The sequence below is a fragment of the Loxodonta africana genome, chromosome 24, assembly GCF_030014295.1.
Source record: "Loxodonta africana isolate mLoxAfr1 chromosome 24, mLoxAfr1.hap2, whole genome shotgun sequence".
Lineage (NCBI taxonomy): Eukaryota > Metazoa > Chordata > Mammalia > Proboscidea > Elephantidae > Loxodonta > Loxodonta africana.
Window position 1 is genome coordinate 31409073 of NC_087365.1, and position 138208 is coordinate 31547280.

General features: G+C 46.1%; 4 protein-coding genes across 11 annotated transcripts; 2 read left to right on the forward strand and 2 right to left on the reverse strand.

The window, feature by feature from the left end:
* Nucleotides 1-11526: 11526 nt before the first annotated feature.
* On the forward strand, nucleotides 11527-62096 carry TM9SF4 (transmembrane 9 superfamily member 4). Of its 5 annotated transcripts, none has more exons than XM_023550126.2 (19): nucleotides 11528-11696; nucleotides 30010-30126; nucleotides 34906-35005; nucleotides 39731-39899; nucleotides 40001-40130; nucleotides 41489-41612; nucleotides 42864-42982; nucleotides 43087-43198; nucleotides 44713-44783; nucleotides 46740-46872; nucleotides 47340-47486; nucleotides 47766-47847; nucleotides 47944-48019; nucleotides 51626-51709; nucleotides 53832-54007; nucleotides 54529-54592; nucleotides 55727-55846; nucleotides 56677-56766; nucleotides 59900-62096. In XM_023550126.2, the coding sequence occupies exons 1-19, from the start codon at nucleotides 11682-11684 to the stop codon at nucleotides 60047-60049; spliced, it is 2079 nt and encodes a 692-aa protein (XP_023405894.1). In that variant the 5' UTR covers nucleotides 11528-11681; the 3' UTR covers nucleotides 60050-62096. The 5 variants fall into 5 exon arrangements, with proteins under 5 accessions (XP_064132011.1, XP_023405894.1, XP_023405895.1 ...); XM_023550127.2 differs by having other exon boundaries at nucleotides 11530-11696; nucleotides 30013-30126; XM_064275941.1 differs by lacking the exon at nucleotides 30010-30126 and having other exon boundaries at nucleotides 11527-11696.
* Nucleotides 62097-71026: 8930 nt separating this feature from the next.
* On the reverse strand, nucleotides 71027-77684 carry LOC100660574 (putative testis-specific Y-encoded-like protein 3). The gene has a single exon (XM_064275948.1). The coding sequence runs from the start codon at nucleotides 72555-72557 to the stop codon at nucleotides 71484-71486; it is 1074 nt and encodes a 357-aa protein (XP_064132018.1). The 5' UTR covers nucleotides 72558-77684; the 3' UTR covers nucleotides 71027-71483.
* Nucleotides 77685-77797: 113 nt separating this feature from the next.
* On the reverse strand, nucleotides 77798-89027 carry PLAGL2 (PLAG1 like zinc finger 2). Of its 4 annotated transcripts, none has more exons than XM_023550134.2 (3): nucleotides 88778-89027; nucleotides 82599-82970; nucleotides 77798-79861 (listed from the first exon to the last, which is right to left on the reverse strand). In XM_023550134.2, the coding sequence occupies exons 2-3, from the start codon at nucleotides 82856-82858 to the stop codon at nucleotides 78631-78633; spliced, it is 1491 nt and encodes a 496-aa protein (XP_023405902.1). In that variant the 5' UTR covers nucleotides 82859-82970; nucleotides 88778-89027; the 3' UTR covers nucleotides 77798-78630. The 4 variants fall into 4 exon arrangements, with proteins under 4 accessions (XP_023405902.1, XP_003411693.1, XP_023405901.1 ...); XM_003411645.4 differs by lacking the exon at nucleotides 88778-89027 and adding an exon at nucleotides 88366-88457; XM_023550133.2 differs by lacking the exon at nucleotides 88778-89027 and adding an exon at nucleotides 84437-86134.
* Nucleotides 88619-110488, forward strand: POFUT1 (protein O-fucosyltransferase 1). The gene is made up of 7 exons (XM_064275947.1): nucleotides 88619-88799; nucleotides 90768-90889; nucleotides 95870-96052; nucleotides 97224-97336; nucleotides 102366-102558; nucleotides 104119-104361; nucleotides 106491-110488. Exons 1-7 carry the CDS (start codon nucleotides 88667-88669, stop codon nucleotides 106677-106679), a joined length of 1176 nt encoding a protein of 391 aa, XP_064132017.1. The 5' UTR covers nucleotides 88619-88666; the 3' UTR covers nucleotides 106680-110488.
* The last annotated feature ends 27720 nt before the right edge of the window (nucleotides 110489-138208 follow it).

Sequence of the window (138208 nt, forward strand, 5' to 3'; positions counted from 1 at the left end):
GACAACAGAGAGATTTACCTCAAGGAAATGGCTCACACAGTTGAGGAGGCAGGCGAGTCCCAAATCCATGGGTCGGGTAGCCAGCTGAAGACTTCTGCTGGCTCATGTGTTTGCAGGGGCTGACAAAACCAAAAAATCTGCAGGCCAGGTGGCAGGCTAGAGGCCTCTGCTGGCTCACAGGGTTTCTGGGACTGGCAAATCCAAAATCTGCAGGTCAGGCAGCAGACCAAAGATTTCTGCAGGCTTACACCCCAAGAACTGGAGGCCAGGCAGTGAGAAGAGTACAGGGTCCAGAGAGAAAGAGAGTTTTGCCAGAACATCCATTTATATACTGTAGGCAGGCCATACCCCAAGGAAACATCCCTTTCACCTGATTGGCTGATTGCAGCAGATCACATCATGAACGTGATTACATTATATTACATTATAGAAGAGTAATCAGTCCAATGTCTGCGAAACCACTGAGAATCATAGCCTAGCTGTCATGGGTTGAATTATGTCCCCCCAAAAATAAGTGTATCAATTTGGCTGGGCCATGATTTCCAGTATTGTGTGGTTGTCCTCCATTTTGTGATTGTAATTTTATGTTAAAGAGGATTAGAGTGGGATTGTAACACCCTCACCCAGGTGACATTCCTGATCCAACCTAAAGGAGTTTCCCTGGGGTGTGGCCTGCACCACCTTTTATCTCTCAAGAGATAAAAGAGAAAGGGAAGCAAGCAGAGAGTTGGGGACCTCACACCACCAAGAAAGTGCCAGGAGCAGAGTGCGTCCTTTGGACCCCAGGGTTCCTGCACAGTGAAGCTCCTAGTCCTGGAGGAAGATTGACGAGAAGGCCGACAGAGAGAGAAAGCCTTCCCCTGGAGCTGACAGCTTGGATTTAGACTTTTAGCCTGCTTTACTGTGAAGAAATAAATTTCTCTTTGTTAAAGCCATCCGCTTGTGGTATTTCTGTTATAGTAGTGCTAAATGACTGAGACAGAATTTGGTACCGACAGAGTAGGGTGCTGTTCTAACAGATACCTAAAATGTGGAAGCGGTTTTGAAACTGAATGGATAGAGGAGCAACAGTGACAGAGGGCCAGCAGCAGCAGAGAACTTGCAGCGGTAGAGAAGCAGCAGCAGCAGTCCTGCTACTGCAGCGTGAGATGGCACTGGAGCTGACCCATGGAGCGAGAGAGCCGACTGCCCGGGAGCAGGAGGCTACATGGCTGAGTAGGGTGCCTCCAGGCACTTTTTGGTAGCACTAGGTTTCTTGACCCACAGAGAAAGAGAGCGGCGTGCCGGTGAGCAAGACGCCTCGCCTCCTGGCAGAGTGGGGTGCCTCCAGGCACTTATCTGTGGAGCTACAGAGCTTTGGAACACTTGCTGCAGCAGGGCAGATGTGGGCGTGAGGCCCGAAGAGCTGAGAGGCCAAGAAACTAGGAAACAGAAGCTGAAGAGACTACACAAGAAGGCCAGCTGCCTGAGTCTCTAAAGGTGTGGCCACAACCTCTGGGGTTTCAAAGGGTGAAATCACCACTCAGATAGACTAGGAGAATGGTGCGCCTAAAGCCGAGGGAGCACCTAAAGCTGAGGGAGCGGAGTTGCCATCCCAGGGGGCCTGGAAGGTGGAGTTGAAGCCCTGGGCCGAGGGGCCTCCACTCAGAATCCAGAGAGTGTGGCCAATACCTAGAGTCTGGAGGGCAGGGCCATTGTGTAAATTGTCTCAGAGAACAAAGGATTATTTTCAGAGGTTTGAGGGCTAATGTAATGTGTTCTGCTGACTTGCTTGGTGCCTGTTATCCCTTCTTTTCTACCACTTTCTCCCATTTGCAATGGAAATACCTAGCTTGTGTCTGTTCTGCCGTTGTACCCTTGGAAGCAGATAACTTGTATTCTAGAGTTCACGGATGAAGAGGAATTTTTGAATTTTGGACTTGGAGTTAAGACTTTTGCTATGCTATGATGGGGTGAATTATGTTTTGCATGTTGCAAGGATGTAATTTTTGGGGGGACAAAGGGTAGAATGTCATGGATTGAATTATGTCCCCCCAAAAATATGTGTTTCAGTTTGGCTGGGCCATGATTCTCCGTATTGAGTGACTTTCCTACATGTTGTAAATCCTGCCTCTATGATGTCAGTGAGGGAGGATGGGTGGCAGTTATTTCAGTGACTCCAAGACTGGATTGTATCTTGAGGCAATCTCTTGAGATACAAAAGAAAGAAGTGAGCAGAGAGACGGGAACCTCATACCACCAAGAAAGCAGCATCAGGAGCAGAACGCATCCCTTGGACCTGGGGTCCCTGCGCCTGAGAAGCTCCTCAACCAGGGGAAGATTGATGAGAAGGCTGACGGAGAGAGAAAGCCTTCCTCTGGAGCAGACATCCTGAATTTGGACTTTTTAGCCTACTTTACTGTGAATAAATAAATTTCTCTTTGTCAAAGCCACCCACTTGTGGTATTTCTGTTTTAGCAGCACTGGATAACTAAAACTCTAACCAAGGTGACACATAGTATTAACCATTGCAGCATCTGTTACTGTTGAAATCCTGGGGTCTGGAGATGTGGCTGCTGAAAGCTACTTGGTACCCTGCATGGGAGGCTCTCATATGGGAGGGGAAGGAGACCTGGAAGAAAACACAGGGGACAAGGAGGTGGTGGGCACTTCCTGCTTGTTGCCTCAGCTGAAGATCCCTGGAAGTTAGCTTATGTCACAGAGGGTGTTACTAATTGCCAGTCTGACACAAAGGGTCCTTGTCTTTTCCCGAGTAAGAATACACGCAAAAGACAAACTTTATTTTCAGCAAGCTTTATCTTGCTTGAGTCAAGCAAAAGGAGTCAGCAGGGATCTAAGCCTCTCCAAAAGACTGACTTGAAAAGGGAAGCAAGGCTAGGGCTTACATGGGTCGGTGGAGACAATAGAGTAATGAATATTTAGTGGACTTCTTTCAAGGGGCGGGTACTTCTCAGAATGGCGGCGCATGTTAATTAGGTTGCATGTGTATCTGGTATCCAAGATGGGACCCGCTGATATTCAAGATGGAGTCCTCTAGGCAGCCCTTGGCATCACTTATTATGGGATATAGTGCAAGCACACTTGATCTTCGGCACTACATCGCCATCTTTGGAGGGCTAAGGAGGGTCATACAGCAGTCACACTCTGCTCCTCTGTGCGTATGGAACCTGCAAAGGAGGAGGGGACTAGAAAGACACTAAGAAGGAGATAGTAATTCACAGGCTGCCCCAATCATATCTCCTGTTGATGGAGTGGGTTCCTGTTTACCCAATTTCTAGATAGTAATCTTTTAAAAGCTCTTTTGTTCAGCCACAGTTAACCCTATTTGTTTCAAGGGAAAGAGGGAGAGGTGGTCTGTGGGGTAAGAAGCAAATGGCACTTTTCTGTATTATTGCATTCCCTAAAGGATCTACATTACAGTACCCTCTAGGGTCCCATGGAAATCCTATGCTGAATTGATTCTGTACCTGCAAGTAGGACAGGGATCTAACCTTAGACACTGGGTATAAGAGCCGTGGAAAACAAAAGTAACAATGTTTCAATTTACCTAGCTAATGATTGAATTTCTCTCTTGCTCCCTGGCTTGGGATGTGTCCTTTCTTTATCTGAAGGCAGAGTCCAGGGTCGCATGATGGGAATCTGCAGTTGTGACTTGTATATTGGATTACTGTTCAGCAAATATTTACTCCCTCCCCCTGGGAGGGGTACACTTCCCTGCCTTGTTGATGTTGTGCTTGGCCATGAGACTGTTTTAGCCAATGGGATATTAGGAGATACATGCAAGCAAAGGCTTAGAATGTGCTTGTGGTGTTGGCCTCGTCCTCTTGTACTCCAGCCTTTTGCCTTGGAGAAAACACGCTTCAGGTAGCTGCTGGTCCAAGGAAGATTAGTGACATATGGAGCCGACCTTGTCCCAAACTGCAACTTGGAGTTAAGAGCCCAGCCTGGATCAACTGAACCTTAGCTGCCCTGCAGATGTGTGCAAGAGAAGTAGATGCTTATTATTATAAATCTTTGAATTCTGAAGTTTTTTGTTTGTTTTCTGTTTCATAGCAATAACTGACAAACATGACCTCAGGGATTAGAGCCTATCATGGGGTCAATTCCTTCTTCCCTTCCAGTTCATATTGTTCTGTAAACCCTACCAGCACTCTGATTCATTCTTCTGATGACAAGAAAGATGGATGAAAACATGGGGATAGATTTTGTGTCACCAATTCTATGGGAAAACTGTAATAATGCCTCCCCTAGAAGGTGACAATGGAAGAGATGGGTATGATGCCTCTTCTAATGTGTCAGTGACCTACCTCAATCTAGCCTCTAGCTGTGGCTTTGGGTTTAAACACAAGGAAAGTATTTGTATCATCTTTCCCCTGAGATTTGAAATAAAATTCCCACCTAGGCCTTCAATTTTGTCCTGTGTCCACCGCCATCACAGTATGTTCTTGCTTAAGGCTATATTGATTTGCATTCTATTTCTATCCTTTTCGTTTTGGGAAGTTGGTGATGACTGCTAGTTGTCCCATATCCACACTCTCCCTTCTTTCAGAGAAAAAAAAAATTATTAGAATCACATGACCACCCTGAATGAAGGCTACACTGACCACCCCCTTTTGCAGCCAAGGATGGCCATGTGATTAAGCTCTGGCCAATGGATTGTAAGTGGAAGTGAGACAGATATGGTTAACTGCTGGTGGAACAAAAGAGCTGTTAAAAGATTACCATCTAGAAGTTGGGTAAATAAGAACCACACCCTGTCAACATGAGATAAGGCTGAAACAATTATATGTGACTGCTGTTTAACCTTCCTTAGCCCTCTGAAGAGAAGATGGTGATGTAGTGCCAAAGATCAGTGCGCTTGTGCTATATCCCATAATAAGTGACGCCAAGGGCTGCCAAGAGGAGACAGTCTTGAATATCAGCGGGTCCCATCTTGGACACCAGATACACGTGCAACCTAATTAACACGTGCCGCCATTCTGAGAAGTACCCGCCCCTTGAAAGAAGCCCACTAAATATTCATTACTCTCCTGTCTCCACCGAACCCATATAAGCCCTAGCCTTGCTTCCCTTTTCAAGTCAGTCTTTTGGAGAGGCTTAGATCCCTGCCGACTCCTTTTGCTTGACTCAAGCAAAATAAAGCTTGCTGAAGATAAAGTTTGTCTTTTGTGTGTATTCTTACTCAGGAAAAGACAAGGACCCTTTGTGTCAGATTGGCAATTGGTATCAGAAGTATAGTATAACAGCTTCCAGGAACCTTGCTTAAATGACAGCTGATGTAGGTTCTTTGCCCCTTGTTTTTCATTTCTTCCTCAATTTTACCACCTGGACTGTGATATGAATGCTGTAGCTCTAGCTGCCATCTTGGACCCGGAGAACCAAGGATGAACTCTAGGAATAATGTCATGGATTGAATTGTGTCCCCCAAAAATAAGTATATCAATTTGGCTAGGCCATGAGTCCCGGTATGATGTGATTGTCCACCATTTTATCATCTGATGAGATTTTCCTATGTCTTGTAAATCCTACCTCTGTGATGTTAATGAGGTGGGATAGGCGGCAGTTATGTTAATGAAGCAGAACTCAATCTACAAGACTGGATTGTGTCTTCAGCCAATCTATTTTGAGATATAAAAGACAGAAGCAAGCAGAGAGAGAGGGGGACCTCAAAACATTAAGAAAGCAGTACCAGGAGCAGAGTGTGTCTTTTGGACCTCGGGTTCCTGCATGGCGAAACTCCTGGTCCAGGGGATGATTGATGACAAGGATCTTCCTCCAGAGCCTACAAAGCCTCCCCCTGGAGCTGACGCTCTGTATTTGGACTTCTAGCCTACTAGACTGTGAGGAAATAAATTTCTCTTTATTAAAGCCATCTTGTGGTATTTCTGTTATAGCAGCACTAGATAATTAAGACAAAGCTGAATGGAGCCTGGGTCCCTGAGGATGTTTTGGGGCAGAGCCACCATACCAGGCTGGATTGTTCTCCTCCAGACTTTTGCCCCGGAGGCTATGGCAAACACTGTTAGCGCCCTGACCATATCCCTTAATGTCCCCTGGACTTTCAGCTGTTGTTATCTGCATGGCTGTGCCTGAGGGCTCTTCTTCTAGAACTGCAGAAAGCCTCGGTTGCCAGTGTTCTCAGAAGGCTGGACTTGCCAAGGAATTACCACCCCATAGAAAGGCCTGCTGATCGGCTTCCAAAAGGTCACACTTTGAAAACGCTGTGTAGTGCACAGGTTGCCATGGGTTGGAATCAACTTATGGCAACTGGTTTGGGGGTAGTTCTCAACTAATGACTCTGGGGAGTCGGTGTATGCCTACCCCAGCTCCCTTGCGCCTTGGATGGGACAACTCTGCAGTGCATGTTTTGCACCATTTCCCAGAATTTCCCTGTGGGATTAAGCTCTAGTTACCCACAGTGGTAACTTGCTTAACAACATACTTTTATTGGTTACCTTTCCTTCCCTATATCACTTCCCCGTTACACCAATGGTAGTGGTGTGCTGGTAAAGTTTAACAACAGGTTCTCCACGTATAGTTCCAACATGAATGTGGCTTGACATTTTTGTTTCTACTAATGAATAAGATGAAAGTGAAACGATGAAGACATATATCAGAACTTTACTTGTTAGTCAGGGATGTGAACAACTTCCTGACTGAATGTAATGAGTTGTGAATACTGTCAAATTTTTTTGCTATTCACAGTGTAACAGCTACAGACAACACACTTTTAAGTTTAACCTACATTATTAATATTTTGTCCATCGCTTTAAGTCAAGACCAGGGTTTAGCAAACTATGGCAAAGCATGTTTTATTGGAACATGCCCATTATTTACCTACAGTCTTTAACTGCTTTTACCCTATAATGGCAGAGTGAAGTATCTGTGACACAACCTTATGGTATGTGAAGCCTGAAATATTTACTATCTGGCCATTTACAGAAAAATTTTGCTGATCCCTTGTCTTAGTTATCTAGTGCTGCTATAACAGAAATACCACAAGTAGATGGTTTTAACGAAGAGAAATTTATTTTCTCACAGTCTAGTAGGCTACAAGTTCAAACTCAGGGCATCAGCTCCAGGGGCAGGCTTTCTCTCTGTCAGTTCTGGAGGAAGGTCCTTGCCATCAAACTTCCCCCGGGCTAGGAGCTTCTCTGCGCAGGAGCCCTGGGTCTAAAGGACATACTCTGCTCCTGGCACTGCTTTCATAGTGGTGTGAGGTCCCCCTGTCTCTCTGCTCACTTCTGTCTTTTATATCTCAAAAGAGATTGGCTTAAGACACTATCTAATCTTGTAGATCTCATCAATATAACTGCTGATAATCCATCTCATTAACATTGTAGTGACAGGATTTACAACGCATAGGGAAATCACATCGATGACAAAATGGTAGAAAAATCATACAATACTGGGAATTATGGCCTAGCCAAGTTGACAGATAGTTTTGGGGAACACAATTCAATCTACGACACCCTGGTCTAGACCATCAACAAAACAATAAATCAAGCCCTAATTTGTAGCATTCGCTGATTTCCTTGATGTAATTATTCCCACCGTGACCAATTCCAAGCTACCAACCAGACCTCCATGAATTTCATGGGCCTTAAGCACTTTTGCCTTTTTGGAACACTTCCTTCATAAAATTATATTTTACAACTGTATTTTTATAAAGAAAAATAATATTATATATTAAAATGTTTTCTTCAACCTAAAATGTCATTTTTTCCTTCTGATTTTAAAAGAAATCAATTTCTTTTAAACATTTCCATGGCCTCTAAAAGTATCATGGGCCTTGGGTACTGTGCTTACCGTGTTAATTGATAAGTTGGCCCTGCTACTAATCAGATGTCACTGAACACAGAGTTGGGAAGAGATGCGCAGTAGCATACCATTTAACAGTGTTTCCACCATACAGATACAATAGACATAACCTCAAGAGCACAAATAATAGTAAAATGTAGTAAAATAATCATGAAGTAATGAGTTTTAGAGTATTTATTACCTTCGTTTTTAATATAATTTGTTTAATGTTAGTTTAATTTTCAATAATGCCTGTGGTTCACAACCAGTTCACGAAATTCCTAGAAATTTACCAATTAGCTCTCGTAAGCCAGTATAAAACGGCTCCAACATACCGCCTTCTATTAATGTCCCATCACCTTCCAAATAAATACTTTTATTTGAATCCTTCTCTCAGAGTCTGCTTCTGGGGAACCCAAACTAAGACAAAGGAAATTAAGCTTCTATCTTGTTAAGCCATTGTTATTTAGGGGGATCATTCTCAACTGACAGAGTAAGGTTTGAGGTTAATATACAATGCAAGTGTTCAACAAATACTTTTTTATGACGTACATAATAGAGATACAGATGTGTTACAGAAAGGTCTGTGCCTGGAACATGGTAAGTAAGGAAAAATGGTAGGAGACAAGGCCACACCATGCACAGCATTGCAGGCCAGGGTGAGGACTCTGGATTTTATGTTAATCACAATGGGAAGTACTAGAGGGCTGTAAATAAGGGAGAAACATGGTCCAATTCTTGTTTTTAAAAGACTGTTTTGATTGCCAAAAAGAGAATAGAGATTAGCGGTAATAGAGTGGGAGTAGGAAAACCAGGTAGAAGACCTGAGTGAGAGAGAGGAGAGTGGCCTAGATAAGGATGGTGCAATGAATTAATGAATTGTTACAAAATGGCTCCCAACCAATCATGCTTCCTTTGTGTGGTCCTCTCCCACTTTGACTCCAGACTGACTTTGTGACTTCCATTGACCAATAGAATGTGGTGGAACTGATGTTACTTAGGAAACCTTGCAGCTTCCAATCTTACCCTCATGGATCCCTGAGACCATGTGAAGAAGACCCTCCTTGAGGATGAGAGAACATGTGGAGAGCCAGCACCAACCACCCAGACATATGAAGCCAACTTGGACCCTCCAGCCTTCGTTGAGCTGTCAGATTCATTCTTGTTTTGAGTCACTGGGTTTTGAGGTGGTGTGTTATGTAGCAATAGATAACTGAAATCCATGTGAGAAGGGCAGATTTAGTACATTCTACCCTTCTCCTCGAAGACAATTTAGGAGCAGATTTGTTTCCTGAAAGCCCATCCCCACCCTCCCATTCTCCTTGGAAAAGCACTTTCACAGGTGTCTGGGACTGTATGCCCTGATGTTAACCATGATAGCCTTTTTGGTTTGGATTTGGTTTTCTATGTCTGTTTAGTTGTACAGCAGAGGTTTGGACATGATTTAGTGGATTTGATTTGAGCCTTAGCCTCCTTCTGATTCATTGGGTTATCTTATCTAAGCCCCTTAACCTCTCTGCCTCTCACTTCTATATCATCCCAAGGATAAGAAGGCCTGCTGTACTGACCTCAAAATAATAATAGCGAACATGAATATGGCACTTACCATTTAACAGCACTATTCTAAGCCATCTACATATATTAAGTTCTTCAGTCCACATGACCATCTTATGAGGTAGGATCTTTTATGATCCCTGCTCTACAGAGGAGGAAGTTGAGGTTTAGAGAGGCTAAGAAACTTGCCAAAGTCATGGAGGTAATAAGTGGTAGAAATAGGATCTCAACCCAGGCAGCCTAGCCCCAGAATTTTGGCTTATGCTGTCAAAGGAGATTGGGATATGAAAGCCCTTTGGTAAAAATACAAAGCATGAGGAGAATGGAAATACCAAGGAATAATATGCCATTCATGAAGCTTTGTTCCTCATCAGTCATCCCTCTTCAGGTAGCCTGAAATGGTGGGAAGTATCCAGAATTCAAGGAGCAGGAGAACTGGTTGCCAGTCTGGAATCTATGACTCAACTATGAGACCCCGGGAAAATCCCTTCCAGTCTCTTATCCTCCACCATGGGGATAATGTCTGTTCTGCTACACCTCATGATGGTTGTGCAGGTCATAAGTGTTCATGAGTGTGTGTTTCAGTTATCCACTGCTGTATAACAAACCACCACAAAACTTAAAACAACTGGGCTCAGCTGGGCAGTTGTTCTGTTCCACACGGTATTGGATGAGCCATTTTCTATGACATTGTTTAGGTCGGTTGAGTAACTTGCTTCAGTCATACACTTGGCTAGATAGCACATGATGAAGTCCATGAAGATGTCTCACTCCAACACAACAGAGACTCCCTGATGGACCAGGAGAGCAGTGGGATGCAGGCCTCAAATTCTCATAAAAAGACCAGACTTAATGGTCTGACTGAGACTAGAAGGACCCCAGGGGTCATGGTCCCCAGACTCTTAATTAGCCCAAGACTGGAACCATTCCCAAAGCCAACTCTTCAGACAGAGATTGGACTGGACTATAAGATAGAAAATGATGCTGGTGAGAAGTAAGCTTCTTGGCTCAGGTGGACACATGAGACTATGTGAGCAGCTCCTGTCTGGAAGCGAGATGAGAAGGCAGAGGGAGACAGACACTGGCTGAATGGACACAGGGAATACAGGGTGGAGAGAAGGTGTGCTGTTTCATTAGGGGGAAGAGCAACTAGGAGTACATAGCAAGGTGTATATAAATTTTTGTATCAGAGAGTGACTTGATTTGTAAACTTTCACTTAAAGCACAACAAAAATTAAAAAAAAAATTACAGCCAAGGGGAAAAAAAAAAGAGATGTCTCCCTCCACTAAATATGCTGCTTTTCATTTAATAAATATTGCATTGGGCACCTACCATATACCAGAAGAGATACTGTTGTTTGCTGCTGTCATGTTGTCGGGTCTCCCGGACTCACAGTGACCCCATACCCAACCAAGTTAAAGACTGACCATTCCTGTGCCATCCCCATGATCAGTTGAGGTTTGGGCCATTGTGATCCATGGGGTTTAACTGGCTAATTTTCAGAAATAGCTTGCCAAGTCTTTCTTCCTAGTCTGGAAGCTCTGCTGAAACCTGTTCAGCATCACAGCAACATGCAAGCCTGCAGACGTTGGTAGTGGCTGCGCATGAGTTGCATTGGCTGGGAATCAAACTGGGTCTCTCTCAGGGAAGACAAGAATTCTACCACTGAACCACCATTACAAATTAGCATATAAGGACAATTACTTATTGAATACATACTATGTACATTATGTCATCGATTCCTCATTGTAAATCTACTATGAAAATGTTATCTTAAGTATCTCCCCATTTTATAGATGAGAAGACAGAAGCAGAGGGACGTTAAAAAACTGATAGGATCCTACCCTCACAGGCATTACAATCTATTGCAGAAAATATATGACAATCAAGTAAATAATTAAATATACAATTTCAAATTATTCTCCGAATCGGACTGCTATTGGAGCCCAAGTGCCAATCCTTCTTCCCGACATCAAAGCTCCAGGTAACCCTGGCAACGGGTTGTACTGCCAACAGTAAAGATGGCGCCCAGAAAGCGAGCGCGTTTCCACATACCCCCACTACCCACAATGCAGTTGAGAGAGGAGGCAACGTCTCTGCCAGGAGCTAATATGGCGGCCATAGTTACACCACTCTTTTTCTTCACCTAATCGGCGACCTAACGACCCACAACAGCGTTCCGAGCAGGAGCTAAGTCTCCTTTACTCCTCCGGTGGGCACAACTCCAGTAGCAACTTAAGTCTGTGGGACACCTCGCTGAGTTAAAATCTGTAACCAGGGAAGCGCCATTTCCGCTGACATCATTACGGCGACACGTGGATCCAAGATGGCGACGGCGATGGTGAGTGAAGGAGACTCCGGGAGCCGGAGCTGGAGCTGGGCTCTCCGGGGGATCCGAGGACCTTCCGGCTCCCCATGCCTGGTTCCGAGCCGCCTCTGGGACCCCTATATCAGGCCTGAGAACCGCCCCTGACTGGGCTCGCTTCCCTCCAAATCCCCCACCCCAGCCTTGGTCCCGCTCCCCGCACTCAGGCTTGTCAAGGCCCTGAGTTTTGGGGGAGGCGCTGGGTCGGAGGGAAGGCCTTGGCCACTGTCTTAGCCGGGTGCCGTTCCTGTTTTCGTTCCCGCCCCCGTCACCCCCATTTTCTAGTCCTCACCTCCAGGCCCTGACCCGTTCGAGAGTCCCCCATTATCGTCACTTTCGCTCCTCCCCCTCACGTCCGGATCTTGCTCACCCCGCATCCCCGCCTTCCCACCATCCTGAGCGATCTACGAATGCGACCTCACTTCTGACCGGCCTCACAGTCCAGGTCCTGTCTCAGACCCTTTCCAGAGCCCTGTCCTCCCAACCTCATGCACACCTCTTGACTTCCCGCTGCCCCAGAGTATGCCCTCATCCCCCGCCCCCCAGCTTCCATCCCCAGACCCCTGCCCTTGTATTCTCTCAATCAACTCCCTGGCCTTTTGGGGGGACCCGTTGATCCCATTGGTTCTCAAACTTTACAGTGCATAAGTATCTCGGGTGTGTTGGGGGAGAAACGTGTTAAAATTGCAGCTTCCTGATCCTGGCTCTCAAAAGATTCTAATTCAGCAGGGTTAGGTGATGCCCAGAAATTCCATTTGCACTTTATAAGCATGCCAGTGATTTTGATGGAAGTGGCCTGTGAACTATGTTTTAAAAAGCACTATACTAGCCCCACCTGGCTGCCCCACACCCCCCCACACCCCAGCAGGGCCACACAGCTCTTCAGGAGTGCAGGTTCGTTCCCAGGGTGTGTGCATCAGGGTGAAGGTAAGAGAATTGTGCTTGGACGGTGGATAAGAACTTGCTGCTCCCAGGACAGAACCCTGGAAATAGCTCTTCGAAGGACTGGCCTTGCTTGCAGAAGCTCAGCTGGAGACACCAAAACCAAAATTGAAGTCACTTAGTCCAGAGTGATTTTCAGGGTCTTCTTGTATGTTGCTTCCTCAGCAGATACTTTTATCCAGGGAGTGAATGCAAAGGAAGACTGAGAGAAAAGGACGTGACATTTGACTTTAGCAAAGGAAGATTCTTGCTTACACTCTTTGGTGTTGGTTTTCTTGAGCCAGGGTTAGCTTATTGACTGATAAAGGGTCTCCCTGCCTCTGTTAATGAAGTATTCCTTATTTAGCACCTCAGAGGTAGGGTAAAAGGTTTCACAGCCTTAATGGTTTCTGTGGTCTCAGACTTTAGTCTAAACCACAAGTGGGGCAAATCCCAAAAGTGGTATGTTGAAAGCTCCCCCCTCCCCGTTTTTTTTTCACCAGACCACATTCAGAATAAGGATGATGTAAGAACTTAACAGGAAGTCACACCCTCTCTTGGCTATAGACGGGAAAAGTTCAATAAAGTAGCATTTATGGTATTTTACTGGAAAATTCCTGCCTGGTTCAGAGACTTTTAAGAGGTGATAAGTTGGCAGTACATATTTCTAGTACACATTTATTTAATCAACAAATATTTGAGTGTTTCTTCTGTATCAGAAACTAGCACAGAATTAGAGGGTCAAGGTCCCTACCCTTGTTGAGGTTTTCTAGTCTGAGGAGACAGGCTAAGAACAAGATAATGTCAGAGTGGTAAGTGCTGTGAAGATAGCAATATGAAGCCATAGTGACTGGGGGGATGGAGTGACACAACTACTTTGGATTGGGTGGTCAGAGACATCTTCTCAGAAAATGTGATACAAGTTGAGACCTGATTGATAAGAAAGAATCAGCATCCAAAGTTCCAGGGCAGAGTGTTTCAGGCAAAGGAAATGGCAAGTGTAAAGGTCCAAGGGTGGAAAGAGCTTGGTATTGAGCTTGGTTTGAGAAACATACAGAAGGCTATAGGGGGCTGAATCGAGGTGAGGGGTGGGGGGTGGGGGTAGGAGAGAATTATACAAGACGAAATTGAAAAGAAGCAGGAGCAGCTTAGTTTCTAGAAGCATGCCTGTGATTGCTTTGAATTGAGTCTACAGTTTACAGTCTGTGGACTAGATCTTGAAATAGCCTTTTCTATTAGTGTGCTTTCACTTTCAGGACTATATATTAAGGGTGTCATCTTGTTCTCAAACTGGAGAGTTTAGATTTTATTCTAAGCACAGTGGAAAGTGATGTTTGTTGTGTCACCTGGGAGTATTGTGTTTTCATTAATGAAAAGAGTAGCTTATTTCAAGGAAGTATATATGTATACCGTGATCCACAGAGGCCAATTTAAAGGGTGCACTTGGGAAATTTCATGTTTGGTGCAATCGTGAAAAGGTGTACAAGCAGGTTTATTACCAGGATATGTGTGTAACGGGCAAAGTGGAGCCACAGATAGACGGTTTGGTCTGTGTCGAGCACTTTTCTTACACGGAAGTCAGAACAGTCCTTACACCCTCATAAACACAAATATTTCGCATTTCACAACCATTGGGGGTGGGGGTGTGTCTGCTTTGGGGTACAACCAAGGAGGTCATACAACCAGAGAGGAACTGAGTGGCCATGGGAACAGGCTGTTTTTTTGGTTTTGTTGCATTGAAGACAGGGGTTGTGGGTGCAAGTTTCTGACCACCCAAGTGTTATTTATGGGCTTTTCCCTGCTCCTTGTCCTTGGTAAATGACTCTTCCTCCCTGAGGGTTGGGCTGCCACCACCCAGGACTGTGTTAGCCTGGTGGGTGTTTCCTGAACGTTCAGGGCAAGACTTCTCCCACCGTAGGAGCAGATAGCTGGTATAAGCTGGAATTTTCTTTGGTTTTCCTGCCTTTCTCCTGCACTGGATTTAAACTATTGCTATAAAGCTTCAGAATCCAGAGTTGATCTAACTGGGTCTGAGGTAAGAGGCAGGCTCATATATCTCACTTTTTATGGAAAACTTCTCTTGGTAATATTATTTTGGTAGAACTTGGGAGATGCCCACTGGGTATATTTTTAGGCATCTTAGGAGTCTAAAAGTTTTAATTCGGAGAATAAAACCCTGACTTCTCTCACATATATCATTATTCACACTTTTTAAAATACTTTTTTTAACCTGGGATATAGTTTACATAACATAAAATTAACTCTATTAAAGTGTGCAGTACAGTGGTTTTTAGTACAGTCATAAGGTTGTACAACCAGCATCACTATAATTCCAGAACATTTTTATCACCCCCAAAAGAAAACCCATACCCATCAGCAGTCACTCCTTCAAGCCCCTGACAACCACTAATCTACTTTCTGTCTATGGCCTTGTCTGTTCTAGACATTCCATATAGATGAAATTATACAATATGTAGCCTTTTGTGTCTGACTTCTTTCATATAGCATAATGTTTTCAAGGTCCATCTTTGTGGTAATGTGTCAGTACTTCATTCCTTTTTATTGCCAAATAATATATTGTATGATTATGCCACGTTTTCTTTTTCCATTCACTAATGGACATCTAGGTTATTTCCACTTTTGACTGTTATGAGTAACGCTGCTATGTACATTCATATTCAGTTCTCTTGAGTGTATACCTAGGAGTGGAATTGCTAGGTCCGTTCGTACTGTTTTGAGGTTACTTTGGTTTGATCCAGTCCAGAGCGGGGGAATGGACCGAATGACCTCAAGGTTCTTTTGAACAGATGGAGGCAATGCTAGCCAGTCTCCCACCTTCAGTCAAAAGCAGAAGAACTGTTTTTAGTGACAGAATCTGGTGCTAACCTTTGAGCAGCTGAATGGGTAGAGTCCTGGAACGGAAGGTCTGAGCTGTGCCCCCAGTCTCGTGTGTGGGGTTGTGGGAAGTTGCTGTCTCCTTTGGGCCTCACGTGTGGGTGGGAGAGTCAGGAGCCTGGGTTTAGTCCCAACATTGTGCGTGATTCACTGTTTGGCCTGGGGCAAATTACTTTGGCTCTCTTAGTTTCCACATATGGACTTGATTTCTAAATTCCGGGTTGAAAATTCTGTGGTTTAGAGTGTTCGCGTTTAAGGTAACTTAGGCAAATATGCCTACAAAATCAGATTCGTTTTGCTGGGGTCTTTGTTTTTTTTTTTTTCATAGTCATTTACCCTGAGGTCTTTCCAAGCTGTTGCTGGTTGTGTTATCTGTCTGAGCTCTTGAGTTGGCCCATCTGGCATGTGTTCAGCAGGAGCTGCTATGTTCTTGGAGCTGGGGTGCTGACACCCTTCAAACCCGTTGCCGTCAAGTTGATTCCGATTCATGGCGACCCTACAGGACAGAGTAGAACTGCCCCATAGGGTTTCCAAGGAGCACTTGGTGGAGTCAAACTGCTGACCTTTTGGTTGGCAGCTGAGCTCTTAATCACTGCACCACCAGGGCTCCCTATGCTGACACCACATCTTGGTTAAAATGTGTTTCTCCAAGGAGTTCTTTTCGAAGGATGCTCTCAATCCCCCCCGGAAGTACAGAGGAGGCAGAGATAGCATTAAGTTGCTTCTTGGTTTCTCTTTTACAACCTGGACAAAAGTTTGCCTTTGATCTCAGCATTAAAGAAGCAGGTTGCAGAATGTTGGAAAAGGTTGAGTTTTGATCTCTTGGCACTGTCAGGAAGGTGGGAAGGACCATGGATGAACAGGGCCATCTGGTCAGAGTTGAATGATAGGAGTCACTTAAACGTGCATCCCCAAACCTGCTTTGATCCCTGAACCATTTGCTGATGCCAGCATTTCCCAAATGGGGGCATAGATGGATGGGAACACCCAGGACTGCTCAGTTCCGTCTCATTCCTCTTCATTGCTTCCGTCTCTGACTTCCTAACATGATTTCTCACCTATGCCTGATGCATTAAACTGACAGACCTCCCAGGTTTTATGTTTAGAGGGTACACTAAATGCTACTTGCATTTCTTAGGAAACCAAATTGAATCACAAGCTGGAACTGAATTCTTAAGCCACTTTAGAAGGGAATCTGGGTGCTTTGGCAAGTCCCTTAACCTCTCTGGGCCTCAAGTTCTACTTGAAGTAGATCAGATGCTCTAAATTGGCAGTCCATGGACCACATCTTGATGTAGACTTGGGTTTGTTTGTCTGTTTGTCTTTTAGCTGGCACAGGACTTTAAAATGTTTTTAGTTGACAACATTTAATAATTGGGAGATTTCATGTTAAAAAGTCTAGATTTCCATTTTCTCTTAAAATTTGGGCCCGAATTCCCCAATAGGAGAATAGGCATACAGGAGCCAGTTCTCCACTTGGCCTTCAACTCCCTATTGTCTCATTCCCATGGTTTAGGTCACTTACATGGCCCCTGAGTGGTTGAATTTGTAACCTCCGAATGAAATGGTTTCTATGTGATGTTCTGATTCTGATTTTCTGATTCAAAAGCTATTAAAGGCTTGTGGTAATTCCCTATGTTACCTGACGCCCGGGGGAAAGAATTCTATTTGCATGGTACATTTATTTGATAAACTATACGCTCACTTAATAGTCCATGTAATCCTTACGAAAGTCCATTTTGCAGATGAAGAAACTACAGCTTGGCTCAAGAACCTGGGCTAACTAAACTGATGGGTTTTGTGACTTTGGCCAAACTGTCTGCCTCTTTAAGTCTCAATTTCCTTATTTCTTAAACAGAGATGATATCTTCCTCAAAGGATTATTGCCAGGATTAAATGAAATGTGAGATCAAAGTTCCAAGCACAAAACAGGCTCTCTGTAACTCTGAGTACTCTTTTCTACTCCAGGTATTGAAGTCTGCCAGTAGAGCTGCTTGGACCAGCTGGAAGGTCTTTTATAAATACCCAAAAGGAAGAGGGAAGTTCATTGCATTCCTTATTTCTGTACTTGTGTGGCCTCAAGGTTTAAGTCTGGTTGCCTGTTGCTTTGTGAGGGTGCTTATTAGTTTCACCTGGATTTGCACAGCCTGTTAAGGTGTTTCCCTACCCCAATAGCAGTTTTTTGGGTCTAGTTTATGTGTCTCTGCTCAACAGCTACTCAGTATCTGTGGTCTCTGACATAAAGGCTACATTTTCAGATCTCCTGTGGCTAATTTGGTTCTGTTTTTCTTGCTCTGTGAGTTCTTCAGCTCCATGGGGCTGCTTGGTAAGTAGTCTTTAGTTGTCATTCATGTGTGGTTGAATTCTTAGGGAGCTTTAACTGGTTGGTTAATTATTTCTGTTAACTGTTGGCAAACTGTGCCCCAGAGCCTTTTTGCTGTTGTTAATCTGGGGAACAGTTATTAATGTGGCCTTACAATGGTGACTTTGAGATAGAAAGAGAAGAATTTAGCTTATTTTTAAAGAAAGGTATGGAACAGTGGCCAAAAAAGACTGTTCAGACTAGTCAGACTGGGTGATGCTATTTATGGGAAAGGAAATTGCAAAGCAGAGGAGCTCCGGAAAAGAAAAGGTTAACTTCTGGTCACAGAAAAATGTGAGTGAATGAAATATTTTGAGTTCTCAGAGGAAACTTCCCTATTTTCCTTGGTAGAGGTTAATTGTTCATACCTTTCAAACTGGGTGGGGCAAGTTTTTGTGGGGCTGGGAGTACTTTCTAGCCCTAGCAGCCATTCTTTTGGCTGTTGTTTAGGAGAGATTTTTCTGCATGCCTACCCCCCAAGAATAAAACAGATAGGGAGAGAAAGACCTTGATTCTTGGGTCTCTTCAGTTTTACAGCTTTCCTGGTTGCCATGTCTTTGCCAGTGGTGGGGTATTAGATTATAACCTGAAGGGCTTCTAGATTGCCATCGCCTTGTTCCTTGACTTGCTGCCTGTCCTTGCAGTCTCGTGACCAAACCCACTGCCGTCGAGTTGATTCCGACTCATAGCGACCCTACAAGACAGAGTAGAACTGCCCCATAGAGTTTCCAAGGAACGCCTGGTGGATTTGAACTGACGAACTCTTGGTTCGCAGCTGTAGCTCTTAACCACTACGCCACCAGGGTTTCCAAGTCCCATGACAAGTAGAACAAATTAACTGTGAATGGGCTGCATCACATCTCTTGGGACTCCTACTCCTTTCAGGGCTCTGAACATTGCAAAAAATGTTTGCTAAATACTTGATTGACTTCTCAGACTGAACCTCATATGGGAGTTACTGTGGCGATCAATTAAAAATTATAGGAAGATACAAAGGAGCTTCCCAAGAACCAGGTTATTTGCTGCACCTTGACTTCCTCGCAGAAATGCAGTGTTCCTCTATCAGGCCGTCAGGCCTTCAGAGTTAGAGCAGCAGCATCCAGGCCAAGGGCCTTATCAGGAGCTTGTGAATTTCTAGGTCCCTGACCTCTCTGGAATCATACACCAGATTCTGTGTATTGGAACTTTTTTTTTTTCCCTGGGAGGAGGGTCTCTAGCTTTTATAAGAGTCTATGAGGAGTTTGGGACACCTTCCCCAAGGTTAAGAATTGCTGATCTTGATTCACTTACCCATATACAGGATGCCAGAATCCCCTCTGCGTTGTTCTTGCCTTGTTATGCCCACTTCCTGTACATCTTCAGGGGAACTCACCCAAGATTTTCAGAGGCAGTCCATTTCCTCCCCCTTTTTAAAGTCTAAATATATTTATTTTGAATAAAAGTGATCTACATACATGGGAAAAAAGTTAGTATAAAAAAGCTACAAAAATTTTTAAAAGGTCACTGCTACTCCCAATCCATTCATGAAAGGTAAATACTCTTTTTTCCTCCAGAACATTTTTATGTATATATTTATGTGTATAAATGTACATGTATGGACATAGATTTGTGTATATAAAAACATCTCTATGTTTTTAAACTGTTCTAAAAATTTCCAGTGTATACAAAAATAGAAGAAATAGTATAATAAACCCCCATTATCCATCACCCAGTTTCAACAAGGATCAATATATTGCCAAACTTGTTTTATTCCTCCCCATACCCTACCCCTAGCTGGGTATTCTCCCCCCTCCCCGGGTTTATTGAGGTATAATTTAATATCCTAAAATCACCCATTGTGAGTGTACAGGTCAGTGATTTTCAGTGAATGTATAGACTTGTACAACCATCACCACAATGACACAGTATTTTAGAACATTTCCGCCACCCCAACAAGTTCTCTTATGCCCACTTGCAATCAGTCTCTGCTCCCACCCAGCCAACCACTAATCTGCTTTCTGTCTCTATAGATTTGCCTTTCTGGGCATTTCATATAAATGGAACCATACAGTGTATAAACTTTTGTATCTGGCATCTTTTATTTAGCATAATGTTTTTGAGGTTTTTGGGGTGGTAATATATATTGGTAGTTCATTCCTTTTTACTGCTGTATTGCATCGTATGGATACATTTTGTTTATCCATTCACTAATCCACCTTTGGATTGTTTCCAGTTTTGGACTATTGTGAATAAAGTGGCTATGAACATTCATTACAAGTCTTGTACAGACAAATATTTCTTTTTCTCCTAGACAAATACCTAGGATTTTTTTTTTTTTTTGGTAAGTTTAACTTTTTAAGAAATTGCCAGACGGTTTTCCAAAGTGGCTCTACCGTTGACATTCCCACCAACAGTCTATGAGTGTTGTAGTTTTCTCCACATCCTCAACAACACCTGTTATTGCCTTGTCTTTTTGAGTTTAGCCTTTCTAGTGAGTGTGGTTTTGATTTGCATTTTCTAATGACAAATTATATTGAGCATCTTTTCATGTGATTATTAGCCATTGGTATGTCTTTGGAGCCCTGGTAGCAGAGTGGTTAAGAACTCAGCTGCTAATCAAAAGGTTGGCAGTTGAAATGCACCAGCTGCTCCTTGGAAACCCTATGGAGCAGTTCTGCCCTGTCCTGTAAGGTCGCTATGAGTCAGAGTCAACTCGGCGGCAACAGGTTTGATTTTTTTTGGTTTGGTATATGTTTGGTGAAATGTCTATACATACCTTTTGCCCATTTTCAAATTGGGTTTGTCTTCTTACTAAGTTGTAGGATTTCTTTCTATATTCTGGATACAAGTCCCTTATCAGATACATGATTTGCAAAGTCTTTTCTGCCAATCTGTGGCTTGTCTGGAAACCCTGGTGGCGTAGTGGTTAAGTGCTGTGGCTACTAACCAAAAGGTCGGCAGTTCAGATTCACCAGGTGCTCCTTGGAAACCCTGTGGAGCAGTTCTCTGTCTTACAGGGTCACTATGAGTCGGAATCGACTTGACGGCAGTGGGTTTTTTGGTTTTGGTGGCTTGTCTTTTTATTTTCTTAATAGTATCGTTTGAAGTGTAAAAGTTTTTAATTTTGACGAAATAACAATTTATCAACTTTTTTATTTTATGGATTATGCTTTTGGTTTTGTATCTAAGACATCTTTGCCTAACCCAAGATCATGAAAATTTTCTCCTGTCTTTTCTTCTAGAAGATTTATAGTTTTAGGTTTTATATTTAGGCCTGTGATCCATTTTGAGTTAATTTTTGTGTATGGTTTGAGGTTCCTTTTGCATATGGATATCCAATTGCCTGAGCACCAGTTTGTTGAAAAGACTGTCCTTTCCATGTTGAATTGCCTTGATACCTTTGTTAAAAATCCTTTCACTGTAAATGTAGGCATTTATTCTTAGACCTTAAAATTCTGTTCCATTGATCTATATGCCTACTATTACCATAATGTCTTGATTGCTTTAACTTTTTAATAAGTTTAGAAATTGGGTAGTATAAATCCTCCATTTTTTAAAAGTCATTTTGGATATTCTGGGTTTTTGTATTTCCATATAAAATTAGGATCAAGTTGCCAGTTTCTACAAAAAAAAAAAAAAAAAAGGTTGTTGGGATTTTGATAGGGATAGCATTGAATCTATAGATCAATTTGGGGAAAATTGCTATCTTAATAATATTGAGTCTTATAATTCATGATCGTGGAATGTCTCTCGAATCTTCAACATTTTATTTCTAAATATTTCATCTTTGTTGGCGCTATTATAAATGGAACTGTTTTCTTAATTATGTTTGCATCGTTTGTTGCTAGTTTGTGGAAATACAGTTGACTTTTATATATTGATCTTGTGTTCCGTGACCTTGCTCACCTTATTAGTTCTAGTAGTTGTTTTGTGGATTCCTTAGCGTTTTCTATATGTAGGATCATGTGATCTGCAAATAAAGGCACTTTTACTTCTTTCGAAACTGGATGCCTTTAACATGCTATTTCTTTCTTTCTTCTTTATTGCACAGCTAGGAGGTGATGGGTCAAGGATTTGAATTCATGTCTGTATGGCCCGCAAAGCCTGTGCTTTTTCCACTATACCAGTGGCTCTCAAAGTATGATCCCAAGACCAGCAATATCAGCATCTCCTGGGAACTTGTTAGAAATGCAGAGTTTGAGGCCTTACCCCAGACCTGCTGAATCATAATCTGCATTTTAACAAGGTCTCTAGGTAATTTGTATACACCCATTAAAGTTTGAAAAGCACCAGCCTCCAACCAAAAACTCCTTATAGTTGCCACCAGGCCTTTGTGTATGTTCCTTGACTTTCCTGGAATACCACTTCCCTTCCTTCTCCTCTCCCTTCAGGCCTTAGATTTGAGTTTTTAGACCTACACCCCTCCCTTCAAGACTTGGTATGTTTCTGGTCCTGTGTATTCCCCAACCTGCTGTCCTCAGGCCACTGATAACATCAGGGACCTAGTGTTGTGCTTGGTCAATGACTTGTTGCCATCGGCCAACTGACTGAAAGCTCCTTGTGAGGGTGCATTCTATAAGGCTTACGCGATGCCGTACACATAGTAGGTGTTCAATAAATAGATGGTGAATTGACTTCTGTACTGGTAAAAGCATAGATCTTGGGGTCAAACTGTTGTTGTTAGGTGCTGGTAATTTTCAACTCATAGCAACCCCATGTAACAGAGTAGAACTGCCCCATAGGGTTTTCTAGCCTGTAATCTTTATGGGAGGAGTCCTAGTGGCACAAAGGTTAAGCACGCAACTGCTCACTGGAAGGTCAACAGTTCGAACCCACCAGCCAGTCTGTGGGAGAAAAGACCTGGCGATCTGCTCCTGTAAAGATTACAGTCTAGGAAACCCTATGGGCAGTTCAGTTCTGTCCTATAGGATCACTATGACTCAGTGGCACAGGACAGCAATGGTGGGTTAGCAGCTGAGTACTTAAACATTGTGCCAACAGGGCTCCTTGGGGGCAGATTGCCTGGGCACAAATTATGTTGTTGTTAGGTGCCATCGAGTTGGTTCCCACTCATGGCGACCCCATGTACATCAGAACGAAACACTGCCCAGTCCTGTGCCATCCTCACAATCCTTGCTACACTTGAGCCCATTATTACGGCCACTGTGTCAGTCCATCTCATTGAGGGCTTTCCTCTTTTTTGCTAACCTTCTACTCTACCAAGCACGATGCCCTTCTCAGGGATTGGTCCTTCCTGATAACATGTCTAAAGTAAGTGAGACAAAATATCGCCATCCTTGAGTCCAAGGAACATTCTGACCGTACTTCTTCCAAGACAGGTTTGTTTGTTCTTCTGGCAGTACATGGTATATTCAGTATTCTTTGCCAACACCATAATTCAAAGGCTTCAGTTCTTCTTTGGTCTTCCTTATTTATTGTCCAGTTTTCACATGCATATAAAAAACCCAAAAACCTGTTGCCGTCGAGTCGATTCTGGCTCATAGAGACCCTACAGGACAGAGTAGAACTGCCCCATAGGGTTCTGAGGAGCAACTGGTGGATTTGAACAGCTGACCTTTTGGTTAGCAGCCTTAGCTCTTAACCACTGCACCACCAGGGCTAGGCAATTGAAAATACCATGGCTTGGGTCAGGTACACCCTAGTCCTCAAAGTGTTATCCATAATTTGTTATGATCCACATAGTCAAATGCCTTTGCACAGTCAGTAAAACACAGGTAAACATCTTTCACGTGAGAGCAACAATAGGTTAGCAGCTAATGCTTAACCATTGTACCAGCAAGGCTCCTTGGGGGTCAGACTGCCTTGGGCACAAATTATGGCTCAGCCAATTGCTAGCTTTAACCTTGAGCAAGTTATGTCACCTCTGTGGGCCTGAGCTTCTTCTCTATGAAATAGGATGATAAAAGAGTCCCTACCTCAGGATTGTTGTGAAGATTTGCTAAGTTAGTGGATGAAGAGAACCTAGAACTGTGCCTGGCTATGTACATAATTCCGTGTTTGGTAAGTGTTAACTGCCGTCGTTAGCAGCTTCATCATTACATGCTCATCACCTTGTACCACAACTCACCTGCCCCTACATTTGGGCTGGGTGAACTTGGACAAGCTGTTGGGTTAAATGGACATCACCTGTGAAATGATGGTCAAACTCCCCATCTCCCAGGTGGTTGTGAGGATGGCACAAATCAGTGTTTGTAAAATGCTTAGCACAAAGTAGGGACTCAGTTCATGGGTGGGAGGGCCCATGTCTGCCGTAGAGCCTTGCCATGGTACTTAGGGACTTTGTGGCTTCTTGTTGCTTTTTGGCATATTTTCCTGCCAAGGTGAGTATTATCTTTGTTGCTGTGTCTGTCTTTGTTTTGTGTGTGTGTGCTTGCTCCAGGGGTTTGAGACTTTGGAACAAAAGTGTATTGAAGTCTTTCAGGATTTGCTTTTTATTCCTCACAGCCTGAGCTCTCAGGGAGCCCTTGAGTACCCTCAGGGTGGTGTATATCAGCTGGGATTGGAGGATTCTGTATCAGAAGAAGGCAGAACTGGAGTAACTTCTTAGAGTTAATTGGCTTGATAACCAGAGGAGATCGTAATCCTCTGCCCTGGCTTCGAATCACATATCGGATAAGGTAGAGAGGTCAGATGTCCGGGTTCTTCAGAGGGGGAATTCAGAACACATGTGTTTTTGATTAGCAAGAAATAATGACAATACCCTATATAAGAGTGGTGGTTTACGGCATATTCATGTTTTCAAATCCATGTCTTTGGATCCCCACTTCTACCATATGAATCCAGCCTAATAAGTGAGGCCGTGGAGCCCGGCAAAGTGGACCGGCTAAGGATGCACAGCTGAGGGTGCACGCTCTGCCCTTATTTTAGGGCCCCAAGCTTATGCTGTCCTGGTATGTGAAAGCTGCCTGCCTATTGATTATCAGGGTGTAATTTTAGACCTGCTCAAAGAGAAATATAGATGCAGCGCCTTTGTTGTAAGGGATTTGTATCACCTAGGATAGACACTTGTACAGAGCAGAACAGTGGTTCTTAAACTTTAATTTGGGGAGCTTGCTTAAAAGTAGATTCTGATTTACTAGTTCTAGTGTAGAGCCTGAGATTCTGCATTTCTAAAGAGCTTCCAGATAACACTGATGGTGCTTTCCACAGATGCCACTTTGAGTAGTAAGGATCTAGAGACCTTTTAAAAACGCTGATGGCAGGCCCGCATCTCTCAGAGACTCTGGCTTTTAATTGGTGTGGGATGAGATCAGTATTTTAAAAAAATTCTTCAAGTTATTCTAATATGCATTGAAGTTGAGAACTGCTGTTCTGGACATGCAGATAGGTTGTGGGCATGGTAGGCGTTCTCAGCCTAGGTCCGTGGACAGGAGAGAAGGTGAGGGAGAATGTCAAGAACTGCTGAAATGTGAGGGGTTTTTTTTTTTTCTTTTTTAAACCAGATTCTCAAGGGGATACAGTGAAGATTAAGAACCATAGTATTAAACCTGTATGTGAATGAATGCTTTCATATTTGTATAGATCAAAGGTTGGTTGGTGCTTATTATTAATTTGTTTGATAAGAATTTATTAAATACCCCATCAGCAAAGCTAGACAAGTGATTCGTGCAGGTAGAGGAGTTGGCAGATACTCAATGACCATAACATAACACAAAAAATGCTGTAGTAGGGCTTTAAACAAGTGCAAATTTATATATGTGTCAAGTGAACTAATAAGCAACAGTCTTTGAATATGTATAAGTGAGAAAGTCCTTTTGAGTATTGGGTAATGTTTCCATTCTCTTGCCTCTAGTGCCATCATAAAGATATTTACAAAGTGCCTTGGAAAGTAAGGGAGAAAGAGAATAATTCACCCCACGGGGTCTGAGAGGTCCTTGAAGGAAGAAATATTTCACCTGGACCTTGAAGGGTAGGTAGTACTTGAATAAGGCTAGTCCGAGTGTCATACGGCCTGAGTAAAGGCTCAGCGGTAGCCTCACCTGAGTTGCACTGTGTCTCCCTGAAGGCTTAGAAAGGAAAGACGGGAGGTTCTCCTGGAAAGTCGTAGGATTACTCTGACCTAGGTGTTCACAACCGTGATGTTTTCTCTTGCGTGTTTTATTTCATAAGTGGTATAAATACTATATAATCCTCACAAAAAGAAAATATAGATACACAAAAAAGCCCACCAATTAGATAATCCATTTTGTCTCTTAAATCTTTCCAAAGATAACTTAAAAAAAGGAATCCTGGTGTACAGTGCTTTATACCTTACCTTTTCTACTTAAAACTTGGACATACCAACTAAAGAAGTAATTAATACATTATCACTTTTTGACTACATAAATGGACATACTATAATTTAATCCATTCTCCTAATATTGGATATTTTACTATTATAAGTAGTGAATGAACTACTTCACTATTTTAAATAATGCTATAGTAAACATTTTCTTTTGTGCATTTTTGGCATACTTGTTACATTTTTCTTAACATGTCTAGAAGTACAATTGCAGAGTCAAAGAGAATGTACATTTAGGGGGCTTTTGATATAGAGTGCCAAATCCCCTCCCCCCACCCCAAAGTGTTGTTCCAGCCTAGTCTCTCCAGCCACATGAGAACAGTGACATTTTAGCATCCAAAACTGAGAGTGTCGTCTTGGTGTGGTCATTAGTTCTCAGCTAAACTTCTCAATTGCTTTTGGTTGCCAACTTCAGTATTATCAGTTATGTTCAAAGATTCTAGCTTATTACCAGAATATTGTTTGCCATTTTTCATCTCTTCATCCTTCTAGGATAAATTGATTTATGCTTTGTCAATAGTACCTTTGGTTGAGGATGTCAGTTTTCTGCCTAGTTTTTCAAAAATTCAAAACTTTTTTTAATTGTGCTTTAAGTGAAAGTGTACAAATCCAGTCAGCCTCTCACACAAAAATTTATGTACACCTTGCTGTATATTCCTAGTTGCTCTCCCCCTAGTGAGACAGCACACTCTTTCTCTCCACCTTCTATTTTTGTGTCCATTCAGCCTGCTTCTGTCCCCCTCTGCCTTCTTATCTCCCCTCCAAACAGGAGCTGCCCACGTAGTCTCATGTGCCTACTTGACCCAAGATGCTCACTCACCAATATCATTTTCTATCCTATAGTTCAGTCCCTGTCTGAAGAGTTGACTTTGGGAATGGTTCCTGTCTTGGGCTAACAGAAGTTCTGGGGACCATGACCTCCGGGGTCCTTCTAGTCTCAGTCAGACCATTAAGTCTGGTCTTTTTATGAGAATTTGAGGCCTGGATCCCACTGCTCTCCTGCTCCCTCAGGGCTTCTCTGTTGTGATCCTTGTCAGGGCAGCCATTGGTGGTAGCCTGGCACCATCTAGTTCTTGTGGTCTCAGGCTGATACAGTCTCTGGTTTATGTGGCCGTTTCTGTCTCTTGGGCTTATAATTACCTTGTGTCTTTGGTGTTCTTCATTATCCTTTGCTCCATGTGGGTTGAGACCAATTGATGCATCTTAGATGGCCACTTGCTAGTGTCAAAACAACTTTTGAATGTCAGTTTACGCTATTTAATACAGAATTTGTCTTATGTTTTGGCTAGTTGGAATTCAGGTACAAAGAGGAAAAAGAGGGCAGGATTTATTTCTCTCACATGAAGCAATCACATTCTAAGGACTGACAAATGAGGGCTAGCAAAGGGCTCCAAAGAGGGAGGGTCAGAATCTCCAGGTGACTGATCAAGTGGGAGAAGTCCTCTGATGGAGAGGAAATCAGATGCTGTAACTAGGCCACAATCAGTAGGCCTTCTATCGCTACTCAGAAAGAATAAAAATCTGTTTGATGTTGTATTCAAGGCAGACCCACGATAGTAACCCCTTCCCTTTGTACACGCGTAGACTGTCTCTAGCAGAATTTCCTAGGAACTGGTGATAGCGATTGTCTATGGGGAACTAGAGTGCAAGGAAGATTTATTCAGGGTATACCCATTTGTACAGTTTGAATTACTTATTGTATATATTGTACTTTTTCAAATTTTTTTTTAAAGCTGGTTATTTTTAAAAAGCCTTACCCATCTGTGGTTGTGTAAGACGTTAACATAAGCTAGGTGAAGGGTATATAGAGACTATAGTATCTTTGCAGCTCTTCTGTAAATCTAAATTTATTTCAAAATAAAAAGGCTTTTTCAAAGAAGACAAAATACTATATTCTCTTCCTATACCAAAACCTGCCCCATGAGGCAATTTTGTACCTTCTAGCCTTATTTCTTTGAAGAATCACCCTGTTCTACCCCTAAATCTGCTGAGCTCCTGATTACCAAAATGATACAGTGGTCTTAGCCTCTGTTTTTATTGGGGCCAAACTATTATTTCATATTTTATAATGAACATCATAACTGAGTTCACATCAACTGGTAGATGTTTATAAAAGTTTACAACGAATTGGCGGGGGGAGGGGGCGGGGAGGAAACACTGTGAGCATATTGCTTTTAAGACTTTGACCAAGCTGTCTATCTACAAAAAGTGCACCGGGCTCAGAACTTGAAACTGTTAAAGCCATTTTTCTCAACTTATGGTCCATGTAAAAATGCAGATGTCTGTTTTTGGCAAGCCCCCTTGATGATTTTGATGCCCTATAAAACTGAATTTCAGAAAGAATCATCAGAGAGAGTGTGTGTATGTATTAGCTCTGTGGGTAGAGGGGCTGCAGCAGCAAGATGATCAGCTTGGAGGCTGTGGCCTTCGTCCGGGAGGGAGGAAATAAAGGACTGAAACATAGCAGCAGTAACGGGGGTGGACTGAGGAGGCAGGTGCAGAAACACAGTTGAGTTGGTGATTCAGGTGTATGGACGACGAAAGTCTTTGGGGAGACCAGGAGGAGGGAGAGTAATCAGGCAGGCAGGTCTTCTCATTCCTTAAGGAGGTGAAGAGCTGCTATTGCCGAAGAGAAAGGGATGTTTTGGCCAGCATTGATCGGGTGAATTTCTTGAGGCCAGAAATTGATCTTTCTTGCCTTTGATTCCCAAGTGACTATCCTGCATGCAAATATTTACTGAGTACCTATTCTGTGCCAGGCACTGTTCATGGCGCTGTGGATACAGTCCATGCATCCACAGTTTACACTCAAGTGGACAGAGCAGATAATACTCCAATAAATAAATATGTATTGTACATGTCAAGTAGATAAGTTCACAAAGAGAAATAAAACAGAGTAAGGGGTTGGAGAAATGGGTCATGGGAGCCCTGAGAATGTTATTTTAATAACATGGTCCACAAAGGCTTCTCTGAGGAGACATTTGAGAGAGACCTGAGTGAAATAAGAGAGGAGATGAGCCATGCTATTATCTGTGGGAAAGGCATTCTGGCAGAGGGAACAGTGAAGGCAAAGGCCCTGAGGGGTGGGAAACAGCTTGCCGTGATCAAGTGACATCAAGGTGGCCAGTGTGGCTGGAGCAAGTGAGCAGGGAGGCGGAGAATAGGAGGTGATGAGATCAGTACAGTTTTGGAGAAGGTTTCCAGGAAAATCAGGAGCTTCCTGACAAAGCAAACCTATGCTATAAGAAGAAACAAGAATTAATGGAACATTGTAGAGCTTTATTTCCTTCTAGCTATATTAGAGAGGGAGCCCCTGGGTGGTGCAAGTGCTGTTAACCGAAAGGTTGGAGGTTTGAGTCCACCCAGAGGCACCTTGAAATAAAGTCCTGATGATATACTTCCAAAAAATCAGCCATTGAAAATCCTATGAAATGCAGCTCTACTCTTACACACAACACACACGAGATCGACATGAATTGGAGTCAACCCGACAACTGGTGGTGGTGGATAATGGAGAGAAGTACAACATGAAATGGTTAAAAGAACACTGATCTGGAAGCAGGGAGATGTGGGTCCTGTATTACAGTCTTTGCTTTGCCCTGGTGTTAATTACTTGACTCATGGTATGGCTCTTTTCTGAAATGCAACATCAGTACCTTGTTGCCCTCTTGGTGGCATATGTGTGGCAGCACTTACAAGTGTCCCAGGCTTCTCAGAGAGAGGACAATTCTGGGTCAGGTAAAGCAGACATGAAGGTGGAATGACTTTGTCTGCCCCAGGGTGATGGTCATCACTTTCCCCCATTACAACTGGGCCTCTCTTCTTCCAAGCAGGATTGGTTGTCATGGTCCCTGCTGCTTCTTTCTCTCATATGCGAAACAAGAGCGTTCTATGTCCCTGGGGTTGCACCAATCAACTTCCACCAGAACGACCCTGTAGAAATCAAGGTAAGTGAATTCCTGGACTCTTGGAGCCCCTGTACCAGCCATTCCAGCTGGAGGACCATGGGAACTGTTCGTGTACATCCTGTGATGCTGTAGTTGAAGAGAACAAAGACCAGTGACAGTGTCCTGTGAAAAAAAGGGTTCACTGCACTGGCAGGAAGGAGAGTGTCCTCAGGAACCCAGCAGGTCCAGGAACTCTGCCTCTGACCCTCCATCTCTCTCTATGCCTGTGGCTCTCTGGCTCTGCCTGTGAGTGTATCCGCCCCTTTTTCTTTTTGTCTCTACTCTCTCCGTTTCTGGCTTTTTCTGTGTCACCATCTCTGTGTGCGCATGTGTCTCTGTCTCTCTCAGCCTGCCTCCTCCTCTATGGTATCCCTGCTTCCCTTTTTCATCCGCTCCATTCTCCTCTCTGTTACCACTTTCTCTGCATAACTTACACACAGCATATAATGGCCTCTCTGGTTTTTCAGTTTTAGCTTCCACCACCAGCTGAGTTTTCCAGTTCGTTATTTCCAAATTGTGTACTGCATACCAGAGTGGTGGTATATGAAATGATTTTAAGTGGCTCATAAATATTTTAATAATTATTTTCTTTTAATATGTATTAAGAAATATAGCTAGTACATCAATTCATGATTTTATGGCTGTCATTGTTTTCCATTTTTAATAGAGATATAATGTTTGCTTATTAAATAAATGCGCTTAAGTAAAAATGAGCCAGATACAAGTAAATAGTAGAATAAGTGGAAAGTAGATAGGGTAGGTTGGTGCGTGAACAATTAGGGTTTGGGAAACATTGCGCTAATTCAGAGTCCGAAGGAAAGCCACCCAGCGGGGGCAACCTCAGCTTTTCAAGCTGGATGCTTACCTTTGGGCCATCAGCTATGGCAAGGGTGGAGAGTAGGGAATGGAGTCTCCTGGTTGAGCAGGGCCATTGGGCAGGCTGGCACCTTGATTAATGTCTCTACAACAATGGATTCTTGGTGGCATTTCCAGAGCCCCAGTGGGGGAGTGCCATCCTGAGTCAGGTTACCAGGAAGCAGACTCTGAGGTGGTGATTTTTGTGCAGGAGATTTATGGGGGAGTCTCTGGGGTCACCACTGTGAGGGAGTGAGGGAAGTGAGATTGGGCGGAGGGAAAAGTTGAGCAGCCGTGGTGCAGCAAAGGCCATGGGAGGCCCTGGAGCTGGAATGGCCTTTAGAGTTGTTCACACTAGGGCAAGGGAACCAGGTCTTTACTCCCCTGCATGGACCAGTCCTTGGATACAGACTGCCCCCAGGGAGGGGACTCTCCTCTACCATCACCTGAATATCACTACAGTTAACACTTAAGTGAATGTTTCCAAATCTTGATGTCTGTACAGTGTTTATACTGTAGGATACTTGGCAATCTCATGCCTCCATAAATCTCCAACTTCTTGACTACCACGCTGGTCGCCTGTAGGCAGAATAACGTGGTTGAAATTTTTAAGGTGCCCTTCAGATGTTTAATGATTCTATCAACGTGTAAAGTTATGGAAATAAATTCTCCTAAAACAAACATACATTTCTTGCTTCATTACCATGATAGTGTTAGCCACATCTTCATTGGTATGTGCTAAAGCAAAGTAGTGAGGATGCGTGAAAATAAAGCTTTTATTCTGTCCTGAATCGCAGTGTTCCAAAGGAGAAGCAGAAAGCAAGAAAGTCATGAAGGGCCATCCTCATGACTTGCCCTCGTGTGCACGCTCCTTTGTTTGTCACCATTTTTGGGGTATTAACAAAATTACAAATTACTACATGCCATGCTCATTTGGGGCATCAGATATGCTGATAACTTCTGATTATCCAGGGGAAGGTTAACTAGTTTATAGGTTAGAAATATAAAAAATATGTCTTAATTATCTAGTGGAGCCCTGGTGGCGAAGTGGTTAAGAGCTCAGGCTGCAAACATTAAGCAATTCAAATCTACCAGCCACTCCTTGATCACTATGAGTCAGAATCAACTCAACGGCACACAACAACAACAACAGTTATCTAGTGCTGCTATAACAGAAATACCACAAGTGGGTGACTTTAACAAACAGAAATTTGTCTTCTCACAGTTTAGGAGGCTAGAAGTCCGAGTTCAGAGTGCTGGCTGTAGGGGAAGTCTTTCTATCTCTGTCAGCCCTGAAGGAAGGTCCTTGCCTCTTTGGAGCTTCTCCTCCTGGGAGATCTTCATGTGGCTTGGCATCTCTCTTCCCCCATCTCTGCTTCTCAGTTTGCTTGTTTAATCTCTTTTATATCTTAATAGAGACTGACTCAAGACACACCTACACTAATCCTGTCCCATGAATATAACAGAGACAGCCCATTCCCAAATGGGATTATAACCACAGGCATAGAGGTTAGGATTTACAACACACATTTTGGGGGGACACAATTCAACCCATAACATAATACATTTGTAGAAAAATTAAAACTGCCATAAATCAAGTTAAAAAAGGACAGAGATCTTATCAGTCTTGTTGTCTGCTGTATCACCAGCTCCGAGGTACTGCTCCAGACCCAGCTGGAAGGTGTTACAAAACCTGTGATACATACACATTGCCCTTCTAAAATCTGGAAAGTTCTTAATTCCAAAGCAAGAACTTCAGATAAGGGTTGTTGTAGATCTGGACTCTAAGAATTATGTATACTTTTGCATGGTACATGAGGAATGGTCCTCATAGTCCTTAAATAATAAAGATAATTTTATGGGTATCAGTGGTGGTTCAGTGATAGAATTCTCCGCCTTCCGTGTAGAAGACCCAGGTTTGATTCCTGGCCAGTGCACCTCATGTGCAGCCACCATCCCTCAGTGGAGGTTTGCATGTTGCCATGATGCTGAACAGATTTCAGCAGAGCTTCCAGACTAAGACTAGGAAGAAAGGCCTGGCAATCTGCTTCCAGAAACAGCTGATGAAAACCCTGTGGATCACAGAGGTCTGATCTGGAACTGATCGTAGGAATGGTACCGGACCAGGCAGCCTTTTGTTCCATTGGGCATGAGGTTACCGTGAGTCAGGGCCAACTCGATGTCAGCTAACAACAACAACAAAGATAATTTTAATTACTTTTAGATTTAAAAAATTCACGTTTTGCAACATTTTGATTGGTTCTGTTTTATCTGTGGTTTGAGGTTGTCTGTGACTTTCACCTGTTCCTTTTTCAGCTTTAACCCAGATACTTGAGTTGACTGTAGTCAAAATCATGCATATTAAATCTGTAAGATTTTATTGTGTATGTGCAATATGTCTGTATTTCTCCTACACATGCATCTCTTAGCCTGCGGCTTTCATATGACCTTAGGTCAGTATTTCCCAAACTGCAGTATATTCACAGTAGCACTGGAGTAACAAAGTCAACCAGGCTTCTTTGCTATAGACCTTCTCAGAGCCCCTTAGTATGCTTAGTCATGTCGGGGAGTGGGGGGGGGTGGTGCTGGTTAAGTGTAGCATTTGCTCAGGAAAGCATCTGTCACCATTTCCAGAGCCGTATTCTCTGTGCTTGCATCATTTCCTAAACATTCTCCTTCGTGGTCTTCCTAAGCCTCAGTTTTAATGGCTGCGTAATATTTCATTGATGACTATATCATGGTTTATTGACTGATTTCCCGTTGTAGGGGCTTTTGATTGTTTTCCATTTTTCCTCTCTTCTCTCATTCAGCAAACATTTAATGAGTACCTACTCCTCTGTGCCCCGGTGGCGCAGTGGTTAAGAGCTCAAAACCAAAAACCAAACCCACTGCCGTCGAATCGATTCCGACTCATAGCGACCCCATAGGACAGAGTAGAACTGCCCAATAGAATTTCCAAGGAGCGCCTGGCGGATTCAAACTGTCGACCTCATGGTTAGCAGCCGTAGCACTTAACCACTACACCACCAGGGTGTCCGGTTAAGAGCTCAGCTGCTAACAAAAAGGTCAGCAATTTGAATCTGCCAGCCATTCCTTGGAAACCCTATGGGGCAGTTCTACTCTGTCCTTTAGGGTTGCAATGAGTCGAAATTGACTCGCGGGCTATGGGTTTGGCTTTTCTTTTAACTCTGTGCCTAGCTCTGTAGGCACTGGGGTTACAGAAGTGACGAAGATCCCCATGGCCCTTGCCCGTATACAGCTTAGATCTTAAATTCAAGTGGGAGTGACTGAAAAAAAACAATGGGTAAACAAAACAATTGCACCTTACCAGACATGCTGTGAAGGAAACTTCATGGTGCTGAAGTAGAGAATAGTGGGGCGTTCCTTTAGATAAGATGGACAGGGAAGGCCTCCCAGGTAAGGGGCTTCAAGCTGAGTCCCGAATATGACAAGGAGCCAAATACGCACAGAGTAGGGCAGAAAGGAGCAGCAGGTACAAAGCCCGAGGCAGGAGAGAGCTTGATGTGTTAAAGGAGCTGAAGGGAGACCACTATGGTTATGAACAAGGAGCGGACCTCTTTGTGCCTCAAGTTTTTTCCTCATTTGTAGTTATTTCCTTAGGAAAGATTCCCGGAAGTGAAATTATTGGATCAAAGGATATCAACATGTTCATGACTCAGTGTATATTGAATTTGGTTGTTTTTAAACCTATCATGTAGTCTAAAATTAATGAAATGTGAAGTAATTCAGAGTTGTGCTCAGTATGCTGTAGTCTGTGTCTGCTGCACTTAGTTTGCTTATTAGGTAATATTGTCAGCTGTACTAAAGATGTGTGGGCGCCAGGGAGGGCTTACTGAAACAGTCATCTTGATCTGGGAAATTTCTGCTAGACTCAGGACTTAATGGCCTCTTTTCTCCCACCAGGCTGTGAAGCTCACCAGCTCTCGAACGCAGCTACCTTACGAATACTACTCACTGCCCTTCTGCCAGCCCAGGAAAATAACCTACAAGGCAGAGAATCTGGGTAAGTTCTTCTCTGCTGTCAGCCTGTCCCGAAGGGGAACCCAGATCTTTTCATAATAATAAAGGCAGTTAACCTTCTACAGCACTTACTGTGTGCCGGGCACTGTTCTGCTTAGTGTACACATACATTTGCTCTTTTAATCCTGTCCCAGCAGCCCGGGGGAGGTGCTTAATGGCTAAACTGGGCTTTGAATCCACTAAGCCTGGCTTCAGAGTCAGAGCCCTAGGCTACTAATCAGCACTGGCTCTCCCTTAATTTCTAGTTAACTCCTCCTCTTTTGTGACTTTTGTCACCTAATCTCCTTTTAAGGAGCCCTGGTGGTGCAATAGTTAAGTGCTTGGCTGCTAACAGAAAGGTCAGAGGTTGGAACCTACCAGCATCTCTATGGGAAAAAAGACCTGACAATCTGCTTCAAAAAGATTACAGCCTAGAAAACCCTATGGGGCCGTTCTGCTCTGTCATACAGGGTCGCTTTGAGTTGAAATTGACTTAGTGACAATAGATTATGATTATGAGTCGGAATTGACTTGACAGCACACAACGACCATCTGCTTTTAATTGAAAGAGTGATTACATTTGGCCCTACAGCAAGCAGCGACATCACCGTAGTTGTGAAGCTGTATGGACTCTGCTCAAATAACGTGTGACACCCCCAGCACGGTCCTGACACAGGTCTTTCATAAAAGTAGCCATTCGATTCTAATTTAAATAATTCTCCAGTTGGTGAAATTTCAGGCTTAAAGGAAAAAACACTTGGTGGCATCTAATCAGGGTATAATTATTGGTGCTTATTCTATGCCTGTCTCTGTGTTAAGTCCTGCAGATAAAAACGTGGAACAATGCTCTCCTCGACCTTAAGGAACTTAAGAGACTTTCCTCTTCTCTTATACCTTAGAAGGAGAAAGTAGAGAACTGGCTCTCGAGCAGGCCCCTGAAAGGGCTGTCTTCTCTGTCAGGGCTACGCATGGCTCAGATAGCTCTGCAACCTCTAGCTGACAAGTATATGTACTGCCAAGTATTAGGGTCCTGGAACAGCTGGAAGTAGGTCTTGGAGCTACTTTAACCAAAAGCAGATAGCACCACCTACCCCAAATGCCACCTGTGCCTAAGTCTTGCCTCGTGGTAAAGAACAGAGATTGGCCTCAGGGCCCAGGCTGGCTCCCATGGACTGCCTGGGTTCTTCCTCCTGCCCACCACCTGCCTTTCTTCTCTCCACACCGTGCTGTGCTCCAGCCATTTTGCCTCTGCCTGGGAAGCCTGACCTGCTTGGTCCTCCAGGCCTCTTTACAGCAGCTCCTTCCTTCCCCTTGGAGCCGGTGTGGATTAGTTGGCAGCCCAAGGCTCTGCAATGGGCAGACCTCAGTGTGACCCTAACTTCTCTGAGCCTCTGCTGAATCTTTCATGAACCTGGGGGCAACATTTCTGCCTGATTGAAGTGGAGGCCTCGGTGGAATCTGTGTAAAAAAGTTATAGCTCATTCTGCCTACTTGTGGTGCCTCCTTCATGGTCTAGGGGCTCCTTAGGAGGGGAGATTCTGTCTTCCAGCCTCCTCTCTCTCTCTCCTGGGCTTCTAGCCCAGTCTCTAACACACAGTAGGCACTCAGTACATGGTGGCGTCCTACCTGAGTGAAGCAAAAACATCCTTCGTTGACTGCCTGTTGGGTTGCAGGCCTTGTGCTCTGCTGTTTCCTGATCATCATCACATCAACGCTTGCGGTGCTCTTCCTGTGAGCCGGGCCTGTTCCAAGCACTTCTGTGCTTCAGCTTACTTAGTTCTCACAACAACCCTATGAGGTAGGTGCTTTTGCTGTCTCAGATTATAGATGAGGAAAGTGGGGCACAGGGACGTGAAGTGACTTAGTCCAGGTCACTCCAGTAAGTGGCGGAGCCTCAGAAACCCTGTTTCAGAGTCTGTGCCCTTAAGCACCACACTCTGTACGCTGTCTTCTTTGATTCTTGTAGTAACTCTCAAGCCCAATATGATTGCCCCCATTTCATAGTAGAGGGAACAGTGGCTTCATGGGTTTGAAACACTGGCTAAGGGTCATGTGGCACATAGGTGGAGAAATTGAGATTTTAACCCAGGTTTCTTTTTACTTGAAAGCCGGAATTCTTTCCGTTATCTTAGGTTGCCCAGAGGCTCATTTGGACTCTGTGAGGGCTGTGCTCATGATGACCACATTTATGAGGATTCCTATTGTGGTGTGTGTGTTGGAGCAACCATGGAGATGTGCTGGAATACAGCATCAGACTCTTTTAGGGGTCCCCATTCATAGTTTGCAGTTAATGTAGCGTGGTGACTATCTGCTCCCAGCTTGACAAAGTTCAAAGGAATACTTCTCTATTAGAAATGAGCCATTCCAGACCAATATGTCCTCTTTCTTGGTTTAAATTTAATTTCCAAATATCAGGAAGTGATACCTGCCTACCTTTGTCTGCAGCTGTGTTCTGCAGTCTGTGTGTTCTTTCTCTCCCAGGCAAGCTGCTTGCTGACCTGAGCAGAGGTGGGCAGCCCGGCCTGGTTTAAAGAGCCCAGGTGTTTAGCACACTCACACCCATTTTTATGATCACGGGCAAGTCGCTGTCCTTTTTTGATTCTCCACTTTGTCATCTGTAAAATGACAGAGGATGACCCGAATCATTGCAGCAGTGGGCCATAGAGATGTTTTATTGGTGCCCTTGCTGTCCTCTGGCCAGGCAATCCCTGGGCTTTGCAGGCTCACCTGCATTATAAGGCCTCCAGCCAGTTCTTTGCATCCTCCATGTTTTCTTCACAAAACTGCCTCAGTGATCTTTCTGTAGCCAGATCAGGTAACATCTTCCCCTGGCCTTGTTGGAAACTCTTCATTAACTTTTGTTGCTCTCTGGATAAAGATCAAAACTCCAGTGTGGCCCAGGCCCCATGAGGTCTAGTTCTAGCCTGTCTCACCTGCTCCCCTTGAGTCACTCTCCCCCTTGCTGTCTGCATTGTAACCACACGGACATAATGGTCCTTCTTTCTAGAATATTCTTCCCTTATCTCTTTACCTAGCTAACACCTCTCTTCCTTTAAAGCTCACTTCAAGCCCTACTTTCTCAGGGAAGCTTTCCGAAACCTGTTTCCCCATGTCTAAAGCACGTTCCTCTTGTTATGAGATATATTTTCATTATTGTGTTTAATCAGAATCTGTCTTTCCACTAGATAAGCTCCATGAGTGTGCCTGTTCACCATGATATCTTCAGGACCTGGTACATAGCTAGTACATGGTCCATGTCTGTGTGTCAGTGAATGACTAGGCAGAGAGTGCCACATCAAGTGTCTACACTTGGTAGGCAGGTGTTAAACCAAGTGTATGTGAAGGTGTTAGTCTCCTTCGGCTTGCCCGGGTTTCACATCATCATAGAGGGATTGCTAGAATGGCTCAGAAAGAAAGTGCCGTTTGACTTAGTTGGCAGTCCCTCACTGCTTAGTGTCTGCTAGCACACCATCTGGCACCAGGTTATTCTGAGGCAGCAGCCATGCAAGGGGCCTGCCAGTTCATTAAGTAAAAAGATGTTTTGGCCAAAAATCTCAGGTGTTAGATTTCATCCTCCTCCCCTCCCTGCCTGAACCAGGGTCTGAAGACAGAAAAATAGGGAACAATCTCTGCCCTTAAAGAGCTCAGCATTGGGTAGGGGAGCCAGGAGCATAAATATAGCAGTACATTGTACAAAGTACTGTCACTGGTGTATGAAAAGGTGCAGAGGTGATGCTGATGACAGTAATAGTATTTGTTGCCTGTCTATTCTGTACCTGGCACTTTATTTGTACCGATGCCTTTATTTCTCAGGAGGTGGGTATTCTATCCCCATTTTACAGTTGGGAGAATTGAGGCTCAGCGAGGTTAAGTGACTTATCCAGGATTGTTCAACTAGTCAGTGGCAAAGCCAGGTTTGAACACAGATGACCTGGAGTTAGAGCCCACTGTCTTCACTGCTTGGAAACCCTGGTGGTATAGTGGTTAAGTGCTACGGCTGTTAACCAAGAGGTTGGCAGTTCAAATCCGCCAGGTGCTCCTTGGAAACTCTATGGGGCAGTTCTGCTCTGTCCCATAGGGTTGCTATGAGTCGGAATTGACTCGAAGGCAGTGGGTTTGGTTTTTGGTTTGTCTTCACTGCTACGTGACGCTGCCTCCGCCTGGAGGGAATTCAGAGGAGGGCTTGACAAGCTCTATCCTGAAGAGGTCAGGCAGGGCTTCCCAGAGAGAGTGAAATAGAAAGTGAGCCTGAAAGGTGAGGAGAAGTTTTCCAGGAGCATAGGGCAGGGAAGGGTATTCCAGGCATGAGAGGGTGAGGTCCAGAGGCATGAAGCAATGTGGCATGTTTGATGAGCTCTGAGAGGTTGGTGGTGCTAGAGCCTAAAGGAGGAGAGGAGAGTGATAGGTGGAAGGTTAGACAGGCATGGACCAGGTGGGGAAGGGCATTGAATGCCAAGCTAAGGAACTGCCGAAGGCCCTGGAAGTCTTTTTTTTAATATAATTTTATTGTGCTTTAGGTGAAAGTTTACAGTACAAGTTAGTTTCTCATTCAAAAATTTATATACAAACTATTTTGTGACAGTGATTGCAGTCCCTGCAACGTGTCAGCACTCTCCCCATTTCCACCCCGTGGAAGTCTGTTCCTGCCCTGTGCTTCTGTTTGTGTGACTACTGACCTCAGCAACCTCAGAGCTGAAGCTCTGAGCTCAATCTGTCTCTCTTATGGCAGGAGAGGTGCTGAGAGGGGACCGGATTGTCAACACCCCTTTCCAGGTTCTCATGAATAGCGAGAAGAAGTGTGAAGTTCTATGCGGCCAGTCCAATAAGCCCATGACCCTGACGGTGGAACAGAGTCGGCTCGTGGCCGAGCGGATCACGGAGGACTACTATGTCCACCTGTAAGTTGGCCTCTGCTGCCTGCTGGCACTGAATTCATGTAGGGGAGGGCAGTGCTGAGAGAGGCAGTCCAAGGGCACTGAGCAGGGCCTTGGGTTTTCAGCATTGCCGACAACCTGCCTGTGGCCACCCGGCTGGAGCTCTATGCCAACCGAGACAGCGACGACAAGAAGAAGGAAAAAGATGTGCAGTTTGAACATGGCTACCGGCTTGGCTTCACAGATGTCAACAAGGTAGAGTATCTCTTATCTACTTAGTCGGAGAGCTGGAGAGCCACACTGCACAGGTCACAAGCACTCAGGGCCATGGAGAAGGGAGAACATTTAGCTCTGAGCTCATGATACAGAAAAGGTGGGACTCAGCCAAGGGGAGCTTCTTCTGGTACCCCGGGCATGGTCTGAGTGCTTTGGGCCAGGCTGTGATAAATGCTGCAAGGAGGTGAAAGGCAGTGTCCCTACAAGGTCAGATTCCATTTGTATAAGATTAAAAGTAACAGCAACAACAACAAAAATCATCATGTACAGGAGAGAGGGCTAAGTAGCAGTCATGACCTGATTTTGATCCTGCCTACACTGGTTACTAGTTGCATGGGTGACGTCAAGCCTGAGGCTTCACCTTTCTGAGCCTCCCTTTCCTTATCTTTAAAATGTACTAATAACCATATCTGCCCCAATGGATTGTTTTGCAGAGAAAATCAGATAATCCATGTCAGCACTTTGTAACACAAAACTGAAACCCATTGCCATAGAGTCCATTCTGACTCAGAATAAAACTGCCCTATAGGGTTTCCAGCGCTGTAAATCTTTACAGAAGCCAACTGCTGCACCTTTCTCCCACGGAGCAGCTGGTAGGTTCAAACTGCCAGCCTTTGGGTTAGCAGCCGAGTGCTTAACCACTGCACCACCAGGATTCCTTCCTTGTAGCACAGCCCCTGAGAAATATGCTAGTAGCGGCAATGACTGTAACAGTGATTCTCTTTGCTTATCTTTCTAGTTTTCTAAACTGGTAGATATCACTTAAGGAGTAAAGGACAGAAGCGTTTCTTCTGAAGCACAGCCCCGTCCTTAAAGGGCTTCTATCCTAGTTGGGAGGAGAGCTGACAGTGTAAGGCCTGGATCTTAAGTCCCACCGGCCTTTGCCGATTGTCAATCCCAGAGGAGTTCAGAGGGAACTCACTGTGCGTTCAGGCCACCACAGAGGAGGTGGGCCTTGAAAATAGGTGGACTTGAACTGAGTGAAGTCAGGGTGGCATTCCAGTTGGGGTGAGTGCTGTGAACAAGAAGCAGAGTCAGGACTGTTTGTGGGGGAGGCAAGGGCTGGGGATACCAGGTGGATTCGTGTGGCTTAGAAAATGATGACAGCAGATATACTCAGGTCAGATGATAGATAGAAGGCCCTGAAGCCAGGCTGAGGGATTTGGCTTTTATCTGGTAAGCGCAGGGAGCAAGATGATGGGAGCAGTGTTTTGGGAAGGTTGGCGCAGCTGAGCGTGCTGGGGAGGGGAGGCCCGTGCCTGGAGCAGTCCCCTGGATGATTTCCTGGTTGTTCCTTGGCTGCTAGCTCTTCTACTGTCTGTGTTGCCCCGTTCTAGATCTACTTGCACAATCACCTCTCGTTCATCCTTTACTACCACCGGGAGGATGTGGAAGAGGACCAAGAGCACACATACCGTGTCGTCCGCTTCGAGGTGATTCCCCAGAGCATCAGGCTGGAGGGTGAGTGGGGAGGTATGGCCAAAGGGGCAGGGCTGGATGGGGCTGGGCTTCCACACCGAGGGCCTTCTCGCTCTTGGCCCCTGAAATGCTCTCCAGGCTGATGGGGCCCAGTTAATGGCATGTGGGCCCAGCCAAGCTAGGGCCACTGCATTCCCATTCAAGAAGGGGATGGGGCGCTGACATCTTTTGTGTCCTGGGCACCTTACCTTTCTTACCTCTTCCTGGCAACCCCTGGAGGTATGTGGGTGTTAGAGATGAGGAACCGGAGGCTCAGAGAGGTTAGTGACGTGGCCGAGATCAAGCTGCAATTTAGGCTGGACTGAGCCTCTTCATAAGAACCAGCCAGCTCACCCTGGGCTGAAGAACAAGGGGCAGGGATACAAAGAGACTGGGCGGCAAGTTTTTTCTGTTTTGCTCCCTCTGTGTGAATGGTTGGCATAAACTAAAATTTGCCCAGAGTCTGCAGCTGTGAGGGAATTTGACAGCCTGGCCTCATAGGACCTGGTCCTGCATCACCTCACCTGTCAGCCCTCCCTCACCCCAGGGTGCTCTGCTGTCAAGCAGGCCTGGCCTTTTTGTCCATGGTGCCGGTTTTCTAGCTTTTTTCTTTTTTAAATCTGTAGAACTATTTTTCAAATAAAATCTCACACAGAAGTCTTCTGTAAAACAGATTCTGCACTTTCAGAACACCATAGTTTCTCTTCTTCAGTGAGTTTCATACACAGTTTACGGTTATGTACGTGATGATTTGAAAGTGTCTGCTCCCCCCAGCTCTTTGAGGTTAGAGACTGTGGCCAGCACCCAGCACAGTACCTGGCGCATAGTCGGTGCTTATTATGTTTGATGGTTGAATGAACAGATGGATAATGGGATGAACAGATGAGTAAATGAATTAATGCCTGAAAGAAGCATCCCAGTAGCTGTAGTACTAAAGTGCTTGAAGGAGTGATTGAATGATGAATGTATGATAGAATAAGTCAGTGTCGTTTTGTGTGTTGAACAGGATTGACTAAGTGGACGTGTGAACTGAGTAAGGGAAGATCAATTGATTAAACGAGTGACTCAGATCCCCTCTTGCCCATGAACACACCTGTTTGCAGCCCCTAAGGCCCTTTGGGAGGTCAGGGCTCTGGGGAGGTCAATTTAAAAGCCATTGTTGCCAGCCATAGCAACCTCCACTTGGGTGCTGAGCGCCAGGATTACAGCAGCGTGCAAGCCCTCGGGAATAGACCGAGTCTTTGTCTCTCACAGACCTCAAAACAGATGAGAAGAGTTCATGCACCCTGCCCGAGGGAACCAACTCCTCACCCCAAGAAATTGACCCCACCAAAGAGAATCAGCTCTTCTTTACCTACTCTGTACACTGGGAGGTAAGAAACGTCCGGAGTCCAAGGGCAGGGGAGGAGGGCTCTGGTCTGGCCCAGGAGTCCTCTAGCAGGACCCCTGACTCTCAGTGCTTCTTCCCACCCACCAGGAAAGTGACATCAAATGGGCCTCCCGGTGGGATACTTACCTGACCATGAGTGACGTGCAGATCCACTGGTTTTCCATCATTAACTCCGTTGTGGTGGTCTTCTTCCTGTCGGGTGAGAGGTCTCATGAGTCAACAGGTGGGGAGAGCCAGGGGATGAGGGACTGAGGTAATCTGTCACTTATGGGGGACTGCTAAGGTGTTCTCAGGGCCAGGTGTGGGTCAAAAACAGACATCGGGTGTACACAGATGAGCAAGAGTCAGGCTACTCTGGAGAGCTCACTAGAGGAAGACAAATACATCTCTTTATGTGTTCCTTCATAAGGTTCATTCAGCAGAGATTTTGTCGTTGAGCGTTCTGTGCCAGATGCTAGGGTATGGTGTTCAGCAAGCCCAACCCAGGTCCTGTCGCCAAGGAGTCCATGTCTTAGTAGTGGGAGGGAGGCAAAAAGGCACATGCGGAGTGGAGTTCCAGTTAGCGATAAGTGCTATGAAGCAGATAAATGAGGCAGCCAAATGCGCATCAGTTAAGGGAAGGATGAAGTCTACTTTAGAGAAGGCCTCTCTGATAGGAGGAGCGTCCAATCAGAGACCCAGAGAAAGACTGTTCCAGCAAGGACCACAGCCCTGCCGTGGGACAAGCTTGACCAGAAGCCAGTTTGCGAGAGGGTGGTGAGCAAGGGGAAGGCTGGTGGACAGAGGTGGAATGAAACTAATCCCTTCACTCTCAGTTGGGAAGTAAAGACGGTGTTGTTGTTAGCTGCCGTCAGGTTGGCCCCCGGCTCACACCAGCCCCAACACAGTGGGGTCAGACCTCCGTGATCTACCTGGTTTTCGTTGGCGGATTTTTCGGAAGTAGATCGCCAGGACTGTCTACCAGAGATAATGTTAGCTGCTGTTTATTAAGCATTTACTGCAGGGCCAACTGCTAAGCTTAAGCACTTTACGAACCTCTTAATCCTTGAAGACCCATGAGCTAAGCCTGAAAGCATTAAGTATCTTAGCTCAAGGCCCTACAGCCCATTCTCTTACCCGCCACACTCTGCCTGACCGCGGGGTGCTATGGAAGCACAAATGGGGCCTCAGAACCGCTTAGGCGTGTAGAGAGGTGAAGATGCCCAGTTTGAGTCTTGGAGCATGAGAAGGAGTTAGGGTAGGGAGGGTTGTTATGGACAAAGGTAAGAGCAAGGGTAAAGAGGAGGGGAGAAAGGAAGGGAGAGAGAGATGATGCTCTGAACTGTAACTAAAAGCAAGAAATATTAGAAACGAGTGGGAGGTGAGCCTGGGAGAAGATGAGGCTGGAGAAGTTAGCAGGACCAACCCATGGAGGAGGTGGGACAATGCTCTGCCTGGGATACGATCAGTGTCCTTTGGCTTCTCCCACCCATCCCAGCAGTCCTTGTATTCCCCTGCCTGGTTGCGCCCTCCGTGCACCCCTCCCCTGGCAGCTGTGGTGGAGCTGTGCTCAGTAGAGGACCTGAGACGGCTGCACCGCCAGTTTCCGCTGGAGGAAGGAAGCCATGCCATGCTGGCTGTCACACACTAGATCGCCAAACCACAGGAGGGCGTGGAGCACAGTAGACAGAGCTGGCGGTGCTGACGACTCCTCCCCGCCCCTGTCTGTCTCAGGCATCCTGAGCATGATCATCATCCGGACCCTCCGGAAGGACATCGCCAACTACAACAAGGAGGATGACATTGTACGAGGTCTTGGCGGGGGAGGGAGGGGCTGGGAGGCCAAGGGCAGGCCCAGTGAGGAGGGACTCCCAAATGAGCACAGTCGTCTTTTTAATACTGATTGTTGACAAGGTTAACATGAGACAAGTCCCTTCATGTACCACCCAAACCACAAAAAACCCACTGCCATCGAGTCGATTCCAACTCATAGCGACCCTATAGTGTAGAGTAGAACTAGTCCACAGGGTTTCCAAGGAACAGCTGGTGGATTCGAACTGTTGACCTTTTGGTTAGCAGCCATAGCTTTTAACCACTAAGCCACCAGGGTTTCCATGTACCACCCATGGCAGTGTAATTTATTTTCCGAAAAGCGGTTGGCAGTACGTGTCAAGAACTGCAAAATAATTAGCTTACTTTGACAGTGTAATTTTTCTAGAATTCTTCCAAAGGATCAAAAACTCACACCTCAGACTTGGTCCACAGATATTTATTACAGCTTTATTTATAATTGAAAGAAACTAGATATAGCCTAATTTTCCCACAACAGTAGAGAGGTTAAATTATGATACAGCTGTACGATGAAAACTTGTGCAGACATTAAAATAGTACTTTCAAAGAGTACTATTGACATGAGGAAATCTCATAGCCAAATATCAGCCAAAAATGACAAAGAGGAAATGTAGTATGGTCCCCATTTTATGGGTTCAAAATTGTATACACACAATCTCTGGGTCCCAAATGATCTACTCATAACTGTGTGTTTAAATCAAATTTGTAGGTAAGTGAGAACAGGTACATACGGTGTTTAGCCTTACGTTAGTGCAAGAGAAGGCTCGAAGCCTTTTCAGTGATTTAAAAGCTTCACCTGCATCAAGTGAAGGTAATTGTGATGAAGACTTCATTTCGAGTAGCGGTTGAGTCGGTCTTTTCAAAGTCACTGCAAAGTTACGTAACATTAAAGGGCAAGTACCAGCCGTCTGTAGGTCAGAGGTTCGTAACCCGGGGACTGCCTGTGTACGTTTATGTGTGTACGTACATAAAAGACTAAAGAAAATTTATCCGAAAAAACCGTGGTGTCATTAAGTGATGGGAGTATAAAACCAAAACCTGTTGCCATCAAGTCGATTCCAACTTACAGCGACCCTATAGGGCAGAGTAGAACTGCCCCATAGAGTTTCCAAGGAGTGCCTGGTGGATTCGAACTGCCGACCTTTTGGTTAGCAGCCGTAGCTCTTAACCACTACACCACCAGGGTTTCTGGTGGGAGTGTAGATCGTTATTCTTTTTTTTTTTTTTTTTTTTTTTATGTCTTCTGTACTTTTAAAAGTTTTTCTATAACAAACACTTATTTCTTTTTGTTCGTTTGAATTTCGTATCATATGCTAAAAACAGAAACCCTAGTGGGTAGTGGTTAAGTGATACGGCTGCTGCCCAAAAGGTCAGCAGTTCGAATGCACCAGGCACTCCTTGGAAACTCAATGGGGCAGTTCTGCACTGTCCTTTAGAGGGTCACTATGAGTCAGAATCAACTCGATGGCAACGGGGTTTTTTATACTAAAAACAGATTTTTTTACTTTTTTTTTAATTGTACAAGTAGAACACATACTACTTTTGTAATCAGGAAAAATAATAATAAATTGCTTCTAAATCTTACCACCCAAAAACTATTGTGGTGAATGTGTTAGTGTGTTTTACATGACTTCTTCCCATGCATTTGGTTTGTGGAATTTGGGGAGGAGACTTTCCTTTTACTCAGCTGTCACCATCACGTTTGTCCCTTCCTTTTCCAAGTGATACTTTTCTGAGGAGCACTTTCTCCTGTAAGTGACACACCTGTGTTTTCTGACTGTTCAGACAGGGGCTGGTTGGCATCCGAGGGACCCTCAGCCCAGGTTAGGTGACATAGGTCTTTGGGGGTGGTCCCTGCAGGACCTGCCTCCTCAACCAAGAACTGCATGCACTCTGGCCCTTTGTTGCAGGAAGACACCATGGAAGAGTCAGGGTGGAAGCTGGTGCACGGCGACGTCTTCAGGCCGCCCCAGTACCCCATGATCCTCAGCTCCCTGCTGGGCTCAGGCATTCAGCTCTTCTGTATGATACTCATTGTCATCTGTGAGTGTGCCTAGCAGGGCCGGGTGTGGGGCTGTCGCGAGAGGGCCATGGGGCCTGATTCTGAGGTGTGGCTGCCTCTGCCACATGCCTCAGGAAGAGCAGGCTGGGCTTCCCTCCCTGGAGAAGGGGGCCAAGCGCTTGGCACTGGGTGGGCATCTCAGCATTCCTGAGCCAGAGAGGCATCCAGCCTAGCAAGAGGGATGGGTCCTATCAGCCCCAGGCCCTGGTCACAGTGACCCTTCTTACAGCTTCCCAGCTGTGTGCACAGAGCCCACCACGTCCGCCCTATCATTGAAGCTGTGCCACATCAGTACTGCAAGGTTGGCCTCCTTGGGCAGCTGAGCAGTCTGAATGGCAACAGTGGTTATGTGATTTGCCCAGAGTCACATGTAGCTAGTCAGTGCCGGGGTTGGGACTGGAATCAGGTCTTTTTTCCTAAACAAAAAACTACTGTATATTCGTTACAGGCAGCTCTGGAGTCAGTCTACTAGATTTCTATCTCAGCCTCATGCCTCCAAGCTTTGTGACCTCAGGCGAGCCACTTAACCTCTGTGAGCCCCAGTTTCCTCATCTGAAAAATGGGGAAGGTAGCCTCTACCTCGCAGGGCTGATAGGTGGGTTCAGTGAACTGGCATCCATAATGCTCTTAACCTAGTGCCTGGTTTGTCACAGGTGCCCTGCAGGCTGGAAGCTGCAAGTAAGGGAAGGACAGTGAACGCCTAGTAGCTGCTGCAACCCTGTAAACCCCAGCGAAGACCCTGTAGTGGAGAAGGGACTATGCAATTGAGAAGGCCAGGGTCAGAAAGAACCCTGTCAGTTAGCATAGGATGGAAGTTGGGGGTCTGATGATCAGCCACCCTGACATTCTCTCCCCTTCTTCCCTACCTCCACAGTTGTGGCCATGCTTGGCATGCTGTCACCCTCCAGCCGGGGAGCACTCATGACCACGGCCTGCTTCCTCTTCATGTTCATGGGGTAGGTATGAGTGTGCGGGCTCTCGGGGCTGGCACAGACCTCCTTCCCTCCAGCTGACAGGTCCCTGTGCTATGGATCCCTCCTGTTTTCCCACAGGGTGTTTGGTGGATTTTCTGCTGGTCGTCTCTACCGCACTCTAAAAGGCCACCGGTGGAAGAAAGGAGCCTTCTGTGTAAGTATCCTAAACCTCCCCCTGGCATCTGGTGGGGAGCCGAGAAGCTTCCTCCTGGGCAGAGGCCATAGGCCCAGGAATCAGAGCAGCTAAAGTGGAGGAGTGGAGGCAGGCCCTGGGGGGATTTCAGGGCCAGAAGCTGAGCAACAACATGCCGAGGGTCAGGAATACTAGGCTCTTAGCCACAGGCTCGCAGAGGGACCTCTTAGGCCCTTAGTTGTCCCAACCATAAAATAAAAGGATTTGAATTTAGATGATTTTAGCCTACATTGTTTGATGGCTTAAGCAAGAGAAGAAATAGGGAATTTAGAATGACAGAATGTAGGCATCAAGCCCAGGTGTCAAAGTTTAGGGTCAAAAACTGATCAGCAAGGCTGCTGGGAGAGTACCCTGCCCAACAGAGAGAAGAGGCCAGGCCCCATACTGCCATCAGCCTGGGTCCCAGACTTCAATGCCTCATGTCCTCTTCAGTGAGGACAACTGCCCTTCTCTCTGTTCTCCTGGTGGCCAGGAGAGAGCTTGACAGGAAAAAAGACCATAGACGCTGGAGGAAAACGGGGAAGTAGACATCACCTCCTGGGGAACCCTCAGCCCCTTCTCCTAGAGCAAGTAAGGCCCTTAGAGGAAAGCCTTCAGGTGGCTGGATTCAGAGAACCCTCTAGTCCCCACATTTGGAAGCCATTTTCATAGCTGTCAAAAGACCAGGGAGAGGTCAGGCTGCCCTAGCTCTGGCTGCAGTAGCCCTGGCACATAGTAGGCTTTCAGTGAAGAAGAAACGTGATGGTGATTATTCTGGACGAATCAAAGAGAAATTACTGAGTTCTTGATATAGCAGGTATTTTTCTCAGGCCACTGAGTGCTATGAGCTGGGATCTAGAGAGGAGTAAAACACACTGCTTTCCTCCACTGATGAGGCTCTTCTCAGTTGAGGTCTTCCGTCACATACCCTCCAGGATCTGCTCTCATCATGAGCCCAGTCTCGGCCCCAAACCATCTGCTGGCATTCAGTGGTAGGGTCATTCACCTAGCCCCCCAAGCAGAAACCTGGTAGCTTCCTTTCCTCCTCCTACTCCCCTGTGTCCCACCTCTTCTCAGACATCAAGTGTTGAGGGTTTTCTTGCTAAATGTTCCAGACTTTCCTCCCACCTCTTCATCTCCAAGGAGCCCTGGTGGCACAGTGGTTAAGAGCTCGGCTGCTAACCAAAAGGTTGGTGGTTCGAACCCACCTGCTGTTACGTGGGAGAAAGATGTGGCAGGCTGCTTCAGTACTGATTACAGCCTTGGAAACCCTATGGGGGCAGTTCTACTCTGTCCTATACGGTCACTATGAGTCGGAATCCACTCGACAGCAGTGGTTTTGGTTTCTGGTTTTCTTCATCTCTGAGCTCAGACCCAAGTTCAGGCATCTTTGCATCTCACCTGGACCCTTGACCTTCCTGGTTGCCCTGTAAGATTCTGACCCTTCCCTGGTGGCCTGCCTTCCTCCACCAGTGGGCGTCTGCTGTAGCCCACAGCAGTGCAGGCATGCACTTTCTCCAGCTTTTGCCTGGGCCACCTCCCGTCTCCTCACTTGTCCCATCTGGTCGGCGTCCCCTCATCCTTTAAGTCTTAGCTCCAACATTACTCCTCCTTCCCTTTTCTGACCTCAGTGTCCGCCTTGGTGCTCCAGTGGAGCCTGGGCAGAGCCTTATGCCTACCAGTAGTACCTTTTGTGTTGTTTCTACTTTTATAGATCTGTCTTCCTCTTTGGAACTTTTTTTCCTGTTTGTTCTCTTAGTATCTAACACTGTGCCCACTCCATAAATTTCAGCCAGGAAGGAGATGAGAAATTGCCTGCTACACAACAGAGTAAAGCAGGAGTACAAAAGAAGGGAGGAGATGACCTTTGAAACCAGACTTAATGGTCTGACTGAGACTAGAAGGACCCGGGAGGTCATGGTCCCTCGACCTTCTGTTAGCCCACGACAAGAGCCATTCCCAAAGCTAACTCTTCAGACAGGGATTGGACTGGACTATGGGATAAACAATGATACTGGTGAAGAACGAGCTTTTTGGATCAAGTAGACATACGAGACTATGTTGGCATCTCCTGTCTGAAGGGGAGATGAGAGGGTAGAGGGAGCCAGAAGCTGGCCAAATGGATACGAAAAGAGAGAGCAGAGGGAAAGAGTGTGCTGTCTCATTAGGGGGAGAGCAGTTAGGAGCATATAGCAAGGTGTTTATAAATTTTTGTATGAGAGTCAGACTTGATTTGTAAACTTTCACTTAAAGCACAATAAAAATTTAAAAAAAAAAAAGACCTTTGAGCTGGTCCTCAAAGATGAGGGTTTCAGCTGGAGGGAAGTAGCCAGCAATGGGTCTCAGGTTCTCAAATTGCTTAGTTTACAGTCATGGCTCTCTTCTTATCTGGTAACCTTGAACAGCCCTCTGAGCCTCAGTTTCCCCATGTCTCCACTGGGGATAATTACCTCTCAGGGGTGTTGCGTGGATGGAAAGAGACTGTGCATGTCAGGTCCTCAGCACAGCACTGTTCCATGGGAGAAAGATGTGGCAGTCTGCTTCCATAAGGATTATGGGAGTGGAGGCTCTGAGGTGTTGGTAGCTCCACCTATGTAAAGGCCCAGGGATGGGGATATACAGGAACAGTGAGTGACCAGTGGTTAGGTGCCGGGGACAGTGGGCCACAGGTGATACTGGCAGTGGAGGTTGAGCACCAGGTCGTAGAGTCTCAGTCAGTGTGGTCAGTGACCCGCATGGATGCTCAGGCAGCCACAGCAGCCTGGGCCCTGGAGGCCCCAGCATGGCAAGAAGGAGCTTCGATGGTAGGTTGGGAACTTTGGTTCCACATGCCTGGGCTTAGCCCAAAAGATTCTGACTAAATAGAATACGCCGCAGTTTGCTGAGAGCTTGGGCACTGGAGTCAGACCGCCTGTGTTGGGACCTCTGCTCTACCCTTAGCTGGCTGTATAAAGTCGGGGGCACAGAGGTGGTTAACAGCGCGGGGCCTCAGTGTACTCAGCTATACAAGGGAATGATGATGGTCCTTCCCATCTAGCGCTGTAGTGAGGAGCGGTAGCGGGGAGCGGTAGCGGGGAGCGGTAGCGGGGAGCGGTAGCGGGGAGCGGTAGCGGGGAGCGGTAGCGGGGAGCGGGTGAGATGGTGTGTGTAGAGCCCAGCGCCTGCCACCTCAAAGGCTCAGTTAGAGCTTATCTGCCGTTATGTTACTGTCACAATCCAGGTGGTCTGGGTTGGGGCCAAGACATACATGTTTTGTAAAGTTTTATTCATTTGTTCACTTATTCAACAGATATTTATTGAGCAGCTACCCTGTTCTAAGTGCTGGGAGTACATCAGTAAGCGAGACATAACAGCAATACATAATTACAAACTGGGACGAGAGCAAGAAAGGGGCAATTCAGGGATCTAAGAGGACATAAAACAAGAGGCCTGTCCACTCTAGGGGTCAGGAAAGGCTTTCGGGAAGGAACAATGCTGAGCTGAGTCCTGAAAGGCAGGAGGGGTTGAGAACCTCTGGTCTGGGAGCCTACTGGGCCAGGTGGAAGCTGCCTGGATGCAGCTCCTCATCCTGGCCCCTCTTACTTCCAGACAGCAACACTGTACCCTGGGGTGGTGTTTGGCATCTGCTTCGTGTTAAATTGCTTCATCTGGGGAAAGCACTCATCAGGAGCGGTAAGTGCCCTCCCCTCCCCCAGCAAGCGAGAGTCTGCTGTGCTCATCCCCACTTCCCCAGGTCACTTCCTGCTGTTCCCCTTCCCTTTTCTGAGTCGTCAGAGCTCTGTTCCCAGCCTTGGGGCTGAGCGCTAGCTGGGGTTTCCCCAGCTCTGCCCATCCATTGCCCTGCCCTGGCCCTGGCCTTCCTGCGGGCTCTTCCAGACAGCTGGCCAAAGCTCACTTCTCTAAAGGGAAGTTTCCACAGTCCAGGGGTCAACTGGGGAATTTCCCTTTGTTCTCAACCAAGGGAGAGTGGCCTGGTGTGAGTGTATTAGGTCACTATCCCAAAACAGGGCTTTATGCCCCAGCACCAGCCCCTGCAGATCGAGGAGGGAGGAAGGGGAAGATGAGGTTGTCTGTCCCTTAGAGCGGCGACCCTGCCAGCCTCAGTCCATTGCTAGCAGTGCCCAGGACTTAACTGAGTAGGTTTCTGAGCTCAGTTGTGGGTGGGGGAGATGGGTTCTTCATCAAGTAGCTGGGCTGCGGTGGGGGTGGGGCAGGCATTTGCCATCCCCTCTACCTGCAGGTGCCCGGAGTCATGCTCTTCATTCTGACTCCCTCCATTTTCTATACCTGTGTTCCTTCTCTCTGTCTCAGTATTTTTCTCCCATTTAAGAACTACACACTCATTGTAGGAATTTTGGAGAAGTACAGAGAAGTTAAAGAAGAAAATAACACATCCTCAACCACCCATGGATAAATACTATGTAGATTAGTGTACGTTTTTTCCATCCTTTGTAGATACATTTAAAATGGAGTTATATAACTTTAAAATTATAAACTAATGAGCATTTATACGGTGCTTGATTTGCAGTAAGCACTGTCCTATACATCTTACGTATATTCATTTCTTCCTTTTTGCACAGTTCTTGTGCACACGTAATACCATACAGAAGAAAACAAGAAAACGAGGGCTCGGTTCTAATCTCCCCACACCCCACCTGAGGAAATACTGTTTGTTTTTTGGCATAGGCTTTTCCAAGCATGTAGCCGTGTAAATATTGGGGTGTTTTTATAAAAAGGGAACCCTTCTATGTGTACAGTGGTTTTGTTGTTGTTGTTTGGTTTTTTTTTTTTTTTGATAGAACAAGGAGTTTATTGCTGCCACGCACTAGTTCCTGGGGCTTTGGTGTTAGGTCACACATAACTGGAGAAATATAACGAGTCCCCCTTAATCTCAGCGACCACCTTTACCACCACTCCCTTACAGGAGTTTCACAGCAGGTGTTGCAGACACCAGTCATTTAGCTGATTTCCCCAGCATACCCAGACTGCCCAAGGATGTTATGGGCCTCAAAATCAGTGCAGCACAGAGCACCCCTGTTGTCACAAAAACGGGAGGAACGTCTGTGGGAGGTTCTTTAACTGGTGGCCCAAGCACGTAGACCACTCTGTTAATGTGGTGACCCGTGTGGGGTGCGAGCTAGCCAGGAAAATAGAGTCTCTGTCAGGTTCTTCTTTATGGAAAGCCTCACACATAACTGTGGGAATGACAGGGAACCCTGCCAGCCTCAGTCCGTTGCTAGCAGCTGCCTGGGACTTACCGAGTAGGGTTCTGAACTCCTTTGGGGTGAGGGCGATGGGGTCTTCATCAAGTAGCTGGGCTGCAGTGGAGGTGGGGCAGGCATTTGCCACCCACTCTGCCTGCAGGTGCCTGTTTTAGAACCTGCTTTTTTCACTTAACATATTGTGTTTTATTTTAGCAAAATTGGGAACACATTATTTATGTAGTTTTTTTTTTTCTTTCTTTCTTAATGTACCACATTTAATTTCCTTTCCTGACCCTTTCATGTTCTCAGTCCTTTCTCTCCCTGTTCTGTCCCCACTTCCATCCTGGATGTCTGGCTCCTCTGGGATACCATGGTTCCTTCTTCACTTGGAGCCCAAATGACCCCCTCCCATCTGTTCTCCACTTGTTCCCCAGGGCTGGAGCCAGCCCCAGGAGGTCCTGGCCTTGAGTACGGGAGCCCTGTGGGGGACTGTGCCTGCAGGACCTTCTTCACGTGGCCCTGTTATGCATGGGACCCCTCCTTAGCCTCCCCTGGGCCTTGTGGGGGCCTCATGGGCACTGTATCCACAGGTGCCCTTTCCCACCATGGTGGCTCTGCTGTGCATGTGGTTTGGGATCTCCCTGCCCCTAGTCTACTTGGGCTACTACTTCGGCTTCCGCAAGCAGCCATATGACAACCCTGTGCGCACCAACCAGATTCCCCGGCAGATCCCCGAACAGCGGTGGTACATGAACCGGTTTGTAGGGTGAGTTATTGGGCAGGGGGCTTCCAGGGTGGGCAAGACCAGTAGTGCCCTGAGCTATCTCCCTAGGGGGACATGGAAGAGGGTAATCTGTCCCCAAGGGTGCTGTGACCCCTGTTCCTGCAGCTCCTGCCAGTTCCAGTAGACTTCATGAAAGCTTAGCTTCCACTCCAAGCTAAAGAGGACAGGGTTGTAGCCACACTTGGTGTGAACCTAGGAACCAGGATAGGGAAGGGGAGGGATGAAAGGGGGTGGTAAGACAGATTAAACCACTACTTAGACCTCAGGCAAATCACCTCACCTCTTTGCACCTCAGTTTCCCCATCTGTAAAAAATGGGGAGAATGGGAGAATGATCCCCATCCTTCCTCCCTCTCAAGGGGTTTAATGGTACAGAAGCATGCCAAAAGAGGTGGCTGACCCTGTACCTGTGTAAGCACTGTCATTCATGGTGCTTGGAGGGAGCTTGGGGCTTGCAGATGGCCTGGCTCTCCTGGCAGTGTTAACCCTCCCCTTCTGCTGCAGCATCCTCATGGCTGGAATCCTGCCCTTCGGTGCCATGTTCATCGAGCTTTTCTTCATCTTCAGTGTGAGTACTGTGGCCTGAGCCCCTTCTCTACCCTCTGCTGCACACACAGGCTTCACCCACTCCATCCTAGTCTCCATCCAGTAGGCGGGGTTACTGCCAGTGAGGTTTCAGATGGGCCATTTAACCTCTCGGAGCCCCCATTCTTCACCCTGAAATAGGAGTGACAGTCCTCCCTTCTCAGAATGGCTTGGAAGGTTAAGTGAGATATGCTATGGGTACAGGATCTGATGTGTGGGAAGGGCCCAGTAAATGCAAACTGCTTCAATAAAGTTGCAATCAATCACCACCATTATTAGTATCTTTGTTGCATCTGCTTCAGTTTTTGAGTCCCTACTTGTCTTTACTTAAGTTACACAAAACTCTTTGGAAAATGGGGGGTTGTGATCCCTAATCCATAGGGTCATTGTGAGGCTGAAATGAGATCATGTTTGTGAAATGCACAGTGCTTGGTGTGCAGAGATGGTGATGATGGTTACTCCTATCCCAGGAGTACCCTGGTAGCCAAAGCAAGAGTTGGCTGGAGGGCTCCTTAGAGTCACGCAGGCCTGGCTGACCCACCTTGGTGCCCAGCGCAGATAGGCCCTCACACCAAGTCGGTACTGGGCAAGTATCCACTGCTCTGGAGTGGTCCTGTCTTCCTCACCCTCTCAGCCTGCCCAGAAGAGGGTCAAAGGATGGGTTGGCTGCCCTGGGGCCTGTGCATTCTCCCTGAGAGGGCTCCTTCATTCTGCTTGTGCGATACTGGGCCAGTCGCCCAGCCTCTCTAAGCCTCAGCCCTAAAAGGCCAAGCTTCATAGGATCACATGTGGAGATGTATAAGGCACATAGTGCAGTGCCGGACAAGCTGCCAAGTTCAGGCTGGCACCCACCCAAAGCAAGCTCAGCTATGCCTAGCCCCTCCCCAAGACCAGCCTAGCTCACCCTCTGCTCTAGGGAGGAGGGGCAGCCAGCCACATGCCAGGCCACAGGCCCTGATGGTGTCGTGCGGGTGTCTCCATTCCTTCTCTGGAGGGAGGCAGTATGCCAGTCCTCGAGCTCCTGAGAGATGGCATTCCTGAGACCAGGCAGGGTGTGCCGGGGCAGAGGCAGCTGTGGAGGCAGGCCTGCTGAAGGGCAGCTTTGCTCTGTCTGCAGGCCATCTGGGAGAATCAGTTCTATTACCTCTTTGGCTTCCTGTTCCTCGTCTTCATCATCCTGGTGGTGTCCTGTTCCCAAATCAGCATCGTCATGGTGTACTTCCAGCTGTGTGCAGAGGTGAGGGCAGTGGGGCCAGGAGGTGGGGGGGGGGCTGGAACCGGCCTTGAACAGGTTAGTGAAGTTGTGCAGAGAGGTTAGTCTGGGTTTCCAGTATGGTCCGCCCTTTTCCTGGCTCTGAGATCTTGAATAAGTAAGTTACTTCTCCTTTCGGAGCCTTCATTTCTTCAGCTTTGAACTGGAGTTGAGGATACCTACCTCGCAGCATAGTTGTCACTGTGACGTCACGAGAGGACATTAGGCTTATCAGTGTTGAGTCCATTCCTGTAGTAGTTTTTCCAACAGGCTCATGCAGATTGGGTGATCCGTCCTCCCACTGGGAACTAGCTCTTGGCAGGAGGGGTCAACAAGGGCTCTGGACAAGAGCCTGGCTTAGAGTCCTGGCTCCTCCGCTTAGTGCTCCAGGCAAGTTGCTTAACCTCCCTGTGCCTTCTGTCCCTCCAGTAAGTCAGGGATTGTAATAGGACCTGCCTGAGGTGCCTGGCGCAGGGATTAAATGAGCTGATTCTCCATAGCGTGTAGAAAGGTGCCTGGCACATGGCAAGCATTTACACAGGAAATGTTCGTAGTTGTTACTACTCTTTCCTTTTTGTTGACTATTTTAAAATTGAGGTATAATTTATAAACACAGGTTCACTCCTTGTAATGTACAGTCTTATGAATTTTTAGAAACAATCTTGTAACTACCATCATGGCAGAGATGGAAAACATTTCCATCGCCCCAGACATTACTGTTCCTACCCAGTCTCTAGCTCCTCAGGCAACCGTGAAACTTGGCAGAAGAGGATTTTCTTGGAGCCAGTGGTGACCCTTCTTCTGCTTCTTCTCAGGATTACCGCTGGTGGTGGAGGAATTTCCTAGTCTCTGGGGGCTCTGCGTTCTACGTCCTGGTCTATGCCATCTTTTATTTTGTTAACAAGGTACTGCCCTCCTTAAGGGAGCCCCTTTGCCTCTCGGGGCAGGAGGGTGCTGGGGGGATGGGAAACCAAGCATGTGGATCTTTTCCACCGAGAGAGGGGAGGACCAAAGCCATGCTAGAACTGCTGCTGTTCTAGAACATGTGTCTTTTTAGGAAAAAAAAAATCTGTATTCTCGGACCCAGTTCTCTATGTTTGGGAGACAAAAGCCTTCAGGATAAATGACAACAGACTGCATGGCAAAACCTATGCAATGCAGCCAAAGCAGCACGTAAAGAAACATGGCACCTAACAGTGAATGCATTTTTTAGGAAATCAGAGAGTCTGATAATAGTTTTCACTTCAAGAAGCTAGAAAAGAGGAACAAAAAAACGAAAGAATAAAGAAAGTTAATGAGAGGAGTTAAAAGTGGAAAATGCTGAAATAGCCTTTAGTACCTAAATTTAGGACCTCGGGCTTCCGGTCTCTGAAGGCTTCGCCATTCAAGTTCTGCAGAGTAAGGAGAGGGCGGGAAGGGCTTCACCGGCATCCAGGAGGCCTTGCTGCCGCCTGCCAGAGGTGAAGTGTTCTGCCGCCTGCCAGAGGTGAAGTGTGGGCTGAGAAAGGGAGCCAGGCTTCCCTGACCCGGGCAGACTCACAGAGCTCATTTTCCCCCAAGAGTGGCGTGAATAAGAATACAAACGATCCCCAGAACAGTTTTGATTATTTCATGAATGACACATAAACCAGATGGTCCATTGAGGGGAGTGTAGGGTAACTGGTGGGCCCCTCCCTCTGAGGTTATAGAGAAAACAATCCTGTCTCCTGGGCTTTGGGCCTCCAAAGCCCAGACAAAAGTAGTCCCCTGCTTGCAACCAGGGTTTATTCCCAAAATGGAGTTGTGGGTTGGTTGGTTGAAGCTTGGAATGCCCTTCCCAAAAATATCAGGCTGGAAAGAACTTTAAGGATCGTTTAGTACAGTGTTCACTCTTCTTTCTAGATGACCATGTTCCTGCCCTCCAGCAGTCCCAGCAAACGATGATATAGCACAGGGGTCAGCAGACTGCAGTCTGGGCCAACAGGCCTGCTTCTGTAAATGAAGTTTTACTGGAACATAGCCATGCTCATTCGTTTACATGTCATCTATGGCTGCTTTTATACTGCAGCAGCAGGCTTGAGTAGTTGCATCAGAGACCGTATGGCCCGCAAAATCTAAAACATTTGTAATTTGGCCCTTTACGAAAACGTTTACCAACTCCTGATCTAGCACATCCACTGACAGAGAGGACATTTCCTCCTGACACTCATTCTTGCTCTGGACAGCTCCTACCGTTATCAAGGCCTTCCTTGATCCGTGATGAAATCTGCATCCCTGTAACTTCTATCTTCAGACCTTAGCCATGTGCCCAGGATCATCCGGAACCAATCTGATATCCCTCCTATGCAGCTTATAGGAATCAGAACTCTTTGAGTGGCAGGTGACCAAAACCCAGTTCAAACCGGTGTAAGCAAAAGGGAGTGTATTGGCTGATATAACTGGAAGTTTTAAGAAGTTGGAATTCTGGCCAGAAGCATGGATAGATCCAGGACTGCAAATGATACCAGGGCACTGTGTCCCACCTCGGCTCTGTATGTTTGCTTAGCTTCATTCTGCAGGTAGCCTCTTTCCAGCTTAGCAGGCCTAGATCCAAGGAAAAAAAGTCTTTCCTTCACCATTATATATCAGTCCCAGGGAAGATCTCATTGGCCCTGCTTGTGTTGCAGGCCCATCCCTCAGTGGTTCACCAAGGCCAATCAGATGGAATATTCTGATTGACTAGCTTAGTCTTGTGCTGGGGTTGACAGTTGCAACAGAACCACAGAGTAGGGAGTGGGTTCCCCAAAATACCTGGAAGAAGGAAGACAGGGAACAGTTTGGGCAAACAAAACCCAGCTACCATAGCCTCCTACACTGAGGCTCTGAGATCATGTCACAGCCTCCTGTCCTTCCTCCTTTCTGCCCCAATCTGCCTTTTCTGTTCTCAAAACCCCTTCTTCTGGCCCCAGTTACCTTCTCTGTAAAATGAGGGCCTCGGCCTGCGTGAGGTCTAAGCCCTTTCCAGCTCTGCCTTCTTGCCTTTGTCCCTTTCCTTTTTTACCGCCACCCTGCCCTTCGCCTTGCTCTTGCCCCCGTCCAGCCACGAGAATGTTTAAAAGGAGAGATGGAGGTTGAGCCTACAAATATGGCTTTTACTCCCAGTTTAAAGGTATTTACTCTTAGGGAAAGAGTTTCAAACAGTGGCCTTTATCATTTTCTTGCTGGGTTTCTGTCATTTTGTGACCACATGCCTACCCATGAGCCCTAGAACAAACCCCGCTGAAGCCCTGGTGTACTGTCATGTCATGGTACCAGAGCACCAGATTAGCTCCATGTCCCAGGAAACACTACAATAACACAGATGCTGGTATCCTTTCCCAGAACTCTAACCTCCGCCCTGGTTATAAAGGAGTCTAAAATGTGCTGAGATAAAAATCGGTGTGAGATTTTAATGGAAGTGACTGAGGCGTTCTCTGGAGGAGAGGAATGTAGGCCAAGGCAGGCTGATGGTGGCATGCTGGTCCTTAAAGCTGGGAGCTTTGGACACCCCCAACCCTGACTGCTCCTCTAGCCATCCAGGAGTCTGCTATTCAGGGGACTAGAGATGGCCCATTGGCCCAGGAAGTGGCACAGCTATGGCCATTCCTGCCTATGGCATTCCAGCTTGTCTCCCAGTCTTCCCTAGGAAGACTCCTCCTACCGCCACAAGAAATGGCCTGGGACAGTGGCATTGGGCCTTGGATTTCTGGCCCTCTATACCCAGGTTCAAATCCCAGCACCTTCTACTTCCTGGCTGTGTAGCTGTGGGTGTTGTTTAACCCCTTTGTTCCCCATCGGTCAAATGGGAATAATAATGTACAAGGTGGTCATGAGTATACAGGGTGATACTGGTACACACGAAGGTTAGCCATGGCTGTGAATCTCGTCAGCGCCTCGCTGCGTACCTGGAGCAAGCCCTTGTTCCAAGCCAGGCCTCAGTTCAACCACTAGATCAGTGAGGGTTGGGGCCCCACAGTTTCTCATGGCCGCCTGGCACTAAATATCCACCCATCTGTTCTTCTTGTCCCACCTGTGCCCCAGCTGGACATCGTCGAGTTCATCCCCTCTCTCCTCTACTTTGGCTACACGGCTCTCATGGTCCTGTCCTTCTGGCTGCTCACGGGCACCATCGGCTTCTACGCAGCCTACATGTTTGTCCGCAAAATCTACGCTGCCGTGAAGATAGACTGATAGGGGTGGACCATGGCCAGGCCCACTCTGTCCTTGGACAGGAAAGCCACCCTGCGTGGGGAACTGCAGGCACGCAAAATAAAATAACTCCTGCTCGTTTGGAATGTAACTCCTGGCACGGTGTTCCTGGATCCTGGGGCTGTATGGTGGGTGGGAGGACCTGTAGATAAATCTTGATTTTTCTTCATCATCTTGTTCCAGTTCTGTGTGGGATGAGTTTTTTGTGGGTTGTTTTTTCTTCAGCGCTAAGAAAGTTCCTTCCAGCAGGAACTCTCCAACCTGTTTGTTCAGGTTTACTTTTGGTTCGAGGCTTTTTTTCCTTAATTTTTTAACAAACGGATCCAGGATGGATAAATCCACTGAGATACTGGGTTTTGGTCACTGTCTCCACCTCAGTTCCTCGGGGCTATTGGCCACCCCCTGACTACCTGGAAGAGGAGAAGCTGGGCCTTAGGGGGCTTCATTGACGCTTCCAAGCCTCTCTCTGCTCGTCTTCACCATTGACGCCATGACAAAGCACAGCTGCAGCCTGGACTTCGTCCTCAGTGCCATGCAGCTCCACCAGCCCTGTTTCCTCCCCCATCCCCTTCCCAGCCTCCTCCAGGGCTGCCTGAGGCCAGGCTTTCCGTCAGCCCTTTGGGGCAACTTGTCACCAGGAGCGAGCCCAAGGCTTGGTTGCTACAAGAAAATGCCCTGGATGTGGATGTACTTGGGGCCAAGAGCCCTAGGACAGCAGGAATCACCGCAGTTCAGAGCAGCAGGAGGTTGCTCGACCCAGCAAGGAGGAAGAGACTTGAAGTGAACTGGCCATAGCATTGTGCCAAGAAACCCTGGGCCTGGGGCTAAGTATTTCCAGGGCCAAGCACCTACATCTGTGTCTGGGAAGGGGTGGCTAAGGCTGCCAGGGTCCTCACCCCATCAGGATTGCTCCCCAGCCCTTTCTGCAGGAGGTTGCTGCTCTTTCCAAAGCGTGCTGGTGATGGGTCCCCTTCTCCCCGACTCCCAGACAGAACAAGGGGGCTCTGTGATCTCAGGTCCCCTCCTTTCAGTGGCTGGGCAGAGGCATTCTCTCCCTGGGGTCCCAGGCCTCAGTGCCCACACACAGCTCTTTTAGCCAGACCCATCCCCTCCACTCTGTCTGAGTTCTTGCCTCCTCCTCTTTGGGATTTCCAGAGAACTGTGAGAAGGAAGATGGAAGGTAAGTTCTATAATGCCTTCCCCAGATCCTAGGAATAGCCAAGGAACCCAGTCTCACGTTGGCAGGAGAGAGCTAACGTGGCTGCCCTAGCTCCTCTCCCACCCGCCCCCCCCCTTCCTGACCCCCTGCCTGCCCCTGTTCACGTCAAAATCATTTGGTCTTAAGTCGTAAGAGGCCAAACCCACTCTGGGATTAGAGTTGAAGTAACAGCCGCTCACCCTGTGCCAGCCCCTTTGGGACTCCCACCACAGGACAGAGCTCAGGATGCTGGTTAGGCTAGGACACCCTTCCCCCCAGACTCTCCCAGCAGCCCTCACCCTTGTGCCGGCCCCTTTGGGACCCCCACCACAGGACGGAGCTCAGGATGCTGGTTAGGCTAGGACACCCTTCCCCCCAGACTCTCCCAGCAGCCCTCACCCTGTGCTGGCCCCTTTGGGACTCCCACCACAGGACAGAGCTCAGGATGCTGGTTAGGCTAGGAACACCCTTCCCCCCAGACCCTCCCAGCAGCCCTCACCAGCTCTACCAGTCAAACCAGTGAACTTCTCAGTCTCTTGCCTCACGGCGACTCCGCAGTGCCAAGCGGCGTCCACCAAGAATCAGGTTGGAGAAGAGGGAACCCAAGTAGTAGAGAAGGATATTGAAGTCTTACGTGCATTCAAATCTTGATTTTTTTCCCCCCGAAGGAGATTGTTTCTGGGGAGAGTGGGGAAATGGACTCCTCATAAGGGGTTCAGACATCACCAAGTTTTCTGACTTTTTAAATCATCATCATTATTATTTTTAATTAAAAAAATGCCTGTATGCCTTTTTGGTCCAGTTGTAAATAAATATGTCGTCATCCTGTTATGTCTCTTGAATTTCATGTAAGGGTTGTGGGGTCTGAGGTGAGACAATGTCCCCAGATGGGTTGGGTTGAGTGGTTTCCCTCAAAATTCTCTCATGCCAGGCTTCCTAGGGCTCAGGCTGCTGCTGTTCCCTCGCCCACAGCCTCTCCCAGCTGCTCAGCCCCTCCATACTGTATTGCAAACATTGGCCCTTCTGATCCCACAAGCAGGAAGCAGCAATTGAATGTGAGCTTTGGTGGCAGTAAGACCTGGTTTTGTGTATTTTACTGCCAAGTCATTTCACCTCTATCATGTAAGTACCCCTTCAATTGCAAGCAGCAGAAACAGATCAAACTTACTGAAGCCCCAAAGAGAATTGATTAGCTCCTGAGTCATGAAGGATAGGGGTTGATCTGGCTTCACCTCTGCTTGGATCCAGGTGCTCAAAGGATAGCCTTAGGCCTGTCCCTTTCTCCACTTGTGCTTCTCTCTGGCCCATTGTCCACTGTCTTCCGTATCGGAGAGGTGGGGAGAGCTTGGGTCAGAGTACTTTACGCTGACTTCAGTTTGGTAAGCCCAGAGGAAAAAAGATGTCTCCCTCTCTGCTTTGATGTATTTAATATACATTTATTCAAGCCAGATAAATCCCAGAAGAGGTCTCTGATTGACCCAGGTTGTATTAATGTTTGTGTATCTTAGACCAATCACATATCCAGGGAGATGGAGTATGATTACAGCCCAGGCCTGAACCATATACCCTGAGGGTACTGGATACTGTGAAGTGAATTTCAGCCCCACCAGAATCACTTAGAATGGAGATAAGGGAAGAATGGTTTCCCAAGGTAAGGGATGGAAAGCAAATAAAACTTAACAGTTACCTGTTATACCCTATCCCCTCCAACTCCAAGCCTTGGTTTCCTTATCTGCAGTGGAAAATGGTGCTGGTACTATTTATGGACTACTGTGCAGGCATTTCCAAACATTTCGTATATTAGCCTATTTAATCCTGATTTTGTTATTAGCCCCGTTTTACAGATGAGGTAACTGAGGTATCAAGTAGTTGTAACTGCTGGGGGGCCCATAGCAGGTGAGTGGTGGAGTAGTATTCAAACCAAGGTGCCTTGGTTGGGACCCCTGCTGAAAATTTACATTTCTAACAAGTTTCCAGGTGATGCTAACGCTGCTGGTTAGGGACCAATTCTGAGAACCACTAGTAGAGCAGTGGGTCTCAAGATTTATTATACATGAGAATCACCTGGGGATCTTGTTAAACTGTAGATTCTGCCTCAGTATATCTGGGATGGAATTCCAAATTCTCGGCAGGGGTTTAAACCGGAACGAATGGGTATAAAGCCCTGAGTCTGAGGCAGCCAGACCCAGAACCTGTCTTTCTAACCAGTATACTACAGCTGCCTTTAAAAAAAAAAAAAATAAACAGCTTTATTGTGGTATAATTGATATAAAACAAACTACAAAATTTGACTTTTTTTTCTTAGTGCCTTGGTTTTTTTTTCTTTTTTTATTGTGCTTTAGATGGTTTGCAGAGCCAATTAGTTTCTCATTAAATAATACACATCGTTTTGTGACATTGGTTGCCAATCCCCACCATGTGTCAACACCCTCCCTTTCTTGACCTTGAGTTCCCCAATTCCGTTCATCCAGCCTTCCTGCTCCTTCCTGCCTTCTTGTCCTTGCCCCTGGGCTGGTGTGCCCATTTAGTCTCGTATACATTGTTGAGCTATGCGTATTATTGTTTTATGGGCCTCACATTTTGATAAGTTTTAATGCACATGAAACCATCATCACAATCAAGATCATGAACGTATCCATCAGCCAAAAAGTTTCCTCATGCCCCTTTGTTGTTCTGCTCTCTAGCCCTTCTCCACCCCCAGGGAACCACTGAGCTGCTGTTACTATAGATTAGTTTGCATTTCCCAGAGCTCTGTGGAATCAGTATGTATTCTTTTTTTCTTTGGCTTCTTTCGTTCAGCAATTAAGATTCATCCATGTTGTTATATGTATCAATAGTTCGTTCCTTTTTTTAATTTCGGAGTAATATTCTATTGTATGGCTATACCACAATTTATCTGTTCATCTGTTGACAAACATTTGGGTTGTTTCCAGTTAACCCTTAAAATAAAGCTGCTATGAACGTTTCATTTATGTACAAGTCTTCATGTGGACATTTCCTTTTCTCTTGGGTAAGTACTTAGCAGTGAAATGGCTGGGTCATATGGTACGTGTGTGTTTAACTTAAACTGCCAAGCTTTTTCCTAAGGTGGTTGTACCATTTTGCATTCCCACCAGCAATATATGAGTCGCATTTCCTCTACATCCTAATACTTGGTATAAACCAACCAAACCAAACGCAGTGCCGTAGAGTCAATTCCGACTCATAGCGACCCGATAGGACAGAGTAGAACTGCCCCATAGAGTTTCCAAGGAGCGCCTGGCAGATTCGAACTGCCGACCCTTTGGTTAGCAGCCGTAGCACTTAACCACTATGCCACCACGGTTTATGGTCAGTCTTTTTCATTTTAGCCATTCTGACTCGATGGTACTGGGTGTTGGTAACAGGTATAAAGTGGTATCACATTGTGACTTTAATTTGCATTTCCCTAATGAAAAATTAAATTGAGCATCTTTTCATGTGCTTATTTACTGTCCATGTATCTTCGGTGAAGTGTCTGTTGAAACCTTTTGCCCATTTTTTATTGGGTTGTTTGTTTTCTTATTGCTGAGTTTTAAGAGCTCTTTAGATATTCTGGATATATCAGATATGTTTTGCAAAGATATTCTCCCAGTCTGTGGCTTGTGTTTTCATTCTCTTAACTGTCTTTTGAAGAGAAGTTTTAATTCTGATGATGTCCAGTTTATTTCTTCTTTTATGGACTTTGTTTTCGGTATCATATTTAAGACATCTTTGTCTAACCTAAGATCACAATGATTTTTTCGTATGTTTTCTTCTAGAAGTTTTATAGTTTTAGGTTTTACATTTAGGTCTATGATCCATTTTGAGGCAATTTTAATATACAATATATATGAGGTATGGATCCACATGTGTTTTCTTGCATATGAAAATCCGCCTGTTAGAGTGCCATTTGTTGAGAAGGCTATCCTTTTGCCTTTGCCTTTGTGCCTTCGATAAAAATTGTCCATAAATGTGTGGATTTATTTCTGGAATTTGCATCCTGTTCCATTCATTTGTCTACTTTTATGCCAATACCACACTTTTGGCTCCCGGGGTGTAGCAAATGGTTAAGCCCTCAACTACTAGCTGAAAGGTTTGCAATTTGAACACACCCAGAGGCGCCTCTGAAGACAGGACTGGCAATCTGCTTCTGAAAAACCACGGCCTTTCAAAAACCCTTTGGAGCAGTTCTACTCCAAACACATGGGGTTGCCATGAGTCAGAACTGACCTGACAGTAATGGGTTTGGTTTTGTTGTGTGCCAGGCACTAGCCTAGGTTCAGGAAGGCAGGCGTGAACAAGACAGACACATCTCCGCTCTCATGAGAGTTCTCAGCACAGTGGGGGAACACAAATAACCAGGCTTATCCAACACAGTGTGGCCTCAGTGAGGGATGGGTGACCTGGGGTAGCCAGGGCCAGAGATGAGTAGCACCTGAGCTGAATCTTGAAAAATGGACAAGAGTTAGGGAAAGAGGCATGAGCGAACATTCAGACTGGGAGAGCAACACAGACAAGGCCAGGAGAGGTGAGTAGGCAGTGCATGTGGAGAGGAGGCACCTTCTGAGGAATTTGAAAGATTTACAGGAAACCCTATAGGGCATTTCTACGCTGTCTTACAGGGTCACTGTGAGTCAAAATTAAGTCAATGGCAATGAGTTCTAAGAAATTTGAAGTTTCTCCGTTTGATGAGGAAACTAGGGGAGAGCTGTCAAGGCCGCAAGGTGTTGTCAAGAGCTGCCCGGGGCACGCACCACCACAGCCCGGGGTGCCTGCTCACCATAGCCCTCGCCCTTGCACTCCTGAGTCAGCTCTGATAGTGGAACCTGTGAGGAAGGGGCCTCAAAGTTCATCAACCCAAGTCAATGTTTAGTTTTCCTGCTGAGCAAGGACAAGGTGGGACTTTCTTGAATTTTTGTGTTGAAATCGTATCCTTGGAGGAAGATTTCAAAGTCCCCAGAGCTGTAATCAGGCCAGTTGCCGATTACCAGTAATTGCCATAGTTTTGGATAGATTTTTCTCAGATTGGAAAGAACTCGTCCAAAGTTCTTTCCTAGGCCAACAAGATAGTGCAGAGGCCTGAGACCGAAGGTGAGCAAAACCCTGGAGTCAGAGCCTTGTGTTTGCTCTTCCCACTTGCGCAGGAAGTACCCATCTCACCCTGACCTCCTTCCTTGCCCTTGCAGCAGGTCTAAGCCAGGTGGCCATCTCTCCACAGTGGGGACTGGGAAATGGACCCGGAGACATTTACTGCCTCAATTCCAATGACTGGAGGAGAGCTGCCTTCAGAGAGTTTCAAGCCCTGGGGAGGACCCTCACGGGGCTTCTGCGCCTCCGTACATGCTGTTGCCCTCGCCCACCCAGACGACCTTGCTACTCCTTGAGGGTGTGAGGCATTCATTCATTCCACACAGAGTTACTGAGCCCCAGGCTGTGTCGGGCACTATTCTAGGTGAGTGGGACACAGCAGCAAACAAAGTCCCCAAGACATAGAGAACAAGGCGAATGAATGAATGTACAATCTAATATCAAGTGGTCAGAAGTGCCACAAAATCCAAATCAGAGAAAGGGAAGGGAGAGGGGCAGGGCGTTTTTCAGGAAGGGTGGTCAGGGAAGTCTTCCCTGAAGAGGTGAAATCATAACATTTGAACAGAGACTTGAAGAGCGGAACCAGCTGTACAAATATCTGGAGAAGGCAGCTCCAGGCAGACGGACAGCAAGCAAGAAGGTCCTGAGCCAGGCTTGAGAACCAGTAGGAGGCTGGTGTAGCTGGAAAGAGATACGGAGGGGAGTGGCATAGGAGGTGAAGTAGAAGAGCCACGGGGAGCACTTTGTGAGACTCGGGCCTTTGGAGTGATTGGAACAGAGGCAGGACATGGCCTGTCCTAGGTTTAGAGGCCACTCTGGCTGCTGACTGTCCATATAAGCACCTGGCACAGAGCAGGTGCTCAGTAAATGTTAGCGGAACGTCTCATTGTTTTTCAGCTTTGCCATTGGACGCGAGCTCACTGAAGGCAGAGAAGCTAGAACAGTCATCTCGTAGCCCCAGTGCCCAGTACCTACGGGATGCTAAGATGTGTGAATAAACAGGTGAGGGAATCAGAGCAAGCAGCAGTGGGTTCCCCACATTAGGAAAGTGGCTGGGACATGCCCCTGACAAGGCCAGCCATGGTGTGATGGAAGGTGCCATGCAGCAGAGAGCAGATAAGCACCGTTGTCAAGGCCTGAGGTGCAGCTGGGTCCAGATTTGGGCTGCTGGAGCCGACATGCACCTGCCAGCCACCAGGTATGGGCAGCAAACCACGTGAACACCAACTTCCAGGATCATCGGGAGCTTAGAGGCTCACTCTGATTCCCCAGGGAGTGTCAATGACAGGTGCTCGGCACAAGAGACACCCAGAGGGTGGAGCCTGGCCAGGCAAGGGTGCCCAAAATTCTGGCTTCAGATTGTACTTGGGAGGTGGTAGTAGTTGTGGGCTGGGGCAATCATGGGCGACTTTCTGAAGGAGCTGCCACCTGGACAGATGGATAAGGTTCAAACTGAAGACACTAGAGAAATGAAGTTGTAAACACCTCCCCTTAACTCCAGCTGCCCTGTGTGAGTTCCCCTCTTCTCTGAACCATGCCTGATACCCCTCTCCACTGTCTGCAGTAAATGCCTTGGTTTGGCATTCAGAGTTCCTATTTTCACAAGTGGGTCTCAACCTACCCACCAGCCTTGCCTTCCCCATGCAGCCACACCCAGGGCACTTGCTGTGCCCTGAACACATCCTGTAATTTCATACCCAGTGCCTTTGCTCATGCGGTTTGTTCTGCTGAGAATTCTCTTCTCCAACCCCACTTTCTCAACAACTGCCTAGTCCTCAAAGGCCAGCTCCAGTGTCCCTTCTCCAAAGAAGTCTGCACCCTCTGGTCCCATATCACATTCAGTTGGAGTAAGCTATATGCCAAGCTGGACTTAGTTGTATTCTGTCTCCTGAGGGTGACCATTACATACCAGTTTAGGCCTCTTGGCGTAATTATTAGTAGCACTCCCTTTCATTTCCAAATGCGTTCCAGCTGGATGACAAGTTATATGGTCACCCTTCATCTCCTCCCACCCTTCTCCATTCAACTGAAAGCCTCTGGACAGGAAGAATGCCTTGTTACTTTGTTTTGTATAGGGTCGCTATGAGTCGGAATCGACTCAATGGCAGTGAGTTTGTTTTTTTTGGTTTAGCACCCTAGGTGGTGCAAATGATTAACGTGCTCTGCTGCTAACTAAAGGTTGGAGATTTGAGCTCACCCAGAGGCACCTTGGAAGAAAGGCCTGGCCATCCATTTCTGAAAAATCAGCCATTTGAAAACCTTATGGAGTGCAGTTCTACTCTGACACGCACGGGGTCGCCATGAGTCTGGAATCGACTTACTGGCAACTGGTTTCTGGTTGTTTTTTTGTTTGTTTTTAGCATAATACTGACATGACTGGATAAAGTCATTCACAAAACAAATAATTATTGAGGTGCTGGACATAGCCACATGGCGCAAAACAGCAGATAGATGGGCCCTTGTTCTGACACACGTTAGAGGGGGAAAGATAAAACAATATCATTTCAGAGAGTAGCAAGTGATATGGAAAAAATCTGGAAGGGATGGGAGATGGGAAGGGTGGAGAATCATTCTAGGCAGGCAGGCCAGGGAAGGCCTCTGAAGTGATGTTTGAACTGAGGCCAGAACGAATGAGGGAGCCACAGAAGAGGGTATCTGGAGGAAGAAAATTCCAGAAAGAGGGAAAAGCAAGTGTAAAACCTTCGAGGATGGAACATGCTTGGTGTTTAAAGGGCAGCAGAGAGGCCAGGGGCAGGTGTAAAAGGAATGATGGAGGGTGGCTGACGGGGGTAGTCAGCAGGACAGAAAATACAGGGCTTTGTGGCCATGATAAGAAAGTAGGATTTTTTTGCCAGTGGAGGGTTTTGGACAGGGCGAGTACATGATCTAAGCTGTTTCCCCCCCCAGATATAAAGGTTTTCATTTTATTTTTTTATCATGCATATAGAAGACAAGGTGCCATCAATCTTCTTCTGACTGGACAAAGCCACCTCACAAATATTTCTGTTTAGAAGCAGAGACGTCATAGTGGTGCCATTACAACACAGCCACCAGGGCACAGAATCATCCAGACCACCCAGAGTTAGATTTCTTTTGGGAGGTTTTCTCACAGAACGTGGTAACAATGCCCAGTCTTAAATCCTACAAAACCACCTTCTTCAAACTCCACTTCTAAGTACAGTTATAGTAACAGGCCACAGTAACTTGATAACAATAGTGAATAGTCATAAGTTTCCAAACGGCACAGAAAAATTACACTGATCCTCTTGTAAATGTTCTCAACTAAAAGCAACAAGCACGCCTATGCGGCTCAATTTCCCCACCCCACTGAAACGGAGAAAGGGATGATGCAGAGGGTCTTACTTAACAGCGGCAAAATAAAAAGCATTCATTTTCTACATACTCAACATTATACCTGGACAGAGAAAGAGACAGAGAGGAAGAGAGAGAACGAGAGAAAAGGACAGAGGAAGAGAACCTCTAAAGTTACATTGTTCTGTTACGGGTTTTTCTAATTTACAAAAGGTATTGGTGAATCAAAAAAGGCAGGAAAACTCAGGGGCTCTCCTCCCTCCACCCCGCATGCTCTCTGCCACTCCTGCCTTTCCATTGCGCTGTGGCTTCTGTTGCCCTCCCCATCACTTTGGGCTAAGGTCTCCCTGGGTCCTTGGGAGCACAGGCAAGGCCTTCGTGGGAAGGACCTGGACAATGTCATAAGCCCCCCAGAAATGAGACACGAGACAACAGCCCGCAAGCCTGGTTGGGAAGAGGGAGGCTTGGAGGAAAGGGAGAAGAAAGTGGAGCTGGGCTAAAGTTAGTCTCAAAGAACACAGCATAGGAACAATGAACTCTCCCTGCTCCTGTGGGCCTGGACTGCCTGGTCTCTATGTCCTGCAGCCCTCCATGGGCCCCCTTGAAGGTTCTAGGTCTTGTTAAAGGAGCAGAGGGGGCAGTCTACTTTCTGGACCTCTAGAGAGAGAGAGAGAGAGAGGAAAATTCAACAAGAAAGCCTGTCTCCTTAGCTGTTTGTAAAAACCTTGTTTCTTTAGTTTTTTTTTTTTTCTTCCTTCTGTTTCTGGGCAGGTGTAGACAGGCCTCATGACCAGAAATACCTCTTCCCAGCACCCCCAGCCTGGCAGCTGGAAAACACTGAGGCAAAAAGCCTGAATGCCGTATGGGTCCAGTGACTGGGGCCCAGGAAGGTGGGCTCCTGGAAGGAATGCTGTCTTTGCCCCTGCCTCAAGCACATGCCCAAATAAACCAGCCTGGCAGAGTTCCTGGGCGAGGGGAGTTGTAGTTCTCCTGTGCATTGACAGGTGGCCCACCTGGGCCCACAGGTAGTTCCTGAGGTCCTTGTAGACCACGGGTCAGGAACAGGGCTGACGGCAGCCTGGGCAAAACTCATCCAAAAGGTCCTTGCCAGGTGCTGGTGGAGCATGGCACAGACCTTCACAGTCGATAGGCCACGATGTAGGACAAACACAGGAGTAGAAAGAGCAGGGTGATCACAAAGAACGCACTGCCCTCTGCTTCGTGCCCTTGGCCTTCTCCATGCTCAGTAGCCATCTGCTAGCTGCATGTCCATTCTGCCAGATGCCCAACAGTCTAGTTGGTGGTAGCGTAGCCTGTGGTCCTGAAGCCGTGGAATGTCTAGGTCTGGCAGATAGCCGGCACCAAATGAACCTGCTTCATCTTGGGTGATGAGGCTTAGCTTGCCACAGCCCATGTGTGAGGCCACCATGATCACAGCCAGCATGAAGGAAAAGCCCAGCATGTTGTAGGCTTGAAGTAGCAGGCCTCAAAGATGCACCGGTCATCCTAGCAATGACTCATAGGCGCCCATGTCAAAAATGGATGGGAAGGCCATGACGGATAGGTCCAGGCCGTGAGGGTCAAATGACATGCACATCTGCAGCACTGGCATGTAACAGCAACGTGATGTTGGCACAGAAGCACACGTGGAAACACGAAGGCCACAATCTGGGAGCTGAGTACACTGAACTGAACGTCCAGAGGAGCCAGAATGCTCAGAGGAGAAAGGAGATGGTAGGGGGCCCCTCATCAGCCTAAGCACAGGTCCACAGGAGACTGAAGGGAGTCTTAGGTAGGGAGCGTGTCCCAGGGCAGGACTTAGCCCGACTGGAACCCGTAGGGCCTAGGAGGGACCTCTATGGGCCACCGTGCTAGGCCCTGCCTGGCTCTGCCCGGCCTATCCCCAAGCAGGTAGTACTGCAGAGGGTTGGGCCACAGGTCCTCTTTAATAATCTGGGCAACCCTGTCGGCCTCGGCGAGGCTGTGCTGTGAGAACCAGCTGAAGAAGCTGCGGACGGTGTCCCGGTTCCTGTGTACGAGGGCGGGGGGTTCCTGGCCCCGGTGCCATCGGATTCGAGTGGCAATACACACCACCCGGCCTGAGGGTCTGCATTCATACTCCTTCACGATGACTTTGTTCCGGAAGTAGGGGTTGCTCCAAAATCGGAACTTGAACTTGCAGCCGGTCCTGGCGTGCCTGAGCTCCCTCACCTCCAAATTCATCAGGTAGCCGAGCATGTCTTCATCTCGAGGGCTGATCATGGCTGACAGCTGCGGGTGATTCAGGAAGGCGGTGACCCAGAAGCCTGGAATATTCTGTATAATGAAGCTCCTCCGGGCTAGCTGCAGCCGGCGCATCCGCCCAAACCTACGCTCAAGCCGGAGGTAGGCCCGGTCGGCCTGGGCACTCACCGCCTCCAGCTCCCACTGGATGGCCTCCAGTGGGTCCACGACAGGGCCATCAAGGTTCAGGGGCCCTGGAACCTCCTGCTCCTCCGCTACCACCTCCAGCTTCTCCTCCGCCACCAGCTTCTCCAACACCTCCATCTTCTCCTCCCCCACCTCCTCCGCCCCCACCTGCGGCTTCTCCACCTCCTCCATGAAGATGGCGCCCTCCTCAGTCGTCACTTCCTCGGCCTTCCCGCTGGCTCCCGCCCGGCCCCCCCACCCTGCGCCACGGGTTTCTGGGGCTTCGTCCCCGACAGGACCGTCTTCCAGGCTCCGGCCAGTCACCGCGGAGGCCACTTCCCGGCGCTCTGGGGCAGGCGGGGCGCTCCCAGGGCCCGCGGCCGGGTCGGGGTGCCCGCGCGACCTCGCTTCTCGGGCCAGGGCCTTGGGGCCGGCCGGCGGACACGCGTCGGCTTGCAGGCCCCCAGCGCCTTTCTCTGCCATCACCTGTGGGACCTGTGGCCTGGGGAGCTCGGGCGCGCGGGCGACACAGGCGGCTCTGGAAAATGGGGCGGCTGACAGCGGCTGCGGGACGGCGGGTGGGAGTCGGGGAGGTGCGTTCTTCTCCGGCGCGCGCTCCGCCCCTTGCGCCCACCCTTTCCGGATGTGATTCGCAAGGGTTTCTCGGATGTGAGGGGGGCCTGGAGGACTAGAAGAGGGACAGGGCACTGCCCGGTGGGGACGCGATCGCGGGCGACGGCCAGAACTGGCCCCAGATTAGTAGGGCGCTGGCGGTTGAGGGAGAAGTGCAGGGGTGAACCGAGCAAGGAGCAGCTTGGAGCAGGCACCAAGGGACAAACTTAAGCCCTGATCACGCCACTACGCCCAGGTGATTAGTGTTCCCCAGATTTGGGTGGACAGGTGGGATTCGCTTGGCTCCCAAATTCGACTGTGGCTTTGGGACAGCTGTGTGACACTTGCACCTTGTACAGGATAAATTATTCAGGCATACACAGAGGACTCAAGAGGTAGCTTTGGAAGAGACTGACCAGACTCAAACTGGGAGCCACAGATGACAGGTCGGAATGAAAAGGCCTGGGGCAAGAAAGGTCTTACAATACTGCAAACGAGGGAGCAAGTGGGTATCTGTCTGGGTTCCCCCGTATGACTGGATCTTCCTGTGCTGGGTGGCTGCAAGGAGACGGGTCTTGCTTCATCTGTTGTCCTAGGCCCAGGGGCTATTGCTCTTTGCTAGCCAACTCACAAACACAAACTCCAGAGTGCAAGCTGTATTCTTGGGTAAGCTAAGACCCTGGTTGGACCAGCCCCTGCAGCCCTGACCCTGCAAATACAGCTGCACTCCTGTGGTCTCAGCTGTGGGGGAGGGAGTGGTCAGTACTCCCAATGCCCCCATTTCTGCCTGGAACCCCCTGCCACCTCCTCCAGAAAGCCTTCAGTCTTCTCCCACCCAGGGGATAAGATAAACCCCCTTCTCTAGCTGTTCCCTGGGGTGGACAGCTAACATTTGTCAATTATAATGGAAGGCCAAAGAGATGAAGGATCAGCCCACTGCCTTTTACACAAAACACCTGTATATTAACACAAGCACTTGGGCTGGGTCCTGAGAGTAAACGGCATTACTTGGCTCTATAACACTGGCTTCAGGCCACAGAAAAGCCAGTTCAGTCTGAGGGATGGGAGGATCTCAGCACAAGGGACAGGGCCCAGGATGATGATGACTATCTACATTAGGGTCTGGCCAAGCAATGCCATCAGGTGAGTATCTGTCAGCCTCAACAGTGCCTGAACCCAATGGTTGGGCACAAGCGTGGGCAAGGTCAGGTCCTAGCTCTGTCACTTACCAGCTGTAGATCTTAGGCCGCGGGTGACTACGGTAGACCTTTGTCTTTTCTTGGACAACCAACATCCATTCCTCATCTTAATAGTACCTGCAACTTCCTCTGGGAAATCACTTCTCCCCTCGTCTTAGCCTTGTCATCACTGGCTATACTGATTGGTTCTAGAATGGCACAGAACTCCATCAGGGCCAGTGAAACATGTTTACTGGGGCTTCTGTGAACAAAAGGACTCCTTTTCTAACAGAGCCTGGGAAGGGTCCCTTTCTGCTCCTGGTCAGCACTGTGTGAGAATGAGAGGTCTAGAATCATGGCAGCCTTCTACTCATACACAAAAGGAGAAGCCCCTCTGCACGGCCTGAAGTTGAAGTCACAATTGCACAAGATGGGGCAGAGAGAAACAGGAACGATGAGACCAACCACGTTTGAGCTGATGGATCAATCCTACAGACTGCTTTACATCAGGCATTTTCGGTTACATGAAATTGCACTGCTTAAGCCAATTAAGAATTTGATTTTCTGACCCTTGCATCCAAGACTTTTTAACTGATAAAATGATGCCACCTACCTCAAAGACATCCAATTAAGACATTTTCATTTAAAAGTACAGAGTTGTACAAGGTGCTAATGTGAGTTGTTGTTAACTCTCTGCCCTATACTCACCAATCCCTGGGCTACTGAAGATGTCTGGACATTCCAATTCTTCCCCAGTCTGTCTCCAACCCTCGCCCATCAGAAAGGTTCACAACTTCCAAACACATCATTCAGAAGTTTTTAATAAACAACTTCATTATAAAAACTTTTTTTGAAAATGTAATTCTGTAAAACATTGAAAAATCTACTTTAACAAAGATACGCCCTGTGCATTTTCTAATGGCACTTATATTTTACAATAAAAACCTTGTTTTATATAAAGCCAAAAATACTCCAAGAGGTTATTTACTGTGTTTACAAAGTGCTAGAAGGTTTTGTCTTGTATTTTTCTCTCTTTAAATAATCTGGCGTTACAAAGGAGTGGCTCCAAAGCCTTGACCACTGGAAGGGAAGGGCCTAAAAAGAGTTTTCGGGAGTTCTAGTGCCGAATACTCAGAGGTGGAGGAGTGTGTATGCGGAGAATCAGCTAAGAAAGTCGGCTGACGCCTAAAGAATTGGACTGGAATACTTTTTCCAAAGCCCTCCACGGAGGTACTAGATGACCGTGGTAAGTTCTCCTCTCTTTAGGGCTGGTGTACCCCTCCCCTCTCCCCAGACCCTACTCTCCAGTGGCAAAGGTCGCAGCCAATTCCTTCCACAGCAGGTTCAGAGCTCCAGGAGAGGCCAGGATGGGGTCCCAGAGGAATCTGGACTTTTCTGGCCAACACCTGCCTAAGGCAAAGTTTCTTATTACATAAATATCCTTGTTAAAAAGCAAAATATTGATCCTGTACAAAATAAACTGTTCAAAAAAAAAAATCGTGCTTAAAAACAGCTCCTAGATAAGAGGGAAGGTAAAGGGTGGAGAAAACAGCTACCAAAAGGGGAGGAGGAATTTAAAGGGCTACTAGGGAAAGTTCAGGGCAGTGGGAAATTTTCAACTTAGGACAATTACCTACGAGCAAAAAATTAATCACACCTGCTTCCCAGATTTCCATTAACAAAATGCCATTTGTAAAAGGTTTATGGGGGGAAAAAAAAAACAAAAAACTCCTTGGTGTTCCTTTCCTTGCCTCCCACCTCTTAAAGATGATGCAGAGATCCTTTGAGCTGACACACCTGGGCATGTCACCCTTGGCCTCCAGGACTACACCCATCCCTGACCAGCTACTGTGAAGGTTAGAGGGGCCCTACCCCTGTTCAAGGCAGCTCATTGGTGACAGAGGCTGGGGGAGGTGGCAGGGAAAGGGGACATCACCCCTTTTTGTGGTCCCTGTTTGGTCTTTGCCACATGCCACGGCTGCTACCTGGGCAGATGCCCCTCAGGCTCTTACGGCCTCAGTAAGGATACTGAAGTGGGTTTGAGCACTGAGCGTAGGATACAGGTGTTCTTATCCTTGGAACGACCAGGCCAATGAGGCTTTATTTTTTTTTAATTTTGGGAAGGGAGGTTTAAGAAACAGCTGGGTGGCCATGGTCCAAAAAAGGCAATGGCAGATGTTCCTCTGCACCAGCAAACTTCACAGTGACAGGGAGATTCCTAGTGGATGGTGAGGCCACTGAGGGAAGAAGGAAGAGGACAGAAGGGAAGTGAGGAGGGGAAGGGAGGAGAAAAAACAAAGATGAGCGAGGCCCCACTTACAAGGTTTTAAATAGTTGCTTTGTCTGTATGAGTTTACCAGCATCACTAATGGAGGAAGAGAATTCAAGGGGAAGTAAAGAGCAGGCAGAAAGGAGAGGACTCCTTTTATAGCCTGGGGCTTTACATTCTAAGGCCCATTTGCCTCTGTGAACCAAGGGTACAGAGAAGGTGGCAGGGAGTGTAAGAACTATTGCTGGGTCTAGTGATAAAGACCAGGCACAGCAAGGAGAATGGCAGCAGTGAATCGCGCTTGGATTTCAACATACCATTTCCTATGAGTCCCAATAACATGCACAGCATGTAGGTGGTGGCTACGTACCAAGGTGGACGCTTTTTTTTTTTTTTTTTAATAATCTTCCTAGTCCCTGGGACTCACTGAAAGTAATTTTTATAAGCAAATTGCCTAGTCTGATCGTAACTTGCCTGACATTTTTATCTTTTTGTTGTTGTTTTAAGGTATCCCAAGCTACCCTGCCTAAATGAAAACATGCTTATTCATTCCATATTGCTTCCAATCAGGGACCGGAGGAGCTAAGTTTTAAGGTTTTCACCTCAAACAAGGATTACTGGCCTGGGCAGGAGCAGAAGCCTGGTCTTGGACCTGCTCAGTTCCCAATGGTAAACCAAAGTGATTTCTAGACAGAAAAGGGGTTAGACTGGAAGGAGGCTGAGGCTTGAGTGACGAGGCAGGTCCTTGGTAGTCTGTCCTGAAACCCTAGCGGAGAAGCCAGCATGAGGCACCTGCTTGAGAAAAGTGCCAGAAACTGCTGGCTCTATCTGTAGGAGTTAAAAGTGAAGAGGTAGAAGTGTGTTTCTGAATCAGAGGGGAGGTGTCCCAAGAGGGTCCCACAATGGTGGTCCCTGAGCTGCCTCCCTCCCACAGTGGGAAGGGCAAAGCCCACACAGAACTGAGATTGAAGTAGGGATGGGACTGGGCTGGGTTCTGGGTAAGGGCTCTGCTGTATGTGGCAGGGAAGCCCCACAAGTCAGAAAAGAATTAATCATTTGGTGCAAGAAACCTTGCTGGGTACTCGGGGGCAAAACCGAGGGAGGCCACTAGGTTAAGGTGGAAGTTCTTTGATGGAGAGCAGAGAGGAGCCTATGTACAGTGGCCCTGAGCCCGTGAGGCCTACAAAATGGAGAAGACGGGAGAAACGCTATGGTTGAGAAAAAGTTGGGTACTGGAGCCAACAATGGAACCACAGGTTAGGACTCAACTCTATCTGCCCAGTCCCAACTTTCTGAAAATTCTTCTTCGAACAACCCACAGCTTTCTGGAAAAGCGATACGTAGGAGAGAGAAAAATTAGGGGTTCACGCCCTCTCCTTTGCTATCCACACCACCCTAGAACCCACAGTCCCTCCTTTCAAAACTAGTAATAGCTCCTGATGTTCAGGACAGGGTAGGGATGGGAGGTGACGGTAGAGGGCATGCCTTTCACGTCTTCCCTTCTCCAGTTTAAAAGGAAGAGGATGAGGGGGTCATGATGTACTTGGAAGAAAAACAGAACTGCAGACCTGTGAGAAACTGCTCCGATCTTCTTGCCTGTCTCCTGTGGACACTGCCGAGGAAGGCAGGAACTGACGCAGTCATGGAAGATGGCAGAGACTGAAGCAGTCCAAAGTCAGTTTATTTCCCCACAGGGGAAAAATGTGACCTCAAGTGAAGAGAAGTCAGTGAGACCCGACTCCGCCGTGTAAACAGGGCTCCAGTTAACACCAGGTACCAAATGGTTCGGGCTGGTGCCAACTGGAATGGACTGGTGGGAATGGATTCACGGTGTGTAAACAACGTTCACTGCAATCACTCTAAGGCTAACAGCTCAGGGAAGGGAGGTGAAATGGTATGTCTGAGGTGACTCTGTAAACGGTACCGTTGCTGAACAACACTGACTGAAAATGGAGGTGTTGGTGCAGGAGGGGTAGGGAAGTGGAGGACAGAGGCCCTCTCCTGCCCGTGGCTGGAGGCAGACCATGGAGCCAAGTGACCCTCCGCAGCAGGGCATGACCAACTGAGCGCTGTCGGGTCTGTAAGTTGGAACCAGAAGGCGGGCTTCTTGGGCTATTTCTCCCGAGGTCATCCAAGGTGAAACCCTCACTGTTTCTACATCTCCAAGAGGCCTCCCCCTTCCCCAAAGAAAAGGAGGTTCTGATGCTTTGGAGAGGGAGAGGGCTAAGTGTGGCTCCCGATTCAGATCAAAAACAAAAAAAACAAAAAAAACCTGAAGTCCTATGGTATAAGATCTTTTCACGGGGTTGGGGCTCAAGGCTCCTCCTAGAATTGATCCTAGAGCCTGAACCCCCAAACCAAGTGCTCCACATAGACACTGGAATTTCTCTTTGAACCCAGCTCTGAAAGCTCAGCTGCCTTCATGGGGGATGAGGATGGGATGGGTATTGAGGCTCCCTGACAGAGCCAAAGACTGAGCTGGGGGCTTCCTTGGGGGCTACTGGAATGCCTGGTGGAAACGAGGCAGGGTGGTGGTGCTCAGGCCAGAGGTGAAGACAGGAGGCAAGGAGTGCAAAGGCCCAAAGTTCAGAGGCCCCCCAGTCCCTGGGGAATCTTGAGGCTGAGCCTGCAAAGTGGTAAGCAGGGGCTGTGCCTCGGCCTGGGAGTAGCCCATGACCAGGCCTCCTGTGGCCCCAGGCGGGTTACATGGGGGCAGGTTGAGTGGAAGAAAGCCCAATAAGTGGGAGAAGTCCACATTAGCAGCGCAGAGGGCCTCAGAGAGGTTGGCGGGACTCTTGGCGAGCAGTGCTTCATCAAGGAGGGCCGCAGCTGCCGCCGGCTGAGGTGAGGCGGGCTGGGGTTCGGCAGACGAGAGAGACAGGCTTCCGGGAAGCTCCGCCAGAAAACTATCCACCTCCACTTTGGGCAATTTGTCGGGCAAGTATGAGGTAGATCCAAGCTGGTATTTTGGAGGGAGCTGAGCTGGGGAAGAGATAGGTGAGGATTCCAGAGGGTAGGTCATACCCATGGGCAGCGTGTTGTGCACCAAGGAGTGTGGCATGCCCGTGCTGGGCATGGTAGGGATGTGGGCACCATACATGCCCATGGGCAACATGCCAGGGAACGCCTTGGCCCCCATCATGTCCCGAGAGGCCATGCACAGCACAGGGCTCAGCTCTTCCTTTACGCTGACGGTGGAGCTGCAGCTGAGCAGACCTAACATGTCCACTGGCTCTGTCTTGATCTTGAGCAGCTCCTGCGAGTGGCTCTTCTTGACATGCCGTGTCAGGTGGTCCTTGCGGCCGAACCGCTGGGCACAGTACTGGCACAGGAAGTCCTTACGGCCCGTGTGTACTACCAGGTGCCGCCGCACGTCCTTACGAGTATAGAATCGTCGGTCACAGTGGTCGCAGGGGTGCTTTTTCTCCTTGGCACCACCTGCTACACGGCGTGAGTGGGCTTTCAGGTGTTCTAGCAGGGCCTGGGTACTCTCAAAGGTCTGCAGGCACACCTTGCAGCTGAGGTCGCCGCTGCTGGCGGCATGCATGGCCAGGTGGCGCCGATAGCCCAGCTTTGTATTATAATTCTTACCGCACTCAGAACAGTGGAGGGCCTCTTTGTTGGGGTCGTGGGTCTGCAGATGGTTCCGCAGATGGTCCTTGCGGTGAAACATCTTATCACAATACATGCACTGGTGGGGTTTCTGGGCTGAGTGGGTGGCCATGTGCCTGGGGGTGGGAATGGAGGACAGAGGAGAAAGCAGAAAGAGAGGAGATCACAAGGGCTGGCTGGACAACCAAGATATCTATTAATGGGGAACGAGATCCAAAAATTATGGTAAAGCCAGAGAACAGACTACTATGCCGACTATCTTCTATAGGTATCTGCAACCATGCAAAATCATACATACTGCTATTCTTTGCACCACTGTTTGTAGCAGCAAAAAATCAGGAAACCTGAATCCATCAATAAGGAGCTGGTTAAATTATAGTAAGTCCACAAAGAGTCAACAATTATAAAAAAATGAAACAGCCTGTATGTACCCACTGGCGACAAGTTCCTAGATACATGGAATGGAGAAAAGGAGGCAGAACAGTACGTGTAGAATGGAATTATGTACATAACAACAGGGGGAAACACATGTGCATGTGCTTGTATATCCTTCAAGTATTTCTAGAAGGATATGTAAGAAATGACAGCCTGGTTCCCTATGGGGAGAAGAACGGGGTGGTTTACGGCTGGGTGTAATGGAGAATTTTCGCTGTATACGTTTTAGTACCAACTTCGAATCATGTAAATTTCCTTAAATAAAATTTAAATTTAAAAAAATGACACAGTGCTATACCATACAAACAGTAAACCCTAATGTAAGCTATTTAGTTAACAATAATGTACCAAAATTGGTTCATCAGTAGAACAAATGTACTACACAAATGCAAGATGTAAGTAACAGGAGAAACTGTGCAGGAGGAGAGAGGATACATGGGAACTCTCTGCTTTCTGTACAATTTTTCTGTAAATCAAAACTGCTTTAAAAAATAAGGGCTTTTATTTTTTTTTTAATGAGACAATAAAGGGAAAGTGAAATACAGTGTGTGCACTACAATTCCTTTTGAAAATTAAAATGGCAAAGGAATACATATTTAAATGTCTCAAGAATGATACAAAAGAAACTAACCCCACTGGCTGCGTCTGGGGAGGAGAACAGAGGAATAGTGACTTCGAGTGTGAGGACAATTCATTTTTCAGCACTTGCCCATCTGCACCATTTGAATTGCTTGCCACGTAAACCATTACATTTTCAAAGTGTTTTAATGGTTTGGCACCTCAGTGTCCCTTGGTTTACCTGCTCCCATCTGGCTGGAAAGCAACTCAGAGTCCAGGAACTGTATTCACAGCTCCGCCGTACATTCCAAGTCAGCTCTGCACAACTTCGAGGGCTCACTGTTTGCCAGGCCCTGTGTGAGCTGTGTCATTAACCTTGTTCTCCAGGTGAGGAGGCTGACGCACAGGGTAGCCCCCGCCACCAGCAGTAAGTGACAGAGGCCAGATTTAAGCATAGGCCTTCTCCAAGCCTGGGGGTACTCAGCTACGCCGCAGCAGCTGTCTGTAGTACAGCATCAAACTCTACGGGGCAGTTCTCCTCTGTCCTGTAGGGTCGCTATGAGTCGGAATCGACTCGACGCCACTGGGTTGGTTTTATAAGGGTTATTATTAACCTCCTGTGACACAATTGCCACAACACATAAGGGGGAGGTGCTGAGTGACCTACACTCCATTTCCCTCATTTTGCAGATGAAGAAACTGAGGCAAAAGAGTTTTCATAACTTCCCCAAGGTCCCACAGTGGTTTACTGGCAGAGTCAGGGCTCCTGCTCCCTGGACCAGAACCTTTCCTGCAGCCTCCCACTGATACCCAGGCACTAAGGGAGTCTAGCAGGATACCCTGACTGGAGTCCACGTAAGATATAGGAGCACAGAGAGAATCAAAACATTTCTGAGGATAAGAGAACAGTCATGAGGCCAGTCCTGGCCACCAGACTGCTCCTTCACCTCTTCTAGTTCTTTCCATATCAACTGTGTTTTCCAGACAAGGAACTGACGCTCTCTGTGGTCATCTTGTTCACGTATTTACTTGTTTGCTGTCTGTCTCCACGGGGGACAGCACCCCCATCTGTCTACTACTCTGTCCCTAGCACTGACCACTGTTGTCTCATATAAAGGAGGAGCTCAGTAAACAGTTGGGTAGATGAATGGATGGTTGGAGGACTGTATCAGGCCTATTTCATTTGAGAAGGGTATGCTCACGGTTTCTCTGATAGAAAGGCAAGGATAAAATCCAAATAACTTCTGACCAGAGCTCCCAGCCCACCAAAGCACCAAAGCTGCTCTGTCGTATCTGCTTTACTCCAGGACTTTTATATTCTATTTCGCTTTAAGTAGGGGTTCTTAGTTTACAAATTTCAGAAAAGCCCCTGACAGAGACAGAAGTAACAATCCAAATGTCAGGCTGGTTCAGTAGAAGAGGCACTGCAGGACCTGGAATTTAGTTTGGCACCTAAGAAGCTATGTAATTTCACATAACTTACTTACCCTCTCTAAGCCTCCACTTTAAAATTTACAGACTGGACCAGAGGGTCTCCTTTTCCTCCTAAAGTTCTAAGACTTATTCCTACCTTGCAGCTAATGTTCTCATCACTACACTGATGGGGGTAGAGAAAGTAGTATTGAAAAAACTGTTCAGTCTCGGTTGTTCATGGCTGCTGGACACTATACAGTCTAGTGTCTAAAAAATTCTCCCGTTATTTTTTAGTGAGTAATCCCAAATGGTTGGCATTCAAGGGACATAAATGGGACAAATTACTCTTCACTCTTCTGCCACAAATAAAGTCCCACATTCAGTGGGGTCTGTAGTTCTGTCCTCTGGGGACCCTGGGGCAAAAAGAGGTCTGGGAGTGCCACCTACCTATACAGCTTGTACTTGGAGGCAAAAGCCTTGCCACAGTGCAGCTGAGGGCAGCTATACGGTCTCTGCTCTGGATGAGGGAGGCTGTGAGGCCTCAGCTTCTCCCCATTTGAGAAGGGTGTCCCCGAGATTTCACATTGGCATTTCACTTGACTCTCCGTCTCCCGGCCCCGAGGCCTGGGAACTAGTTTCCAGCCCACTTCCTCCTCCTGCTTTGCATCTTGAATCCAGGGGGGGACGCTGGTGAAAAATGTGGTCATGGCAAGGCTAATGGCGAAGGGCCATGTTATTCAGAAAGCCTCCCCATCAGCTCCACATGGGCTCTCTGCTGTCACAGCCTTCGACGCAGCCTTCAGAAAACAATCTCTTCACCTGAAACATCAGAACACCTGGTGTTAGTGAGCCCAATGCCATGAAAAGCATGAGCTCTGGAGGCAGACAGATCCCCGTTCCAATCCCAGCCCTTCCACTTAAAAACTGTGTGACTTTCAGCAAATTACTTCACTGAACCGTTTCCTCATCGATAAAATGGGCGTAATGATCCCCTAAATCGTAAGGATGTTTTCAAGATTAACTGAGATAATGAATCTAAAGCACTTAGCAGATGGCTGGGCACCTAGTAAGTGCTTGGTGGTAACTATTATTATTAGTACCATCTAGTCTAATAAGAACTGAGATAATCTGAGAAAGTAAAAGCCCTAAAGCTCCAAAATCTTTTTTTTTTTAGTCTAATAAGAACTGAGAGAATCTGAGAAAGTAAAAGCCCTAAAGCTCCAAAATTTCTCTTTTGACTTTGCTTTTACATCCTTTCCACTAAACCTAGAGATAGCAGTTCCTCCTCCTCCTCCTCAGCCTATTCCCTCCCCCGCCCCATCCACTGCTTTTCACAATTCTCTTCACGAAGGTGCTAAGGAGCAATAAAATGCCCAAAAGGCAACGGAGAAGAAGGAAAGAGAAGCCTTTACTTAAGAAATTTACACCCGGGAAGCTCAGCCCCGCATCAGTATCTGGGGCTGAATGTGCTTCTTAGCAGCACGCCACCATCCGGAGGTTCTGTCTGAGATGGCAGTGGCAGGCTCTCGGCATTTCCCCTAGCCAGTACTGGTCCCAGCCTGATCTCTGCCACCTCTCTGGGCCTCTTCATCTCGAGGCCCAGACCATGCCTCCTAAGCAGAGCCTGCCCAACACCCAGAGGTACTCAGTGGCCTTCCTGCGGATCCTCAGGCCATGCGTACCTTTCTCCATTATGAACACGGAATTGCTGAATTGCTTAGTCTCCTCCGTCAGACTCTGATTCTTTAAAGGACTCAGACCATCTCTCTTCCATCTCCATATGCCAATCACCCAGACAATGAATCTCAACATTTTTTAGATGGATAAATTAGCCAATGAATACAAGTTGATTCTCAGGGGCTAACTTATGGGTTCGCAGCCCTTTCAAAGCGGGGCGCCAAAATCCTGAATTCTGAGTGTTTCTCTTACTGGGTAGAAATGGTAGTGGGCGGACTCGAGCAAAGGATGACAAAACTCCTTTCCTGGCACCAAGTCAGAGAAAGAGAGGATGGGAGTCACCGTACTGATGCTCAAAAGGGGGACAACAGACCAAATTTCATACTCATTTAAGCTCACCACAGATTACCAACCACAAAGCAACCTGCTAAAACAGGGGGATTCCCTTTAAAGAAGTCTGCCAAAATTTGATCATGAGGCTTTTCTATGTGAAGGGCGCAAAGGGGGTGTCTGGGGATTGTCCGTGAGCATCTGGAGAGGGCTCCAACTACACAAACTAACTGTGGGCCAGAGAATGCTTGCTCAGCTCATTAGCACCTGCTGCTTACAGTGACCATTTCATCCAACAGACTGGCCGTGAACGAGATGATGGGATCAGTAGGTTTATGCCCCAGAGAGCTTTGCTCTTCATTAACACGAGCTGTGTCCTGTTCAGGAGCCATTCCTCTTGTTGAAGAAACACTGCAATGTAATATGATAAACATTTCCCCATCACGAGTGATTTGCCCAGAAAGATCTGCACAAAGGTGGCTGCATTTTGCATGAGTCACATGCTGGGGAGGGGTAGGTAGCACTAAAAGCTAGTCCCACTTAAGCCTTCGAGTCATCACGGCATATTTGCCTGCTTCACTATAAACCTCAAAGGCCTCTGATGTGTGGCCTTCATTGTTTAAGTTCCCTCCTCCTTTTCAAGAGTGGAATTACCCATTCATAATACCAGCAATTACTATATACCTTGGAACTGAGGGGAGCGAGAGCATGAGTGTGTACATCCACTTTGGGGGGAGTTTTCCCCCTAACTTCCAAGTCAAATTGTGGTCCTCCTTGATGTCTGAAATCATGCACCTCAGTCTCTAGGAAGTTGGGAAATGGCAGCCAGAGGGAATGGAAGCAAGTCGCATCACTTTGGCTGATATGTGAGAGGGAAGCGTAGCCCTGGAAACTCCACACAAACTCAGAAAGAGAACGGTACGTCCCCTACCTCCCACACGTCCACCTCATCTGTTCTCCTGTACAAGCACAAACAAGACACAGCAGTTTAGTGTGCTGTTACTGAAAGAGTGAGTAATGGGCTTCTAGGAAAGAGGTTGGTGGTGGCTAAGCGAGCTCACGAGGTTGTACTGATACAGAGAACCAAAGGAGGAGGGCAGCAGCCATGTGCTCGCCTTGATCTGCATTTAATTGGCAGTGGCTTTAAAAAGAAAACAACCAAATAACCTCATCCTACTCCTTTAAGCTTTTAAAAAAGGCACAGTGAAGCCCTTACCTACGGTCACTGGCAGGCTGTTGGAAAACCAAAGCTACTAGTGTTACCTTGGGAACCCTTTTGGGGGTCTAGTCTCTCTTCCCGGTCCTTTGTCTGCAAACTCCTCTGAACCAGGGAGACAGCTGGGCTGGTCTCACATAATCAGAAGACCTGTTCCTTCAGACTTCTCCTTCCTCAGCAAAACTTTGAAAGAATTCTGCTTCTCTTTCAAAGCTGTTCTTCTGGTCTCACATTCTAACCTTAACAACTATAAAGAAGCTGACAGAACCTGTTCCCATAAAACAAACACAATCCCTCCCAGTTACCAGTATAACTCTGTATTTTCAGCCTTTCTTCTGGCACCTGATCTGAAGAGGGAGGTAGCATGGAAAGAACCTTGGACTTGCTATCAGAAGAGCTTCCACTTACCGGCCATGAAACTGTGGGCAGGTTACTTTATTTCTCTGAACCTCAGTTTCTCTAATTTCTGAAACATTTCTTCTTCCTACCTATAGGATTTTTGTGGCAAATTAAGTGACTCTTCAAAGTGCCTGCCACAAAATGTGTGCTGAATACATGCAGCTCCCCCTGTGAGGCCTAAACTGCATCTGCCTTTCCCGCACTGGGCCAGGGTAGCACTTCTTTTTTCCCCCCTCCTTTAATGTTATTAATATTTCTCAGGCCTCACAGTAAGTTTCCTTCCCTTCCCAATATCTCCCCAGAATGCAGCCTTCCCCTTTTCCCTCACAACTAACCCTCAGCACATCCCCTTTAACCAACCAACCCCGCTTACTTTACCTTCCTCCAGCACCATCTCCTGGGCTAGAGTTCTCCCAAATGCTTACTTTAGGAACTTCTTTTATTATTAAGGCTCCGTTCCCAAATTGGACTGTCTGCCAAAAACTGTGCATGGCGCTCTCTGGAAGCCAAAGGAGAGACAAATTGCTTCCCAGTCTATCTTCTGTGTGTGCCATGATGCTTGCTGACCTCTGACGAAACTAGTTTTTATGGTGTTACATCATCTCTATAGAAACTACGTTCCTTCTCCATTATTAGTCTGTTTCCTCATCTGTAAACCTAAAAATACTTACCTCACAGGCTTGTTGTGAGGATTATTTTAGTCAGGTATGCAAAGGGCTAAGCACAGGGTTTGGCCCCCTGTAAGTGCCCAACAAAAGGGAGTTATTATCTTTGCCTTGGTATTGAGTTGCACGTTCCCACCTTCTGTGGGAATTCACTTGAATTCTCCCAGTCTCCCCACAAACTGTTCATAGTCCCCTGCAGCAAGAAAAGGGTTAATCTCTGAGTGTTCTTTACCAGAGAGACCCACAGAGGATTAACAGCTCCACTTCAGTGACTACCCTAAAATAGCTTTTATCCCTCCTGCCCAAGAGCTACTTGGGGATCTGAAGAACTCAATTCAACACCTGCTGAGGAGGAAACACACCCAGGAACGTTCCTTATGGTGGACAGAACCTTCCCTAAAGCAGAGCCCAAAATAGCAACTGGGAAATTATAAATAGACTTGGGGGGGGGGGAACGAGGTCCCAACCTGAGCACCAGAAACAAATCCAAAGACACACTGGTTGGCTGGAAAACTGGGAAGGAAAGGGAGAAGGGAATAGCTGTCCTCCTCCCCCGCCCCCAACACACACTCGAGTGGTGGGAGAATTAAATTACAGGGAGGCTGGAGTCTCAATGACTTGCATCATTCCAAGAGACATCAAACAGGATTAACAGAGGTTGCATTTACTCTCGGATGGATAGTTTTTCTGCCAGTATAGATGGGCCCTCTTTGAGGTCCCTTTAATTCACTATCTCCCCTGGTTCCCACTGCCTTCAACTCCTGGGGAGGCGAGGCCTTGAGCAAATGGCTGCTATGCACCACAGCCCCACTTTTACGGTGCCTACTCCAGCTGGTGGCTTCACCTTGGGTGGAGGGGAGTGTTGGAAACTCAAGGCCAGCTCAGACAGTCCCAGGCTGACAGCTGGAAAATAACACAAGCCAGGAGACAGGCTACACCTGCAGGTGAAAGCACCAACTGCTTCAACCCAATTGCCTGCTTATCCTCTGCCTTACAGGTCCCTCTTCCCTACTGAGCCGGGGCCACAGCCTGGCTCAGAAGCCAGCTTCTGGACCACCCCACTGTGTAGTAGGAAGGCTAAATACCCCTGGGGCTGGGAGAGATGGGGGTGGATGGCAGCCAGAGAAAAGAAAGAAATTCGGGAAGAAGTCTGGAGAGGGTCCGAGAGATGGTAAAGAAGGGCAAGTATGGCAAGGAATCATGAGCAAGTTATCCGGGTCTTTAAAAAACCCCAAAAGAAAGACAGGAGGATCATAAGGGCTGGAGGGTCCCTGGGGTTAAGGATACTGAGAAATAAATTCTCTGAATTGCAAGAGGGTCTCAAAATGGGTATCCGAATGGAAGATGATGTCTAAGGTTTGGGGACATGGCCGCTGAGGAGGCAACTACAGGTAGCGTTTATTTGGGTCCTCCAGACCGAAGTATTTGAGCGAAGCCTCAAAAGCGGTTATGCAGGTCTGGAAATGGAAACAGAGGATAAAGAGGGGACTATTTGGAGTAGAAAAGAGGGGGTTATGCGGCCCTGAGTAGGCGTGTCCGAGGGGAGGGAGCAGGTGCAGCTTATCTGCGTCCCCCAGACCCGGGTCCCTGGTAAGGTCAGCTGCGCGTTATCTGGGACTCCAGGACGCCTGGGGGTCGGGAGTGGGGGTCCCTCAGGGCTGCGTCTCCAGGTCTCTGAGAGGGGGCCAGTAGGGTTTATTCGGGTTCCTCTACACCTAGGTATCGGATTCAGGAATAGTTTTGGTCACCCTGGGGCGTATCTGGGTCCGGGTTGACGCGGAGGGGCCCCCAGTCCGGGGTGTGGGCGACCGCGTTGAGGGGCCCTAGATGAGGGGCCCCGCCGCGCCGGGTGCTGGGCGCGCGGGCGCAACAAGACGGCCCCCCGCCCCGCTCCCCGCCGTCCCCCAGGGTCCTCGCCGGCACTCACCGCGCTCCGGGCCCCGTGCTGCGGGCCGGGCCGCGCTCGGGCTCCGCCAGGCCCGCTCAGGCCCCGGTAGTGGCGGCGGTCGGGCCATTGTGCGGTGCATTGTGGGAGCCGCGCGAGCGGGCGCTCGGGCCGTGCAGGGGGCGGTGCCGCGGGTTCTCTATGGTCCCGCCCGCCCGCGAGCTAGAGCGGCCGGGACGGTGCGCGGGCGGCGCGCGGGGACAGCCGGGAGCAGGGCGGATGCTCTAGTCCCTGTTTCCCTCCCCGCCTCCGCGCCGCGGCGCGCTCAGGCTCCGCAGCCGATATGGGCGCCGCCGCGTGGGCACCGCTGCCTCTGCCGCCGCGCCTGTCCCTCCTGCTGCTGCTTTTGCCCCTCCCTGGGCTGCCCGCGGGCTCCTGGGACCCGGCCGGTTACCTGCTCTACTGCCCCTGCATGGGTAAGGCCTCCCGAGCCCTCTGCTCAGTTGGGGAAACTGAGGCCGGGAAAGGAGAAGCCACTTCTCCGAAGCGTCCAGTGACGCCTTAACAGGTCCAGGAACGAACCCCAGCTCAGGGTCAAGGTCTGCTCCTCTCCTCTTGGCCCCAATTGCAAGGGCGCTGAGGGGGTCACCGTGTCCAACCTTCCATTTGACAGAAGAGAAAACTGAGACCCAGACAGGTTACGTGTGTTGAGCGAGGTCCTCCAGTTAGGGATGGGCGGAGCTATAGCCTGAGCCAGCCCTGAGTCTAGTAAATGAAGTTAGTGGGGCAGGACTTAATGAAAGCTGACCCACGCTAGCTCCAGGAATTCTTTCATTCATTCAACGAATATTTATGGGGTGCCTACTTCGTGCTGGGCCCTGTCCTCTGGGCTGGGGATACGGCGGTGAATAAAACAGCAAAACTCCGTGCCCTTGTAGACCCTTCATTTTAGTTAGTTAGAGGGAGACAAACAAAATATAAGCATAAAAAATAAACTTCATAGTGTCTTACCAAAAAAAACCCAAACCCACTGGCATCGAGTCGATTCCGACTCATGGCAACCCTATAGGACAGAGTAGAACTGTCCTATAGTTTCCAAGGAGCGCCTGGCAGATTTGAACTGCCGACCTCTTGGTTGGCAGCCGTAGCGCTTAACCACTACGCCACCAGGGTTTCCCATAGTGTCTTAAAAAAAAATTTTTTTTAATTTTAGAAGGTGATAAATGCTATGGAAAAATAAACTTGAGCAGGGTAAGGCCGAATCCAAGGGCTGGCTGAGGGCTGCAGTTTAAACGGAGTGGTAGGTCATCATTGTAAAAGTCATGGCAGGCCCACGCACAACTGAATAAAACGCTGCCCGGTTCCTGTGCCAACCCCATGATCCGATGTGGATCAAACTGTTGTGATCCATAAGGTTTTCATTGGCTGGTTTTTGGAAGTAGATTGCCAGGCCTTTCTTCCTAGTTTGTCTTAGTCTGGAAGCTCTTCTGAAACCTGTTCAGTATCATAGCAACATGCAGACCACCACCGACAGACAGGTGGTGGCTGTGCCTGAGATGCACCGGTCAGGAACACCCTGTCCTTTACTTCTGTCTAACCAACTCCTCCCCCTCTTTCAGATCCCAAGTTAAATGTCACCAGAAAGAACTTAGCTGACCTCAACCCAAGTAACCACCTCCTGGTTATTCTCCATCACCAAAACTTTTTGTTTATTTATTTCAAATATAAAAAATTTTCACGATATATGTATTTGTTTACATGTTTAGTGTCTCCCCAGCTACACTGAGTGCCATGAGGGCACAGACCTTGTTCTTTCTCATTCCTGCATCCCAGCACCTACTACAGAGCCTGGCACATTGTGGCACTCAATATTTGTGGAATGATTGAATCGACACCATGCTAGGATAACAAAAAGAATCAGACAGGGTCTTTACCCCGAGGCATTCACAGGCAAGGAAACAGCCAGTGCAAAGGCCAGGAAGTGAGCAAGCACATTCAAGGAAAAGTGAAGAAGCATAAGTAACTCAAAACCAGGATGGAAGACAGAGAGGGGGAGTGGGTACCGTAGATGCTTGGTGAAAGGGTCCCAGTAAATGAGGCACTACAGTTGCCCCTTCATTTGCAGGTGGGTGGAGATCGAAGTGGAAAGGACTTCCTGACTGAGGGAACAGCAAGAGCAAAGGCATGGGATGGGGGTGGGAAGTGGAGAGCATGTTTGGGAAACAGTAAGGAATCTGGAGTGGCTGAGGCTGAAGGGGTGGGGCCTGAAGGGCCTTATGTCAGACCCAGAATCCAGACTTGATTCCAAGCTTCTAGCTTAGCTCTCCTGGCTCTCCTTGGTCTCCTGGCCTTCCCTACCCCTGACTCCATATCCTTTCTGAGCCCAGCATGACCCAGGCCCTCGATGCCCCAGGCCTCGCCTTAACCCAATGTTCCATTTCCAGGGCGCTTTGGGAACCAGGCTGATCACTTCTTGGGCTCCCTGGCATTTGCAAAGCTGCTGAACCGCACACTAGCTGTACCCCCCTGGATTGAGTACCAGCATCACAAGCCTCCCTTCACCAACGTGAGTATCACCCACTGACCTCAGCCCTCATCCACATCCACTCTTCCCAACCCTCCTCACCTTTGCTTGACCCCTAAGTCCTTTACCTCCCACTTCCTCAGGCTTGCCCTACCCCCACCCAGAAATGACTTCCCTGGCATAACAACAGCTAACATTTATCCAGTACCTGGTGTGTGCCAGGCACTCTTCTGAGTGCTGCTTAAGGATTAACTCATTTCCCTCTTACCACATCCCTATGAGGCAATTATGCTATTACCAGTTTTGAAGGAGAAACAGAGGCACAGGTTAGTTAATAACGTGCCCAGGGCCACAAACCCAGGCAGTCTGGCTCCAGCGCCGCCTCTCACCCTATCACTCTTTGACCAATAGGATACACAGAGAGTGAGACCAACTGGGGCTGAAAATAGAGGTTTCAAGGCCAGGTGACTGGCTCTGGAGTCAGACAAGCGTGAGTTTGAATTCCAGCTCTGCTATTCACAGACTGTGTGGCTTTGGGCAAGTTACCTAACTTCTCTGAACCCTAGTTTCCTCATTTCCCTAACTCATAGGGTGCTTTGAAAGTTTTAACTGAAATAAGGTATATAAAGGGCTTAGAACAGTGCCTAGTGCAAGGTAAGTACTTGCCTTGCCGCTCTCAGCCCCTCCCTACATTCCTCAGGTGCTAGAAAGCCTGGCTTTTGCATGTGCTGGTCCCCCTGCCTGGAGTGCCTTCTCCCCACCCCTGCCATCTATTCTTACTAGCCTATCAAGTTTCCACTTAGATTCCTTTTCCTTGGGAATACCCCAAGCCCCAGTCCCTGGCTGGTTAGTGCCTTGCACTGAAGACTGCCTTGCCATCCCCTGCCTCAGTGATGCCCAGCACCCTTGTAATTTCTTGCTTATTCTTTGTGTCCTCCACTGGCCCTGTGAGTGTCTCTGCTCACGTAGTATCCCCGGGGACCTGTTACTTGGTAAGCACTGAATTAGTATCTAAAGAATCGACTTAAAAAATTTTAATAGACTTCAAAAACTATGCTTACTGTGTTCACAACAAGAAGCCCTAGTGTAGTGGTTAAGCACTCATCTGCTAACTGAAGGGTTCGCGGTTGGAACCCACCGGCAGTTCCTCGGGAGAAAGATGTGGCAGTCTGCTTTGGAAAAAGATTGCAGCCTTGGAAACCCTATGGGGCAGTTCTACTCTGTCCTATTGGGTCACTATGAGTTGGGATTGACTCGATGGCAACGGGTTTATGTTGAAAACATGGCATTTCATTCTTATAGCATTTTTCTTTGCATAGGTTTTATTTTTTCCTTGGTTTGCCTGTGTTTAGAGTTGTTAACACTTAGGCGTTAAGAGCCAGAGTACCTGAGATCATAACCTGGCTTGGCCACTTACCAGCTATGTAACATGGGCAGAATACTTGACCTCTCTGCTTCTCAGTTTTGTCATCTGTAAACTAGGCTGGTAATGGTTGCTGCTGCCTTCCAGAATGAGGCATAAATGAGTTAGTGATTGTAACACGCTGGGAACATTGTCTGCCTCCCTCTTAGAATCAGATGAGCACATCAGGGTAAAATGCCTCAGACATAGGAAGTAACTGGGTGCTATTGGTGGTGGTCTCATTTTTTACAGTTACAGTTTAGAAATTGCCCATCTATCTCACTTTTGCTGCCTTGCTCTCTTTCCCCTTGCCTTCTCGGCCAAGATTCTTTCCAAGTCTTTACTTCCTTGCTTTCTTTGAGTTACTCAACTTGCCCTGATTGGCCCCCCCTTCCTCACTGTGACCATTCTCACAAGTGGGGAAGGCCCTTGGACTTGCCAAATCCAGGGTCATTTCGCAGTCCTTATCTCACCTGACCTCCCAGTGCCATTTGGCCTTTTGAACCTCTCTCTTTCCTGGACTTCTCTACTCCCCTGGCTCCAAGACACCCCCTGTTCCTGCTTTAGCCCTGACCTCTCAGCGTTTGGGAGTCCCTGGGTGGTACAAGCAGTTAACATGCTCAGCTGTTAATCAAAAGATTGGAAGCTCGAGTCCACCCAGAGATGCCTCAGAAGAAAGGCCAGGCAATTTACTTCCAAAAAATCACCAGTTGAAAACCCTATGGAGCACAGCCTACTCTGACACACATGGGGTTGCCATGAGTTGAAGTTGACGTGATGGCAACTAGTTTTCTCAGCGTTTTCCTTTTTATACTGTATTGAGGGCTCCTCTTTCTCCATCTGCTGTTTAAATGTTGGTGTTTCTCCTTGTTCTGCTTTCTTTTTAGCTGTTTGATCTCAGGTGAGTTATCTAGATTTTCTATGCCATGGTTTCTTTATAAGTCAACTGAAAATGGTTACATTCCTACCTCTTGGGATTAAATGAGCAAATCCATGTAAACAGACGAGTACAGTGCCTAGAGGTGAGACAGATTCAATAAGTACTAGTTTCCATTACCACCATGAGCCCTGGTGGCGCAGTGGTTAAGAGCTACAGTGAGCTAAGGCTGCTAACCAAAGGCCAGCAGTTTGAATCTACCGCTCCTTGGAAACTCTATGGGACAGTCCTACTCTGTCCTATCAAGTTACTGTGAGTCAGAATTCACTCAACAGCAAAGGATTTTTTTTTTTTTTTGGTATTACTACCATATTTGCTTTACTATAAATTTCTGTTAACTCTGTGGCTTTTACCACTCTCCATGTACCTCCCAAATTTATCTGTGGCCCAGGTTCTCCTCTAACTGTTGGCATATGTTTCTAACTCTTAGACTCTTGAGTCTGTTTAGATGTCCCACAGATATCTCAGATTCACAAAGCCAGAACTGAGCTCAGAATCTTTCCCTTCAAACCTGTGTCACTTCCTATATTCCCAGCCTTAGTTTATGTCACCTCCGTTAATCTGGATATCAAACCAGGAACCTGGAGGTCATCCTAGTACCTCCCTTTCCATAAGTACTCTGACCTCAAACCCTCTGCTTTGCCTTCCTTTATATGTTTTAGTCTGTTCATGCTTCTCCATCTCTTACTTTGATACATAAGAGGTGCTCAGTAAATACATATTGAATGAATGCTTGAACACACAAAAGGACCATTGTAGTGGCCTCCTAATTCCTCTCCCTACCTCTGATCTGACCATCAATACATTCTTTTCTCTGTCACCAGAGTGGCCTTTCAAATAGGTAATTCTCATATTATTTCTGATTAAAATCCTTTGGCAATACCTCGTTGCTAATAGTTAAGATTCCCAAAGTCTGTTCATTAGAATGCCAATGGCTCATGCCGAGAGGGTTCTGTGGTTAAATTAGTTTGGGAAATTGCATTCTCAATTCCTCATCCCACCCCCACCCCCAAATTTATAGCTTCTCAATACACACTAGCATATTAATGGCCCTGAGATGTTGTACAGTATAGAAACCAGCTTAACCCAGCATTTCCCAGGCCTGTTTGACTGGAGCAGTTTTATCACAGAGTCCTTTATCTACCTGAACTAGTGGAACATGCTTGGGAAACACTGACCTATAAGATAAAGTCCAAGTTTTATTCCATGGTGTTCTAAGAAAAATTTTAAAATCTAGAGAAATACAAAGATTAATTCAACCACCATCCATATGCCCGTCACTAGAGGTTATCACTTTAACATTTTCTCATCATTGCTTCATCTTCTTTATTAACAAGAAAATGTTATAAAGTTAATAAAAAGACAAAGTCTCTGTTGGCCCCTCTCGCTAATCCTAGTTTCTTCCTCCCCTCCCCCCTCCTCCCAGAGGCAACCACTATCATGAATTTGTATATTTGGTATGGCTTCTTCGAAGTTCTTTCCCGTATTTCCATAGTGGCAGTGAGCATTCTCGTACTCATGGTGCAAAGTACAAGGACGTCTTTAGGGAAAATACCCAGGAGTGGGAGGAGCGCTTTAAATTCTATTAGATACTGCCAGATTGCATTTCAAAGTGGTTATTCCAGTGTATACCACCCATATCTGAGAGTACCCGTTTACCCACTTCCGTTCCAATAATTAGAGTCTCATGGATGAGAAAGAATATGTTGTAATTGTAACTTTATTTTCCCTAACTCCTGGTGAGGTTGCATATCTTTTGGTTTGAGCGTACTGGCTATTTGTGTTTCTTTTCTTTCTTTCTTTCCTTTTTTATTTTAGTTTATTTTGTTGTTGTTGTTGTTGTTGACAATTTACACAGCAAAACCAAAAAACCAAACCCATTGCCATCTAGTTGATTCTGACTTATAGCAACCTTATAGGACAGAGTAGAACTGTACCATAAGGTTTCTAAGGAACAGCTGGTGGATTCGAACTCCTGATCCTTTGATTAACAACCAAGCTGTTAACCACCGTGCCACCAGTGCTCCATACACAGCGAAACATTCACCAGTTCAACAGTTTCTACACGTACAATTCAGCGACATTTATTACGTTCTTTGAGTTGTGCACCCATTCTCACCCTCCTTTTCTGAGTTGTTCCTCCTCCATTAACGCAAACTCACTGCCCCCTAAGGTTCCTATCTTATCTTTTGAGTTGCTGTTGTCAATTTGATCCCATATAGATCTTAAACAGCATAATGCTCAAGGTAGTTTTTTACTAGTTAAGCTCAACTGTTGTTTGGCTTTAAAAAGACTTCAGGGGATATTTTTTGGTTTAAGGTTTAAAGATTATTCCAGGGCAGTAGTTTCAGGGGTTTTTCTGGGTTTCTTTTGCTGTGGGTTGCTCACGCCTATCTTTGTCCATATTTTCTCTTGAGTCATTTGTTTTTTTTCTTATAGACCAGCAGGCATTTTTGAGCACAAGGGATATTGCCATTTTTTTTTTCCTTTGGTTTGTGAATGCCTTTTCCCAGGCTGTCTTCTTTCTTAACTTTGGTGTTTTTTGCCAAAAGTTTCTTGTTATCATATAGTGCAGCCTGTATGGGTCTTGAATTGTATGGTTTTATATAATAAGAGTCTCTAAAACAGCCACTGGGACACTGAGGAAGGGCCTCTGCCCCTCTCTTCCCCGCTTTTCCTGCAGCTCCATGTGTCCTATCAGAAGTACTTCAAGCTGGAGCCCCTCCAGGCCTACCATCGGGTCATCAGCCTGGAGGACTTCATGGAGAAGCTGGCACCCACCCACTGGCCCCCTGAGAAGCGGGTAGCTTACTGCTTTGAAGTGGCAGCCCAGCGGAGCCCTGATAAAAAGACATGCCCCATGAAGGTGGGTCCTGTGAGGCAGGGGGACCCCTTTTGCCCTTCGCATGTCCTCTAGGCCTCTGAGACACTGTGTGATGGCAGTATGTGGGGGAAGCCACCAGAAGGGCTTAGAATAGAAAAGTGGAGAGGTAAGTCCTACTTCTGGCATTTGTTGTCGGTGTCACCTTAGGCAAATAACTTTGCTTCTCTGAACCTTTATTTCTACATAGAGGTGCCCATGCCCACTCTGCTTCCCTCATAAAGTGTCATGTGGGCCAGGCGTAAGAGTTTTCGTAAGTGGTAAAATGCCACATTAGTAATAATACTCATACTCACATAGCACATACTTTGTGCCGGGTACCATGCAAGGAGCTTTTCACAAATGAACTCATTTAACCGTCAAGCAACACCATAAGGAAAGTACTATTACCATCCGCATTTTATAGAGAGGAAACTGAGTGTGGCACAGAGAGGTTTAATACCTTTCCTAAGGTCACTCAACAAGTAGGTAATGGAGCTGGTATTCAACCATAGGTAATTTGGCTCGATGGTCCATCCTCTAACTTGTATACTTTCCTGCCTCTTAGTGGGCCGATGAAAGACTATCATATTTTATTAGTAGAAATTTATAAATGGCACTTTGGGAATAAAACAATCCTCAAATAAATCATTTGGTGCTTATGCTAAAGTCTGAGGAGGGTGGTTGGAAGAGCTGTGAACCTTGAGGAAGGAGACCTGGCTTACAGCCCCAACACTGACCTTACTTGTTGTGTGACCTTGGGTAAGTGCCTTGCCCTCTCTGGGCCTTGGTTTCCCTCTTGAAAATGAGGGTATTAGATGAGCTGGTCTTCAGAGTCTCTGGAAGCTTTAGCCTGTAGTCCCAAATCCAAGGTCCTCTTCCTCCCTAGACCCCTACAGATGGTAGGGTGAGATGTGTCATGTGAGGAGGAAAGGCTCCTTCAGACACTGGTGAGCATCTGCCAGAAACCAGACTGGAGGCCTAGACTGGAGGTCCAGCTGTTCTCCTCAGACCCTACCCAAGAGCTATAAAGTGACATTCCTACTGGGCCATCCCGTGACAGTGTTTCAGTCAGAGTTGGATTGCCCAGGGATCCCCCCCTTGCAGTTCCTCGGTCCCATCCTCTAGATAGCTTTCCCTCCCCGTGGGTAAGTCTTCTACCACACTCTTTCTGCAGGAAGGAAACCCCTTTGGCCCATTCTGGGACCAGTTTCATGTGAGTTTCAACAAGTCAGAGCTTTTTGCAGGCATTTCCTTCAGCGCTTCCTACAAGGACCAGTGGATTCAGAGGTACTTGGAGGGCGCAGCATGCTGGGTTTGGGGGTTGGGTATGGGGCCCATAACCCGCCTGCCAGGGCATTCAACACCTCTGCTGGCCCTCTCGTCTGCCCTGATGTGTAAGGTGTGGCTGCTCTGTCTCTTGAACTTGGGATCCTGTGTGATCCGTTCCCATCTCAGTGCCTGACATGGTGGAACGTTGACCTGCCACAAGGTTGAGCAAGAGTTTATCGGCTGATAAGGGATGTCATAAAAAGAACATTGTGCGGTCATATGAGTCTCAATTTCCTCCTCTAGGCGTGAGAATCACTCCCTTGTTACCTTCCTCTTCCCAAGGTGAAAATTGGAAGCAGCTTCTAGACAAGAACAACTTCAGGTGCAGACTGAGAAATGATGTCATCCTGATAATTATTAGATGTGCTATATTAATTGTCCTCCAGTAGGCCCTATTAAAAAAAAAAAAAAATAGGTTAGCAGGGCATAGGCACAGGCCGTGAAATATTTATAGAGCGTCTGCCATGTATGAGACACGGTATTTCAAGGACCAAAGGTGTTATAAAAATGAAGAAGCCCCAGCCTTCAGGGAGCTACAGTCTAGCTATTATGATGATTACTAACGTAGTGCACTTGACCTTGGTGCTAGAGCATGGCAGGAAAGAGCATGGGCTTAGAAGTCAGAGCTGGGTTCCAGTCCAGCCCAGAAGCTGTGAGGAGCATGTAAACTTATGCGTGGTAAGCATGTAACACAGCACCTGGCATTTAGAAACCCAGAGATAGACTGATGTAGAGAAACAAGCACAGGTTCTGGAGTAAGACAGTTCTGAGCTGCCTCTTTCTAGCTGAGTGACCCTGTGCAAGCAGCTTCGGCTCTCCAGCCTGAGTTTCCTCTTTGGTCTAATGGAAGTAGTACTAATGGCACCTGCCTCATAGCACATATGGTGCATGGCACGTAGTAAGTGGCCAACCAGTGTTAGCTGTTACTATTATTATTCACATGCTTTATTTTAAGTCTTTGAAGATTTTCATGAAATGGGTATTATCAATTTCCATTTTACAGATGAGGAAACTAAGCTCAGTGAGCTTGAATAACTTTGCCTGAGGTCATGTTGCTGTTCAGTGGGCAGCCACGAGCTATATGTAAGTCTTTAATAATAAGAGCTAAGATTTGTTTCTACTCCTGAAAATAAATTCCAATCAAAACCCTGTGGAACACAGTTCTACCCCAACATGCACTGGGTCGCCCTGAGTTGAAATTGACTCAATGGCAACTGGAAAAAAATGTTTTTATTTAGTGCTCTCTTTGTGCCAGACACCATTCTAGGTCTTTACCAATATTAACTCATTTAATCCTCCCACAGGGCTGTAGGATAGGTATTATTGCCATTGGTGTTCTACACGTGAGAAAAAGGAAGCAAAGAGGGATGAAGTCACTTGTCCAGGTCATGCAGCTTGAGGTGGCAGACCAGGATTGGAACCCAGGCAGTCTGACTCCAGAGCACCCTTTCTTGAGCACCATGGAGCAAACAGCCGTGCCTTAGAACAGCAGCCAATTCCTATATGGGACTTGCCTTCAGAGTTAGCTTGTGAGCAACTGAGAATCCTCAGTCATGGCAGATCCTGCACCCCCTCATTGTTGATCTAAACAGGACACTCTCATTTGATCGCCTGCTTAGTTTTCCCATTCAGCTCTGAATGACTTGCAGCTCTTGCTAGAAGGCAGACATGCCTTCAAAGGATGAAATTTGCCCCTATAGACAATATGCCAGGAAAAAAAAAAGGCCGGCAACCCTAAACGTAGCTCCAAAAGCAAAGTTCCAGGAAGTCAAAAAAAGCACACAATCCTAGTCAGAAGGGAAGGGACAGTGCTACGTGGATGCATCTGTCGGGAGACATTGCTGAAATAGTTTTCATTCTCCCACAGTCTTGTTTGAATTCGTGGAGTTGTAGGAATTGCGTGAGGGCTTGAGGAAGTTTGTGCCTGACAGCTGAATTTTTGAGAAAGGAAGACTAGGAGAGAAGATGAGGTCCCCAGAGGCTGTTTGGGAGAGTTAGAGCCACCTGAGCAGCTCCTGCCTTCACTCCTTCCTTGGTTCAACACGTACAGTATTTAAAGAGCAGTTCCTAAGTGTCAAGTACTGGGCTGGCTGTCGGGAGTTTAGCTAAGGATGAGGCAGATAAGGCCTCTGCCCTTAGAGAGCTCATAGTCTAATGGAAGAGAGAATGAATAAATAGACACATAAGGTAGTTCTACTATGGTGTAAGTGCCATGAAAGATGTAAACAGGTGGTATGTAACCGGCAGGGCTGAGACCAGAACTGAGGCCTAAAGGATGGGAAGGAGCCAGCCAGGCAAGGGGCTGGAGCGAAAGGTAGTTCTTCATGGCAGATATAAGCTTGTATGCTCAAAGGGCAGAGAGGAGGCCAGTGTGACTAGTGTGGAGTGATCAAGGGGGAGAATGGTAGGATGTTCCTATTGTCTGTGGTCACCGTAATAAACCACTCCAAAACTTAGTGGCTTAATAATCAGTTCTTATTTCTCACAGTTCTGTAGTTAACTGGGCTCAGCTGGGCAGTTCTTACTTGTGGTCTCCGGTGCAGTCAGCTGTCAGCAGGCTTGGCTGGGCTGCATGTCCAAGAGATCTCACTCACGGCTGGCAGGTGATGCTGGCTCTTGTCTGGGAGCTTGGTGTGTGTACACCTGACCCCACTGTGTTGCTAGGGTTTCTTCCAGCTTGGCAGCTGGGCTCCAAGACAGTGTGTCCAGAGGATGAACATCCCTAGAGATAGGATGTGGAAGCTGCTGATCCTTTACAGCCTGGGCCTGGAAGCCAGTACAGTGTCACTTCTGCCAAATGTTTTGGGAGGGGATATAGGTATACCCCACTGAGTGGAAGGAGAGTCAAAGAATCAGTGGCCATCTTGAATCTGCCAGGCAGGTGACGAGATTGGAGAGGTGAGCAGGGGTCAGACCATGCAGGGCTTTGTAGACCATGTTAAGACAATCTGACAAGCCTATGAATGGCTCGTAGGGGTGACTTCGAGAGGGTATGTATTTTAAACATTTTTATGTTCTCTGTACCTCAATTTCCTTATATGTAAAATGAGAATGACACTAATGGTTACCTCATGGGGCTCTTCGTGAAACTCAAATGAGTTAATACACATAAAGCAGTTGGAACATTGCCTGTCACATAATAAGGCCCAATAAGATTCATGTATGTGTGTATATAAACAGACAATTAGAGTCTAACAAGGCAAGCGTTATATAGAGCCAGGCCGTCAATGAACTCTTGCTTGTCACTTCCTTGGCCCAGGCTCTGGACCAGTACGTGTGGGAATAATGAACAAGACCACTAGGTTCCTAATTTCTTGGGGCTGACAGCCGAGCAGGGAAGGCAGTTGTTGAGCACATCATTGTGTAGAGGGTGACACAGGAAAAGTGGGACAGGGAGCCCTCCCCAAAGACCTGAGGTTTGGGAATGGTGGCTGGTCATAGAGGTTTAGAAGGAGTTTGCTGAGCAAGATGTTTGGATTGGGTGTGAAGAATGAGTGGCATGTCCATTGCAGCACTGTTGGATGAGCAAAACAACCTCACTGTCCACCAGGAGGGGAATAAATAAATCAGGTGTAGTTTAGTCATGGAAAATGAAATAATTAGAAGCTAACATGATCACATGATCCACACAACCAAATCTCTAAAACATAAAGTTAAATTGAAAAAAGCAAGTTGAGCTAGATTACATGCAGTATGATAAAAACAGAATTTTCTGAGCACTTTCTGTGTGCCAAGCAGTGTTTTAAGTTGTTGATGTGTGTTGACCCATTTAATCCTCTCAACAGCCCTGTGAGGTAGGAAATATTACCAGCTCTTTTATACAGAGGACACCAAGGCACAGAGTGGTTAAGTCACCTGCCTGAGTTAGTAAGTGGCATAGTTAGCGTTAGAACGGGTGGTCTGGCTTGACACTTTACTGCATTGTGTAAAAAGCTTTTTGATTTTATAGAAATGTATGTAGTAAAAGTCTAAACAAGCATAAAAACATATTATCTTACGGGAAGGGGAGGAAAAGAAGGGAAAGGTGGGATAAAGCTTTATTAAGGTATGTGTCTTTTAAAAAAATCTGAGACACAGGAAGTAAAATATTAGTATGTGCTAAATTGGTTCACAGGTATGTGAATTGTTAAATTATTTTAATATTTTGCCTGTATAGGTTCACATATTTCATAGTTTTTAATTGAAATTACCTTCGAGATCATTGAAATACACATGGCAGTTGTAAGAAATAATACAGAGAGACCTTGTGTAGTACCCCTTATCCTGTTTCCCCCAATGGTAACATTCTGTAAACTATGGCACAATATCTCAACCTGAATATGGACATTGATACCGCTTACCTATCTTCTTCAAATTTCTCCACTTTTACTTGTACTCATTTGTGTATATGTATGTGTGTAGTTAGCTCTATAAAATTTTATCACATGCATAAAAAAAAACACCAAACCCATTGCCGTCGAGTCGATTCCAACTCACAGCAACCCTATAGGACAGAGTAGAACTGCCCCATAGAGTTTCCAAGTGGGTGATATAACCCAGTGTACGCGTTCCCTGTAAGTGTGCCCCATCCCTTGCCCTCTGTAAGCAGCTGCACGTCCCAACCCCGCCGTGTGGGTAAAAGGGCAAAAGCTCGTCCAGACACCCCACCCTGGAGTGAATTACCGCACCACAGATTGGAAGCCAGCATGACATACAAAAGGTTGGAACACTCTACTGTAAATTTTTAATTGTTAAGCAAGCACAGAGGGTTGTAAATTCCGTGCGGCGAGACAGGATTGCATATTGTGCCTGTCACCGCAGCCGCCAAGGTTTCTTATCAGCCCGTTGGGATTTCACAACGTCTCGTGCTTCTTGCATGTTACAGGGGCCCCTCCACAGGGTCTCTGGGACATGGTGCAATGCCATCCTTTTTCCTGGGGTGGGGGTTAGGGGATAGCCAGGCTCTCTGTGTGTCCTCTGACTTCCCCTTACTCCATCTCGTGCCTAGATTTTCTCCAAAGGAACATCCAGTGCTCGCCCTGCCAGGGGCCCCGGCTCAGTTCCCTGTCCTGGAGGAACATAGGCCACTCCAGAAGTACGTGGTGTGGTCAGATGAGATGGTGAAGACAGGAGAAGCTCAGATCCATGCCCACCTCATCCGGCCCTATGTGGGCATTCATCTGCGCATCGGCTCTGACTGGGTAACTCCCCCTCCTCTCACAGGCTACTGTGACACATCCCTGAGCAGGGCCCAGGCCTGAGGGGATTGAAAACTGAGCCCATGACACCAGGTCCCAGCCAGGGCAGAGAGGGCTGTCACTCAGCCAAGTCCAGTGGATTGTGTCCCATGATTCCACTGCAGCATGTACCAGGAATGTGGCCACACAGTGCTTGCTTGCCAGCTCTTACTTATTTTTTGATTTTACTTATTTTGTCATTGTTCTCAGCTCTTATTTTAATAGTTCCCATTTTCATCCTCATTTTGCAGATGAATATAGACTGAGGGATAGAGCGACACCGCAGGTCGGGCAGCAAGCCAGGGAGAGGGCCACAGCCCAGGGGTCCTTTGCTCTGGCTCAGTGTTGAGCCAGCAGATTCCCTGTTGAAAGACAAGCTATTGGAGATTGGGTGGGACTCCCAGGAAATGAAGATATCATCCTCCCAGAATTTGCAGGCTGCTTAAATCTGCAGGAACCTCATAAGATTATCCTCCTTGTGAAAATGGGCGGGACTAATGTAGTCTCCTTGATTTATAAAAAGAAGATAATGTGTGTGCGTTTTTCTTTGCTGAAAACTTGGAAAGTACTGAAAAGTATAGAAATTAGATTAAAACGTGCCCATAGTCAATTGAAGAGGAATCACATTTATTTACTAGGTCCCCTCCCTAACCCCCTTCTACAAAGAAAAAAAAACCAGACCCAGTTTATTTTATGGGTGGTTTCAGCCAAACCTTCAAGGAACAGATAATTCTCATCTGTACTTTCCTGGAACATAAAAAGATATAGGATACTAACTAGTTTTTATATGTGCGTGTGTGTATACATATATATATATATATATAAATAGTGCTAGCTTAACACTAATACCAAACTCAGGAAGGTCAGCTCAGAAAATTTATCACCTGTGCTTACTTACGAACCTAGACACGTAGACCCTAAGTAAAATATTAGCACGTAAAATCCAATAGAGTGTTAAAGAACATACAACATGAACAAGCAGAAATTATCCCAGGAAGGCAGTGACATTTACTATTAATACTCAAAGAAGAAAAATCATATGATCATTTCAGCAGAGGCCAAGAAAGCATTTGATAAAAGTCAACACCCATTCATGATACCAACTCATAACCAACCAGGAATAGAAGGGACCCACCTTAACTTGATAAAGGCTATCTCTTTGAAACCCACAGCAAACATCATACTTCATGGGGAGCTATCAGAAGCCTTCCCACTGAAGTCAGGAATCAGATAAGACTGCCCATTATAACCACCACTGTTGAGAATTCTACTGGAGGTCCTAGATAATGCAGTATGCCCAAGAAAAAGAAATTTTATTAAAAAAAAAAAAATCCTACCACTCAGAAATAACCACTCTTACTATTTTGTTGCATTTCCTACTTACCTCAGTGTTTAAAAAAAAAAAAAAAAACTAGTTGAACTCCTCCTGTATAGCCTGTCTTTTTCCACTTGCCAGTTCTTGCCACTGAGGTTCCAGGGCAGTTGCTTGTCTTTAACTCTGGCCCCATGCCTGTCCCCTCATAGAAGAATGCCTGCACCATGCTGAAGGATGGGACTGCAGGCTCCCACTTCATGGCCTCACCGCAGTGTCTGGGCTACAGCCGCAGCACAGCTGCCCCGCTCACCATGACCATGTGCCTCCCCGACCTAAAGGAAATCCAGCGGGCCGTGAAGCTCTGGGTGAGGGCGCTGAATGCCCAGTCGGTCTACATCGCCACGGATTCTGAGAGCTATGTGCCTGAGATCCAACAGCTCTTCACAGGGAAGGTATGCATGAAAGTGGGGAATTAGGAGTGCCAGGTGAGTGTGCGCAGGAAGGGGGTCCAATAAAGCACCAGAGTGGCCCTGCTGCTCCCGCTACATGCTTCACATTATCCCACCACCAGACTTTTGCCTGGGCTGTTTTCTCTGCTTGGACATTCATTCCCTCTCTAATTCTTATCCTTTCAAACCCCAGCTCAAACACCTCCCCCACAGATCTCCCCACTTTCCCCTCCACTCCTGAAGTTAATGTGTGCCTGCTAAGAGCTGTCACGGACTGTAGGGACATGTCTTATTTCTTCCTAGGCATTGTGGGCTCCTTAAAGGCAAGAGTCAAGGCTGAATCACTGTTCTAGTCCTTGGCATCTAGCCTAGTGCTTTGACCTCCTTGGGAGCAAACACTCACACTACCATCACCAGTCCCTAGGATGGTGCTTAACACATAGTAAGCGCTCAGTAAATGTTGAAGCACATAAAGTGTAGACCCTTGGTAGAGATCCAGTATAGCAGAGGGGTGAAGAGCAGGGACTCTGGCACCAGAGAACTTGGACTTTATTCACTGTGCAACCTTGGAGGAGTTACTTCACCTCCCTGGGCTCTGTTTCTTCGTCTGTAAAATGGGACCGAGAATAGTACCCGTCTCTTAGTGTAGTTATAAAGATCAGGTATAAAGCAGTGAAAAGAGTTCCTGGAACAAAGTAAGAGTTCATTAAAGTTAACTATCATCAATAAAAGAAGTAGGTGGTTGAATAAAGGGAAGGCTCTTTTGTGCTTAGCAAATGCTTAAGGAAGTTGTAAATGATAAGTATTCAGTATACGAATAAATAGTAAAACGTGTGTGGCAAATCCATATTGTATCAGTGGAGAGTAGGTAATAAGTATGTATGGGTAAACTGACTTAATAATAAGCATCAGGAAGACTTTTTTGCATGAACTAAGGAGTTAAATGCACATGTAGACCTTAAAAGACAGACATCTGCTTTCCAGCAGTGGGTGCCCTTGGCTTTATGTCGAGGGGCTCCGTTTCTCTCTCTTGCCCCAGTGTATAGAGGAAGTGCTGAGTAAGTGCGTGCTCTTCTCCCACCCACCCGTTTTAGAGATAGAACATCAGAGCTGGGAGAGACCTTAGGGGTCCTCTGACCCAACCCCTGCGTTTTATAGCTGAGGAACCCAAAGTCCTGAGAAAGGATAGAATTTACGCAAGATGGTTCCAGAGCTAATTATAGTGGGTATGACACAGAGTGGGTAAGTTTCAGGGTGTGGGTGGAATTGTTTGGGGGATTTTGGCCATGATTGAACTAGTTTTATTTCTTTGCTTCAGTCTAACTGACATGGTGGTGGTTTTCGTTACATCAGAAATCTCTGTGTGACAGCAAAGCTCTTTCAGCCCTAGCTCTGTCCGCACCCCCACCTCTCTACTGAGGTGAAGCATTTGGAGAGTCCCAGGGAGTTTTTTTTTTTTTGGTGAGTTTTTAGAGTTGATGCGTTTGTGATACTTTGAGCTACTTACTGTTTGCTATTTCCTGTTCCTGTGCCACTGTTCTTACCCTTGCTTCTCTGTGAAGCTGGGCTGGTGCTGAGCTAGCAATACTGCTAACCATTCCCTTGGAGAGTTTCTCGCGGCTAGAGTGGACGGGACTTTTGGCTTGGAGGTGGGGTGCGTGGGAGAAGGAGGTGGCATCTAGGCTGCAGAACTGGATGAGTAGGGGCGCTGTTTGGTCAGATCACAGGTTTTGTGGGGGGAGGAGCCCGTCAGGCTAGGGCTTTATGAGAAAGATAGACCTTGAACTGAGCCTTGAGAGTATGATCCGGATTTTAATGAGCGGGGAAGAGGCATTCCAGGCAGAGGGAACAACACAGGCAAAGGCGCTGAGGTGTGAATGAACGATGCGTTTGGAGCTGAGACTAGACGTAGGGAAAAAGTGCTGGGGGCAAGGTGTTCCACGTGGGTATGGGCAGCAGCTGGGCAACAGCTCTCAGACACTCAACTCCATGTCTTCGCCCTCCTTGTTCCTCTTTTTGTGTCTGTAACCTCAGCTCAGGGGAAGAAGGTTGGGGTTATGGACGAGATGGCTGAGCTGAGCACTGTGGCCTGTAGCCCTTTTGGCTGATCCCCTCTGCCCTTCCTCCTGCAGGTGAAGGTGGTGAGCTTGAAGCCGGACGTGGCCCAGATCGACCTGTACATCCTTGGCCAGGCCAACCACTTCATTGGCAACTGCGTCTCCTCCTTCACTGCCTTTGTGAAGCGGGAACGGGACCTCCAGGGGAGGCCATCCTCTTTCTTCGGCATGGACAGGCCCCCTCAGCTGCGGGACGAGTTCTGATCTGGACTGGAGCACATCAACAGACTGAGCTGGGCCCTCCAGCCAGGCCTGGCAGCCAGCTATGCTCCCAGGACTGATGCCCAAGGGTGCAAGCTCCTCTGCTTGCCTGCCAGAGACAGAAAGGTACCAGGGACTTCCTGGCAGGGAAGAGGCTGGGCTCCTGGACACAGGACTTCTAACTGCTAGGGGCTGGAGCCTCTCTCCCCCTCCGTGGACTTTCTGCTGTATCTCTGGGAATTCTCCCATCAGCAGAGCAGTCCAACTCTATGTTTTGGTGTGCCCTGCTCTGAGCAGCCTGGGACGGTGAGCTCTCTTCAGAGAGATTTTTATGTTTTCATATATATATGTATATAAAGCCACTGCCATCGAGTCGATTCCTACTCATAGTGACCCTATAGGACAGAGTAGAACTGCCCCATTGAGTTTCCATGGAGCGCCTAGTGGATTCGAACTGCTGACCTCATATATATATATTTTTTTTTTTTTAATGATTTTTATACAAAATCATGATTACTCCAGAACTCTCCCTCATTTTTAAAAATCAGTGAAGTCCACAATCATAGGTACCTAAAGTGACCTTAACTAGATATGGATGAGGCCAGGGGTGGTTGTATTGACTGCTCTTCCAGGTGACCCCCCCGCCAAGTGGCCTTCAGACCTGTCCCCACTGCCTGCCCAGAGCCATTGTCAGCACCCCCCTTCCTAGGGCACTTCCGGGGTTTGGGGTATGAACACTCTCCTCCGGCATAAACACTATGCAAACGTATTTTATCAACCCTGGTGTTGTGCAGTGCTCCACAGCCAGCCAGGTGTTGCTCATAGAGCACACGAACAGCAAGGAGCACACGGCATCTTGCTAGACAATCATGGCATTGCCATCAGTCAATCTTTGGGCAGTTGGCAGCCTGCTGCCCGTCTGACATCAAGAGGGGCTCAGAACATCATTAGGAGCCAGGGCTTGCTGGCCTGGTGGGCTCCTGAAGGCTTTCCACTCCCTTCTGCTGCCCTGCCCCAAAGGGCCTGGTTGGTAGAATTTAGCCATTAGGTTGGTATCCAGAGCCTGTTCCCTCCTGCAACAGAAGCCTTCAGACCATATTCTCACAAGGGATTGTTGCCCAACCTTCTGACCAGATAGAACATGTCCCGAAGCCATCGGAATTCCCAGTTTGGACGCAGCTTTGCCCCTTCCCATCCAGTGTAATCTCTCTACCAGCCCCCATGAGGCTTAAAATATTACAAGTTCTAAGTTTGTCTCTCAGGTGCTGCAGGTTTAATCATCCCATGACTCCTGAGAATGTGATTTTTCAACTCTGTGATTCTGAACTTTCATGTCTGTTACCTGCCAATCTCTTAAACCTCCCTTGACCTTCAATCCTGGAGTGGAAGAGGCGGCTCCTACAGCAAGCCAGGCCCATAGCCCCTGTGCAAACTGGGTCAGAGGTCAGAAGTGGCAGAGTGATGGAGGACTCAAACACCAGAGGTTGCATTTGCTCTTTAGAACTACTGCTCAACTCTAGGTGGGGGAAACTACAGGAAGGGCTTTGTATGTTTTCCTCCTGGGCAGAGAGTACAGTGTTTTCCCTCCTGGGTGGCCTCTGAGAGATGGCTTATCTGTCCAGACTTGCTCACAAGCCCCATTCAGAAAAACAGCCCCAAACACGGGAGCCAGTGCAGCCCCTGCTTTCATGGGGTCATGGCAAGCGGGGAGTAGACTCATCGGCCACCTCCATTTGCTGCTGGCAGCCTCACACTAGGCCCGCACTTCAGAAGGTAGGGCTCTGATGGGCTGTCCAAATCATCCTGATTAGCATCAGCAGTGTTTCTGGAGGAGAGGGCACGGATTTCTAGTCAGCTCCAACTGTGGTCTGTGGGCATGTACTTTACCCCTCTTCGACCCAGTTTCCCCACTTATAAAATGGTGATAAAACCAACAGACTGTTGAAAGGCTTAACTCAGACAGATAAAGGCATCATAAACTTGAAAGAGACAAAGGCTGTTGATAAATTTGACTGCTTCTTGGTGCATACCTACTCTGTGCCAGGCACTGCGCTTGCTAAGTGCTTTTGGGCATGATCTTGTTTAGTCCCCACCCAAGCCCTGGGAAAACAGGAACTGTGAGTATCCTTCTCTTTCTGCACAGGGAACAATTAATACTCAGAGATTCCCCTTAATTTGCCCAAGGCCACACAGCTGGTGGTGGTGAGCCAGGGTTTAACCACCCAAAGCCAGTGCTCTTAGCCACCATGCTCTGCTGCCTCCAGCTCACAGAACGCACTTTAGTGACACTGTGTGCACTGTGGAGGCCTCAGATGGAAAGCTGGCACCTGCCTGGAAGCCTCGAGGAGGGGGAGGTCCCCCAAGAAACAAAGCTCACATGAAGCTTAGAGTTTCCAGGGGTATTTATTTAGTTCAACAATCTTTTATTCAACAGGTGTTTATTGACCGCCTACTGTGTGCCAGGCTCTGGGCTAGGTACTATGGATACAGCAGAGAACAAAACAGATAGTCTTTGCTCTCGAGGAATTGGCATTCTAGTAAGTGGAAAACTAATAAAATAAAATAAATGTACCGTAGGAGGTGTTGATAAGTGCCCTGAAGTGAAAAAAGGATATGGGGGTGAGGGTGGTGCCGCTTTAGATAAGGAGCTCAGGCGAGGCTCTGAGGAGCTGCTCTTGAGGAAGGAGCACACCCACCCACATGTCTGCAGGCTGAGGACACAGCTGTGCAAAGGCCCTGAAGCTGGAGCGTGTTTGAAGAGTAGCAAGGAGGCCAGCCTGGCTGGAGTGTGGCAGGGGTGCGGCCAGGAATGGAGTAGTAGATCTGGGCCATAGGAGCTGTGGACTTGGCTTCTATTCAGAGAGATATGGGAAGCCTTTGTAGGGTTCCGGGGCCAGGAGGGTCATGATCTGATTGACATTTTCGAAGGACTCTGGTTGTCAAGTGGAGAAGAGGCTGGAGGAAGGGAGGGGCAAAGCAGAGAGACCAGTTCAGGCTGTCACAGGGATGCAGACGAGATTCTGCATATATAAGATTATTTTTTAATTTCGGTCTTTTAAGTCTTTTAATCATGCAACATATACAATTTAAGGTCCTGCTTTTTCATTTAACACTGTATCATGTTTTTCATGTTAGTACATAGCTCGAATAAACATTTTTAATGATATAAGATTCTATTAAGGGATATCCCATAGTTTACTCTGTCCTTTTTGTATTACAATTTAGTGTGTTTCCAACTTTTACTGTTATAAATAACTATTAGAAAAATATTTTTATTTGTGAGAGTTTTTCTATATCTAAAATTTTCATTGAGATAAATTCCCAGAAGTGGATTTGTTGGGTCAAAGACTTCAAAGGTTTTATTATGGAAAAATTCAAATACACATAAAATTGTGAGTAATAAACTCCCAGTTCCAATAATTATCAACATTTTACCTTCGTATTTTATCTGCCGTCCTATTCCCAGGTCTGTTTGCTTGTTTGCTGGAGTGGTTTAAAGAAAATCTGAATATGTGTTGAAGGAAGAGCCACCAGGATTTGCCAAATGTAGGGTGGGAAGGAAAGAGGAGTCCAGGATGTTTCAAGGTTTAGGGTCCAAGCAACATGGAGAATGGAGTTGTCCTTGACTTACACAGTGACCTTGCCTATCATCTCACCTCGCTATACTTCACCTCCAAGTTAAAAGTGCTAATAGTGGTCCAGGCAGTGTTTCTCAAAGAGTGGTATCCAGAGGTTCCCTGGGGTGCTGATGAGTAAGATCTGGGACCCACTTAAGACCTAAGGAGTCAGAGTATCTGACAGGTAGTGCACAGGAATCTGCGTTTTCACCTACAAGTGATTTTGATGCCCAGTGGTCCAAGGCCGGCTTAAATTAGAGTCTTTAGTCCCGCAGCATGGGTATCACCTTGTTGAAAAGGCAGAATCTCAGGCCTCACTCTGGACCTGCTGAGTCAGAATCTCTGGGGAAGGGGCCCAGGAGTCTGTTTTAATAAACTCTTCAGGACCTTAAGTTTGAGAAGCACTGGTCTGAGAGATGTGGGGACCTGGCACTCCAGTCAGCCAGCAAGTGCTCACCGAGGCCCTTCTCTGCAGGCCCCTCCCTGGTAAGCCCTGAGGAGGATGTCCGCTCATAAAGATCCTGCCTGAAGATTCCACCAAGCATAGTCAACACAATGAGGTGCTTTTAGGAGGTGCCCAAGGTGCAATTTGTATTGTAGTGTTGATTTATTTCTCTTAGTGTGTACTGAGGGAGAAATATACAATTAGATTATCAAACCTTTGATTTAATGTATTGTGTTTGAATGAGGCCAAAATCATGTAAGTAAAACAAAGAGAATTCAGTGAAAGAAAAATAACAAGTAAATTATAGTAAAGATGGGTTGTGGATTAGGTAGAAATGGAGACGCTGGTATTCAGAAACAACCAAAGCTGGGAAACACTTAACCTGATACATCTTACAAAAAAACAAAAACAAAAACTTTTGCCGTCAAGTCGATTCCGGCTCATGGTGACCATATAGGACAGAGTAGAACTGCCCCATACAGTTTCCAAGGAGTGCCTAGTGGATTCGAACTGCTGATCTTTTGGTTAGTAGCTGTAGTACCTAACCACTATGCCACCAGGGCTTCCCGGTACATCATAAACCAAAAACCAAACCCACTGCCGTTCAGTCGATTCCGACTCATAGCGACCCCATAGGACAGAATAGAACTGCCCCATAGAGTTTCCAAGGAGCACCTGGTGGATTCAAACTGCCTACCTTTTGGTTAGCAGCTGTAGCACTTAACCACTACGCCACCAGGGCTCCTAAAATCTGCAGGGAGAGGGGAGGAAGAAAGTGAGTGAGGAAAGAAAGGAGACAGGAAAGGAAAAAAAATTGCTTTCTTATTTCCATTTTATGTTTACTTCAAAAGAAGCTCATTATTATTTTTATTTTTTATAACCGTTGCCATCAAGTCAATTCCGACTCCTAGCGACCCTGTAGGACAGAATAGAACTGCCCCATAGGGTTTCCAAGGAGTTCCTGGTGGATTCAAACTGCCGATATTTAGGTTAGCAGCTGAAGTCTTAACCACCGTCCCACCAGGGTTTCCAAAAGAAGCTACTTTTCACTGGCCTGAAAATAAACATCCCATCCTCTCCTCAGTTCTCTCTCTGTCCTTAGTGGAGTTGACAGGAAAAAAAAAACATAGCCTGAAGGCAAATCCTGCACTCCGGATAATGTCAGAATTAATTCAGATTCTTGCTTGAAACCTGGTTTGTTTTGAGGCTGGGACCTTTCCCTTTAGATAACATTATTTAAGAGCAAGCAGGTTTGGTTTATTTTTACATCTAATCCTTTATTGATCATCTGCCGGATGCCGGATGCCAAGCGTAACCAGGTAAACAGTGGGAAGGGAAGGAACAAAAGGCATTTCCCAGAAGCATCCTCCTTTCTTGAGTGCAGTGACTCAGCAGGGGGGACAATGCCTACCTGGGGGTGGTGTGGGGAGTCCCGGTCCACCTGGGGAGAATATTCCCTACTGTCTCCTCCATTCCTCTGAAAACCCACCAGCTGAACTGGCGACACATTGGTTTAGGTGGTACAGGAAACCCTGGTGGCATAGTGGTTAAGAGCTACAGCTGCTAACCAAGAGGTTGGCAGTTCGAATCCACCAGGCAGTCCTTGGAAACCCGATGGGGCAGTTCTACTCTGTCCTGTAGGGTCCCTGTGAGTTGGAATCAACCTGATAGCAGTGGGTTTGGGTTTTTTTGGTTTGGGACATTAGCAGAAGGAGAGCATTCTCTTTAAAGTTTGTTCTTAATCCCGCTAACAATTCCAAAGAAAATAGCAGTTTGGTGCTAGCCTGTCATTAACACCTCTCTAACATTTGTTAATAATCCTTCCTCCAGACCTGGAGAGCAGACCTCAGACTTGGGCAACATTAGCTAGCTGGAGTTTAGAAACTGTTTTACTTTCATTGCATTTATTTTAGAGTATTTCTTATTTGTGGTTTTTCATTTATAAACATGACTTAAAGTTTCCTTTTAAGAAATTTGTTTAGGTTACAAAAAGTTGATTTAGAGAAAAATATTAAGTAACCGATCTGGCAGGCTTTGTGAAGCTGAAGTCTGGGAGACCCTCACTCAGCCTCATCTTTATGCTGGGTCCTGAAGATACCTCAGAAAAAGACCCTCTTTCCGGTGGGTTGTGGGCGATGGGAAAGGATAAGTCTTGAAAGTTCTATGAGAGAAGACTGTACAGTCCGTTCATACTCCACCCACTCTTTGTACCTCCGTGCTTTCCCTCTGCTTCTAACAGTCATTGTTTCCAGAACTTATTCTATGGAATGTACCTCTTCGGAACGCCATAAAACCCAGAAGCCAAACCCACTGCAATCAAGTTGATTCCAACTCATGGTGACCCCGTGTGTTTACAGAAGCAGATTGCGACGCCTTTCTTCCTCAGCCCCGCTAGACTATTAGTAGTCTAGTGCAAATTGTTTGCGCCTCACAGGGCCCTTTCCTGAGTTCCGATAGTGCCTTGAAATTGTCATAATAACCAACATTTGTTGTTTACCATGTGCCAGGCTGTCTTTGATCACTATACATAAACTGACTCATCTAATTCACAGAACATAGGGTTGGCTCTCTTATTCTCTCCATTTTGCATATAAGGGCACTGAAGTCCAGAGAGGTGAAGTAACTAGCTCAGGGTCACACAGCTTGTAAGCAGCAAAGCCAGGACCAAACCCTGGAATATGGTACAAAAGTCAGTACCTTTAACCCCTGTGATGTACTGCCTCTTCATGGGACTGATCAGAGGACGTTTGTGTTGTTCGCTAATCTGTTTCCCCAGCTAGACCAGGGCTTCCCCCAAGAACGGAGACCACCTAACTCAGTGTTTGGTTTATAAACGTACTCAGTATATATGGTTGGATGAACAAATGTGCAAAGAAAAGACCTGGGAAGGTGAGATGACTTCTGGTCGACAGGGCAGAAAGGATTCAAAGAGAAGGTAGGAGGTACCTGTGGGGAGGAAGGAATGGAATTCCAGATGACGGAAACCGCGTGAGCAAAGGCACAAATTGGGGGGCATAAACTATCTAGCATGGCTGGATTGCGGGGAGCATTTGGAACTTTGCAGTGGCAGAACCTAGCAGGGGTAGCGTCTAGAATGCGAGAGTAAGGAGGTTATAGGAGCAATGGGAGCCACTGAAGCTATGATGCAAGAGAGGTGACAACATCGAAACTGGGCTTTAGGGCAGTTAATCTGTGAGTTTAAAATGATTTTGAGGGGCAAGACTGAAGTAAAAAGCCACAAGAATAAAATAAATCTGTAGGGAGCAGTGAGCAGGACTGAGCGTGGATTTAGGGAAGTGGAGACCAGAGATGGGGCAGAGTAGAAAGGTTTGAGCAGAGCATGAGGAGCCTGGGAATGCCTAAGATTCGGCCCTTACCTTTAGGAAGCCAGGGGTGGCTTTTGAATAGAGGGTGTTGATCGGATCTTAGTCAGGGATGTCTCTGGGTCAGTGAAGGATAGGGTGGGGACAGGGGCTTTTCAAGGCTCACCAAGGGGATGTCCGAACCATCTGTGAGCAAAGAGGCCCCCGTGGTGCCCATTAAAGTCAGGGCCAAAAGGCAGAGGTTTGGTTGTATAAACTGTATTCAAAATTTTATTGAAAATCATGTACAAGGTAAAAAAAAAATTCAAAAAGTACAAAAGAATATAGCTGTAGAGTGAAAAATGAGCACCCCTTTGAGCCTAGACCCCTCCCTACTGCTAACAGTTTCTTGTAGACCTTCCAGAAATTTTTCATGCCACCTATCGGGTCTGGGGTCGGCATACATCTATGTGTATATCTTTTTTCTTTTTTTGAACACAAAATCATACCGTTCTGGCTCTTGCTTTTTTCACATGATATGCCTTAGAACTTCTTCCATATCAGATATGTAGCTCTTTCTACTTCTTTTTATCAGCCACACCATGTTCCATAAGATGAATAGACTGTAATGTATTTACCCTATCATGAGACATTGAGATTGTTGACGTCTTTGGCCATCACAAGCAATGCTACAAAGAAGAATCTGGAACAGGTGCCACTGCCCACATCTGAAAGTGCATCAATCGGTAGGATCTGTTTCTGGAAGGGTGTGTGGGGAAAAAAAAAGGGTGTGAGCATTTGCAATTTTGATTGGCATAGCCACATTGCCCCCCAAAGAAGTTGTGCCAATTCGTCCTCCCCAGCAGAGTGCCAGTTTCCTACACTGTCTGGCTTCATTGGCCTTTCACATGGCTTAGGCAGAAGGCACTGGCCTTGGGACTGGACACTGATTTCTTCTGGCACTGGAGTGTGCTGGCCACGTGCAACCCTGAAAAGCTAGGGTTCAAGGCAAAGCTCAGGCAGCAACTACCGTAACTCAAACAAGTTGCTGGCTTGTCTGAACCTCAGTTTTTATATCTGTAAAATGGAACTCATGTCTTCAGTTAATCTCACACTAAAGTCAGGTCCTAAAGCATAGAGACAAAATTTAATCTCTTCTGCCTTGATTTGTTAAAACCACATGTGACATACCTCCATTCTACTTTGGAGGGTTGTGAAAATTAAAGAACATTACCACAGTACCTGGCATGTAATAAATGCTTGACAATAATGGGTGTTATTATTTAGCAAAGTTGTATAACTTTTTTGAGCTCAGTTTATTCAGCTATATACCAACAGTTGACACGGGGCTGCCAAAGTGCATGAAGATGCAGAGCAGCCCTTAGGAGGGCCCCAGATTTGGGAACTAAACTTTACTGGGACTCTGGCAGCCCTGCGAGGCACCGACTGCTATAAGCTTCCTTTAGGTCTTGCCCTGGCTTTTCAATGTTATGTTTGTTCACAGTGAGACCATATCCTCCCCCAGCTATTGCCAGTGAATGCTTCGCCTGCTGGGGAAATGGGCTGGCAGGACAGACACCTCCTGCCTCCAGGGAATTAGGCTTCTGAGGAGCAGGGCCTAGACGGAACCTAGGGCTCAGGCCACTAGGGCCGCTGGTCGGGGTAGCAGGGAAGGCAGAGAACTGCCTCTCTGTGTGACTTCAGTCAAGGCACTGGCCCTCTGTGAACTCCTGCCTCTTCTTCAACTGTCAAATGAGGGCTTTGGACTGGATGACCCTTTGAAAAGAGCAGTAGGCTTGGAGTCCAACAGCTTGGGTGCAAAGCCTAGCTTTAATATTAACCCAGTGCATTTGTACCGTGGAAATACAAATTTTACCATCGAACCATCATGAATTGAGTCTTTCCTTCCATGGAGCTGTCATTCTGTTGTGTGCTGTCAAGTCGATTCCGACTTGTAGCAACCCTAAAGGACAGAGTAAAACTGCTCCATAGGGTTTCCTAGACTGCCTGTGGTGTGTTCGACCCACAGACCTTTTGCTTAGCAGCCGAGTGCTTAACCATTGCGCCTCCAGGCTCCCTGTTGTGGGGGAGAAACAGATAAGTTATAAATACATAATGTATGAGGTGGTGATGAAGACTAGGAAGGAGACTAATATAGGGTAAGGAGATAGACAGTGGCGGGGACGACCAGGGAAGGCCAGATGTCCAGTTGACATTTGAGCAGAGACCTGAAGAAGATGAGGAAGTGAGCCATGTGGCTATCCGGGGGAAGAACATTCCAGGCAGAAGGAGCAGCAAGTACAGAAAGTCTGAAGTGGGGATTAATTTGGGATGTTTGACGTTACAGGGAGGAGGCAGTGTGGCCTGGCCAGTACGGAGTGAGTGAAGGGTAGGGTCAGGAGGGGAGGTCAGAGTGGGAGCAGGGTCCACATAGTGGGCAATTCCTTTGGCTTTTACATGAGTGATATGGAAAGCCATTGAAAGGTTTTGAGCAGGGGAGTGACACAATCTGACTTAGGTTTTATATTAGTTACCTATTGTTCCATAGGAGCCCTGGCAGCACAGTGGTTAAGTGCTACAGCTGTTAACCAAAAGGTCAGCAGTTCAAATCCACCAGCCACTCTTTGGAAACCCCATGGGGCAATTCTACTCTGTCTGACAGTTTTGCTATGAATCGGAATCTAATTGACAGCAGTGGGTTTTATCGCTGCATAACAACCCCAAAACTTAGTGTCTTACGAAACAATAATTTATTTTCTCTCACAGTTTCTGTGGGCCAGGAATTTTGGAGCAGCATGGCTGTGGCTGAGCAGTTCTGGCTCAGGGTTTCTCGCGAGGTTGCAATCAGATGTTGGCCAGGGCTGCAGCCATCTGAAAGCTTGACTAGGGCTGGAGGCTCCGTTTCCACTCATATGACTGGAAAGTTGGTGCTGGCTGTTGGCAGGAGGGCTCAGTTGCTCTCCATAGGACTCCTTGAGCATCCTCACAACCTTGTGACGAGCTACCCCCCAGAGTGAACGATTCAAGAGACCGAACAGAAGCTGTAATATCTTTTATGAGCTAGCCGCAGAAGTCACACTTCTGCCATATTTTATTAGTTACACAGGCCAGCCCTGTTCATATGGGACAGGACTGCACAAGGGCATAAATAAAGGTGGCAAGGATCACTGTGGGCCGTCTTGTAGGCAGGCTACCAAAGTTTTTTGTTTGTTTGTTTTAACATACAGTAAAATTTACTTTTTTTGAGTATAGAGTTCTATGAATTTTAACACAGATGTAGATTTGTGAAGCCACCACCATAAATAGGATTCGGAACACTTCTATCATCCCCCAAAAAAACCCTTGTGTTTTCCCTTTCTAGTGACATACTTTCCCTGCCCTTAACCAGTGCTAACCACTGACCTGTTCTCTGTCACTCTGGTTTTGTCTTTTTGAGATCATCATATGAACAGAATCATACAGTGTATAACTTTTTCAGACTGGCTTCTTTCAGTAGAACAATGCCTTTGACACATGTACGTCAGTGTTCGTTGTAGCACTATTCACAATAGCCAAAAGGTGAAAACAGCCTAAATGTCCATCAGTGGATGAATGGATCTACAAGATGTGGTACGTACCTACAATGGAATACTACTCAGCCATAAAGAGAAATGAAGTCCTGGTCCATCCTGGAACTTAAAAGAGCCTTGAAAACCTTATGCTCAGTTAAATAAGTCAGATACAAAAGGACAAATGTTGTATGATCTCCCTTATATGAAATAAAAAGAATGTATGGAGACCAAAGGTTACCAGGGGCAAAAGGGAGCCAATGTTTAGGAAGCAGTGAGTGTTTGTTTACAGAGATGGGGAATGTGGCAAGGGGTGGTGATTGCACAACACAATGTAACTGATATCACTAAATTAGAAACCAGAAAAACATTGAATTGGCAAATGTGTGATATATATATGCATGTATATATATAAAACAATTAAATTTAAGAAAGAATAAATAATTCATTTAAAAAATAACATAAAGGAATAACGCCTTTGAGATTCATCTAAGTTGTTACCTGTATCAATAGCTCACTCTTCTTTAGTGCTGAGTAGTATTCCATGGTATGGATGTATCTGAACCACAAAATCCCTTGAAGGGGTCCTTTTCCTCTGGGGGAGATTACGAATAGAACTGCTATAAACACTCATGTACTGTACTCTTTCCCCTGTCCTTCTGCTTCTCCAATGACATATATGTTAGACTTTTTGCTATTGCCCACAGGTCCCTGAGGCTCTGTTCATTTTTCCTCTGTTGTTCAGATTGGATACTTTCTATTGATCTGTTTTCAAGTTCATAGACTCAAAGGCTTCACTCTTGGGTGGTGGTTTTCAGAAGGTGGTTTTCAGGAGGATGGGTTGGGGGTAGAGCATTCAGGGAAGAGGGATGGGCATGAATGATGTCTTGGAGGGGTGAAAGAGCAGATTGGGAAGTCTGGAGTGAGGGTGCAAGGCTGCAGCAGGATGAAGGATAAGCATCGTAAGACCAAGGAAATAGGCAGGGACTTAATGTGGGGTGGTGAATGGTTGATTTCTGATTTCTGTGGGTTGAAGAAAAGGGCCAGGTAATGTTTTCCACTAGTGTATGAAGAGGGGAGGTCCCCACCCCCAGACCTAAGACAGGATGTGGGATACTTAGAGGTCTCTTAGGCCTTGGCGGAGAAAGGTGGCATCTAGACTGAAAGGACCAATGACGCAGTTCCTGTAGAGAAAGAAGGGCACAATTTTACAAATACTGAATGGGAATAGCATACTGCTTCAGCCTTTCTTGGGTCAGGCAGTCTGTGAGAGGGACCAATGGGATGTCTTCTTTTGTACTCAAGATAATAAACTGTAACATTTTCAGAGCACTTACTGGGAGTTAGGCAGGAAGAAGGGGCCGGGGGGATGAAGTAGTTAGAGGTAAGAATGACAGCTTTTATGATATTCCTTTTTATATTTTTTAAAAATTTGAGCCACATGTATTAATTATTCTTTGATGTATAATAAATCACCCCAAAACTCAGCAGCTTAAAACAGCAAACTATTATTTTACATGGTTTCAGAGGGTTAAGAATCTGGAATCAGCTTAGCTGGGTGGTTCTGGCTTAGGGTCTTTCATGATGTTACAGTCAAGATGTCGACCAGGTTTAAAAGCTAGCAAGTGGCCATCTAAGATGCATCAATTAGTCTCAACCCACCTGGAGCAAAGGAGAATGAAGAACACCAAAGACACAAGGAAAATATGAGCCCAAGAAAAAGGGCCACATAAACCAGAGACACCATCAGCCTGACACTAGAAGAACTAGATGGTGCCCAGCTACCACCAATGACTGCTCTGACAGGGAACACAACAGAGAATCCTTGGTGGTGCTGGAGAAAAGTGGGATACAGATTTCAAATTCTAGTAAAAAGACCAGACTTAATAGTCTGAATGAGACTCGAGGGACCCCAGAGGCCATGTCCCCTTGGACTCTCTTTTAGACCAAAACTAAAACCATTCCCAAAGCCAACTCTTCAGACAAAGATTAGATTGGACTATAAGACATTAAATGATACTGGTAAGGAGTGTGCTTCATAGCTCAAGTAGACACATGAGACTATCTGGGCAGCTCCTCTCTGGAGATGAGATGAGAAGGCAGAAGAGGATAGGAGTGGGCTAAATGGACTCAGGAAATACAGGGTGGAAAGAAGGAGTGTACTGTCCCATTGTAGGGAGAGCAACTAGGGTCATATAACAATGTGTCTATAAGTTTTTGTATGAGAGACTGACTTGAATTGTAAACTTTCACTTACAGCACAATCAAAAAAAAAAAAAAGATGTTGGCCAGGTCTGACTGCCACTGGAGGATCCATTTCCAAGACAGCTCATTCATATGACTGTTGGCTGAAGGCCTCAGTTATTCTCCATGTGGGCCTCTCTATCTGACTGCTCTCAACATGGCAGCTGCCTTCCTCCAGAGCAAGGAATCTGAAAGAGAGCGTAGGAAATCGAGACAGAAGCCGTACTGTCCTTTATAACCTAATCACAGACGCGGTATACCATCATTTCGGCCATGTTCTATTGGTCACATGGGCCACCTGGAACAGTGTGGGAGGGGACTATAAAAGAAGGAAGTAGGAGTCATTGAGGGTCATGGGGGAGACTGGCTACTGCATAATGTTAATATATTACCTAAACCTAAAGAGATCAGCAAATGTAGTATTAATAGGAAAAAGCATGTTGTCTTTTTATGTAATTTCACTTAAATGAAAAAGAAACAAGAAACCTATACATTTCCATTAATGCACATATGTAAGACCTGGAAGGATACACTTAAAATGATTACCAGCGGTTACCTCTAGGGAAGGAGGTAGAGTAGATGGTATGAAAGGGAGTTTTCCACTTTTCCTATGTGTTTTTCTTTACGATTTAAATTGTTTACAATGGCAGTTTGTTCTTGTATTTTTCTAATTTTCTGTTGCTGCATAAAAACTGCCCAAACTTAGAGGTATAAGGTAACAATCTTTTTGTTGTGCTCACAGATGCTACGGGTCAGGAATTTGGGCAGGGCACGGCAGCAACCGTTTGTTTCTGCTCTGTGATGTTCAGACCTAAGCCGGGATACAGAAAGAGCTGGTGACTCACATTTCTGGTGCCTGAGCTTGGATGCCGAGAGAGCTGGACTCAATTACGGCCATTGACTGGAACACCTACAAATGGCCCCTGAGTGTGGCTTGGGCTTCCTTACAACATGGAAACTTTGTTCCAAGAGGAAGTATCCCAGGAGGAAGCATCTAGAGAGAGAATATTCCAAGAGAACCAGGCAGAAGCTCAACGCTTTTTATGACCAGCCTTGGAAGTCACGTAGCATCACTTCTGCCACACTTTTTCTGTCAACTTAGCCACAGACCTACCCAGGTTCAAGGAAAGATGACATAGATCCCACCTTTTAATGGGAAGAGTGTCAGAGAATCTTCAACCATTCCTTAAAAATCTATTTTAGATGAAAAGTGGAAAGTAAAATGTTAGGCTGCCTTTCCTGAAACAGTGGGCTGGGAGCACCTAGGCACCTGCTCACAGCCACTGCTCTTCTGTCCTTTATCTCCTGAGTCTATTCATATCAGGGAAACTGAAGTACCTTGGCAGTTACAACTTACGATTCTTTTTTGTTTCTTTCCAGCACCTGGAACCAAGTCCTTTATGTAAATACTTATGTATATATTTTTTCCCCCATGCCTTGTTCCAAGAAGGATTTGAGGAGGCTTACAAGAATTCATCTAGTATGATAATGTGATTAAAAAGATATAAATAGATCAAGAAAATACAGGAAAGGTTGAAACAGTAAGTTGAGAGTAGAGGGGAAGTTAGTTCTTAAAAATATATGCTGCAAAGACTTAAGTAAATATTTGTTATTGTAGGGCTGGAGGGGATTGCATATGTTATCTGATCCAGTTCTCCAACTGGCTCTTGAAATCCCTCTCCAACATCCCTATCAAGTAGCCCTCTAGCCTCAGTTTGTACATCTCCAGTGACGGGGAGCTCACTCCATTACAAGGCGGATGCAACTATTAGAAAGTGTAGATCCAGGAGTCACAAACTCAGATGCTCTAAAGATGAGGCAGGTAATGGCAATGAATGATGCAAGCTAGGATAGAGGGTAGGGATGGGAGTAAGGGGTGGGAGCAGGGGCGTATGGCAAAGTGGAGCTCACATGTCCCATTTAATGGGGCCAGTTGCTACTTCCTCTAGCCAATTACTGCCATGTGAGAACCAAGGTCCAGTGTGGACATTTCAAGAGAAGCTGGAAGTCTCAATTTTTATGAAAGTTTCCAGATTTTTAAACTTCGGCAACTAATTTTCTATTTCATAAAACATTGAACAGGCAAAGCAAAACACAACTGCAAGCAGATGCCACCATGGTCCACCTGATTGTGAGCTCAGAAGAGGCCAAAGTCATGGGCTTTGAAGGCAGATTAGAACAGGTTTTGAATGTGGCCCTGCCTCTTACTTGTTTGCAGCCTCAGTTCTCATCTGTCAAATGGAGACAATAGTTCCCACCTCTTAAAGACAGATATGTGATAAGTAAGACAGGATATAAAGCTCTTAGCACTGTGCCTGGGAGATAGGATCTGCTCAATAAATGCTAGCTATTATGAAGACCTGTGGTGAAACGAATTCCTTCATGTGGCCTTTTGCCTTGCTTCGAAAAAACAGTTTGAGAGATTTTCCTCCTAAACCCTGAGGAGTTATCTCTGTCTTAGTTTTCTACCCCAGACGGTTTGTTACTTTTGTCCAGGTTGATTGACATTACCTGGCTAAGCTGTGAACAACTTGTGGTTTGATACTTTTTTTTTTAATTTTTATTGTGCTTTAAATGAAAGTTTACAAATCAAGTCAGTTTCGCATACAAAAATTTATATACGCCTTGCTATATACCCCTAATTGCTCTCCCCCAATGGCACAGCCCGCTCCTTCCCTCCACTCTCTATTTTCGTGTCCGTTCTGCCAGCTTCTGACCCCCTCTGCCCTCTCATCTCCCCTCTAGATAGGAGATGCCAACATAGCCTCAGGTGTCTACTTGATCCAAGAAGCTCATTCATCACCAACATCTTTTTCTGTCCCATTGTCCAGCTCAATCCCTGTCTGAAGGGTTGGCTTTGGGAATGGTTCCTGACTTGGGCTAACAGAAGGTCTGGGGACCATGACCTCTGGGGTCCTTCTAGTCTCAGTCTGACCATTACGTCTGGTCTTATTATGAGAATTTGGGATCTGTTATCCCACTACTCTCCTGCTCCGTCAGGGGTTCTCTGTTGTGATCCCTGTCAGGGCAGTCATCAATTGTGACCAGGCGCCATCTAGTTCTTCTGGTCTCAGGCTGATGTAGTCTCTAGTTTATGTGGTCCTTTCTGTCTCTTGGGCTCGTAATTACCTGTGTTTTTTTTTGGTGTTCTTCTTTCTCGTTTGCTCCAGGTGGGTTGAGACCAATTGATGCATCTCAGATGGCCACTTCCTAGCGTTTAAGACCCCAGACGCCACTCTCCAAAGTGGCATGCAGAATGTTTTCTTAAGAGATTTTATTAGGCCAATTGTCTTAGATGTCCCCTGAAACCATGGTCCCCAGACCCCTGCCCCTGCTACGCTGGCCTTTGAAGCATTCAGTTTACTCAGGAAATTTCTTTGCTTTTGGCTTAGTCCAGTTGTGTTGACCTCTCCTATATTGCGTGTTGTCTTTCCTTTCACTTGAAATAGTTCTTATCTACTAATTAATTAGTAAATACCCCTCTCTCTCCCTCCCTCCCTACTCTCATAACCATCAAAGAATATTTTCTTCTCTGTTTAAACTATTTCTCAAGTTCTTTTAATAGTGGTCTTATACAATATTTGTCCTTTTGCAACTGACTAATTTCACTCAGCATTAATGCCTTCCAGATTCCTCCATGTTATGAAATGTTTCACAGTTTCACCACTGTTCCTTATCGATACATAGTATTCCATTGTATGAATATACCATAATTTATTTATCCATTCAGCCATCGATGGGCACCTTGGGTGCTTCCATCTTTTTGCTATTATAAACAGTGCTGCAATGAACATGGGTGTGCATATGTCTATTCGTGTAAAGGCTCTTATTTCTCTAGGATATATTCCAAGGGATGGGATTGCTGGATCGTATGGTAGTTCTATTTCTAGCTTTTTAAGGAAGCGCCAAATTGATTTCCAAAGTGGTTGTACCATTTTACATTCCCACTAGCAGTGTATAAGTGTTCCAGTCTCTCCAATAACTTTCCAACATTTATTAGTTTGTGTTTTTTTGGATTAATGCCAGCCTTGTTGAAGTGAGATGGAATCTCATTGTAGCTTTGATTTGCATTCATCTAATGGTGGTGTAGTGGTTAAGTGCTCCGGCTGCTAACCAAAGGGTCGGGAGTTCAAATCTGCCAGGCACTCCTTGGAAACTCTATGGGGCAGTTCTACTCTGTCCTATCGGGTCACTATGAGTCGGAATCGACTCGATGGCACTGAGTTTGGTTTGTTTAGTTTTTTAATGGCTAATGATCATGAGCGTTTTCTTCATGTATCTGTTAGCTACCTGAATGTCTCCTTCAGTGAAGTATCTGTTCATATCTTTTGCCCATTTTAATTGGATTATTTGTCTTTTTGTAGTTGAATTTTTGCAGTATCATGTAGATTTTAGAGATCAGATGCTGATCGGAAATGTAGCTAAAAACTTTTTCTCAGTCTGTAGGTAATCTTTTTACTCTTTTGGTTAAGTCTTTGGATGAGCATAGTGTTTGATTTTTAGGAGCTCCCAGTTACCTGGTTTCTCTTCTGCATAGTAGTAATGTTTTGTATACTGTTTATGCCATGTATTAGAGCTCCTAACGTCCCTATTTTTTCTTCCATGATCTTTATCGTTTTAGATTTTATATTTAGGTCTTTGATCCATTTTGAGTTTGTTTTTGTGCATGGTGTGAGGTATGGGTCTTGTTTCATTTTTTTGCAGATGGATATCCAGCTACGCCAGCACCCTTTGTTAAAGAGACTGTCTTTCCCCCATTTAACTGATTTGGGGCCTTTGTCAAATATCAACTGCTCCTATGTGGATAGATTTATGTCTGGACTCTCAATTCTGTTCCATTGGTCTATGTATCTGTTGTTGTACCAGTACCAGGCTCTTTTGACTACTGTGGCTGTATAATAGGTTCTAAAATCAAGTAGTGTGAGGCCTCCCACTTTGTTCTTTTTTTTCAGTAATGCTTTAATTAACCAGGGCCTCTTTCCCTTCCATAAGAAGCTGGTGATTTGTTTCTCCATCTCATTAAAGAATGTCATTGGAATTTGGATCGAAGTTGCATTATATCTATAGATCGCTTTTGGTAGAATAGATATTTTTACAATGTTAAGTCTTCCTATCCGTAAGTAAAGTATGTTTTTCCACTTATGTAGGTCTCTTTTGGTTTCTTGCAGTAGTGTTTTGTAGTCTTCTTTGTATAAGTCTTTTACATCTCTGGTAAGCTTTATTCCTAAGTGTTTTATCCTCTTGGGGGCTACTGTAAATGGTATTGATTTGATGATTTCCTCTTCAATGTTCTTTTTATTGGTGTAGAGGGATCCAACTGATTTTTTTTTATTAACTTTTATTGAGCTTCAAGTGAACGTTTACAAATCAAGTCAGTCTGTCACATATAAGTTTATATACATCTTACTCCATACTCCCACTTGCTCTCCCCCTAATGAGTCAGCCCTTCCAGTCTCTCCTTTCGTGACAATTTTGCCAGCTTCCAACTCTCTCTATGCTCCCATCCCCCCTCCAGACAGGAGATGCCAACACAGTCTCGAGTGTCCACCTGATATAATTAGCTCACTCTTCTTCAGCATCTCTCTCCTACCCACTGTCCAGTCCCTTTCATGTCTGATGAGTTGTCTTCGGGGATGGTTCCTGTCCTGTGCCAACAGAAGGTTTGGGGACCATGACCACCAGGATTCCTCTAGTCACAGTCAGACCATTAAGTATGGTCTTTTTATGAGAATTTGGGGTCTGCATCCCACTGATCCCCTGCTCCCTCAGGGGTTCTGTATTGTGCTCCCTGTCAGGGCAGTCATCGGTTGTGGCCGGGCACCAGCTAGTTCTTCTGGTCTCAGGATGATGTAGGTCTCTGGTTCATGTGGCCCTTTCTGTCTCTTGGGCTCTTAGTTGTCGTGTGACCTTGGTGTTCTTCATTCTCCTTTGATCCAGGTGGGTTGAGACCAATTGACGCATCTTAGATGGCCGCTTGTTAGCATTTAAGACCCTAGATGCCACATTTCAAAGTGGGATGCAGAATGTTTTCATAATAGAATTATTTTGCCAATTGACTTAGAAGTCCCCTTAAACCATGGTTCCCAAACCCCCGCCCTTGCTCCGCTGACCTCTGAAGCATTCATTTTATCCCGGAAACTTCTTTGCTTTTGGTCCAGTACAATTGGGCTGACCTTCTATGTATTGAGTGTTGTCCTTCCCTTCACCTAAAGCAGTTCTTATCTACTAATTAATCAGTAAAAAACCCTCTCCCTCCCTCCCTCCCTCCCCCGCCTCGTAACCACAAAAGTATGTGTTCTTCCCAGTTTATACTATTTCTCAAGATCTTATAATAGTGGTCTTATACAATATTTGTCCTTTTGCCTCTGACTAATTTCGCTCAGCATAATGCCTTCCAGGTTCCTCCGTGTTATGAAATGCTTCACAGATTCGTCACTGTTCTTTTTCGATGCGTAGTATTCCATTGTGTGAATATACCACAATTTATTTACCCATTCATCCATTGATGGACACCTTGGTTGCTTCCAGCTTTTTGCTATTGTAAACAGAGCTGCAATAAACATGGGTGTGCATATATCTGTTTGTGTGAAGGCTCTTGTTTCTCTAGGGTATATTCCGAGGAGTGGGATTTCTGGGTTGTATGGTAGCTCTATTTCTAACTGTTTAAGATAACACCAGATAGATTTCCAAAGTGGTTGTACCATTTTACATTCCCACCAGCAGTGTATAAGAGTTCCAATCTCTCCACAGCCTCTCCAACATTTATTATTTTGTGTTTTTTGGATTAATGCCAGCCTTGTTGGAGTGAGATGGAATCTCATCGTAGTTTTAATTTGCATTTCTCTAATGGCTAATGATCGAGAGCATTTTCTCATGTATCTGTTAGCTGCCTGAATATCTTCTTTAGTGAAGTGTGTGTTCATATCCTTTGCCCACTTCTTGATTGGGTTGTTTGTCTTTTTGTGGTTGAGTTTTGACAGAATCATGTAGATTTTAGAGATCAGGTGCTGGTCGGAGATGTCATAGCTGAAAATTCTTTCCCAATCTGTAGGTGGTCTTTTTACTCTTTTGGTGAAGTCTTTAGATGAGCATAGGTGTTTGATTTTTAGGAGCTCCCAGTTGTCTGGTTTCTCTTTGTCATTTTTGGTAATGTTTTGTATTCTGTTTATGCCTTGTATTAGGGTTCCTAAGGTTGTCCCTATTTTTTCTTCCATGATCTTTATCGTTTTAGTCTTTATGTTTAGGTCTTTGATCCACTTGGAGTTAGTTTTTGTGCTTGGTGTGAGGTATGGGTCCTGTTTCATTTTTTTGCAAATGAATATCCAGTTATGCCAGCACCATTTGTTAAAAAGACTATCTTTCCCCCAATTAACTGACACTGGTCCTTTGTCAAATATCAGCTGCTCATATGTGGATGGATTTATATCTGGGTTCTCAATTCTGTTCTACTGGTCTTTGTGCCTGTTGTTGTACCAATACCAGGCTGTTTTGACTACTGTGGCTGTATAATAGGTTCTGAAATCAGGTAGAGTGAGGCCTCCCACTTTCTTCTTCTTTTTCAGTAATGCTTTGCTTATCCGAGGCTTCTTTCCCTTCCATATGACGTTGGTGATTTGTTTCTCTATCACCTTAAAAAGTGACATTGGAATTTGGATCGGAAGTGCATTGTATGTATAGATGGCTTTTGGTAGAACAGACTTTTTACTATGTTAAGTCTTCCTATCCATAAGCAAGGTATGTTTTTCCACTTAAGTATGTCCTTTTTAATTTCTTGTAGTAGAGCTTTGTAGTTTTCTTTGTATAGGTCTTTTACATCCTTGGTAAGATTTATTCCTAAGTATTTTATCTTCTTGGGGGCTACTGTGAATGGTATTGATTTGGTTATTTCCTCTTCGATGTTCTTTTTGTTGATGGAGAGGAATCCAAGTGATTTTTGTATGTTTAACTTGTATCCTGATAATCTGCTGAACTCTCCTATTAGTTTCAGTAGTTTTCTTGAGGATTTCTTAGGGTTTTCTGTGTATAAGATCATGTCATCTGCAAATAGAGATACTTTTACTTCTTCCTTACCTATCTGGATGCCCTTTATTTCTTTATCTAGTTTAATTGCTCTGAGTAGGCCCTCCAGCGCAATGTTGCATAAGACTGGTGATAAAGGGCATCCTTGTCTGGTTCCCAGTCTCAAGGAGAATGTTTTCAGAGTCTCTCCATTTAGGATAATGTTGGCTGTTGGCTTTGTATAAATGCCTTTTATTATGCTGAGGAATTTTCCTTCTATTCCTATTTTGCTGAGAGTTTTTATCATGAATGGGTGTTGAACTTTGTCAAATGCCTTTTCTGCATCAATTGATAAAATTATGTGATTCTCGTCTTTTATTTATATGATAGATTTCATTAATTGTTTTTCTAATGTTGAACCATCCCTGGTTACCTAGTATGAATCCCACTTGGTCATGGTAAATTATTTTTTTGATATGTCGTTGAATTGTATTGGCTAGAATTTTGTTGAAGATTTTTGCATCTGTAGAAATTACATAGGTCTGTAATTTTCTTTTTTTTTTTGTGGTATCTTTACTCAGTTTTGGTGTCAGGGATATGTTGGCTTCATAGAATGAGTTTGGGAGTATTCCATCCTTTTCTATGCTCTGAAATACCTTTAGTAGTAGTGGTGTTAACTCTTCTCTGAAAGTTTGGTAGAACTCTGCAGTGAAGCCCTTCTGGCCAGGGTTTTTTTTTTTGGAGGGGGGGAAGTTTTTTGATTACCTTTTCAATCTTTTCTTTTGTTATGGGTCTATTTAGTGGTTCTACCTCTCTCTGTTTGTGTTAGTTTAGGTAGGTGGGGTGTTTCTAGAAATTCGTCCATTTCTTCTAGGATTTCAAATTTGTTAGAGTACAGTTTTTCACAGTAATCTGATATGATTCTTTTAATTTCAGTTGGGTCTGTTGTAATATTGCCCATCTCATTTCTTATTCAGGTTATTTGCCTCCACCCCTGTTTTTCTTTTGTCAGTTTGGCCAGTGGTTTATCAATTGTGTTAGTTTTTTCAAAGAACCACCTTTTGGTCTTGTTAACTCTTTCAATTCTTTTTCTGTTCTCTATTTAATTCTGCTCTAATTTTTATTATTTGCTTTCTTCTGGTGCCTGAAGGTTTCTTTTGTTGCTCTCTTTCTATTTGTTCAAGTTGTAGGGATAATTCTTTGATTTTGGCCCTTTCTTCTTTTTGTATGTATGCATTTATTGATTTAAATTGATTTCTGAGCACTGCTTTCACTGTGTCCCAAAGGTTCTGATACGAAGTGTTTTCATTCTTATTGGATTCTATGAATTTCTTTATTCCATCCTTGATGTCTTCTATAAGCCAGTCATTTCTGAGCAGGATATTGTTCAGTTTCCAAGTGTTTGATTTCTTTTCCCTTCTTTTTCTGTTATTGATTTCTACTTTTATGGCCTCATGGTCAGAGAAGAAGGTGCTTCGTGATGTTTCGATGTTTTGAATTCTGCTAAGGCTTGCTTTATGACCTAATATGTGGTGTAGTCTACAGAATGTTCCATGTGCGTTGGAAAAGAAAGTATACTTGGTTGCTGTTGGGTGGAGTGTTCTGTATATGTCTATGAGGTCATGTTGGTTGATTGTGGCATTTAGATCTTCCGTGTCTTTATTGAGCTTCTTTCTGGATGTTCTGTCCTTCACCAAAAGTGGTGTGTTGAAGTCTCCTACTATAATTGTGGCACTGTCTATCTCACTTTTCAATGCTGTTAGTTTGTTTTATGTATCTTGTAGCCCTGTCATTAGGTGCATAAATATTTAGCATGGTTATATCCTCCTGGCATATCGTCCCTTAATCATTATATAGTGTCCTTCTTTATCCTTTGTGGTGAATTTAACTTTAAAGTCTGTTTTGTCAGAAATTAATATCGCCACTCCTGCTCTTTTTTGATTGTTGTTTGCTGAATATATTTTTTTTCCATCCTTTGAGTTTTAGTTTGTGTCTCTAAGTCTAAGGCGTGTCCCTTGTAGGCAGCTTATAGTCGGATCGTGTTTTTTTATTCATTCTGCCACTGTCTGTGTCTTTATTGGTGCATTTAGTCCATTTACATTCAACGTCATTATGGATAGGTATGAGCTTAGTGCTGTGATTTCTATGTCTTTTTTTATGTGTTGTTGACAGTTTCTTTTTCCCACTTGATTTTTTGTGCTGAGTAGCTTTTCTTTGTATTGTCTTTTACTTGTATTCATTGTTGATTTTCTTTCTGTTGAGCCTATTTTTTCCTTGTATTTTATTTTGATGAATAGGATTGTTAATCTCCTTTGTGGTTACCTTTATATTTATCCCTATTTCCCTAACTTTAAACCTAACTTTTATTTCTTTATATCGCCTTATCTTCCTCTCCATATGAAAGACCTATGACTACATTTCATAGTCCCTCTTTATTGTTTTAATGTTATCTTCTTTTACGTAATGACATCGCTCTTTCCCTCTTTTGAGCATTTTTTAATCTTGATGTATTTTTGTGGTTTTCCTGTATGGGTTAACATCTGATTGCTCTGTCCAGTGTTCTAGTCTTGGGTTCATATCTGATATTATTGATTTTCTAACCAGGGAACTCCCTTCAGTATTTCTTGTAGTTTTGGTTTGCTTTTTACAAATTCCCTAAACTTCTGTTTTTTTGGAAATGTCCTAATTTCGCCTTCATATTTGAGAGACAGTTTTGCTGGGTATATGATTCTTGGTTGGCAATTTTTTTTTCCATCAATGCTTTATGTAAATCATCCCATTAGTTTCTTGCCTGCATGGTTTCTGCTGAGTAGTCCCAGCTTATTCTAATTGACTCTGCTTTGTAGGTGACTTTTCATTTATCCCTAGGTACTCTTAAAATTCTCTCTTTATCTTTGGTTTTGGAAGTTTGATTATAATACGTCTTGGTGATTTTCTTTTAAAATCTGCCTTATGTGGAGTTCAATGAGTGTCTTGGATACATCTCTTCTCATCTTTCAAGACATCAGGGAAGTTTTCTGCTAACAAATCTTCAACAATTCTCTCTGTATTTTCTGTCATCCGTCCCTGTTCTGGTACTTCAATTACTCATAGATTATTTCTCTTGGTAGAGTCCCACATGATTCTTAAGGTTTCTTCATTTTTTTTAATTCTTTTATCTGATTTTTCTTCAAATATATTGGTGACAAGTGCTTTATCTTCAAGTTCAGAAATTCTGCTTTCCTCTTGCTCAATTCTGCTCCTCTGACTTTCTACTGAGTTGTCTAATTCTGTAATTTTATTGTTAATCTTCTGAATTTCTGATTGCTGTCTATGGATTTTTCTAGCTTATTAAATTTTCATTACGTTCCTGAATAACCTCTTTCATTTCTTCAACTGCTTCATCTGTGTGTTCCTTGACTTGTTCTGCGTATTGTCTGATTTCCTTCCTGGTGTCTTAAAGGGTTCTGTATATTTATCTTTTGTATTCTGCATCCAGTAATTCCAGGAAGACACTTTCATCTAGAAGATCCCTTGATTCTTTGTTTTGAGAGCTTGTTGAGGCGATCATGGTCTGTTTCTTTATGTGACTTGATATTGACTGTTGTCTCCAAGCCATCTATAAGTTTTTGTATTAGTTTATTTTATGTTTGCTAACTGTATCTTAGCTTCTTGCTTTATTTTGTTTTGATATGCCCAAATTGTTTGCTTGAGTGAGCTATCTTGATTATTTTTGCCTTTGAAGCTCTGACGTCCTGTCCCCAGATGGCTAGAGGTGTTATCAGGTATATCAGTCTAGGAGTCCATTCAATTTTCTTGTATGAATTCAGCTCAGATGTCTAGGTAGGTGATCATCAAGTGTGTGGTACAGGCTCTGTCCTACAGTCTTACAGGGGCAGGGGTGATTGGCGTAGGTACCAGTATCTGGTTGCAGCAGGGGGTCATGCTCTGAAGAAGGCAGTGGGTTCAGAATCATCCCCCCAGGGTCTCTGAGGAAAGCGTGTCTCTCTTCCCTAGAGTGTACAGGTGGGTGGGTTCTGCAGATGGACCATGGGCACCCAATGTTTTTGGTTGTAAGGACTGGGAGGTACCAGTTATCCTTGGACCCCTGTTGCAGGTGGTGGGTGATCTGAGTGGAGCCACCAGCCCTTAGGCTTCTTATGTGGGTAGGTGAGGACCCCGTTTAATAGGAAAAGCAGTGCCAAATATCAAACATCCACTTCTCCACTGGATAGCTGAAATAGTTGTAGTCTGCCAACAAGGGCCTATTCTCCTGAAATAGACTCACACAGGTCCATGCAGAGGGGAAAGATACTCAAAGTCCACGGACTGTTTATGCCTGGACAGGAGCCACTTCTATCCTGAGCTCCCCTGGTTAGTGGAACTGGCAAATTATCTTTTCCCCCAATTGAGAATTTATTCCTTCTCCAAGGCTGGGAGGATGGCTCTAGGCGCTCAACAGGGCCTATCTCAGGCCCAGGGAAATCAAAAGCTGCTGAAGCTGGCTTGGGGGCGGGGGTCGTGGTAAAATATATGCTAGTACTTAGCTTTTGCCGAGAGCGCCGTTCTTCTCTTGTTCCAGAGGTGTGAGTAGGCTGTGTGGCTGGCTGCTTCTTCTTGAGGAATTTGAGGCCCAATGCTAGTAACAGCCTGCCGTAGCCACTCCTGGGAATGGTGCCTGAGGGCTCCCGGCAATTCAGGTCTGGTAAGTCTTCTCTGCTTCTGTTTCTTCCTCCCCCTGCTGCTCAGTTCATTTTCTAACTGTGCCTTTGATGTTCAGGTTCCTAGATTGTCATAAATATACTCATTTCACTTGTTTTTTCAGGTCTTTGTTGTAAAAGGGCTTGACAGAAGCATCTGTCTATTCTGCCATCTTGGCCCTGCCTTCATTTGATACTCTTTTTAAAAGTTTTTATTGTGCCTTAAGTGAAAGTTTACAAATCAAGTCAATCTCTCACACAAAACAGTTTGATAATTTTTGTCTGATGCTGGGCTGCAGCCTGCCCTGTGATTGGTATACACCTTGCAGGGATTGATCAATAGGCTATGCAAATGAAGTGTCTGTAGCCTACTATGCAAATGAAGTAGCCTACTGAGAGGGGATTGATCAGTTCATGGCCCTGGGAAGGCCAAGTCTTGAAAGTAACAACCAGTTTATGTATATAAGCAGCCAACCCCACAGAGGTTTGTCAGACAGAAAGAAGTATGAAGAGAGCAGAGGGAAGAAAGAAGCAGAAAGAAAGAGGAGGCAAGCAACCTCCTAAACGAGCGTCACATGGATCAAGGCTTATAACACTGAAGACAGTGAGAGGCCTGGAAGGGGCCCAGAGGCAGAGGCGGGGGCAACAGATGGCAGGGACAAGAGAATTTTGTCCTCATGGGGCCAAGAGGAGGTCTGTCCTCAGGGGGCCGAGAGGAGGCCAGCATGGTTGAGAGGAGCTGAGAGGGCTGCCCTGCCCTGAAGAAGGGAGACTTTGCCTGTATGCTTCCTGATCCTGAGTTGTAGCCTGTTGACCCTGACCCTGAGTTATAGACCATTACTTCGTTAATAAACCACTTAACTGTAAGTATGGTCTGTGAGCTCCGTATGGCCATTGCAATGGATTTTCAAACCCAGAAGAGAAGTTAGAGAGTGCAGTGGGAAGGACATCTGGTGTCAGAGCTGGTAATAACGTTGGAGAGTGAAAGTATGTCTGACCTCCACCTCATAGGGATCAGCCTTGGCCTGATTTTGATTCACATTATTCCCTCTGAAGTTAGACAAGTTCTGATGCTACTACTACTATTACCCCTACCCTTTCACAGGGCCTCTAGGGAGCTTCCACGCACTGATGCCAGCTCTGGCTATGAAAGTAATTTATGTTTTATTTTTATTGAGTGAAAAAAATTTTTTTTATTGTACTTTAAGTGAATGTCTCTTGTACAAAAACTTATTATACACACATCGTTATATGACCCTAGTTGCTCTCCCTGTAATGGGACAGCACACTTCTTCTCTCTACTCTGTATTTCCTGAGTCCATTCAGCCTACTTCTGTCCTCCTCTGCCTTCTCATCTCACCTCCAGACAGGAGCTGCCCACATAGTCTCATGTGACTACCTGAGCTAAGAAGCACACTCCTCACTAGTATCATTTTATGTCTTATAGTCCAGTCTAATCTTTGTCTGAAGAGTTGGCTTTGGGAATTGTTTTAGTTCTGGGCTAACAGTCCAGGGGCCATGACTTCTGGGGTCCCTCCAGTCTCAGTCAGACCATTAAGTCCAGTCTTTTTACTAGAATTTGAGGTCTGCATCCCGCTTTTCTCCTGCAGCGTCAGGGATTCTTGTTAGAGAAAGTTTATATAACATAAAATTTACCTTGTTAGTCATTCTAAAGTGATGCTGAATGAGTTTCAGCAGAGCTTTCAGACTAAGACAAACTAGGAGAAAAGGGCTGGTGATCTACTTCCAAAAATTGAAAACCCCATGGATCGCAATGGTACAATCTCATTGCGCATGGGATCACCGGGAGTTGGGTGCCAAATTGAGAACAGCTAACAACAACGAAGGCCTGATGACACAGTGCTAACCAGAAGGCCCACAGTTCAAATCCACCAGCCACTCCTTGGAAACCCTATGGGGCAGTTCTGTTCTGTTCTATTCTGTTCTGTTCTGTCCTATAGGGTCACTATGAGTCGGATTCAACTTGATGGCAGTGAATTTCAATGGGTTTAACAACAGCAAAGTTTACAGTTCAGTGGTTTTTAGTATAGTCACAGCGTTGAGCAACTATCACCACTAATTCCAGAACATTTCTATCACTTCCACAAGAAACCCCTACCTCCCAATTCTTCCCTTCCCCCATCTCTGGTGTTATGGATTGAATTGTGTCCCCCCAAAATGTGTGTCAACTTGGCTAGGCCATGATTCCCACTATTGTGTGATTGTCTACCATTTTGCCATCTGATGTGATTTTCCTATGTGTTGTGAATCCTACCTCTATGATGTTCATGAGGCAGGATTGGAGGCAGTTATGTTAATGAGGCAGGACTCAGTCTACAAGATTAGGTTGTATCTTGAGTCAATCTCTTTTGAGATATAAAAGAGAGTAGCGAGCAGAGAGACAGGGGGACCTCATGCCACCAAGAAAGTAGTGCCAGGAGCAGAGTGCGTCCTTTGGACCCAGGGTCCCTGAGTTGAGAAGCTCCTAGACCAGAGGAAGACTGATGACAAGGACCTTCCCCCAGAGCCAACAGAGAGAGAAAACCTTCCTCTGGAGCTGGCACCCTGAATTCAGACTTTTAACCTCTTAGGTTGTGAGAGAATACATTCCTCTTTGTTAAAGCTATCCCCTTGTGTTATTTCTGCTATGGTAGCACTAGATAACTAAGACCTGGCAACCACTAATCTAGTTTCTGTTTCTTTGGGTTTGCCTACTCTGGATATTTCATGTAAATGAAATCATACAATATGTGGCCTTTTATGTCTGGCTTCTTTCACTCAACATAATGTTTTCAAGGTTTATGCATGTGGTAACATGTAGAATACTTCATGTCTTTTTTTATAGCTTAATAATATTTCATGTCAAAGGTAATTTTTGATAAGGGTGGTTGAGGTACATTCCAAGGTTTTCAAGACATTTTCCCCTTAGGTGCCAGCACACTCCAGGGCAGAGATAAAACTCCGCTGAGAGGAAGGCTGTAAGGCCCTGCTTTCTGGGGGCAGGGAGATGACCAAATATGGGCATAGATGTGTTGTGTGTACATGGCAAAAGGGCCAAGGAAGAGCCTTTCCAGGAGAATGGGGGGAGGCAAGGAGAGCAGCTGGAACCAAGGCACATGGAGGTCAGCAAGGAGTGGAGCCTGGTCAGAGAAAAAAGGGAAATGTAACCAACAATTAGATTGTTAGGAGGACCCTCTGGCCTCTTCACGAGAGAGTTGTGAACAGGGTAGCTCTGTGGAGAGACAGGGAGAGGGATAATCAGAGAATTATTATGGCTTGCAAGTCACTGAACATGCTTCATATGCTTCCACAGGTATCGTCTCAAACCAGAGTTATGTGTTTGTATCTCCTTTCCACATGTCTGGGAGCCCCCAGGGAGGGGAAGAACAGAATATTTTTCATCTTCCTGACCTAGAGACACACCCAGTATTTGCAGAGGACTTGAGAGAGGTGAGGGACTAGCTGGGACCACCTGGCTGTCAGCAAGGTGAGGGTGTGGGCTCTGGGTCAAGTCCGGACTCCGATGTGTGGTAACTACGTAACATTGAGCGAGTTACTGTGTCAAGTCTCAGAGCTCCCCTCTGTAGGATCTCGCTGATAATAGTGCCTTTTTAATAGAGTGACTATGCGTGACTCAGGTAAGTGCTTGATAACTAGTCTTTTGGGGACTTTTGGTCCTCACGTTGCCTGCCCCTCGCTCTCTGCAGATCGTCTGTCTCCCTCCCCAATCCATGCTCTGTTTTCCTTTCATCCCTTTGTCTCATTTTCCTACTGCTCAGGAATGTGCCTTTGAATCTCTTTACTTCTGATGTGCCTTGGGAAACACCAAAAGGTCACTCACCAGATAAATGGCAGAGCCAGGTCTCAAGACCAGGTCAGAATGACTCTCAAGTTCATGAACTTTTACACACTGTGCTCCTTGGGCCTCCAGTCCCCAGCTGTGAGAAACTGAGCATCTTGCACAAGGCCCCATAGGCCCCATAGCTCAGTGGGGGAGCTAAGATTCAAACCTGGATCTGCCTGGCTCCAAATCTGGCACTTTTCCCCTATCCTACACTTAGCTGCCCCTTAGAATAATGACTGTGCTTCTCCAGTGTGGCCGTTGAGTACTAAAGCATTGCACTGCAGCATTTCATTATCAGCACTCCCACAGGTGCTTTGTCTCGGGCTTTGTGCTAGATATGGAGAAGGGAAATACATAAAATATTTTCAGTGATAATTATTTTTGAGTATTGGGATTATAGCTAATTCTTATTTCCTTCTTAACACATTTTCACATTTTATAAATTCTATCTAGTAAGCAGGTATGATGTTAATTTTTGAAACAAAGTAGCTGTTGGTGGTCTTAATGAAGGCCATCATTAGCAATCCCGCCCTGGTCATGGGGATTACAGTTCCTGGGGTGGTCACCACCTGGAGGGTCAGGAAGGTCCCTCAGGACACTGTCACTTCACTTTCCTTCCCCTGAGTGGCAGAGCTGTCTCTCATGGACATGCACGCGCGCGCACGCGCACACATACACACACACACACACACTTTAAAAATCAAATGTGTGAAAAAAAATCAAATGTGTGGTTATATGGTAACTAGAGTATAAAATCTGTGGCAGATGTTGGTGGTCTACTCAGCACACAAATTTCCTTCTTTCCTGTTCCCAGAACCCCAGTTTTGTTTTTAGGTAATGGTTGTTAGCTGCCATCAAGTCAGCCTCTGACTCATGGCAACCCCATGCACAACAGAACGAAACACTGCCTGATCCTGTGCTATCCCCATGATCAGTTGCAGTTTGGACCATTGGCTGATTTTTGGAAGTCGATTGCTAGGCCTTTCTTCCTAGTCTGATTTAGTCTGGAATCTCAGAGAAGGTTCATCCTGTCTTGGAAGATGAGTCATGACTGGACTAAACCAATCATGCTCATTTTATTTTCCTTCTGGATTTTATCACTGCGTTGTCCAATATGATTGCCATTAGCCATATGTGGCTATTTAAATTTAAATTAATAAAGTGAAATAAAATTTAGTTTGTTATCTGTACTAGTCATTTCAAGTGCTCAAAAGTCACATATGACTAGTAGCTACTCTATTGGACAGCACAGATATAGAACGTTTCTGACATCACAGTACAGTTCTTTTGGGCAGTGAATGTGGCCCAGTCTGGCCAATGAAACAAGAGCAGTAAGTCTGCTGGGACTTCCTCACCTGGATAGAAAGAAATAGCCTCTGCTCCTGGTTCTTCCTGTCTGAGAGGCTGGGGTGAGTGTGTGATGTTTGAGCAGCCATCTTGCCACTATGAAGTGACAAGTGCAAGGACAGAAAGCCAATGTGCCGAGGATGGGAGGGTAGAGCAGAAGGATAAAAAGAGCCTGTTTCTTGTTGACCACTGTATTAGTTTCCTAGTACTGCCCTAACAAAGTACCACAAAGTAAGTGGCTTTAAACAACAGAAATGTATTGCCTCGCAGTTCTGGAGGCTAGTAGTTTGAATTCAGGGTGTGGGCAGGGACACGTTGTCTTTCAAGTCTCTAGGAGAAGATCCTTTCTTGTCTTTCTTGGCTTCTGTAGCCCGAGGCTTCCTTGGCTTGCAGGCACTTATTCACAGGGCCTCTGTCTGTCTGCCTGTCTGTCTCTCTGTGACTCTTCCCTTTTATAGAACACACTTAGATTGGATTAGGACTCATCCTACTCTGGTATGACCTCATG

Bases quoted from the DNA above. Each gene is read 5' to 3' on its own strand.
- TM9SF4 (XM_023550126.2), top strand. The intron at 40,131-41,488 runs GTAGAGTATCTC...GCCCCGTTCTAG, and splicing joins GCTTCACAGATGTCAACAAG to ATCTACTTGCACAATCACCT. The intron at 51,710-53,831 runs GTAAGTGCCCTC...CTGTATCCACAG, and splicing joins GAAAGCACTCATCAGGAGCG to GTGCCCTTTCCCACCATGGT.
- LOC100660574 (XM_064275948.1), bottom strand. From the start codon at position 72,557: ATGGCAGAGAAAGGCGCTGGGGGCCTGCAAGCCGACGCGTGTCCGCCG.
- PLAGL2 (XM_023550134.2), bottom strand. From the start codon at position 82,858: ATGACCACATTTTTCACCAGCGTCCCCCCCTGGATTCAAGATGCAAAG. The intron at 79,862-82,598 runs GTAGGTGGCACT...TCCCACCCCCAG, and splicing joins TCCAAGTACAAGCTGTATAG to GCACATGGCCACCCACTCAG.
- POFUT1 (XM_064275947.1), top strand. From the start codon at position 88,667: ATGGGCGCCGCCGCGTGGGCACCGCTGCCTCTGCCGCCGCGCCTGTCC. The intron at 90,890-95,869 runs GTGAGTATCACC...CTTTTCCTGCAG, and splicing joins ACAAGCCTCCCTTCACCAAC to CTCCATGTGTCCTATCAGAA. The intron at 102,559-104,118 runs GTAACTCCCCCT...GTCCCCTCATAG, and splicing joins TGCGCATCGGCTCTGACTGG to AAGAATGCCTGCACCATGCT.